Source organism: Brienomyrus brachyistius, chromosome 10 (assembly GCF_023856365.1).
Source record: "Brienomyrus brachyistius isolate T26 chromosome 10, BBRACH_0.4, whole genome shotgun sequence".
NCBI classification, from domain to species: Eukaryota; Metazoa; Chordata; class Actinopteri; order Osteoglossiformes; family Mormyridae; genus Brienomyrus; species Brienomyrus brachyistius.
The window spans coordinates 29,706,677-29,850,855 of NC_064542.1; the positions used below are offsets into that span (position 1 = coordinate 29,706,677).

Sequence of the window (144,179 nt, forward strand, 5' to 3'; positions counted from 1 at the left end):
AGTCGCTTTTCATAAAAGTGTCTCCTAGGCAACAGAGTAACAGTATTATTGTACAAATAGCCGGACCCGGCCGCTGTTGACGTCACTCACAGAGGGCTGGCCTTCTGGGTCCAGCGACGGCCCATTTTTCACGTGAGCGGCACCCACTGGTCTAACCCCCCCAGCCAGAGAGAAGCTGAGGCCAAGAGAAAAAAAAAACAAAGGTATGGAGAGACCGGTGACTCCAAAGGCGGGGTGCTGAGTCAGCGCTCAACACTGCCCGGCACAAGACGTGTGTCAGCACATCTGACCCATACGGCCTCATTAAACGGCCCGACAGCACCGGCTCAGAGCTGCCATTTCTGAACAGGGCTGCTTCTTTCAATCCATTAAGTCCCCGAACAAGGGATCTTGGGGCCCAGATGAGCGGTATAAGCCCCAGACCCCCAGCCCTACACCTCCGCTGAAATCCCTCCCTCCCCCCCGCGTTCCTCATTAGTGTCCTGCTCGGGAATAAAAGAGCGATTGCGGCCACTTTTGTTTCGGATGAGTAGGACGGCGTGTTGTGCAAAACCTCACCATAGGACTGAACCTTTTTGGGAGGTGCTAGATTGGGAGACACGTGTCCCTGTGGGGGTGGGGTGGGGGGGGGAAGAAACCATTCATCGTCATCATTCCCGTAATTTGCTGAATTAACTTAAATGATCTTTAAAATACCACAAGAAAACAATTTTTGTTTCCTCAGCAATCAGACGCTGTAAATGGAGGCAGGCTTTCCGTGCTGTCGCTGTAATCACATCACAGCTTTATGGTGAGATTTTACTCTCATCAGTAAATAAAGGGGTATAAGCCTCATTTGATGATAGTGTGTTCATTAGCCTCCATTAAGTAATGGGATGGAATTAATAAGGGAGCGATGGAAGATTCATTTGGAACATAAATAATGTGTTTTTTCCTTCGTTCCTCTGTGAGGAATGGATTGTTTTCCACACCGTGTACAGCAATAGGGCTCTGCTCTCTCTTTAAGTCAAAGGCAGAGTCTCTTTGCTATCATCTTCGGCTATATGACACACAGGTCATTGGTCGCAGTGCAAGGAAACAGTAATAAATAGAGTATAAATATGTAAGATATTTAAACATGACATACTGAGAGAGGGACATATGACAGACCTTGTACCTAACACACTTAACACGCTCGGCATTAACACAGGAACAGGCCGTGCTTGGACACCTCGACGTGACAGCCGTGCTGCACTGCATTCCGCCATCTTGGTTCCCAGTGTCCTGTGATGGTCGTCCTGGCGGATCACTGGGATGGCTATGGGCGGGGCTAGCCTCAGCCGGGCTGGTGTTCAGCGGGGACACTGTGCTTTAACCTGCCCTCCTTCTGTTTGTGTTTGATTTCTTCTCAGCTGCCGGGGCCTGAGCACCTTCGCTCCCCCACTTAGTGGACCCCCAATATGGCCCACGATTAAAAATGGGGAACAGTGTGATTCCTTGGCGAACCTACTGAAGGCTGTTTTCTGGCTGCATAATCTCCCCAGAACGCCGCAAACCCGAGCAGACTGCGTTACGGCTGATAAGAGCTGTTGGAAATGAAGGTCAGTGGTTAAGACACCTGTTCACTGGCCCCTCGGTGGGAAGGCTAGGTACCTTTGCTGGTCAATCTGGATGCAACTTGGGCTTTGGCCTATTTTAATAGTGGGAGGAGCATCATACATAATTCCCTGAGAACAGAGCTGTGCGCTTTGGTAATAATTGGCTGTCTTTATGGACAGTTTAATTGGCCACAGGAGTTGAGCTTACCCAGTCCTGCATCCGTCAATCTGTCATTTACGCGGGATTGGATGTAATACACTGCTGAAATTGGTTATTGCCTCCTTTGAACTATAGAAGGAGAGAAAGAATTATTTTGGGGCATCAGTAATCTTTTGTTGAAGATGTTGGGTGTTTGATATCACCCCCGCTAGGTCGCTTAGTGGATTATCTTCTATCTGGAGAAGAATGCACCCGGAACGTTAAATGATTTGTCAAACCCGATTGTGAGAGCAGTAAGCAGAGAGCAGGCCCTGTGTCCACGCACTGCTCACGGCTGGCAAATAACCTTCAGGACAGACAACGCTGCTTTGCAGCATCTGCTGTTACATTTGTGCTTTATATTTTAAAATTGGAAACGGGGGGAGTGCAGTGACTCAGCAGTGACTGTTTTTATCTCACGCCTTGGAGGCTCAAATGAGAGCCTAGCTCTGCATGCAGGCCATTCGTAGGTTCTCCAGATGTTCAGGTTCTACAGCTTTCTTTGGTAGCTGAGTGTTGGAGCCCAATGATGAGAAGTGAACTTTATTATCATGAACCAATCGATAAGTCAGTCATCGAAAGTTTTATCTGACATCCACAGTCATGCTCAGTACAGTGTGCAGGGAAATATCTTGTTGCCTGACTTCAAGACTGTGAAACCGGGGCTATAAGTTCAGATGAGACCTTAAACGATGAACATCTCTTATTGCTGTAACAGGTTTTAGTGCAAAGAGTGAAATGAATAAATAAGCCAGTATTTCCATATGTAAGTAAGCTGTGTGGTGGGCATACATGTGGCGCCGGATATAGGAATGTTGGGAATCCCACCCGTACGATGGAAAGACGCAGGATCGCGTTCACCATAGACAGCTGTGCAGGCTGCGTGTGAGACCCAGGCAGCGTGATAAACACAGTCTATATATGAATGAAGCAGATGCAGCGGGAAAGTATTTATCATCGTGGCTGATGTGTTATTGGAATAAATACGGCATGTAGAATAACTACAGAGATATGTAGGGAATGGGTGCAGCATTGTGGAAGGTGCCGATGGATGTGTGTGGGGGGCGGGGCAATCTTAGTTTGGCGAGAGATGCGGGGGACAGCAGGGTGTTGAGGACCTGGATAGCCTGGGGAGGAGAAGCTGTAACTGATCCTGGATGCTGCGATATCTCCGAGGTGGGGGGGAGGGGGGGGATGTGAGGGGTTAGCCAGCATGATGGAGGCCATGCAGATGTAGCACTTGTCGTGAGTATCCCGAATGGGGTGGGGGGCTGTTGATGTGTCTCTTGTTTTTCACCCTCCATTGACCTATTGTTTGAAGTATTTGTGATTCCCATACCAGCAGTGATGCAGTTGGTGCGGACACTCAGTACGGACACTCAGTACGGACACTCAGTACGGATACTCACTATGGACACTCAGAACGGACACTCACTACAGACACTCACTATGGACACTCAGAACGGACACTCACTACAGACACTCACTATGGACACTCAGAACGGACACTCACTACGGACACTCACTATGGACACTCAGAACGGACACTCACTACGGACACTCACTATGGACACTCAGAACGGACACTCACTACGGACACTCACTATGGACACTCAGAACGGACACTCACTACAGACACTCACTATGGACACTCAGAACGGACACTCACTACGGACACTCACTATGGACACTCAGAACGGACACTCACTACAGACACTCACTATGGACACTCAGAACGGACACTCACTACGGACACTCAGAACGGACACTCACTACGGACACTCAGAACGGACACTCACTACGGACACTCAGAACGGACACTCACTACGGACACTCGGTACGGACACTCAGTACGGACACTCAGAACGGACACTCACTACAGACACTCACTATGGACACTCAGAACGGACACTCACTACGGACACTCAGAACGGACACTCACTACGGACACTCGGTACGGACACTCAGAACGGACACTCGGTACGGACACTCGGTACGGTCACTCACTACGGACACTCACTATGGACACTCAGAACGGACACTCAGAACGGACACTCAGTACGGACACTCGGTACGGACACTCGGTACGGACACTCAGAACGGACACTCAGAACGGACACTCGGTACGGACACTCGGTACGGACACTCAGAACGGACACTCAGAACGGACACTCGGTACGGACACTCAGAACGGACACTCAGTACGGACACTCGGTACGGACACTCAGAACGGACACTCAGAACGGACACTCAGAACGGACACTCGGTACGGACACTCAGAACGGACACTCAGTACGGACACTCGGTACGGAGACTCACTACGGACACTCAGAACGGACACTCGGTACGGACACTCAGAACGGACACTCGGTACGGACACTCGGTACGGACACTCAGAACGGACACTCGGTACGGACACTCGGTACGGACACTCACTACGGACACTCAGAACGGACACTCAGAACGGACACTCGGTACGGACACTCAGAACGGACACTCGGTACGGACACTCGGTACGGACACTCAGAACGGACACTCACTACGGACACTCACTATGGACACTCAGAACGGACACTCAGTACAGACATTCAGTACGGACACTCGGTACGGAGACTCACTACGGACACTCAGAACGGACACTCAGTACAGACACTCACTACGGACACTCACTACGGACACTCACTACGGACACTCACTGTAGAACATGGTTAGGGAGGCTCCTTCTCCGCAGTCACCACCGGACACAGAGGTGCGGTTGCACTTCATTGGCTAGAGAAGTGGTGTTGAGGTACCAGGTGAGGTCATCTGTGGTTGCTGCTTCTGATTGTCCCCATGGTGGGGCCATTTATGGAGAAAGAGTCCACATCGCTCTTCCTGAAGTCGGCAATCATCTCTTTTGTTCTATCCATGAGACTTTTCTTCCAACCCACCAGCTGCTCCACCTCCACTGCATTTGTAATCAGTATCCTGTATTAGCTACTCCACCTTCATCAGGACACTTTAGTCCAGGAACATCATGATCTGCTTGGCTTAGCAGCTACTGCTGATGAATGGAGGTATTTTTTAACTATGTGCCGTGTTTGCTTGTGTGGTGTTGCCCCACTGTCAAACTGAAATGAGAATAGAATGTTCCTGAATAACTCCAATGACCCCCGACCTCTATTAGGGGAATCCTGAACCCCAACCCACCCCCAAAGTTAATGAGCGAACAAGCACCTTTGTGTTTTAATCGGCACCACAGCCTAACCCATAACCAATCGCACCAACAATTCAAATTAGCCTCAAGCCGTGGGTCCAATCCTCTAGCCCACGCAAAGAAGCTGAGCTCATTAGGCTACAGCCGAGCCCAATTGGTAAATCAGGGTATGAATAGTCCGTTCGATAACAATTAGCGCCTCAGTCAGCTGGGCGTGATCGGCGACTCGCTGTTCTCGCAGCCCGTTCCTATGTGGCTTGGCGTTTCGGGGTCAGGGAACCATAACCCAAACACCGAGGCTTCAGGAACCCCGGAGCTTCTGTTCCGTAGCCCCTTCAGGCTCCGTCTTCACCCTGAACCTCTGCAGTAAAATATGCAGCTGTACAACAGAAACAGGCAGTCGCCTGGGATGGAGCTGCTGGCTGCAAATACGTGTTTCATATGAATGCGTTTGTTTGTACGTTTCGCCATCTGTCAAACCGGAGCGTTGCACCAAGATTCAATCAAACGGCATTTAAAGCCAAAGGTTTCATTTCTGCGATGTGATACATTGAGCTACACTGACGGGCAAAGTGGGTGGCTGCAGTAATGAGGGACACACGCTATTTTCATTTTCCACTGTCTCCCGCCGTATTCAGGCCTTAACTCCGCCAGCACCTGTCTCTTATTGTTCATCCTCGCTGTATTTGCTGGGGTCTTTAACTATTTATCCGCGCACTCGATACGCCGTAACTTAATAGGGATTTGTTTTTGTATTGTCTTTTTTCCCCCTCTAAAGAGCTCTTGAGGCCAATTTGGGGCACATTAAAGATGCAGACATGCTGGATATGCTGGTGTAATTCATTGACCTTAGCAAACGCTCTCCTTCTGTGCGCATGCATCATCCTAATGATTTAATTTGTACTACGGTTTCACTCCTTTGTCTCGCGTGTCTCCCCATATCGATTTCGCCGGGTCGTGTCTGCTGTGGAGATGGACCACTTTGAAAAACCTGGAGTTAAAGCTGTGCTCCGAAGCCGTATCAATAATTAATATGTATGTGCATCGTGCATTTTAAAACCACTTGACCGCTGCTGCTGTTTTAAATAGACTCTGCACATCTAAATATAGCCCTTGCCACCTCCCTTCCCTTCATTCCTGTAACGGTGCTGCCATCGACAATGCGCTATTCAAATGAGCCCTGAAATAATTTTACATCCCGGTTCTTAATAAGCCGTCCCCTACCCGCGCAGAGCTTAATCGGAGAACCGGCTCCCTCTGCAATCGTGGTGACGGACGTCGGAAGGAAGATCTCCTGGCAGCCTGGATAACAGCTGACAGCAGACGCTCTTTCATAGCTTTGGTGGCATGAGTCCGAATCTCCCTTGCTTATTATCAAACGGGCCGGTGAGCCGTCATTCTCAGGTGAGATAAAATCGGCGCAGGTCGACGTGCATGGAAAACAACCATCATTTACCTCTGGGAGCCGAGCGCCGCGCCCAAGCACGTGGAGGAACTCTGCTGTATTAGAAGGGTGGATCCTTTATTTATCTGCACTGCCGTTATGCATGGTCTGTCAGGCTCCCCGGACTGGAGATCGGCATTCCCGCAAATGTTTTTATGTTGGACTGAACAGACTCCATCTCACTGACAAAGAGACTCATAAATGCACCGGAGTCCTGTGGGTTCCGGTTGCGAATCACAGAGCCAGGCGGTCTGGCTCACACTGGGGAGTATTGGGAGGTGTGTCAGCTTCCCCCAGCCTCCCGCTGCCCCCATTGCTTCTCTATAAGCCCCCCTTTAAAGTACAAAGATTGCATCAAAGCAACAGCGATGTGCTTCTGTTTTGTAGCGGACATACAAACATGCATGCAGTAGATTCTAAGTAAAGTAGATTCTGAGGTGGGGGGGTGTAATTCTCTGATCAAAGTAGCACGAATCCTTTGTTGAGTTAGATTTCATTTCCTTCAATCTGCCTGTCTGTGAGATTAAGTGCAGGCATCAGCCATGGCACGATCTGAGCCGGCACCATAATGGAGGAGGTCGCACCATGAGAATCTGAGTCAGCGCCATAACAGAGGAGGTCGCACCATGACAATCTGAGTCAGCGCCGTAACAGAGGAGGTCGCACCATGACAATCTGAGTCAGCGCCGTAACAGAGGAGGTCGCACCATGACAATCTGAGTCAGCGCCGTAACAGAGGAGGTCGCACCATGACAATCTGAGTCAGCGCCGTAACAGAGGAGGTCGCACCATGACAATCTGAGTCAGCGCCATAACGGAGGAGGTCGCACCATGACAATCTGAGTCAGCGCCGTAACAGAGGAGGTCGCACCATGACAATCTGAGTCAGTGCCGTAACGGAGGAGGTTGTGCCGTGGCACAATCTGAACCAGTGCCATGACGGTAGAGGCCGCACCGTGGTACGCTACGAGCCTCTACTGTAACGGAGGAGGCCACGCTGTGGCACACTGTGACCCGGGGCCGCAATGGTAGAGGTCGCGCCCTGAACCGGGGGAAATGTCAAGAGACGTGTCAGAGATGAGAGGGAGTCACTCGGCTGTGCATGCGGAGTATTTCTGCAAGTGATTTATTCAGCCTGAGTTCTTTTCTTTCTTTTTCCCCAAAAGAACCACAAAAGAACAAAACAAGCTGTGACTGAGAGACATTTTGTGGCAGATCGCACCATTCCTGGGGTTTTGTAAGAAAGTAAAATGGCTGCCGGCAAATGTGGGATGCCCAGCCCTCGGCACTAGTGGCACAGAGGGATGCCGAAATCTACTCTCAGCTCGGCTCACTCATAACCAGGAACGTTCCCGGCCCCCCCACCAGTGAAATACACAGTGACAGTTAAATAGGCATGGCCTATCAGCACAGTGCATGGAGCAGCCGATGATAGCGGGGGCAACAGCGGTCATGCCTCCCCAGTCAGCCTTGACCGGAAGCTTAAGCTGGGTTTGCCAGTGCAACCCGGGGGTCTGCTTGTTGCTATTGGACACAGTGGTGTCAACAAAGCCAGCTGTTGGAGCCAGAGGCGCGGGGGTGGGGGAGTGGCCATTGTTACAGTTCATACTGCGGAATCATCTTCATGAATGATTCATTTTCAGACAATCGCTGGCTCTCGTCCCGTTTTGGTTGTTTTCTGTTCTCTTTTTTCATCTGTGGAAAATCATCTAGACTGATTTGGAACAACACTGGGGTGGACACACTGACACACATCTCTTTTTCCTGACATGCAGAGTTTTACTGTGTTATTTGTTTAAGAAAACTAAAAAAAATTGAAAGAAAATGTTTTGAGGAAGCTAAAATATATTTATATTTACTTATGCAACTTATAAAATGCTCACACACAAACGAATATAGTTGTGCCAATTCAAGATGAACCACTGCAGCACCAAATTGTGATCTCATTGTGGCATCTGTGGCAAATTTAGCCTTTAATCACTCATGTGATTTCAGGTTATTACTCTGAGCTTCCATTCAGATGTGAGAAACCTTTTCAGAGAGATTCCTCTCCATTAATTGTCTTTCTAGAAGATTCACTAAAGGAATTACTTACGGAAGACCTGTGCTTCACATGACAGGGGATGAAATGTGTACTTGAGTGTTTAGTTCTGCATCAACAAAACACACAGCTAAGCCTTCGAAACCGACAGGCCGATAGTGCCGCTTAGTAAGACGCGAGCCCTCCTTGCCCCCACCCCACTTGATCAGAGACACAGCCCCCCCCCCCACTACCCCCACAGCCCACCAGATGGGGTGAGAAGGCGGGGCCCCGGGCCCTCAGTTTAGGGCGTGGAGCAGGCCGGCTGTCTACTGGGGACAACTGTATCCGTTCAAAAGTAAACAAGCCTGTGACCATTCACTGAAACACAGCATATGGGGGAGGGGGGGGGGGGGGACAGGGTCGAGTTTTATTAGCATATTAGCCATGCATTCTGGGCTCTAAGAAGATAGGGGGTGGGGGGAGGGCATCACAATAAATTGCTTCAATATTAATCCATTGTGCTTCTTAGCAACAGTTGTCTTCCCCGCCCTCGGTTGGGTGGGGGCACACAGAGATGCCAGCCTTTAGAAAGCTCCTAGACTCCCCCACGCCCCACCACAAACATACAACCCTCACTCAGCTCCCCTCTGACCCTTAAGGACCCTTGCAACAATGGGTGGGGGGCCCCAGGAGAGGACTGGGTACGGGGTGATGCTTGGAAACAAAGTGGGGCTGACGCTGCGCATTATTCCCTTTCTAATGCCTGCTGGGGGAGGGGGGGCTAATGTGGGATAGGGTTGAGGCAGACTCTGCCCCCCCCTCCGTGGGGAGACGCTGCAGCCAGCAGCCAACAAACAAACATCCCACACTGACCCGACAAGGGGTAAAAATCAGGGCATGCAACAAAGGGAAATCATTTCGGCCATAAAAATTTAGATCAGTGGTTTAACGAAAAATGTGCTTTATTAGGTGCATTTGCATTGCATTTTGATGTAATTTAACATTTTCTGCCGATACTTTAGATTTTTCTGTTCTCACTAATGGTTTTTTGAACAATTATTTTTTTTTGTGCTTGTCAGTGTGGTGCCTCATGATGCATTTCTGAAAAAGAGAAAACTTACTGAAAGTCGTTTTTAAATGTAGATTTTTGCATATTCTGCAAGAAGGCGGGCCTCGCATCGCTCCAACTTTTATGGCAAAATGATTGACTCTGTAACTCGGAAAAAGCACAGTGGTATCTTTGTCATTAGTGTGCAAGATGAGCTCGATGTGGGGTCCGTCCGTACGTGGAGTGGGGAGATGTGCCACGGCACAGCAAACTAGCTCTGGGTGCATGTTGATCTGTTTATATGAGTGCTGTTATACTAATGTGCTGCCATCTTGTCTACCAAACACCAGCTTGCCAGTTTAAAAATAACTACATCTTTCAGGCCATGTTTACATCTCTGTTGGGCGTCTGCCATCTTGTTTGTTCCATCAGATGATTAACAGGCAAGTCTCCCAAGACGGATCTGATCAATTAAGAAAGGTAGTTGCAAAGAAAGCTTAAATTACAGGGCGAGATTCAACGTCAGCTTGGGGTTGATGGCCGGCTGGCAGCCTAGTGCATTCGCAAAACAGAGGAGAGAGATGGAGAGCGAGCGAGAGAGAGAGAGCCATGGTGATAATTACAAAATACTAAGTATTATTACTTCTCAATAAGCTGGAATAAACTGGATACAGATGGCCATACCGGTTTTCCTCTCTGCAAGTTATATCGAGAGAATTGAAGTGTTCTGCTTTTTGAGGTGTGACCATTCTTTATTTCTCAGTATTGGGCAGGGGGAGGAGGGGTGAATTGGAAAGTCATAGCGCACATTCCTCATGATTTCCACACGAGATGTCAGAAGCTAAAGCTGAAACACAAGCAAAATGAAAGTATTCCACTTCGTTCTTATTTCCTAGGCAAAGGGCTGCCCCAAGCACATTTTTAAGATTGATTAACTACGGCTTCTCTCCAAGCGGCAGTCGTCTAATCGATGTGTATACATTCACCGCCGCTATCTGACATCCACCAAGGCAAATCTGTGGTGACCTTAGGGTATGATTATAATACCGACCCCAGCTACTGCTGTACAGGAACCAGTGGCATCATTGAAAGAGACACCTAGTAACAGGGAGGAAAAGAGCTGACAGGTACGGCGTGGCAGTCTCCTGAGGCAGACAGCTGCGGTGAGCATTAGTGAAGGGCCACCATTTCGGAACCAGCCTCCTATCGCGGCAGTAATGCCACATTCCTCCATGAAACAATGACACCTGTTATCTAAACAGGACAGCCACTTTGATCCAGTGGCCACCATACCAGACAATCCCCCGTGGGCTTGATGAAATCACATCCAGTCCGGGCCGTCGTCCTGTGGGCCCCCAGCTGGACATTATTACATCAATGTCAGCAGACTGGTTTGTCAGCGAGCCACCAGAGAGAGCGGGTAAAAGGCGAGGGAGGGGGCTGCGACCCGCGGGGGCCTGTTTTCGGCTCCTCTGAGGACGCATGACCTAATGAGGTACGGGATGGCACTCTTGGAAATCAGCCAGGAGTAAAATAATCAATAGGAGCATAAATATGTCACACCCTTCTACCTGCTTTACAGCCTGTCATGCATCGTGGCCAAGAGGAGAAGGTTCCTCAGAAACATCGCTCATGTCTGGAAATCCGGCTTTGTGTGCAGCCATGCACACGAGCTCTCACTGTGCATGGGGGGAGGATGCAGGCCATGCAGTGTCCTTCTGCAGCTTGCCGCTCTGTGGCCAGGGTGGGGATCTCAGCCATCTGACAGAACGATGCCGGTTTTGGGCCCTTGAATAAGGCCCATACCCCTAAGAGCTTCAAGGAATCCACAGCGCTCGGGCCTGCAGAGACCTTGATTAACCAGCGTCAAGCCGAACAGAGGAATCACTGTTTTCTCTGGGTTCTGTGATTTTGCCATTCATTTGATAACAGGGATGTAAAACCAGGGACACTGGGCCTTGGTTGGATACAGAAATATCCTGGCCAAACAACCCTCCCCCCCTAAAAATAAATCTCTCTCTTGCTCCTCCTTCTCATCTCTTTCAACCCCACCTCCCCATGTATCGCTTTCACTTTCCCCAGCACACAAAGAGACATGTGCGCATGGACACACACACACACACACACACACACACACACACACACTGACACACACACAGGTTTGTAATTATATCTTTGTGGAGACTCTCCATTCATTTCTATGGGGGAAACTCTAATCCCAACATGACAACCTTAATCCCTACCCAGCCCCAACCTTAACCATAAATAAACAAACAAAATATGAGGCTTTTGGAATTTTTAGCTTTTTGATTGCATTCACCGATCTTGGCCTGAACAATGGTCCCCACAATGTCAGAATAATAGGATATAAACATAATCCACACACACAACCACACACAAAGACATGCCCATTGTTAAGGGAAAACTACAGTATGTACCTCACAATTCTCACATATTTACCGCATAATAACACTGATTTTTAAGTTGATTTTATCTTTCTTTTTCCATCCTTCTTCTTCATGATATGTTTCCTTTTCTTTTCAAATGAATGACTCATTGTCACCTTGTTCTCTGCCTCTTCCCCTTAAATAAATAAATACATTTTAAAAACAGGGGCGACTTTTGGGGGATGAAACAGGCAGAGGTTTCATTAAACCTAATTTACACAAAAAAATAATAAATTGTATAGGGGGTCCTGTAATGGACTCTGAGTCTGAAATAGAGCTGTTAGGGGCTATTGGAACCTTATATGTTTGTGCACCAGCCCCTCCCAACTGTCAAAAAAGGCCACAGAGAGGTTGGGGGGGGGGCTGACATGTACAGTAGGGTACACCTGGCAGTAATTAGTGGTTAGTCGAAAAGTAGGTCTCTGTTTATGGACCACTGGGGACACGCAGGTGACAGGGACCCAGGCGGCTGATGCGTGCTGCGCTTGAAAGAGGACACGACCTCAGCCGCGCTGGAGTCGCCCCTCGCCTTGCCGGCAGCAGCCGGGGGTGAGACGCAAGGTCACCACGGCCAGCCCCGCGCCTCGAGCACCGAGGTGAGCTGTCGCTGCCAAGTAGCTGTTTCCACGACGAGATCGCCGGAGACAGTCGCAGTGCGAGGCACGTCGGCAAAAAGGAAGATTCCGGAACTGCGTACGCCGCTTGTCTTCCTCTACAGAGTCACCGAATGCATGTTGTCATGCTTTTAATGGTAATGTACAGTACTGTGCTACAATGCTGCGAACCCCCTGCGTATTCTTCGTGCAAAAGCCTGTGTTCTCCCCAGAAAAGAAATATTTGCTAGACCCCGCGAGGAAGAGAAAAAAGCAACTTAAGATATTTGTTCAAGGCAGATAAAAGGGTTAGAGGTGTAGTTAAAAAAAAAATAAAAAATGAAGGGAATGTGTTTAGTTTAAAAACACATTACGGTATCGTAAATTTATAGTCTGGTCTTTAGCAAAGCACACGGAACGGGTCACCTTGGGAATCAGGAGCTCAATGAAAAAGTGTTTGGAGCAACAGCGCTTACCCCTCCCTGCAAGCAGAGTCTGGGAAGGCAGGTGCGCGTTTTCTGGAATGTTCTTGCTGTCGTGAGCATGGTGGCTTTTTAAAAAGGAGATTTCTCGCTTTCACATTACCGATGTAACCTTGACCTTGTCGAGAAGTGAAGATTGTTGAGATGACCTCTAAGGCGAGAGATTAAAAAAAATATATATATTTATTTTTTTTTACCCATCAGGAACACAGAATATTTTATTAATTATTGCATTGTGCTTTATTTAATTATTTTTGAGTTTATTTTTGGCTCTGATGGGAGGGAGTTTGACATGTTTGTGCCAAAGCAAAAAACAACTGAGAAATATTTATAGCACTTTTCTCCAAAGGTCACCTGCAGATTGAATAAATTAAGCGCGACATTATGTGATTTGCATTACACAAATGCTTTTTGATGGGATCTGCCGCTTTTGTGCATTAATTTTTCCTTCCGGTGGCTCAATAGCTTACAGTTCTGAGTGTTATTAAGTCCTATAATCTCATCATCTTCCACATCAGAAGGACAGCAGACACAAAGCATTGCACGTTTCAGTGTTATACATTTTTATTGAGTGAAAGAAGATTAACATAGTTGTACTGATAATGTTTAGAGGATAGATTCACATTAGAGATTTTTAATTTAAGACTACATAATCATGAATACAAAACATATCGCAAAAAAATCTTTAGTGCGATTTCACTCTCGTATCTACCTTGAATGTAGCTCAGCACAAACGACGCAACAGGAAAGCAAACCGTGTCACTACTTGCAATGTCTGGCTGCCGATCTTTACAGATGTAGTGGGAGCTAATAAATATTCTTCACAAATGCTGCTTACTTCAGGTAGCCAAAATAAAGCACAGTGTTAACTTCATTTTATGTTTTGCACAATGCAAATGCAGAATTTTTGCTAAGGAAATAGACTAATTGGCAAAAGTCTTTTGCATGTTGGCAAAGCTAGGGTAGGTGATAAAAAGCATTTCTGACTTGTATTCACGATTCAGATGGTTTTTTGTTGGGGGGGGTAGGGGGGGGGGGGGGGTTGGTGGTTATTACAGGCATTTTGGCTCCTCCGGGATTGTTTGTTTATTTATCCTAGTCTGGAGACTAGGACATACAAGAAATGACAATGTCTTTCTGAGCAGGACAGCATTAAGAACGACGAAAATAATGCGGTGAGGTGTACTCAAAAATTTTTGGTTCACAAATTCAGGAGTTTATACTGCATTTTAACTGAATTTTCAATGAAGAAGCCAGTACAGACGCTCATCTACTTACGAATGAGTTACGTTCCGAAGGGCCGTTCGTAACTTGAAATGTTCGTAAGTCGTTATTCAACATAATTTTAAGGATATACACGTACAAAGAACTGGGAAGCTGGGAGTACGCACTCTACGCTGCTGCGCGGCGAGAGTAGTGGCCAGAAATCGTACTAGATGGAATTGCTGTGCAGAAAAAAAAAATGATGTTGCGGACAGGAAGCGGGAGCCTAGATGAACACAATTTGGATTTACAGTCCTCTTCGTTCGTATGTCTGAAAGTTCGTAAGTTAAAAGTTCGTAAATAGAGGAGCATCTATACTGTGCTAATATAAAAGACAAATCCTCTCAAGAATTACACTAAAGTTGTCCATCTGAAGCCAGGAAGACATCAAGCCGAGTATCAGGCGTTAAAAGCTGTTGGACTGCCGATGAGAGTCTGTGACTGCCTGCTGGGCTGGTGTGAGGCATGGTCAGACACAAATCAGTCCCCATTGGCGCTGGTTTGGCCAATTCCATCCATCCATCCATTTTCCAAACCGCTTATCCTACTGGGTCGCGAGGGGTCCGGAGCCTATCCCGGAAGCAGTGGGCACGAGGCAGGGAACAACCCAGGATGGGGGGCCAGCCCATCGCAGGGCACACTCACACACCATTCACTCACACATGCACGCCTCTGGGCAATTTAACAAGTCCAATTAGCCTCAGCATGTCTTTGGACTGTGGGGGGAAGCCGGAGAACCTGGAGGAAACCCCACGACAACATGGGAAGGACATGCAAACTCCACACCCAGGCGGAGACTCAAACCCAGGTCCCAGAGGTGTGAGGCAACAGTGCTAACCACTGCACCACCATGCAGCCCCGTTTTGGCCGATTCAGCATGTTGAATTAGTGTCGAGGCTAAATGATGAAAATTAGCTTAATTGGGTTATATGTCAACCAACACCTCATGCCAGTGTGTTCCAGTGCAAATTTTCCAACTGTTAGTCAGTCCTGGTCAATGTATTTTTCTTTTTGCCATCGGCCGAGTGTGTACCCAGCTTAATTGTCTAGAAGTGCGTATCTTGTCTCCTTTAGAAGACCTCTTCGGCTGGTCGGTAAAACCCCCAGACGTGCCAACAGCCACGAGCTGCCCACGCACTACCTGGTTGCTTTACGTGTCTGGCGGTGTGAAATTGAATAGAAATCACCTACTTTTCAGATATGTATCCTGAGGCAGGGCTCTGAGTGAATGAAGGAATGGTTTCTCTCAAAGAAGCACCTCCCCCAAGATGAAAACCTGCTAAATGTCATTTCTAATCACTACTATTAGCAACAAGTGGTCTTCTGGCTCTCTGATGGTAAGACATGTATATGTTGTGTGTGTGTGTGTGTGTGTGTGTGTGTGGGGGGGGGGGTTGCATAAATCACATTTGGGGACCAAAATGTTCTTCCATTTGGATAAACCTCAAGTTTATAAAAATCTGTGAATGCAATCAAAAAAGTGAAAAGTATTATTTTTTGGTTGGTTACTTATGGTTACGGTTATGGCAGGGTCGGGGGTTAAGGGTGTCATGATTGGGATTAGGGTTTTTCCCCATAGAAATGAATGGACGGTCCCCATTTAGATGGGTAGACCAACTTGTGAGTTTGTCTGTGTGCGGGTGTGTGTGTATGTATATATATAAACACCTGAACAGATTGGATGGATGGATACATGTATGTAAAATATATAGCTGCACCACACACACATAAGCCTCATGTAATATTTCCCATTTTGATTGCTCTGGTAGGGATAGCTATTGTGAACTGGGCCCAGGCGTCTCATGTACAAACCAGCACCTGGGCCCAGCTCAGGTTGGCGGTTCACCCAGATTTATTCTACCTGCTATTCTGGATCCATGCACTGGGTTAATGTTTAACACACAGGACACAGGGCTGTTCAAAGAAAACACTGTTCATTATGCCCAGTATTAGTACATGTGTGACTGAAATACCATTTAAGGTGCAATCTGTGTAAATGCCTGCCATTAATTGCTGGCTTTAAATGAGAAGCGGGGAGGAGGTGAACTTTCGGGTGCAAACTGTCGTCTTATTTTCTGTTTGTGGTCTTTGGAGAAGAAAGGCATCCTTCTGATATATGCGACCTTTTGGGTGGATTGGCCCCAGGGTTTGATGGCCTTATTCTGCTTTGATTGCCATTCATACCTTGTGGACAAATTGCTTTGTACTTCTGATCAGATGGATTGAAATGTGCCCTGACTCTATAACGATGCCAGGAGGCGAAGTCTTGTCACTGTGCGGTTTCACAGGCCACTGCAGTTACTATGTAATTATAGTGTATTGTCTGGTGTCCTCATTATGGAAACCATACCAGTTTAATTGCTAAGTAGCCTCAGTTGACAGGAGTGTCTCTCTGTCTCAGCCACAGAGTGCTTTGTAATTCATGCGGACCTTCAGCTATGTTTATATTCCACCTGATTGTATTGCCCAAAGCCCCACTCAGAGATAAAAGGCTTCTGCTTGTTAAAAAGCTAACATTAGAAAGTGAGTTAATTTAGCCACTTTAATGTCAACTACCTGGTTAAGACGTGTATCACTACACGAGAGCATTTTTAAGAACAGTTTTCAGTCTCGTGACCCCCCCCCCCCCCTCCCCGGTCTCTTAGTGTGTATCTGTGGGTGTCGATACCTGACAGCATTAGTAGAATTCATTTTGTGCATATTTCCAGCAGGGAGCAAGGGTAGTGGTACGGAGGGTGGAATCCCATTAACTTCTAGGTGTATTCTGTGTTTGCGTGTACTGTTCCATGGAGAGCAGCTTTTACATTTAAAAGGTACTTCTTGTAGTGTATGAAGTACTGTAATAGATAGTGAATAAATGTGTATAATACTAACATTGAACTTCTGTTTTGTTAGAATAGTAAGCACTGAAATGAAAACAAAAAAAAAATCGCAGAGCTTGAACAACAACATTAAATGAACCTTTACCAATAAGCTGGTGCACTTCTAATTATGATGAGAAACTGAAATCTGTTCTGTGATCAGTATTTCATTTTATGGTCTGACTTGAAGGCTAATAATAGTCTAAAATTAAATGACAAAGAGTATACCTTTTACATGTTTATCGAACGCATCGATGCGAATTACCTGTATAACTAGATGGCTTCAGGACTGACTTTTCCGTACCTGCTTGCTCAGTCACACTTGGTTATTACTCTTGGACCATTATACTCACCCTGTTGATGAAGATAAGGTTTTTCATTTGTGGTGCAATGTTTCCTTTTCTGGCAAATATATTGTTTCTCATTTATACAAACAAAAAAAAAATCCACTTCAAACTCGTTTTCGTCAGATCGTTCTGGAAGCCTCCTGGATCTGGCAAACTGGCAGTGTCTTTCTGCTCTTCACTCATCATCCTCGTTCACTGTTTTTCTTATATTGGATTCACAAACACTGACATCAGCCAAAGAAACAAGGACTAGTGGAGCTGCATGTGTTACCCTGTGATCCCTTTTTGGCCTAGAATTGCAATGTACATGTTGCTCTTCAAGTGATTTTTGTTGGACTCCTGGAAAGAGTAATAATGATGTTGAATTTTCTCCATTTATGCTCTGGCTGTCTAACCTAGTATTGATAGAGGCCAAAGTCTTTAGAAATGGTTTTACAACTATTTCCAGCATCAAGACCATCAGCGTCTCTGTTTTGAGGTCAGAGATTTGAACAGGGCATGATTCACCTTCAGAAAACTGCATTTCGTAGAGCAGATTGATGGAGATTACAAACTGTGTTTGTGTGTGTGTTTTTTTTTCTAAATTGGTGCATGCCCCTGATATTCAAACCTGATTGCTATCATATTGATTGGAACATCTGACTCAAATAACTCCATTAATAAAGATGATTGTCCTACTATTTAGTTTTTTTTTTGAGAAATTTAATCACATTTTCTTTATCCATTATTAAGCTTTTGGTATTTTAGGCTGAAACATTGCAGTGCTGGAATGCAAGAATCGTAAATGGTTTATAAACAGTCCCACTTATATGCCATATAATGTTTTATATGTGCTATGCTAAATATTTATTCATATTTATTTATATTACAGAGATTGATTCCGTTCGGAATGCTTGGCACAGAGGATACCATTGTGACTCAATGGATAGCAAAATCGCCTCCCACCTCCTGGGTTAATGGTTTGAATTCAACCTTTGCTCTGTGGATAGAGTTGGCATTTTCTTCCTGTGCTGTAAAGGGTCTAATCCCATTTCCTCTCACGTTCAAAACAGCCGGCACCCATTGCATTCTTGCGTGTATACGTGGCCTGTGATAGACCAGCATCCATTCATACTCAGATATACTCCAAATAGTTATATGGCACTCAGTACATCTCCACTTGGAATAACTGAAGTGACCACAGTAAGCAAAGTAATTTATTGTTTAGTTATTTAACTTATTTTATAAATGTAATTATCTTTATATGCTTTATTGATTGTGATTGTTCAACTGTTTGTATATAGTAGTGTGCAAAAGTCTTAGGCAGTCCAAAGAAATGTTTAAAGCTGTTTACCTGGGTAGCAAGTGTACTTTGGCTTAGAACACAATTTGACATTAGAACATGTGCAAATTAAGAGTAATGCAATAAAAACTAGTAATAATTTCTTCAGTTTTCTGAAAAGTTACTGATATCTAGTTGGATGGCTAGATGAACACCGCTTCAGTTCCCAAACTTCTCCTCAGGGGCACTTCAGCCGTTCCATGATTTTGTTAAATTTCACCAACAGCTCAGTTAAATAATTAAATATATTGGTTTAAAAAGTCAGTGAGAGATGTCTAGCTGTATGAGGTGTGCTAGTGGCCAAGTCAAAAAATACATGGCTGCACTGGACGGTCGCTACAAATACTAGGATGATTTTAGCAGAGGTTCTGAAATGGCTAAGCTGACACACTTTGACAAGGCATAATGGCATAGTTTTACACCAACACGAGGATAATCTAAACATCATTTTCTTTGCCTGCCTAAGACTTTTGCACAGTACTGTATATGTAATCTTGTCGGTTTTTTTTATGTACTTTCTGCCAGTAAAGCACTCTGTGTTCTATGTTTGAAATTTTCTATCATACTGGTAATGAGAGGTGACTTGTGTACCCATCAGAGGGTCCACTTACAGGGCATTGGTCTTGGTCCTGGAGAAATTTTGTTACTAGAGGTGCGAGCAAATTCTTTTGTCCGAGAGAGAAACGCAGTGGACACTTGAGTTAATCAAGTCTCTTTAAATATATGAACTTGTTAGTCTCTCCTGCCTTCCTGCATGGAGGGATTCATGTGTTTCCGTGTGTCTTAGGACAGGGCAAGGAGGTGTTTATTTTCTGTGCACTCGTGATGGACCCAGTGCTGAATTACAGTTATTACTGTTCTTTGTCAGTAGGTCAGATTGTCGGCATTCCACTCTCTTTTCTCTTTTGTGTCTGTCTCAATTTATACAGTGCAAATTGCTTTTTAAGTGCTGATTTTGCAGCCTGGACACTGCCTTGACAGAAGTGTTCCAAATTACCTTGGTATAATCCCATCTTCATCTTGAATCTGAGCCTCTTCTCAAGTAATTTGTATTGGAGGATTATTCTGAGATGCCGCACATGTTCTCGTCTTCGCCGCGTCAATTGGCTGTGTTCAGCGAACATACGTAAGACAAGTACAGTATGTGCAAAGGGGGGCAGCAAATGACGAGCTATTTCAGACTGATCATATGACTTCAGCAAATAAGTAATAAGTATTTTTGCCTTAGTCTGTTTATACTGGTCAGCACAGGTGTCAAGAACATAATTACCGGTGTCTTGTAAAGTGGCTTTAAAGTGCTTTATTATACCTAATCCTTTCCTTTGAGAATATATTCTGCTTGACATTGAGCTCCTTTGGTAGCAAAGCAGTTTTGCATGATTGAAAACCATCCAACTATCTTTCGAGCGACTTTGGAGTGGTTAAGCATCAGAGTCCCATATGGTATCCCTGTCATCCTCATCTTTGCCCCTGTCCCTCCCATGTTCCCAAAGTATCATGTGACCTAACCAGCCACCCTCTTCCTCAAAGCAAGTGACCTGGAAGGGTGTGCTTTGAACAAAATGCTTCCTGTGACATTCCAGTATTCCATGCGTGGCAGTAACCTTGACGATGAGCTTTACAGCGGGCTTTTAATTCCAGTCACGCCCCCCTCCCCATTTCAGCCTAGGCTGCCTCCCTCCAGACGCGTGCTGAATATCAGGCAGGAGTGAATCTCCAGTCCCTTCACCAACACAGGCCCATCCTCGCTTGTGTCACCCCTCCCCGGTTGGTGACTGTTGGGCTGCTACTAGTGGTTCACCGATGCGGAAATTTTGACAGATACTGATCACAGATATACTTTTGTCTGATTTTGCTGTTATTGGCACTATTGGTCAAAATACAATGGACCAATGCCGATATCTTGATTATTAACAAATACCGGCCAATACCGATATATTAAGCGATACGTCGTGCATCTCTAGCTGCTACACTTACACATCACCAATCTCACCTTCCCCTCCTGTCCCAGATGTGAAAGTCTACACTAACCCTTTCTTTGCTTTGTTCTGTGTCTATAAGCTTAATAGTAATAGATCTGGGTGCGTAGATTGTTGTCTGAGAATAAGTGAAGCCTTCACTCCCCCCAGACTTGCAACCTGAGGAGCTTGTAGGGGCTCATTTCCTATCTAGACTTTAGCTTGCTGAAAATTGTTTGCTTGCAGTGAGGCGAAGACAGCGAGCTACATGTTAACACCTCTGTGTACAGGCACTCAGTTTAAGGACCGTCTTTGATTGTTCTGACCTTGCCAGGAACATTTCAGTGGCACAGGCTTCCAGGTAGCTGTGGAACACCTGAAGATGAAGGAGGTGTGTTTCGGCCGGGGAATGTTGACCTCTTCCTCTGCTCGCTAACAGATTCGTTTTCACAAATTCCCAGGCCGCATATTTATTTTTTTTTTCTGTTTCATAAAGTAGAAATAATTTGCGTATGCGTTTTCCACAGTTTGATTAAAGCAAGCCAAAGCTTTCACTAAGACCTGACGAGTTATTTTTAGGAATTAGTTGTCACCCTTAGCGGATGCCATCATTGAATTAAAGCATTACACAAACTGCTAAACATTTTCCAGTCGATTGTGTAAATAAGACAAGTGCTAAGCGTCGGTGTCAGACTTTAGCCACGATTGTGCAAATGTATAGACGCATAAGACAGGTCGCACGTAGGTGTTGATAACTAAGGTTCTTTGTTGTTTGAGTATGGCTTTAATCAACCCTGCAACCAAGGTTACATGTAACATTGCTAGGCAGTTCTGACTGAGTCATAAAACAGTCAGTCATAAAATGTTATTTCCCCACCTTTTACATGCCTCCGCCCCCCTCCCCGACCTCCCCAAGGACCTTTTTCCATTCAGCACCCCAGAGTGACCGGGAAACGGTGAACTTCGTTTAATGCTGGGGCGACGGAACCGCCGAGTGCCGTAGATGAATGAGAAAGACGAAAATGTTCACCTTGCTGACTACATCCACGGCTCACGGAGAATTGTCGCAACAAAAGTCACTTTCGGAGCCATTACTTGTCCCGCTTTTAGCATGAGGGGGGGGTAACTTATGTATACAGCTTGATACAAATTCAGAAATTGGAGGTTTCTTTCTCTGCCACCTCTCTTTGCTATCATTTTCAAAATTCCTCCAATTTGAATGGGATTATTCCGTTTTCTGTGGATGTACGTGTTATATATAATGTTTTTGTTTTAAACTTCATCCCTTGAGGCTGATAGCCAACGAATCGGCACCGTCATTCTCTTCCCGCTCACAATGGCGTCGCAGTGGGATAAGGAGCTGAGTTCACTAGAGGCCTCTTGAATATGTCTTGCCATGTGGAACGACACAACATGCGGATCTTTCTCAGGCGCAGAATGGTAGCGATCGAGAAGCCGTGTCAAAAGCCGTGAAAAAGTAAAACATTCGACGTAAACGGAGCGGTTTGAATGGCATTAGATTTGCAAAGTAACTCCACGCAGCCTAAGGGTGTGGTGACGTTTAAGCTTTGTGAACCAGATTATCTTCCCTGATGCTCTTCACTCATATTTGTTTACTCTATGGCGTGGTGAGGGTCCCCCTTGAAGCACTATTAATAAAAATTAAAGTTTTATCGCAAGGAGATGATCTATGGTTATTCCCAAGGAGAGAGGATGGGCGGTGCGGGGAAGGTACCGGCATCTTGTGGACTGAAGGCATCTGTCTGGAAGTGGCTGTAATTGGTTGTGGCATGGTACTGCCTCATTAATATGGAGCCCAGGGGAAGAGACAGCCATCTTCTTTCCCCTGTGTTTAACTATTCAACAGAATCGCTATTGACGCTAAACACACATCACCCCCATCGGCTGCTTCAGTGAAAATGCTAATGGTGCCATAGCACAAAGGTGCTTCGACGAGGCTTCGGTGGTAGGGGGTTCGAGGGCCCTGAATGGAGCCATGGCCCCATTCTAGAATCTCATTCTTCGACTGGAGCTTAACGAGATCTGGGGTCTGACCTTGTTCAGTCTAATTGTGCCTGTTCTGCATTGCCTACTTACCCTTTGCGAGATGGTACCTACCTCTCATTTGCAGATGAACATGAAAGCTTGCAACTTTAGTGATGCTTATCTTGGGAATGGGACAGTAGCCCTTCGTGATTGGTTTCATAAATAAACAGATTTTTAAGAATGCATTTTAAAATTAGTTTAAATCAGACTGGAAACTATCCACTGCTTTCCTTTTTACTTTTTTGTAAGTATCTGCGTCTTCGTTTCCATTTGTAATTAGGATGTCTTGTAACATAAAGCCCTTATTTTTAGCATCTCTTCTGCTGTCTGGGGGGAATAAAGCCACTCAGTTTCTTAACTCTGTATTGAGTCGCAAGATTTTATTTTGATCCTGGTTGATATATAACTGCAGAGAGGAATGGATTTAGGGAAAGATTACTGCGTGTGAGTAAGGCTGTACCTCAATATCTCCTCTTTATGCACCTAATGCAAAAGCACAACAGAAGTGCTCACCTGGGATTAATACTTGGAAAGCAATAACCTTAAGATATTTTGTGTTGTATATATGTGTGTGTGTGTGTGTGTGTGTGTGTGTGTATGTGTGTGTGTGTATCCCCCACCCACTGTTAACAGGTTGTTTATCCCTAAACTGTAACCAGCACCCTTACTGGTAACTAGAAACAGGGTTAAGGCAGAGAGATACATTATAGCCTGGACCGTATAAGCCAACCAAATTCCTTCCTGCGTTTTGTGACCTGCAGGCATGACGGATAAACCAGCACGAGTCTGGGAGCAGGCTGCCTTATCACTCATAGCCATACTGTTCCCACGCTGACCGAGAGCGGTGTGCCCACTCTGGGGTAACACTGGCACATCTTGATAACATAGAATAACTATTGATAAACGAATTGACTGAGCAGCAGCTGTGCTGTGGAATTCTCTGCAAACTGCTGATTATTGTTTAGCATTGTTGGTTTCATGGGTTCAACAGTCTCCCATAACCTTTGACCTGGCGCTTTTTTTGAATGGGTGTCCAAGACCATTTGACAGCCCTACAGACATCTGATAAGCTAAATTTTAAATCAAACATTACAGTTATGTGTACAGATAATTGTGAGTGTGGTATGGAGACGGAGCCGTATCTACTTCTTTCAAGTTAACTCATAGGAATCCTGTGGTTAACAATGAATTATTCATTAAAAATACGAAACTCTCTCTCGGGTGGAACGCACCAAATCCTTAGAGCAGAATCGCTATGGGAATGCGAAGGTCAAATTAAATAGGTTTCCACACAAACTATTTAATGATGAAGAAGAATGAAAATTAACTATAATTGGTTTAAAACGTCTAAATGTAAAGGACTCTTACAGGCCCTACAGCCAAATGAACATTTTCTGCGGTCTTCTTTGAGCAAAGTTAATAACTCTTCAATTAATCATGAGGGGTCCGGCTTTGCCCCCATCTCGTTCTTTAGATGTGAGGTGATTCAAGCTCATCCAATCACATGGCAGGAGAATGTGAGTATTAATGCCTATTCAAAGTCATAGGCAGAGGGCAGAGGACCTCCCCATTCCAGTCTCATGCACCAGAAGGGCTACAGAGAGCCAAAAAGCATCATTAAATCATGCTGAAATATTTGCCTCCCTTGCACAGTGTCTGTTTCCTGCAATGAATCAGTGTGGCAATAGTCACTTTAAGGAGTGTGTACAGACCTAATCATTCTCCCCTGCCTCACCTTAATATGTGTTCAGGGACGCCACCATAGACTCATCCTAGATTTTATTTAAATTTTGACCCCCTCCTGCCATTCTTTTATTTTCCTTCAATTGCGGTGCTGCTTAATCATTTCTGAAAACAACCCCCACCCCCCGGCCCCCAACATCACCTTGCAATGCCTGTATAAACACTTGAATGTTGTCGCTGCCCTTTAGCATCCACGATCTGTAGAACCTACGACCCACTGCCCACAAACGTACGCCACCCCGACCCTATTTGAATGAAACTCATCGGAAACAATGGCCAACTGACTTTGAAACACTCGCACGTAGGAGCCTGTTTGCTGACGGCAGCCGTGAAGTCACCTCTGATAGCAGAATCCCGGCCTAGACATTTAAATTATTCAGTCTGCTTTTGCACAGGAGAAACCCAATCGGCATCTTCATATACAAGTGTTCCTAGGGGAATTTGGCAGACAGAAAGGAACACCGGGCGTAATCTGTGGAGGGGGAGAAGGGTCTGTAATTGGGAAACACATTGACTGTTGCCTTTTTTGCAAGGTGCCACCAGTTGGCTTTTTAGGCCCCGGGGCTGCCGATGTAGGTTGGAATCCGTGCCACCTTTGTTCTCTGCCAGTGCCCTTCTTCTTTGTCAGTTTCATTATTTTCCTTATCTTTCTCTCCCTCTTGCCTGTTTCTCAGTTGTGTACTTCTCTGCATTCTCTCACATCCACTTATCAAGCCCCTACCCCTCCCCCCCCTCCCCCCCCCCCCCCCCCCCCGAAACCTTCCCTGCAAATGTCTTGTTGTTCCTGATTTCTTTCCTCTGTTTGAGGGTCAATACGAGGAAATAATAGCCCAGCTCTCTCTGAAAATCAAGTCAATTCCCTGTGCTGCGAAGACAACAGAAAGTCATGGCGGGGTGTCTCTCCTTCCCTAAGAGCCCCAAATTGTGTTGTTCACGTTCAGTCTCCTTGTCAATCTTGGGCCACTGTCTCGCAAGACGCAGAGATGGTCGGTTTCCTTATCCAGAGCAGAGTGGTCGGTTTATGCTTTTTTTAAATCCTAAATTAAGAGGTGAGGTAGCTGTGTTGAGGCAGCAGTATGGGGATGTCCTAGAAAGTGTATGCTAGATTTTCTGAAACGTAAATAATTCTTGGACCAGTTCAGACGTGAAGTTAGGACAGAAATTCTTTTGCGATATGCTGTACTATGTGGGTTGCTTTTTGCTGTATTATACGGCTAAACAGGACGTTCTCTCCGGCGTAACCTGCTACTCCGTATGCATGCAGGTGGATATTTATTGGAATAAGTGATAAGTACATACCTTTCCTCAAGAATACATCAGCGTTTCCCTCCTCAGATTTGAAGCCCGAATCTTACTGTCATAGATGCAGTTTCCTGATAACGGCGCCGGATCCTTACCTGAAAACCATGACGTACGGAGTTCCAGTAGCTTACTTCCTCTTCCCTGCTAGTTATAGAAACTCCTTGTACACTTGTAGACTTTGCCCCACAAGTTTCGGCGTTTCATTTTTCATCCTCCACTTACACTGGCCACTATTTATTAGTTCAGCTTCATTAAATTGAAAGTACAGCTGCCATGTCCGTGGAGAATAGCTCAAATTGTCTGGTTGCTTCCAGAGAAGTCACACATGGAATGACTTTCTCCCACACAGAATATTGATCTTGTTTCCTTTGGATACACGAAGATCAGTTTTATTTTCTCTCCTGGGTATTCGGTATGTGAGCTTTTTTTTCTTTTTTTTTTGAAGACACTTGATCCTTTCAACCATTAGCTTGGCGTTTTTCCCTCTTCTCTTTCTATGAAGTGTAACTGGGAAGAATGACAATTACCTCGGTGTCATTTTTCTGTTCCTTGGTGTGTTCGTAATAACTTAACTGTCATTCTCTAAAAGCCGTTCTCTCTATTACTCTTTTGGCTTGGTTACTATGGTTACTATTTTTTTTTACAGAAGTCATAATATCAAACTTACAAGAATGGATACTTGAAATTAAATATTCTTTTTTTTTTTTCATTTTCTTACAACGGTGGAAAATAGGTTTGCAAGAGTTGTACCTCATTCTGTCACAATTGTTTAATTATTACATTCTGTTGACTCCATTTCTGGCTGTGTATATAGCTAACTATCTGTTTCTTATGCGCGGAGCCATGTGTAAAGAATAGAGAATCAGGCCAGAAGCACTTGCTTTGTCAGAGAGTGAATCATACATGTAACTGTTCATCACAAAATGTGTGATTACCTAGCTGGTGCCATTTTGTCGGTACCTCTCCTGTGTAGGAGTAGTGAGCTGCCGTCAGTTTTGCAATAATATCGAGGGTTTGTGATTCCTTAAAGGATGCTATTAAAGTTAAATGTTATGACACTATCTAGATTTTTAACTCGCACAAGAAAGGCCTTTGTGGAAATACAACTACATGCAATTCTAATATTAATTGAAATGTATTTATTTATGGATTACCAGCGTAATTGCCTGTCACATGTATGTAGGTGAATGTGGATTCAATGCTAGGGCCTTCCTCTTCAGTAACATCTCAGCCATACCTAAAGCCATCTATGTATAAGTTCCAGAACTGCATCTTGCCTTTTGGGTCACATGACTGCCAGACTCAAAAGCAGACTTGTAAATGTCACATTTTTTTTTGTGTTACCTGAAGTACCACAGTACCTGGTGGTAATTTATAGCCTTTTTTTGTAAATTCATCTCATTTCCCAAACTTGCCGGTTAATCGACTTAAGCTTGCTGGGCTGTTGAAGGCAAATCCGGTCTCATCATTTATTGAGAATATTCTTTGGAGTCCTGAAAGGAAGATGGACAGTGGAAGCCAGCCGCATCGCCCCGTGGGTAGGAAGATGGGAGGTCGCATTTAACACAGCACCAGCCAGATAAAACTTGACAAAAGTTATCAGGATTCAGAGATCTGCTCTGTCCCCTGCCTCTTGTGCTGGCAATGACAGGACTGAAAGGGATTATAAATCTTTCTTTGAGGATCTGCAGTGTGGAAAATGGAAATTGCAAACACCTCAGATTTACAACCAAGCAGGCCAAGGAATGGTCTTCGAGGTTCGCAAAGCAAAGAGAATTTATTTACCCATGCGTTTTATACAGCCTGCATTGGGTCAGCAGAGGCCCACCTTGATGAGATGTAGAAGTTTCGCCCTCCATGATGGTTAAGACGATCTACTAGTGGACGTTTAATTGCAGTGTTTGGGAGAGTGTGAAAAATGATGCGAAGAATGGAGATGAATGAAGGAGAACAGGCTCCTGAGCTGTGCCCAGCTGTTTGTCCAACCTCCGCTGGCAGTGATGTATGGTGAGACGTGACGAGGGCGCGCTCACAACCCCAGAAAGGTTGCCTTTTTGTAAAGGACCGCGACATCTATGTGAGCGATAAGTCCCCAGTGCTCCAACAGCTGTGGGAAGACCCCCAGCACCATGGAGGGAGTCTGGAGGGCATCCCTCCCCCAGACGCTCCTGCACTATACTGTCGAGAGGTGGCTGGAAACTCTCCCAAGTTCCACCTCAGACGAGACGTCCTCTCAATTTGTGGCTCCCGCTTCAGAAAAACTGCAGTCATTAAGCAAATTTTGCTTTGGTGCGAGATTATGACAATTATCATGGCATTTTTGCTTCATTATCATGGGCAAACTGAAAACGTCTCTGAGATGGATTCCACAGTGGAAAAATACCGATCAAACAGAAACAAAAGAGTGAAATAGAAGCGCTTGACTAAATAAATAAATATATTCCCAAGTAAGGTTTTCTCAACAATGCATCATGGCCGGATCTGTTAGGGTTGACAGTGAGAAGGGGACCATCGGGGTCTCAAAGTTTGTCTCCCCCCCACCCCCCCTCTCCTCTCTTCAGCCTTCTGGAATTCTCAGTAGAGTGCCACAAACATACAAGCAGCAGGTATCCATTAATCACGCCAAATACCAATTATAATGGCACCCGTCAAAACTGTGTGAAGCTCTCTTTGTTGTCCAAACAAAGTACACGGCTCTGAAGAAAGGCAGAAGTATAATTTTTAGGATTGATGTCTCCATAATAATGGCAATTATTATTGTTGTCATTATCAAGATGGCAATTTTTTGCTTGGGCTCTTTTGGGTCAATGCAATTAAGTTGAATTAAATTTGCCACGAACACAAACATACTCCGTGCACGTGACGGACATGCAGCATCCTTCCTCTTGCACACCTGCCAGTGAAGGCACTTTCCACCATGGTCAGTTTTCCTGGGGCTTCCAGACCATTTCACCAGTGTTGGAGTGTATTGCTATGGCAACCTCAGAAAGTCCGTTCTCCGTCTCTCCCCCCCCCCTCTCTCACCATAGCTTGCCTGTCTTTGGCAATGGACAAAAGATCGATGCAGCTGCCAATAATGGAAGCTGTACAGTGCGCTGGGGGAGAAACGAGCTGTTGCTTTACTCCCCGGTGGCTTGTGACATCATTCTGTTACTGGGGACAAAGACTCAGTCGGTGTCACCCTGTTTTTTTGTCATACTGAAGTTCCATCACATTTACTGAATCCGCGTATCTGTTTGCTTCATTTCCTCCATGTTACGTATCATGATAGAACGGTTTCTTGTAGGACATGCAATATCTCCAAGCTAGATAAACGGGAGGAGGACGTCCGCCACTGATTGACAGAATCTAGGATTTGTGTGTACCTTCAGCTTTTGAGAATTGAGAATTGGAATGACAAAGTGGTTTTCAATGACTGTGTCCAGCTGCCGCGAATGTGGCGGCGAGATGTGAGGCTCGGGTGATAGGACGCAGTTAATCTGCAGTGCCGAGGCCTCGTGTGTGCAACTGGACTGCTTGTCCAGGTGGCGTGATGTACATTTCAGTGAAAAAAATTATCTAAATACAGATGATGTGTCGCACTTTTTTGCTTGAGCCATTTTTAGTATGCGGCAGAAACAACAGTTTGCACCATGTCAGGCTCAATTTTCCTGCTTTTATACCTACCAATTTTTTTCTTCTTTGTCTTCGCATTGGCAGTTATTGAGGGGCTTCTCGTCGTATTCCCAGATGCTTTTATCCGACGTGACTGCCTTAGCTTCCAGTTTACTGAGACTGGCAAAGGGAATGAGTTAGCCTCTGTGCCTTGCTGAAGGAAACAGGTTGTAGGCAGTCTGGATCCTTAACAACCACTTTGATTGCCCGCAATTTTTTTTTGTCTTTTCAAGCTGCGTGTTTGCTTGTTTCTCTTAGTCGTAACATCTGTTGCCATTAGCACGGCGTAAACCCGTCTGCTCCTTGGCTTGGGGTGGCCTTTGTTGTCTTCGTTTCTTGTTAATTTAGTCCTCAGCGCAAACGAAACTTCTAGGGCTATGTTGATTTTAAAATACATGCATTTTCAACTTGGCAAACAAACGTCTGTTTCCTCTATTCATGAGGCGACGTTTCAGTTTTTATTTATTTATTTATTTATGTATGTATTTATTTAATTATTTTTTTTTTGAGCATTTAAATTGTAATCTGTTCTCATAGGAAGTCTGTGCAGCTGAGATCATCTCACTGATGCTATCGTTAAAAACCAGAAATTAAAATAAAAGCACCCATGTGAGGGGGAATGCAAATGGAGTCTATCGGGAGAGAAAACAAAGAAAACGAAAAAGCACATGGGCCTTTAGTTTATTTTTTTGCACTGTAATTATATGCAGAGGATAATGATTTCTAATACTTACGTTTGCCAATGTGTTTTTCAGAAGGCAAACATCTGTTGTTTCATCACACGCTGATTTATAATGCATCACAATCTGGGATCACATCTTGATTTTAAGGAAAATCGAGTGTAGGCCTTGTATGAAAAGTCAACATTGGTAGATTCCCAAATCATCTTTCTGCCTCTCCACTAAAACTCAAAAAAAAAAATCCAATAGTTTTTTTTTTTTTGTTCTTGCCCTTTTGCAATATATTTTGTAATAGTCTTCTGTTTGAGCAATCCTCCCCACTGCCATATTACACCAAGAAACCCCTTAAGGATGCCTTTTAATGGCAGAATATTATTCCATTAAAAAAAAATCAGGTTTGCCTTTGAACAGAAGTCCAGATTCATTAGTGCTGTTCTTGTTGAATTTAGACCTCAGTTTCCCAGTGGGCTAGAAGCTAAAACCTGAAGGCTCCATGTGTGGCTGCATGTACGTGGTTGCCCGCAGTGCAGTGCACGCAGTGTTCCTGCAGGTGACAGCGTGCTGAAGAGCTCTGGTTTTTACATGCAGTGGTGGGTGATTGTTGCCTATTCACTCAGTCTCCAGAGTCTTATCTGCAAAATCCCTTACAGCTCCTGCCGGACCTGGAGTCCGAAATACTGGACAAGCGTCTGTGCTCCAGTTGAAATCAGAAGTGAATGTGAGCATCTTTTTGTGCGTGATCTGGATTTGAAAAGCATTCGGAGTTGTTAGGTAATCTCTCAGAAAAGTTCTAGGCAGGCAAAGGGATTTCATATTGTTTGTCATTCCCTTTGTTTGAATCTGAAATTTGTCCAGCATCTTAACGAAAGCAGTGAACACTCCTCGTTTGTAAATGTGGACTTGTAAAAGACCTTTCTCTTGCTTGTGCAGCTGTGTTCACGCCTATCCTGCAATATTCATGGCCTTCACCAGCGGCCGGAGCATCACAGCGACCTGCCGATGCTCACGACACAAACATTAAATCTCCAGAGGTTAGACAGTAACTGCTTATTGATGGCAGCATTCAGCAAACCACCAGTGTGAATGTGACAAGCTAAACATGCTCTTTTCTCTCCCATTAACTCATTATCAGGCAGATGAATGCATCAAAAGTCTGTTTAATTTGTTTACACGTATTAGGATTCGGTTGATTTTTTTTCATTGCTACTCCCTGGTAACAGGAACAGATGAGTTATGGTCACTGTCGTAAATTAGACACACATGGTCCGTAAGGCCTTGAGCACCAAACATGCTCTTGATGCAAGCATGTTGCCTGTATTTTCTCTCAGGGGTCGGCTGTGCCCTAACCTTCACCTGTAATAATTTTGCTTTGCTAGCTTTCCGTAAACAGACTCACCAGTGAGTTGTCGAAGGCAGGGAGGCACTGACAAACCAAGTTAGAGCAATTAAAATAGTACACATAGTACAGACGTTCCTCTACTTACGAATGAGATACGTTCCGAATGGCTGTTCGTAACTTAAAATGTTCGTAAGTTGTTATTCAACATCCTTTTAAGTATATACGTAAGTACAAAGAACTGGGATGCTGGGAGTACGCACGCTACGCTGCTGCCCGGCGGGAGTAGCGGCCAGAAGTCGTATTAGGTGGAATTGGTGCCATGGCTAGGATTCGAACCCTGCATCACAGAGTGGCTAGCAACATTGCCCCCTTTTGGCACCACGATTCATTTATTTGATGTTCTCTCTTAGTATCCTGTGAATAATGTGAATTTTTTCACTAGTTGTGGTGGCGAATAAAAATGAGGGGCAGTCCTAGTTACTTGTTTTGGCTGTGACTTTGAGAGTGAACATTTGTGTCAGTAGCTTCTGTGACTCATACTTCTCATCTTTCTTATGTTTCAAGAGGCTCAGCAACGTTTGCCTCACAGGTCTGAGGGGAACGAAGTCAGCTAGAGGCAACTGTGGTCAGATATTCCTGCTGCTTGAGCATGATGTGAACCGATTGGATCAAGCATCACAATGACGAGTGACTGAATTGGCTGTCTTTCAATGTCAGGCTAAGTCTGTTGAAAACATTGCAGAGCAGAGTACTGTGGTCAGCATTTCATCGCATGAATGCCTTGTAATACCTAAAAACGTGCTTTTGTAAACTGTTGTATTAGGCTATTACATGCTGTAGCTATCAACCTCTAGATTTGTTCATCCTTGTGCTAAATGCCTCTGCAGTATGGAATGTCCTCATGGTTTTAATTGACTTGCTCGGTGCACTCGTCCACTTTCCGGCTCTGCTTCTGAGGGATTTAAAGTGTCATGCTGGTTGGTTGGACGGCAAGATGAAGGACACCTTTTTATCTTTCCCTCCTGTTTGCAAAATGTGTAAACCAGGGTCATTGTGAGACCTGCACTTTCAACAATTCTCCAGTGCGAACAAAAAAAAAAAAATTGAAAATGTTAAGTATTCCTGTTGTGCTAATGCCTGTACGAAAGAAATTGCAGTAAAAATGGATCAGGATCTTGACCGATACCCACAAACATAGAGAAACACTGTTCAATAGCCACAGCTGTGGAGGTCTCGTGTTTCGTTTACTTCATTCACAATTAACGTGGATTGGCCTCGTGTGGCCGTTGAGTTGGTGAATCAGTCACCGCTCGATGCTGCCTGCAGAATTGTGGGGCTACGTGCACATGTGGGCATAATTAAACTTGTGCTACTGTAAAAGCAGTCATAGCAAGTTACAGTTATTGGGGGAAATTAGTGCATAAACCTGTCGAAAAATTAGAATGCCGATGATGAAATTGGAAACTGATAGCAGCAAATTATTCGGTGCTTGTTTTTCATTGGTAGCTTAAACTAGTTGGATAATTACTGCATACATTTAAATATTTGGTCTGTGTGGTTTTGACAGCAGCTGATTAATTTGCTGCCAATTTACCATTTCATGGTTTTTTTTTTTTTTTTTTTTTACAGTTCACGGTTACTATTGTGCAATAAGTCATTACTGCTACTATCAGATTGAGTCATTGCTTTGTGCTTCACTGGATTTTCACTGGAAATACCAGTTCCTCTCTTGATTCACTGATTTACTGCAGTGGTTTTTGTTCAACAATCCATTGCCAACGGTAACATCTAAACGGACAACATCACCACAAAAAGATGTGGCATGGCTTTAGTGCCTCCCCCCTGCCCCCCATAAAATTTTCCCATGTGTTCCTTCTGGTTGACATGTCAGTCTGACAAAGGGCCAGGAAAGAGACAGCTAAATTTGATTGACCACCCCGCGGTTCTGTATACCTGTTGTCTGAAGTATTTATGTCAGACTGTGGTACCGGGGGGGCATGGGTGGTTCGGACACCAAAGTGTGTGGGAGGCGGAGCAAAAGCCATGGAAGGAATCTTGCTGGTGGGTCCTGTTATCTTCTCACCCTGTCAGAGCTGTCCGTAGGTGTTTGTGCCGCCATTGTAATTTTGGTTTTCCAGGACAGCAAGAACATGTTGGAAAAAGGGCAAGTGATAGGTGTTGTCATCCCTCCCATCATGCATGTGGGGCTGAAGTTCACATCCAATCTGCTGGGAGGAAAGAAATGGAACATTCCGATTAGAGGGATTGGCGGTGCCTTAAAGGTGCCAGGCTGGGTGCCCCTTCTCTTGCCAGTCCGCCGGCCCGCTAAGCCGCTTTCGGGGCGTGCCTTTGCAGATTTGGTCTTCTGCAGATGCTTTTTCAATTAAATAAAAAAGGAAAAAGTGTTTCGCCATCCAGCAGGAGATGCTGCTTTACCACTCTGCAGCTGTGTCTCTTTCTGCCAGACTTTTAATTGATTGGGAGACCGTGATTGCTTGCTGGAGGGCAAAGCGCGAGACGGTGCCGTTTGATTGGGTTTTGATTAGTGATTGGATAATTCATCCTGTTGAGCATGGCCTCTCAGAGAAGTCGGCACAGAGGAAATCTACAAGCTTTTGTTATGTGGTGAATTCCTTTCTATACCTCCACATAAATAATTCAGCTGAACTGCAATGCAGTACATATCCTCAAACATGAAGCGCGATTCTGAATACCATCTCATTCTGCCTCATACTATGGGTGATATATAGCCTATATATTTCGCCATTTATCTGCAGAAAGTTGCGTCCTTATCGACTTCTGAGTTTGTTCCTCCTCTTTAGGTATTTGTCTCGAGGCAAAGAATTCCATTATATATTTTTTTTACTCCTCCATTTCCCAATATATGGTTATATATCCTGACGATATGGAGACCGATCTGCTTGAGCTTGCAACAGAATATTTTCTTTCGCAACCAACTATTTTATTAATTCTTAAAGCTCATAAACACAGGTTCCTATGGTTAAGACCAAAAGCCCGGTGTAAATCTTTCACGTTTATTACTGTATAGTGATGCAAGAGAGCAAATGAAATCATTTGCATAATGGACTGCCCATTTTATGTAAAATTGGGGCTATGAACTTAACAAAATAGTTGTTAACAGTCTTTTAATTAAAGCTGATTATTTATCTGTGACAGTATAGATGGCGAATGTGACAGGACCAGTCGCAGCTATAGCCATCTGAAGGAAGCAGTCATGGGTACATTTCCTGTCTGCTTTGAACTCCCAGTAATGATGATCCTCAACTGATTTCAAAACAGCTTTTCAGTTGCTTCACTTTGCCTTTGTTTCGCATTTCTTCGCAATTTGAAGGTTTCTTAATTAGTATAACTACAGTAAATTATCTATGTCCCTGACTAGGATAAGCGGATGGAAGAGAGATGGATGGAAATGAGCTACGCATGTTCCATTTTAGCAGAATAGCTTCAAAAACGTCATCCGTGACACGTTTTAGCAGAATGATAAACTCTTGGCATGCTTTTACACAGGAAGAGTCAGGAGGTGTGAATGGTGCTTAATAGCGACGAGCCGCTGGTCATCAAACATAACAACATGAAGCATTAGATGCACAGGGTCAGCGGTGAATTTATCTGTTGTCTGGGTCAAATCAATCATGATGCTGTTGCATGGCCTGAAACTCCCTGTTTGTGCTTCAGTTGCAAATCTCCAACTTTGGGTACCGTTCAGTAATTATTTTGGATTCAGTTGGTGTCTTTGCTGCAATCAAAACCAAGGGAAGCTGTCAAGGTGAGAGGCTGTTTGTGTGTGTGTGTGTGTGTGTGTGTGTGTGTGTGTGTGTGTGTGTGTGTGTGTGAATTATGCTTATATTACATTGTGGGGACCAAATGTCCCCCACTTGTTCAGGCCCCTACAAAGATCTGTGAATGCAATCAAAAAAGTCTCATATTTTGTCTGATAACTTATGGTTAAGGTTGGGGCTGGGTGGGGGTTATGGGTGTCAAGTTGGGATCAGAGTTCTCCCTGTAGAAATGAATGGAGAGTCCCCACAAAGATATAATTACAAACCTGCATGTGTGTGTATGTATACAGTATATAGACATACTTTTCTAAAATGTTACTCTCTGGTTCTGTTGCTGGTAACACTTTACTTGAGAGGTAATAAGTAACTTAGTAAATCGAGTACAAATCATGAACACGTACTAACTGCATGAAATACATAAATTGTTATGATTGATTAATAATAAGCGAACATGGGATCAGTTCTTGACTAATTCATTGTTTCTGGTTAAACGATGCATTAAGTAAGAATGTATTACAAAAGCGGTACCCTGTTCTTGAACGGAGAATTCTCTTATATTGCTACTGAGGTATTTTTGAGAATGTCATGCCAAGGTAAATTGTAATTGTTGTTAGCAAATGGCTACAGCATTTGAGCCAGTATATACAGGGGACATTATTAGTTGATAACCTTAAAAAAAAAAAACATTTCACAGTACATGTGGTTTTATGCTGTGGTCCTGAATTTTATCGTGTCCCTGGCAACCCTTTTACCAAGGAAGGAGCTGCATTCTAAAATACAGGTATTTACTGTAGTACGCTGTGATTGTGTCTGATTTATTTTTTTGGCTGTGCTACCTGGCTGACTTGTTCACCGCAGCAAAGTAAAAAGGTTTCTCATTAATAAAGGCTCTTCTCTTCCTCCCGTCGCACGGAGTCCTTGTTCAACAAAACAACAAAAGTATAAAGGGAAACCGAGCCTGCGGAGGTATGGCGGCTACAGCAAATTAATTAGGAAACAAATAAGATAAAGCATTTCCGCTAAGGTTTCATCTTCTCGCCACCTGTATCACCGGCGGTACAAGAAGGGGCCCCCCCTTTTCCCTAGCCTTCAGAAGCTCCACGCTAATTTATCTCCATTCCATCAGTCCTGTAACGATGAACTGGAAGGTGCCAGTGAGAGTGGCATCTCCCGCTACTGTAGATACGAAGGAGACGTGCGATGAGACCCTGAGGTAAAATAAACCGAGTTTATAAATGCTGATCAGTCACAATGAAAATGTCACTGGCCCTGTGCGTGGGCACAGTGCATGTTCTGAATACATAACGTCATTAATCCGTAGAACATCGATCCATTTGCGTGGTGCCTCTTAAGAGCTGGAACGGAACGGATCACAGTCTACAAGACTGATGCCACCCAGCAGCACCCTGTTGCAATGCACACAATATTTCTGCACTATTACTGCCGCTCTACCTTGTTCAAATAAGCTCATCTTTTCATATAAAATCCTTACCACATGTACATAGAGGTGTCTCTGTAGAGATGCGTATGTATAAAGTGTTTTTTTCCTCCTTTGAACAGCTTGAGCTACAGCAGTTAATCACTTATTACAAGCAGGAAACTGATGCAATATGTAAAACATCAGTGACCTTCCCGGAAAACCTTCTATGGTTTTTTGAATTGAATGTGACATAAACCGACATATATGTCAACATATTTATGTGTATATGCACACCACTGTCTGATAATACCTGTCACTGGTTGTTATGTGATGTGCACAGCTATGCTACCATGCAGGCCTGTCATTGTGAATGCACACATCATGTAGCTGCTACGTGGCAGATTCAGCATGCTCACTAAGTCCAGTATGACTAGGTTAGTAGGTCTGGCATGCAGGGAGTGGGGAGCCATTTCTGCTGTGTGTGTCAGTCAGCCTCAATATACAGTGATTCTATTAGAATCTGTGCTTGGTGGTGTGTGTGTGTGTGAGAGCAGGTATACCTATCCTTATTGGGACACAATGTCCCCATAACGTGATAAATATCCGTTTTTTTTTCCCTTATGGGGACCGGTTTCCTGGCCCCCATAAGGGAAATCTCTATTTTATAAAAAAAATCTGTGACTGTTATGAAAAAACTAAAAATGCAAAAACTCTTTTATTTTGCTTGGTTACTTATGGTTATGGTTAGGGCTGGGTGGGGGTTAAGGTTGTCATAGTTAGCGTTAGCATTTTTCCCATAGAAGTGAATGAGCCGGCCCCATAAGGATAGGTATACCCTACGTGCATGTGTGTGTGTGTGTGTGTGTGTGTGTGTGTGCGCCCCATCCACATCTTCTTTTAATTACTTAATTACCACTTCTGTTATCTTCATGATGAAGTGTGGTGATATATTACCTTTATTGCAGAATTAATGTGGCATTTTTTCCGAATGAAAAATATATCAGTTTCGCTCCTGAATTGTGCAGGAAACCGGTAAATAGTACCAATGGGAGGAAGGAGGATTTGGCACTTACTGCCGATGGTATTGCCTTGTGCTGTCGACCATCAAAAGGGAGCTGTCCCAGTAAAGCAGCCAATGGGAAGTGGGGGGACCTCTGGGTGGCTGACAGCAAACGCTACAGCTGTTGTTTATTAACTGGACTGGTTAGACCATCACAGTGAGTTGGAATGAAATCCAGGGGAGAGACTTTGTCCTCTGAGGACTGATTCAGTCAGTCATCTGACCTTGTCTACCTCTGTAAACCAGGGTGATTTTGAGATTAAAAACTAACCACTGTGGAGTGCAACGTGGCGGAAGGTTAGATTGTGATCCATAATCAAAATAAGAATCATATTGAAATGCAAAACAATATGTTAATTGTATGTATTGTTTTTATATTTAATAAGTGCAGTTGAGTTATGTGTTAATTCAATTCCCCGATATTTAATCTGTATCATGAGTATTAATTGGTTATCTCAACAAGACCATTGTTTCAGTCATAAAACCCAGGATATGAGTCATCAGTGTAAAATGAGAATGTGGGACTGAACCTCTTTGTAAAACAGAAAGAGGCTGAACCATTTACTAATGCAGACATGCTACTGTAATTTTAGATACTCTTTTCTCGTTACATTTGTGATCGCAATGTAGAGCAAGATCCATCCTTTTGAAATCCCGTAATGTGGGCAGATAGTTTCTGCTGCTCATAAAAGGTTACTGGGGGGCAGGGGGGCAGCGATGAGTCAGGGGTGAGTCCTGACAGGCTTGATGCCACCCCCCCGCTGCTTCTTCATTCTGATTGGCCCCAGTCAACATTAAGATCTGCTGCTTCATTGGACCGATGTGTTTAGTTAAGGTCGACTTATGGAGGACAGCCCTGTCATGGCTCACCTTATTCCCGTTTCCTAGGTGAGGGGCAGAGACTTATCTGAGGAATACAACAAAAAAAACAAACAAATAATTGGTTTGGCAGAGTTACAGGATGTATCGCGCAAAGGCTTCTGTATCACGATGTTTCCCTCAGAGGTTAATGGCATCCTTCGGTCAATGCAGCTTCACATTATGTGCTAGGTTTTGAGGAACTCAGCGTCTAGTTGCTCCTCAAAGGATTATCAGAGACGTGCTAATAGGCTTCCCATATCGGCAGAATCTGTTATCATCCCACTCTCTCCTGCTCATGTGCTGGGTTTCCACCAGGGGATGTTATTCACTGCATTCACTGGACAGTGATTGAAAAAATCCAAATCCCTGAAGTTTCTTCCTGGTTCAAAGTTATGAAATTTTTTGTATGTCCAATGCAGTTCCTGACATATCACATCATTCTGTGCCTTTGCTTGGTCTCAGTGTCTTTCTGCAGCGAAACAGACCCAGTGAAACAGAGCCAATCACACAATAGCAACTGGTTTTGACCATACAGTATTACAGATTTTTTATTTCCGGTGTTTGTTTTTTTTTTTATTTTATGTACCTGGCTGGGTTTAAGAGCTCAATTCCAGTGCACTCTGCAAGATTAGCCATGCTCGTTGTGAATTTATGTAGGTGATTAGTAAGTGACCTTTGAGATGGTGGGGCTAGTAACTGAAAAGCAAGCTGGTAAATTGGACATCTCTGTCACATTTAATGTGACGGACTAAAGAGAGGCTCGTTGGCTTAATCAGATGAAGACATCTGTTATACATCAAAATCGAAAAGCACATTTTGGTTTGAGGTTGGCACTGTTGGTATATACAGCCAAAGGCACATAGAAATGTCACATTTTACTCTGTTAAACAGATATAAGTTTTACTGCCATAGTTGAGGTTAAACATGCTCCTAGTATAGAGCAGCCAATCCTGCCTCCTACTTGAACCTGAAACTGTTTGGTTACTTGTCCAGTGCGTTAAGTACTGTTGCCCCTGGGTGATATTTGGCATTGCAGGTCACTGCTGCATGGCTCTCCCTGCTTTACATTTCCGTTGCTGTGCTTTAAACTGCGGCAAACCTCCAGGCCCTCCCAGGCCTCCCACGAACAGGCCGTGAATCTGCATGCTGGATTTCGCCTCGTACAGGCGGGAGGCTGGCCTGATTACTCTCCCGTGGAGAAGATAATGGCATAGCCTAAAGGTACGGGACTGTCCGTTCCCATTTCCTTCACTGGGCTTGTAGCAAAAGGCTGTGGCGTCGCTCAGCTCTGATACTACTGCCAGAAGGATACTAGACATTTAAATCATTCTTATTTATTTCTAAACAGGTTTCCTGCTTCACAATCTATTCCAGGCTTTTGTATTTCTCAGTTCTGGCTGACAGAAGCCTAGAGAATGTAAAATGGAATGGAGAAATCATCAGAAAGAATTTTGTCCCACCCATTTTTTGCATATGTGAAGAAAAGAAAATATTTGATATCTAGGATCTGTCACAAAAAAAGACGAGGTTGAAACCAGGTTTGACTGGCGCCAGAGCCCACTGCACTTAGGCTTAGCATTGAGAATTGTGCGATACTGCCAGTGTGGGCAGTTTTCTATCTATTTATTTGGTTTTTAAAAGTCAGTCAGTCCTGGAGGGATATGGGCTTGATTCTGGAAAGGAGAGTGAGAAAGAGTGTCGGAGGATAGAATGACTTCTTAAAAGTTTCTGAAATCTGAAAACGGTGCTGCAAAGTGCTTTTCTTTACAATGGCTATTTTCTGTTGCTTGTTTGAGTTTGCCGTTAGCCTTCTGGGAATCTATTTTTTTGATGCTAACTGTAGGTCTAACTCGTATTTGTTCTTCCATTTTTAATGCCGTTCTTTTTAAAAGTAGGTTGCTTTTTATTTACCAGGCAAGCCGACATAGGTAAACATTAAAACCGTTTTAACGGTTGCTTTTAGCGGTTCTGAGAGTTTCAAAGCAATTTCTTCATAGTCCCTGAGCCATGTAGTTAATGGTCAAGTATCAGCTTAGGATTGTGCAATCGTTCGTGTAACTGCATGGCTAACTGGAAAACAGATCCACAGTACTGGGACAGAGATCACAGCTGGTTATGTAATGAGGTTGCTGTTAGCGTGGTGCTCACCTGTCCCGAACTGAGCTCAGGGAAGAGGTAAAAAATACAGGTACTCTGAATTATCATTCGGAACTGCCAAAATTTTCTCATGCTTGGCCACTCTCCCTGAGACATTTGAGATATACCAGAGATATTCTCAATTGTCCACCCTTTTATAAAACAATTTAAATGTTAATAGAACAATGGTCATGACACTTGAATCTCAGAGTCCTTTGATGTAAATCTGCTTCTGAGGAGAATTGTTGCTTAGCTGTAGGCCCTACGACATGATCAAAAGGGGAAGTGGACAACAAGGTGTTTTTGTGAACATCTTGACACTTCGAGGCTCCTGGAGAACAAGAAGGGAAGGTTAACGCAGCCCCACTCTCATTCCTGTGCCTTTCCAACGTTTCTGATAAGGCGATGAATCTCTTTGATGTTCATGTTCTGACCTTAAAGAATTTGGACCCCCTGGGCCGTGAAGACAATGTTATGAGACCCCTAGGGTCCAAACACTATTACAGCAATATTATTCACCATCTCTGCATTACTGGAGTCACAGTACTGTAGATTATCTGGACCCCCGGCTGAGGCAGAAAGAGATCCCTCTAGTAGATTGGGGGGGGGAGGGGGGTTGTGTCAGCATGTACATCGTGAAAACTTTCATGTTTGCACGACCGGAGGGGAGAAGCGACAAAATTAATTTTGGTGGGGGGAAGAAAATTCCTTTTTGCTTATCGAAACGGGCAGCTGTGTGACAGCTGCTTATCTGCCTGAAATGTTTTTTTCTCTCCCTCTCTTCCTCAAGCTACCGCTCAGACGAGTTTTCTACAATTCCTGTGTTTTCCCATCAAGGCGAGAGTCATAGCTAACTAATTCCTGGGAGAACATTTCTTCAGAGACACTACAAAAGTCCCTTTTAGTGCTCACACCAATTTCCTGATTGTATCCTATAAAATACAGACTTGTCTCTCTGGCACATTACCTCATATGCTTTCATTCCTCTCTGGGAATGCTATTAATTTCATTGATAAATTTCCAGTCCTTTAAAAAAAAAATATATATATATATATCTCTTTAAGGATCTGAGAGGTACTAGGTAATTTAAAGACAGCGGCTTTGATAATGAGAAATGCTGTTGTTCAGATATGAAGGATGTGCCGCATATTAAGTCCACGCCGTTGCAGTGCTGGTCCCTCCTGGCTGTCACTGTAACGCCTGCCAGTACTGGGGTGCTTGTCAAACATCCTGTCTGCTTTTATTTTTGTTGTGATGGATCTGTTGCATCAAATTTGTAAGGCAAAAACCCCAGGAATAATTTATGTCGCTAAAATGACATGTGTGGCCCCACTTCAGTGAATTGAAAAGGCCCTGATATTTTTAATATACTGTCTCTGGCTCTAGCTAATGCACATTTTCTTTCCTTCCTTCCAAACTGTAGGTTTCCTTACTTCAGGATGATAGAGCAATTATTTAATTCTGGAAATAGGTCAGCCAGGAAGAATGACAAAACAGAGAGGCTTTGGCCCCTGTGTTGAATCCTGGTGTATTTTTTTTAATCCTACATACACCTGAATGCTCAGTGGAAATGGCCTCTTCCTGATACACACATCGCAAATGTTCTCCACTTGTCAAGGAAAGTGTGGCCGAGATCACATCACTCCGGAAGTTTTAATTAACAATCCTTAGGCGACAGATAATTTTCTGATATTTTGCGGACATGTGCTGCGTTCGATCGCATATGTCACACGCAACTCTGATTGTTTAAATAAGCCCACACAGAGAAGACAATGAAGCCGGATGAGAACATTTAATAGTTTAATAATAAGCTGCTGTATACATTCAGTGATTATTCTGATTTTCATGTTGCCAGAAGCTATTGGTGAGACCTTCAAAACATTCATCTACAATTTCTATGTCGTTGTATGGAACATGTCCTTTTAATCACGCATATCTGTCCGCGTGTTTCCATCAGAAAGCATCTGAAAAAACCCATTAAGAGGAGCAGATAGGCCTCTTCCTCCTCTCCATTTACCCTTTTAGGGTTAAGCCCAGCTATCAGACTTAAGGTCGCATTTAGTTACTTTCTGTGCATTTGCAGTACCTTGAACGATCTGTTATCTCTGTATTTTCGCATACTGGTTCGAACAAAAAGGCAGGGTGGAATCGCTGTTAAGCTGAGCGTATTTGTTTTCATTGGGAGATCTCATATTACTGCGTGACCCTTCGTCTAGTCTGCTTTGAGATCTCCCCGCAGGAACTGGTTGTTCCAGAATGTATAAAATCACCCATCCATCTTAGAACCCTTTACCTTCTGCTTTAATGTTGAACTCAAAACCTCAATGTGATCCTGGTTGTTTGCATTTTTATTTTTTATTTTCTTTTTGGTTTCTTCTGCTATCTCACTCTAAGCTCGTTGAACTGACACTACAGTTGGTGCTGAAATAGCGTTTTTTTTTTTTTTGTCTTTTTCTTTTTCTATTTGCCCACACAGAAACTTGATGGCACAAGAACTGACCAATAAGAAACTCGTTTACAACAAGGTAGACTGCAAGTCAACAGTTGCCAGGGGTAACACAGTAAACGAAAATCAATGTTCAATTTCAAAAAATAAAGGTCATAATAAAAAAGAAAAGGGAAACAAAAGCCTGTTAATTTCAAGTATAACTTACTAATAAAATAACTACACAGCATTAAATATTCTCATTATACATTTTAAATTATTTATAAAATATATTTTGGCATATGTTTTTTTTTTCCTTTTGTGTTTGTGTAACAAACGCTACTGTAGCTTCAGTTAAACACCAATGTTTATTTTTTTCCTCTTGAAACAAAACATTAAAGGGATTGTCACATAACAACAGGTTATTAAAAATGATAATAGTAATCCCTATGCAGAGTTTCACATAGCAACACGTGTGAGTGACGATCCCTTCTATCCTAGCCCCACAGTCAGAATTAAAAGAGTTACAAGACCCGAGCACAAGGTTCTAGTAAACTGTGCCCCACCGGCTACAATCAAGAATGGGCACAGGAGATTCTAAATAAAACAAGTCTTTCCGTTCGGTTTCGTTTTCGGCAGAAGGACTGGCCTTTCCCTCCTTGAGTTTCCAGCGGACTTTCGGCTGACACTCAGTGTACAATTAGCTCCATCAGAGGCAAAAAAGAATGCAAATACTGTAATGGTCTCGGCGTGTTTGGAGACACAGGGTTGTCCTCAGGGATGCAGAGGGAGTCTGTTATTGGACACGTCAAAGCTTGGAAAATTAGGATGAGAGAAGTTTTTTGGCTCAATTTTTGCATTGCAAAATCAAATAAGCCATTTTTTTTTTAATTTTTAAAAAAAGATGGTTCTGTGTTGTTTGTATATATGGGTCTGATGGGGGGGGAACGGCTCTTTTTTGAAAGCAACGTCAAACAGTCTTTCAGCTAAAAAATCACTCCGCAAACCGAAAAAAGGCAACATCAGAGATCAACAGAGACGCGTTTGAAAGGCATGACTCCACTGTTGTCCAAGGGCATGGCTGTTGTGACATATCCAGTTTGAATGTCGCGGCCATTCCCAGAAAGAGGAGGGACAAACTCTGAACGGTGTGTTTTGGCATGTTACTCAGTAAACATAACCCACCCCCCCCCCTTTCCCCAGCACACTTTTCAGGATGGTGGACAAAAAAACAAAGGCGGGAATTTAGTGCTGCAAAGACAAAGCCACATCAAAGCCATCTGTTGGCCAGCAGACTAAGATGGCAGCATACGGTGCCTCTTCAAGCGTGTCTCCACGGGCCCTTCCCAGCACATGTCGTGCCATCTCGCCATTCCCCTGTTCCTTTCCCTCTCACACGCGTGCACACACACACACATAAGTGCGTATGTGCATGTGCTCCCGTTTTTGGGCTCTCTGCTGACTCCTGCCAGCTTATAGGACGATGTCTTTCAGTCGCTTGCTACTGGGGGAATCCTTGTCGCGACCATCCTGCAGTAGCTGGTTGATCTCGCGCATGGCTGGCTCACTGTCCTTCCCCTCGGGCTGCCGCAGCAGGCTGTGGTTGGCGATCCTCTCCGCGTCCCGACACTTCAGCGTGCCGTAAGTTGAGGGGGGCTTGGACAGAGGGCTCTTGAGGTGCACGGGGGAGGTAATGGGGCTTACGGCTTCCCGGCCATTGCCGGCCTCACGGACAGCACCATTGGCCTTGGGGCTGCATGCCGAGGCCTCGCCTGTCCTCTTGCCCTTTGGCTCGGCCCGGTCCGTCTCCTCGGGTCCGTCCTTGCCGAAGGTGGCAAAAGTCCTTTTGGTGCCGCAGTCCTCGTAGTGCGGAACGTCCACAGTGGTCGCCTCGATGGACAGGGCAATGACGTTGCGGCCGTGCTCCGGGGACTTGGCACGAGCCGGCATGGGTACTCGGGGCATCCAGCAGCGGTCCGAGTGGCCCAGAATCCGGCATTCGTCCTGGCAGTGGAAACTTTCAACGGTCTCTGTGGAAGTAGGTAGGTAGAAAGCAGAATGTCACACCCTGACTCTAATCTTGCAAAGACTAATTTGTACTTTTTTTTTTCAAAGTCTACCTCTGGTTCCTTCTAGTTCAGTGCTCTATGTAGGAGCAGTCATTGGCTCTGTGTTTACATACATTTGGTGTGTGGAGTGACTGCCTTGTGTGCTGCTGTCATATGACCTCTGTGTGACAATTGTTAGGCAGGACCCTTTATGAACCAATCAAAAGGCAAGTTGTTAAATCAGAAGTCTGTTTCCAGTGCAGATGTAATTGGTTTTTGGCGTGTAGGCGCGATAAAAGGCGAGGGGCTTAAGCAGAAGAAATCAGACATCTTAGTGGGGGGAGACAAAAAGGAAACACAGTGGGATGGCTGTCCGCTCTACCCTGTGATATCTGGCAGAGTTATAAATATGTAACGTTGTCTTAACGCCGATGTGAGAAAAGATTTGTCAGCGTCTGTTTTGCGATGTGCAGTCATCCTTTCTGCTGTGCGGGGGTAGGACTTTCCAGGTGCTTTTTGTATCATTAGAACAACATAAAGCCCGGCTCTCTCTCAATCGACTTGAAGAGCTGTCGGCCTTCCTGTCATCTCCATTATTTCACGTGGGAAGATTTCATAATTCCCTGTAAGGCCCTCTTTTAACGCTGTGCCGGGACAGAGTTACTGCTAGCTGGATGGGTAACCTCCAAGTATAATATTCCAGTGTTTTTCTATGAAAACATTTGTAAATTTTATCCTAGCTGTAGGCACTCCACAGCGAAACAAGCAATAATAAAATAGTGACTTTGTAGCTGGGTTGTAGGGCATAACTTTGGGTTGAGCATTGGGTGGGGCGGGGGGCTTGAGCTCTCCATCCATTTAAGGGGCTCCAGGGGGTTGTATTGGTTGATTTTGATTATTGGGGGGAATTACAACCCCCATCTCCTAAATTTACACCCATGCATTCAGTCGCATGTCAAGATCCGTACCAGTACTGGCACATCGTCTTTTATAATAAGTACTCTATGTACACCCCCACCGATGTCCGGGTTTGGGTTGTTTTTTTTAATGACTGCGTCTGTTCACTCTCAGCCCTTTTCCACACTCCCACGTTACCCATCAAAACACGACACAGAGCGTGGTGTAGCAAAGCTAAAAAGGAGAAGTTGTTTGTCTTTGAACTTCACCACATTTTAGTCGTTGTGGTCGTAATTTAAAATAATATTTGTCGTCCTAATTATTTATCGCACGTTAAATGACGACTGTACATATTTGCCGTCGTTATAGCCAAGTATGCCACGTTCTGGCGGGGGTGCTAATTGAGGGGATGCGGGGTGTCACGTCCTGAGACAAACGGAAAGCCCTCCGTTATCTCAGGAACACTGTAGGGGGTGGAAGAGAACTTGGCTGCACGTGAATTGGCTTGTCGATTTTCAGCTAATAAATAGATGATAATAAATAGATTAAGAGGCTTCCATCCCGTGCCACGACTCTCCCTGCATGCCAAAGCGTCGGCTGCTGCAACATCTGCTCTCCTACTTTGGCATGTACAGTCAATCTGGATGACCTTCAGCAGATGGGGTGAAGGGTTAGGGTTAGAGATAAGGATATCATGGCTTGTTTGTTCACTAATGTTTTATTCAAGGCCCGGGTAGCTGATGTTTAGCTGTCCAGGATGTCCTAGATCCAGTCTGGAGCATGTGCTACATTCATGGATGCACGCATATACAGTACACCGGAGTGGAAGGGAAGGCTAAGAAAAAGAAAGGAAATAAAATGACCACAGTGGTAAAGTGGCTCAATTTTAGTCCGTAATTACCAGGCCCCCTGAGTCCACATCTTGAAATGGCTTATCATCACCACTAGTCTGTGTTATCACCATAGCAACTAGTCACACGGGCACGCACGTGCCGTCACCGGCCACCACACCTGCCATTGCAAAAAAGATTTGCCGCCCCCTCCCAGATTACTTCAATCAAATTGACAGTTCCCCATTTTTCACGGAATAAATCTGAGTTCGGTTATGAAAAACGCAGTTTTTGGGCTCAATAGATTCCCATCAGATGTATACGTCGGAAGTCCTGTGAAGGAATACTTTGAGAGTGTACAAAGAGCAGCCCCGTCTTGCAGCACGGCACTCTGGGAAGGAAGCGAGCACTCGGTGAATGGCCTCCCGGCCCTTGCCTCCTCCCTCCCCCCGCGCAGGGTCTCCTGGGGAGCGATTCAGTCATAAATGACACGTCTCTGAAAGCAAGACGTCAGTGAAGTAGCTGCTCCCCGTCTTGTCTCCGCTTGCTGTGTGCGACACACAGATGTTACTTACAATGGTCCCCAGTAACCACATAAGAAAGCGAAATAATAACCAGCAGCCTCCGTGCCCCATTAAGAAAGAAAGCGTTTTCCATCTCCTCCTGAAAAGGCAGGAACTTAATACTAACAAATGAAGCAATTAAACACTGCTGCTTGAAACAGTCCGGAGCGGAGTGTGATTGAGAAGACGCCCCCTACTGAGATCGCACACTGAAAATGACTGGGTAAATAAGATGGCCATTCGTTTCAAGGAACAGGTGTAAAATACCACACAGGGCACCATATTGGTGGGAACGTTTCCTATCTGGAATTTAATAGCTCATTACAGATTCAGCTCCATTGGGAGGCGGAAGCTGTGTTTTGAATTTTGAAATTAAATAACAGTTTGGAGGGAATGATGATCCAAATCCCTCAACACAGCTGATGCATCAGAAATGTGCCGGTTTAATCGGAATCTGGGTTCAAAGGATCCGGACGGATGTGGGTGGGGGGTACAATTTAAAGCCTGCCTGTCAGTGGTGCTTCTATCACGGAAAACCTCTGGGTCGAGTCGGATGTGGCCATTTCTTTTCAGAAGAATCAATGTAAATCCAACGATGAACAGACATCCATCTTGCATCCGTGCATCATAATGCATGCTGTCTCCTAAGCTGTTGTAAGAGTGATTTAGTAAATAGTTAATGTACAGTTCTTAGTCATTATTTATTGTTTTGTAAGTGAGCTAATCTCATTAGCAGACGCTTTCGTAAAATTGTGTCTGATCTCCATGTTTAATTTGTTAGGATTTTAGCAGATGAACTGCTGTACTTCGGGGTCTCTGGACAGAGCAGGGGTTCGTGTTTGTTGGAAACTTTTCCTCGGGTAATTTCTGTGCCTTTGCCAAGCGTATCTGTCTTGTCAGTCTAGGAGAGCTGCGCTGTTTTCACCTGCAAAGAGGCTTAAAACCCAATGGTCTGGATCCCGACGAATCCCTCCTAAAAAAGGATGTATGGCAGCTTGTAAAACTCAAATTAGAGCTGACAGTAGAAGGCATGCCCTAATACAACATACATTCCCAAAGGGGAGTACAGCATTAATGAAATTAATGTAATTCATGTCATTCGTTAATAGAAGCTATAGCTAATGTATTATGTTAGAGGACACAGTTGTGTGGTCATTGAGAAACATTGGATTTGGACCAAATGAAAAAAGAATAAAATAAATCATAAAATGAATGCAAGTTTTTAATGGCCCTCCCCAATCAGCTCTCATCAGTGAGGCATCAGCGTCTTGGGGAGGGCGGGGTGTGTTACATTTACAGCAATGGAGCTGATTCCTTAGCAAATTAAGTCCACGACTAACATGCATGGTTACATGTCAAACGGTTCGTAGTAGGAAGATGCTGGAAATGAGAGCAGACTAACAGCCTTGCAGTCAGTACAGAGTCACAAATACCTTTTATTTTAACAAGTGGGCAGTACAAGCTATCGGAATGCCTGAGGTGCACTAATGGACAAACATTTGTGTTTAATTAAAGGCTTCGCAGCTGAGGCCGTCACTGCGATCTGTATTTGCCTCTGTAAGAGATTTCTTTTCTGCCCTCTACTCGCAGCAGTTAATGAAAGGTAACAAGCAGTGGATAATGGGCCACGTCCAAATGCACATCAAGCTTGACCAGGCTTTACTCTGCTTTCCCACACCAGTCCGCTTGAGTCATGAGCACCGTTATTGTCTCCCACCAGGCCATGGGAGAGGCACCTGCTCGCCCCATGCTGCTAGCATCTCTCTCTGCAGGGGTTCGGCCTGTAGAGAGCACGCGATGCTATTGGAGGGGCGCACTACGGCACAGAACAGGCCCTCTGCGTGCTGTTGCTGTAAGGGCGGCTAAAAAAAGGGAACATTGAGAGAAATACAGAGTGCCTGAGTTCATTGCTCTGGGCTTTCACGGCTCCACAGCTCAATCGAATCTGCTACGTTAGCATTTCCTGCACCGTGATAATTGACAGAGGTATTGAGAATGTGAGCACTACGGTGGCCAAGTAGGGTCAAAAGTAATAAGGAGCACGGAGCGGTTTTGAGAAATGCTTGTCAAAATGCATTTCGAAGAAACAGAATGTTTGGGGGGGGGGAGCGTTTTCATGTAGATCTACATCCTCATGGCTGTTGTGATAAAATCCTTGGTGAGGAGAAGTTTCTTATTCCGTACTCGGGAGTTGAATTTATTTTTTATTTTTTCTATTTCTGGTCAAGAGGTATTATGAGCCATCTTTCTGTCTGTCTATCTGTCTTTCTTTCTGTCTGTCTGTCTGTTCCAATCTCATCCGATCTGATCCCTTATGGGGCCCAGGTGGAGAAGCAATGCTTTTTAAACTGATTTGCCTGATTTAAAAGATAAAAGCTGAACCTAGAGGCACTGTCTGGCAGCCAGCAGCTCCTGGAATCATCTACCGACTCTTAGGATGGCCAGGTATCTTTGCCTTTCCGTACCATACCCTACTGTTGGAGGTGCCAATGAGATTTAATTAATCAGTGGGTGTTTTAATCCAGCATTTACTGCAGTTATTCCTTTAGTAAATGAATTATGTAAATTTTGACTCATCCTACTGTGTGTTTCTTTTATGTCTGAGCACTGTGTGCGCCCGTGCGTTTCTGTGTATTTTCTATGAGGGGCCGCTCAGATTGTTTGCTAATTGCTTGCAGTATTGATTCCTTTTTTCTGCCAGATGTATACTGCCTGATCAGCTGAAACACCACAACACCCCAGTTGTTCATGGTTGCAGCTGGAGAGCGGTGTTGTGAATGAAACTGGTCTAAGTCAAACTTCATGGGGTGCAAGAAACAGGCTGGCCTAGTCTGCCTCTGCTCAGTGCCACCTCTGTACTACCACCTCTGAACCCCCCCCCCCCTTCCTTGCCATTGGGGATGGTCCGGCTTGGCTGCCACCCCTGCCAGGTGCTTCAGCATTAATCAGCCCGGGGCATAGGGGTCCCGTGGGAGTCACATGATGGAGTACGATGGTCTTGTTTGCACACACAGCCAAGGAGCCCCCCCAGCAAGCCGTCAAACTCATTAGCCCCCAATGCACAAGCCCTAGCTGGCTTTCCGTCTCTTCCTCTCCCCACCACACAAAACATACATAGAACATATGCGTGTCACACGGAGAACGAAGCTCCTTCTTCTCACACTTTACCCAACCAGCTCCCTGAAGCTGGATATTAATTATAGAGAAAATCAGTCACTCAGCAGCCTGATGCTGGATGTGCTGCAGATGGTAAATCAAGTGTTCTTAGCACTGCTACCAGTCAATTTACCAGGACATGATTGACTGTCCCGTCTCCTGAGGACAGCAGAATACCTCTGACTGTAGGTCGCTTCCGTGAAGTTCCTCCACGGTTACGTTAAACATAACGCAAACGCGACAGGGTAGCTTATGTACCCGGTAGACTCCACAACACCCTTTCTTTACACTAATGGGTTCATTAATTAGCCTAAAAGCTGATATAAATCACGGCAGATTTATTGTATAGCCACTTGCTGCACTCAGTGCCACCGCTGAATAGTGTGCTCCCATTAAACACTGAATTTCTGAATTGGTCTTAATAAAAAAAAGTAGCGTCTATTTTTCAGTTGTGTTACCCAGCACAAGCAAAAGAAACACAGCGAAATGGAAAGTCATCTCGTAAACTCAACTGCCATTGCGGAAAACCGTAATAGAGAATATTCCAGCCTGCAAGCCCTCGGCTTTCCGGTCACGTGACATAATGGCACCAGCAGGCCTCTTGTGTCGTCTGAGCACTAATTTTATTTCACTCAAAGGCAGCTGTCAACACTACATCAGAAGTCAATTTTTTGTCATCAGTAAAAGAAACCGCAGTGTAAGAAACGCTGCTTGGCGAATTGCTCTGAGACTTTGGGCTTAAAGTTGTCAAAAACGACATTTTTTGCAGCAGACAAAATGAAGAAAAAAAGACTGTCAGTTTGGGTGCGTTCCACACAATAGACTGAGATCACCTGCTGCACTAGATCAGGATCGAGGCAGAGGTGACAGGGTTCGCTGTATTTACCCAAGCCCCCCCCCCCCAGAACCATGGTCAGAGAACAGGGGGCACAGATGTGCCAGTTGGAATCCACTGGCCACCCCGCCCCACCGTTTTGAAGGACAGTCACAATCTCAGACTTCACTTTGTGCAAAGCAGTTGGTTCAGGATCATCCTATTCATCCAGATTCTGCGTCCTCCCGATTCATCATGGAGGAATTTTGAAACTCGCCGAGGACAATGCAATGTTCTGTGCTTAAACTTGACAGAGCTACCCAGCTAATTTTCTGTTAAACCCCCAAAGTCTGGAGAGCAAGCGAGACTGAGTAGACAGTAAATTGCATCTGAGAAGGAAGGATCTGGGCTTTGGGGTAAGAAAGGGGGCGGAACGTTCTTTGAGGATGAGCGACTTCTGCAAGCTGCACGCTTATTGTCTGTGGTTCCTGGGTGGTGGTATTAGTTAGGGCAGGCCAGTGATGTGTTTGTTCAGCTGAGGATTTATTTGTAGTTTGGAAGTCTGCTGGTGAGGCCTGAGAGTGTAAATATTTCCTGGGGAGACACCAGTGCATTTTAACTAGTACTCATGTGCAGTCGAATTTCAGAATCCAGTCTGCAATTTAATCTTTTACTCAGATCTCTGGGATTGATTAATATGGTCTGTCTGTCTGTCAGTGGCCTTGCAAATGTAATGTAGTGTCTTTGGTCCAGTAATACCTATAATAGCCTTCTGTTAATCAGTAATATATTTGACAGTGACATTTCAGTTTATCTTAAAGCATATCTCATCCATAGCATTGTTAAGCCACTCAGTTATTACTCCCATTAAGCAGCACATTGTTAAAATAATTATTCATCGCATTGAAGTTTCACTAATCAGAGCTCCATCTGTCCATCCATCCGCTTTCTGAATAACCCCTCATCCAGCCTGAGTGGTATCTATGAAGAGCTCAGAGGGTCTGAGACGTCCAGTCAGATTCATCAGAGCCAAACATGAGAGGTCATAAGGCACTATCAGGTCTGACAAATAGCGTGCATGTCTGCCCCGAGATCCTGCATGTTGTGTGCGGTGCGTTGAAGGTGTTCCTTCACCATTGGAGATGAAGCCACTAATAGTTTAAATACTGTGTTCCATGGGCAACTGGCCAGTGGAGAATAGAGCAGAATCCATTCACAATCCTACCTATAAACAAATAAATTAGTAAGGAACTAAAGCACATGGCAGGAACTCAGCATAAAGAAGCATATTACAGAGACACAAGCTAAAATCGCACTGGGTCTGTGTCTCCTGCAGGTTTCTTCAGACCTTTCTGCTTGGTCAAACGTCATGGTTTGTGTCAGCTCTGGTGCACGGTTGTGGGGACGATCTGCCGCTGTTCACCGTTTGGGCCTGATGGAGAGCACTTGTGTGAAGCCTAGGGGCAACGCGGTGGAGGCTTGGCAGGGCAGATGGGGGCAGATGGGGCAGGCGAGGGGTGGCAACGTGGGGCAGGTGTTGTCACGGTGACACAGTGAGCCATCGCTACCGTGAATTGTGTCTGTCTATTTGTGTTGTCAGGAACGATGTTCTTATGCAGAAATTTGCTTTTCATTTGTAAATTAAGTACATTTTAATTTATAAATTCCCAGGCATTATAAGCAGATGAAAACAAAGATGTGTGCCTGCCTGAAAGGAAGGAAACGTGAGACGTGCTGTGTCTAACACAGTCAGCCTCGCTGAGCCAAAGAGGTGGAGCCTAAGAAAGGAACTCCTGTGGTGGGCGGAGCTTGTGTAAGGAAGCAGCGAATGCCTGTCATATACTGGGCTCTGATCTTAAAGGGCCTTATGCAGACAGGACAGTGCCAGGCTTACAGCAGTGCCCCCCCCTTCTCGGCCTCTGCTGTGCCAGTTCCTGCCCGGGTCCCTGTCTGTGGGCAGATTGGGAGATACCTCCGCTGGCAGACCAAGTGGGCCAGTGAAGGGTCTTTCTTAGTCTTCTGCAGTTCAATCTCAAGATGTATGAACAGTCACAGTGTGGAGATGATCGGGGAGGGGGGGGGGGGGAGTGGAGCAGGTGACATGTGCATGGATGCCGGGAGATGCATCTGAATCCCCACAGAACTCCTGATTAGTGAGGCCCCCTCCTGTCCGCCAAACTCAACATGTCTGGCTTGTATTTTCGTGCAGGAGGATGCTCGAGAAGGAAAAAAAAAATCTTATTTTTTAAGCCTTAAGAAAGAGTGCAAATTTCCATCTATTTATTTATGCAAATTACTGCTGCAATTGAATGATTGATCGATCTATATTTATATTCCACAAATTAAAAAATTAAATTTGAATAATTTGCTCCGTACATCTGTGTACCGCATATGAAAGCATCTGTTGACTGTAAATGTTAATGGCTGCTACGTATAGATCATAATTCTGCTTAGCCCAGTCATAGCTCATTAATTAAGAGGTTGCTGGGAGTGAAAAGCAGCACATGCAGTTCGCCCCTGAGTCCAGTCTGACGACCAGTCTGACGTAGATCAGTTTGTTTGTGTGCGTTTGCGTTTGATTGCGCTGTTCAGGCCACAGAGCTCGTCGTCTGTCACCATGTCTCAGCGAGGCTGAGACTCCAATGCAGTCGGATTTTCTTTTTTGCTATTTATTTACGGTGCCAAGACGAACGGCGCGCTGTCTGCCACACACTGAAGTGTTTCACCAGCTTGTTTCTCCCCCCGTCACCAGCCTCCCTATTGACCCTTCGGACCTCGTTTTCCATCCCCGCTGCCCGGCCTCGGCTTTAATGGGGACTGTAAGCCGAAGGGCGCATCATTAAAAAATATATATATCTAAAAAAATAGTGCACCTTCCCGCTAAACCATGGAACTAAAGAGCCTGCCCCTCCCATCCGATTTTCATCCCTCCTTTTCAAGGGGCTGTAGGGAGTAACTGGAATCATAAAGGTTAATTGGCTGCCCGGAGGAGAGAGCAGCCAAATTCCATCTTTCCATAACAAACAGGACAGAATACAAACAGAAAATAAAGGAGCTTTTCCAGGGGCTGAGGCATGGAGGGGGCAGCGTGAAGCCACCGGCCAGCTCTTCTATAATGACGAATGCGGGGGCAATGGGGGCGAGGCAGGCACGGCCGAGCGCAAGGGCCCCACACGGAAACGGGGGCTTCCCTGGGCCCCCCGACGCCACTTCATCTATCTCTGAGAAGGGTCACATATTCCTGCGTGAAGATGCATGAGGTCAATGATAAGCTGGGCGCCCACGAATCGCGCCGATCGGCACATGCGGAACCGTAGTGTCCATCCCGTGTGTGGGCGCACTGTCCCTGTGCCGAAAGGAGGATGTCCAGGATGGAGCAATGGGAGAGGCAAAACTGACTGCTCCTGAATAAATATATAAGTATGAGTGTAGCAGGATGTGGAAGTACCAGCTGCCCAGGGTGGGATTCTGTTTGGTGCCACCCTCATTCCGAAAGATGGGCAGTGTGGCTGGTGACGTACCGTAAGCAGCTGGCAACGCCGCCGAGGGAGGGGGGATGGTGGGAGGCACCAACCGGGGAGCCGGAGGGGGGCAAACACGGCAAAACAAGAAGTAGGCAGTTTGTGGGAGTGTGTTGGGGTGAATGGTGTGTGTGTGGGGGGGGGGGGGTCTTGTGTGTGTGTGGGGGTGGACACACACGGTCTCGCTGAAGTGTTCTCTCAACTCCGTGATAAATGTCTCGTTGTGTTCCGGACAGAAAACTGCAGGCGAGAACCGCTTGTCAGGAGATGGCAGTGCGTGTGCCTAATCCCCCCCCCCCCCAGAGAAGTGCTGCTTCCAAGCTGCCCTGAACCACCATGTTCTGCAGAGCTCCACTCTTTCCCACCTTGGCCGACTCGCGTGTACACAAACACACACAGCGTTCACATTATATTAAAGTCAAGTGATTACTAAACAATGGTTCAGTGTGAGCACTGTCAGTTTTTCTGTGCTGGCTTGCAGCGGGGTTTTGCATGGGCGAGCCACGATTAAGCGAGCCAGCTCGCTGTGAGGGGGGCAGACGAGCCTCAAGTTAATGGAGCTTCACTGTGTCTTGCTGCGGGAAGCCTGCCAGGCCCCGCCGAGCCCGGGGAAATGGCCGCTTCGTGTCTGTTACCCGGGGATCCAAGTAATAGGAGGTACTGCCGGGCTTGGGCAGTACCAGCCTGTCCAGACTAGCCCAATCCAAGCAAACGGGAGGGGGGTCGAGTGGGGAGGGTATGAGGCCCCAGTGGCTGGGCCCTTCCGGTGCGTTATCACGGTTCTACCGCTGGGAGATCAGATCTCAGGAGCTACCTGGAGACGCCCATCGTGGCTCCACAGTGGTAAAGTCAAAATCCCACCGCCCTCCCCCCCCCCCCCCCGTCCCAGACCTAGTCGGTGAGCTGACCTCCACAGGGAGGAAGTGCTTCAAAGAGACCTTCGCACATGGACTGGAGCCAAAGTCTCCCGAGGGAAGACGGACACAGGTTCCGCAGACTGGAAATTTGCTGCACAATTAAAGCATGTCATGGAGCCGGCCAGCAGGCTGCAGGCTGCGTATACACTACCCTCCAGATGCCCTGACGAATGCCCCCAGTTGTACCCCCCCGAGATCTCTGGCCTGTGGGCTTCAACACTTGTAAGTGGCACAGGAACAGAGGGAGGCCAGGCCCCTGTGGACAGCACGAGCATGCCCTGACAGATGTATGGGCAAGGGGCCCACCCCCAACTCGTCAACACTGTTTCATATGCACTGCCAGGCCACTTTAACCCTAATCTCTTGCCCCCCCAACCCTCACAGATGTATCCAACAAGCTCTGGGAAGGAATTCACTCCTCTTTTTTTTTTTTTTTAACCAATCTCATATCCAATGTCCATCCGTTATCAGCTGGGGGCCGTTCCCGTTCTGTTCGGGATGGGTTTGATCCCACAGCATCCCCCTCCCCGGTGAATTATACAGCTTTTCATGTTCCACAAACAATTTCAACTTGACCTGTTTCCGAGGGAATTGTCAACACACCTTAATGTAAATCATGGATGACTTCTTGGGCTCTGTGTGTTACTCTATAGCTATAAACGTAAGAGGATTGTCTTTTGGAAGATCCTCCACTGAGATGTAGATCTCAGTAGCTCTGTAATAGAAATGTCCTTGCTTCTTGGTCTCTTGCTCTCTCGACGGGAAATGTGCAGATAGGCGGCCCCGTCGGCAACCGGCAGATCAGAAGCGTCCTGCGCAGATGGGAGGACTCGGGGAAGCTACAGATCCTGAAGCTCGACGTGGGTCACTGCCCCGGGAGGTAGGCGGCCGGGCTCTCGGGAGAGCCAAGGGCTTGAGCTGGCTTATTGTTACAGTCATACCTTCAACTGTCCAACCGACTTAAAGAATCTGCTCAGGACTTAAACCAATAATTACCCGGAGATACCTTGAGGCAACAAGTCGGGAAAATAAACTGCGGACAGCAGTTGCCATAGGGTATACGCTTTTGTTCGCCTCGGGGAAAATGGCAGGCATAATGAGCCCTGATAGGAGAATATTTAAAAACCCAAAGGATATTGACACCATGCAGACAAAATGCTTATATCACACAAAATGGAAAAATACCTAAGGAACAGAAGAATAAATACATGTATAATATGTGGATCCTGAAACTATTTCCATTAATTTGTCAGCTAGAAAGATTGCATCCGACCGGAGTGAGAATGACCGAAAACAAGAGTATCAGCAGAGGCATTGATCCAGATTATCCTCCTGCCTGCCGTTAATGAGATATGGCAAAATTCAAGAGGGATGTGACTTAATTAAGCATCTTGTGTGAGCTATCTCATCATCAGCATGTGAGCTATCAGTTCATTTTCCTGTAGCACTATTCAGCCGGACTCTCCTCCTGAATAACCCAGTGTGTCCGTCACTGGAACATTCAGTGGTCTATTGTTTCCCAGCCGTTTTGCCGGGGCAACTCTGTTAGAACAGGTTTTGCATCTGACTAAGCGAATAAATGTAAGAATAGATGATCCTGATGTCTGGCTTTTAATTAAAGAGATCAGGAGACGGCAGGTATTCCCTGTTTATGCAGAAATGCTGAAGTGGGACTTTGATGTTTAATTCAACAACATGCAATTGTATATTTCAGACAGATTCTGTGATATCACACGGGGAGAGCAAAAACTCTCATACCTGTCAGTGAGCCCCCCCCACCACCACCTCCAGACTATTTACCCGACTCGAGACTCCGCTTTCTCAGAGATTGTCAGCACAACCTGCTTTCTACGGCTGTCCTGAATTCGACACCTGTCAGCACTTTCATTAACAGATCAGAGGGCAGAAAACAAACAGCCTTTCCATTCTGAGTCTAGGGCGAGTTTACAGTGCAAACACGCGATCCGCTTTCCCCCACTCTCTTAATGTGCCGTGAGACCGGCGGGAAGCTTCCGGCCACGTCTGCATGGTATGCCGCGGTGACGGGCGTGGAGTCGAGATGGGCAGCGGAGTTTGAAAACAAAACGGGAGAGTAGAGACCCCCGGGGGCTGGAAGGAATATCCACAGGGAAATGACCTTTGACCCCGTCCGAAGGAAACTGGTCACAAAGGCATGCAAGACTTACAATAAGTTCAATAAATTAAATTATAAAATATTCATTATGTGCTTGCTGGAATTTTCAGTCCCATGTGACTCATAGATTTGTTTACTCTCTACATTTTAATACAGCTGAATATTTCACTGGCTTATTTTCAGCCATTTTGTCCCCCCCGGGTTCATCATTGTGTTGTAATGTATTAAATATCTTCAGATAGACCGTCGTTCACTAGCACAGCACACGTTCTTTAGTACTAATGACAAACTGTCGCCTTTATACGCTGTCGTTTCCCGGCTGGTCGGTCACTGTCCGAAATGCTCCACGTCATTTGAGATTCCGAGAGGCAGGTGCACCTGATGTGACGAAGGCTTTTGCTGGGTCACCTTCAGGAAATGATGGACCTTTTAGCACCTTTCTGGCCTCGTGGACGGGTCACGGGGTGCTGTTTGCGGGCTGTGAGAATGCGGCAGGAAGCAGCGAGCTGGCACAAAGAGAGCAGAGAACAGCAGCTCATTGTGTGAGGGGCCCGGAGTGAGCGTACTCTCCCACCCCCATGCTCCTGAGGATGTGTGTGTGTGTGTGTTGGGGGGGGGGGGCACTCTTTAAACAGATCTGTCCCTCGAGCAAATGCCACCTTTGCGTAGCACTGTGAGAACAGTAAAAATGTAAACTATAAAGGGGCTCTGGGAACAAGGGGGGTTTACAGTCCTGCACCTTCCTGCTTACGTTTGTTAAAAAACAAAGGGAAGGCCTTCAAAAAAAAAAAAAAAACAGCTTTTTAAATTTATTCTTTTATTTGTGCACTTGAGCAGTTGCTCCCTTAGAAGCGGCCTGCCGCGTCTCCCAGCAGGCCACACTGCTGAGGCTCCACGTCTTGTTTTATTCTCTTCACTCTACAGGATGGTGCCCGTATTCATCCTTCCACGTTAACTAACAACAAGCGGAGCCACTGCTAATTTGTCCATTAGCGCTGAACTCTTTTCCAGCTGTCTTCAGTGTCTCTCCACCCCCCCCCCCCCCCCCCCCCCTTTATGATCGCTACACCAAGGAAACAGACGAGGGGAAACTGGGAATTTCAGTCAAATGCTACAATCCCTTTTTGAAGACCCCCCCCTCCCTCCACCCCACCCCTGCCCATGCCAGCGTAACCGGCCCATCGCACTCTTTAACTTCATAATTAGACCATTGAGCCAGTAATGGAACGACGGATCCGTTCGTGATGTTATTACATTTCTGCAAGTGTAAAGGCCTTCGGTCAATTCATTTAATAATTATTACCGGTTTCGGTGACGGTGCAAGGCTGAGCGCGGCTGCGGATTACGTTCGAAAACAAAGAGAGGAAGGGGAGGGGGGGGGTGCTGCATTCTGGACCGAGTGCTTTTTTCAGTTGGAGAAAACAAAACCTGCTAACTGTGCACATTTGGTTTGTGTTGACAAAACAGTGGGACGGGGATGTAAGGCGAGACAAGAGGGCCGCGGGCACTTCAGCTGCGTGCAGTGGCCCTCTGACGCGAAAACAGGCGCGACCGGTGTACGTCCTCCTTCTCGTTAGTGAAAAACCTCGTCTCGTTTTTAGTAATTGCTCCTAATGAGTTCCCTTGACTGCTGGGCTTTTTCGGCTGCCTTCTTTTCAGCAGATATTCCCCAGGGCTGAAATGATAATGTCAGGAGGTCAGTAAGTTTGCGTTACCGTTGCCTCACTGTTACAGAATAACAGCCATTCGAGTGCCCTGTGCCACCCTGTGCCACCCTGTGCTGCATCCACCTCGGCGTCCTTGTGCGTCCCTTTGCTATACAAAGTCCAAGTTGAAAGTAGGGGTCCCTAAGGCCACAGGCAGTCTAGGTTTTGGGGAACTTGATAGCAGTTTTCCAGGTATTTGAACCATGTGGTCATACAGGGGTTTGGTATGTAGGGAAAGTTCCAGTCTACTAGACTATGAGCTGCAGCGCTAACGAGCGTCTAATTGGTTGTGACAGCCTGTCACTCCTTCGGAACGTGCTGAAAAAAATCTCTCTGTCTTGCCAATAATTTTTCACACCTTCCAGTGCTTCTTTGCTTTTCCTCCTTCTGTCACATTTCACTCATTCAGCCCCCCTTTCATCAGTGGCGACGCGAGAATCCGCATCTTAGAAATCAGCATGAAATTAACGTTGGGAGTTTACAGACAGCCAGGCTGAGGTTTCCTGGGGGGCCTGATATTCATGTGAATTTCTGAGCGAGTGAGAAGGCTGATTTCAACGGCAGCCAACCAAGTGGATCAGAAAACAGACCTGAAGGTTAAAAAAGATTCCGTGGGATGTCAACAGAGCTCAGCTTGTCTCTGACAGAATTTAAGTGCTTGTTGTGAATCTATTTTCTTTTCATCTGTAGTGTCGTTGAGCTGTATGTCAAGCATAAGCATTAACAAAACAAGTAAACAGTGTGGATGGGAAGTACCTTGTCTGAGAAGGCTGTTTGCCTCCTGTTTGGGTCCAGTCCCCTTTATTGACTGGTTGAGGATTCCACTGGTTCAAATTACTCAGGCAAAAAGGCTTATTTGCCAGCTACACGTCTCCCCACTTTGGAGCTCATCGGATAACTAACTAGAATGAAGTGTGTCAGCAGCCCTCCCGCGGAGCCTCCCTTTCCCGTGTCCGAGTGCAGTACCACTTTTCGCAAGCCGGGAATGTTGTACGCCGTCCAATGAGATCTACAGGTAGACTGTGGAGTATGTGCAGCTTTGAAGAGCTTTTCGCCGCTGTCAGGACCGTAGAACATCAGAGAGCTCATTGTTCTCAGCGATGTTTTTACCAAGCGGCCCAGTTTGAATGCAAAAACGGCCTCTCTCCGCGACCACTTCTGCCAAAAATCTCCGCATATTCGCCCTATTTAACAACTCCCCCAGCAGTGTTTGGAGAACAGACCAAATATAGATTTTACAATGGCATCACCCGGCGTTCAATCCAGGGGACCCATCAATCCCATGCAAGCTGCCTTGATGTCCTACCTTGCTCGGGAAGCTGACTGCCCCCTGGTGGAAGGCTCATGTTCAGCACGTCGTTGACAGCTGTGTCGGCGTACAGGCCTCTCTGGACGTCGTGCTCGCTGTCCGTCTGGTCGCTCTCTTCGTGCCCGCTGTCCTTCAGGCTGTTCCCTTCCAAGTCCTTGAATGTTGATGTGCTTGAAATATGGGGGAAGGAGGGAAAATGGTGATTTACTGCCACATCAGTTTCTGTCAGATCTGCCTCTTCTCCGCCTCCCTCCATTTCCCACCTCCCTCCTTCCTCTCTCAGATTTATAGCTCTCCTAAAGGCTGTTAGAAGTGAATCTTCAGTGTGAGTAACAGGAGGACAAGTGTAAGGCCAGACAAACCACCTGATCTCACGCAGCTGCACTCTGCTTGTATGATCCAAGCATCCCCTTTCTGTGTAGGCCTGCTGTTCCGTTGCTTAAAGGAGGGGGGGGCTTTGGGGGGGTCAGAGGGTCCCGACTCTTTCAAGGGATAAAAGTAGGACAGCTAAAGGGAAGATTGGGTCTTTTGATTTCTCAGCTTTATTTCTGTTTATTTCTTTTTCATCCCTGTGAAAGAGGATAGGCTCCCTGAGAGCCTCTAATGGGGGGAACGCGGATCTGTCCCTTTCAAGGGCAGTAACGTGAGCAGGTCGCCGTTAAACACGAGCGCTCGCTGCAGCCGAGGAACTCGAAGCTGCCAGGAGCAAAGCCGACAGCGCGCAGCCTCACACACATACACAGGCAGACAGGCCGTGGGATGGATTCCAGGCCATATTTGGGGAGCGTCTTTTACAGCTTTTGTAAAATGAGGCATTCCCCTCCCCCGACACCAGGAAAGCCCTGCTTCTTTGTTCGTGGCTCTCAGTGCTGAGCCCGCAGTGACCGTCATGGTGCCCTGTGATGTTATCAGTGTAATTGCACCTGTCTGTACTACAGGCTATGCACTAACCCCCTCCCCCCCCCCCACCACCCCGCCCCCCATCCTTTGTACTACGCTGTCCACACTTGAATGCTCTTTGTCTCTTTGTTTACACAAACACAGGAATTCTTTCGGAGGGGAAATGGCTGTAATGGCAACAGAGACGAACACACACACGCAGGATGCTCTCGCACAGAGGCGGGCCGGGCCTGTCCATAGCTGCAGGTAAAATGACCAATTAGGGGCCGGGAGCCGATTCTGCCACAGGCATTGGGAAGGGAGATCATGGGAAGGGGGTTATTCATCACGAACCACTGCGCCGCCTCGGCGTCCCCTTCCTGCGTGCGAATCCAAGGGTTTTGACCCTCCTCCTCTCACAACCCCCACCGCCCGCCTAAGCTTTCAAAGGGGGCCCTTGTTCACTGTGAATTCTGCCCATGGAAAGATGACATTAATGTAATCGTTGTCTTCACAGAGTCCCTTTGTTTTAGGAGAAGCTTTCTCAGGTACCTGAACTCTGCAGCACTGTAGCACGATGTCAGCTTAATACCTCTGAGTTTTTTAATGTTTCATTTTCCTTTCGCCTCTTCATAGATGTATAAGGAACCAAACAAAAAAAAAAAGAAAAGTTTTTTTTTTCTTTTTTTGAATTCTTTGGCATGCAAAATGAGTCTGCGAATACGGGGAATTGATGGAATGATTCATCCTCTGTGAAAGTCTGTGCTTTATGATGTTTAAGATTTTGAAGTCATGTCAAAAGTCAGAAATAAAAGAGAATAAGCATTTTGGTCTCTGCTAAGGAAGAACTGGCCTTCTTCAAGGTTTATATCGTGCGCTCCGATAAAACTGTATGTAATTAAGAGTAAATGATTCATAGAGTCGTGAAAATATTAAGTAATTCGTTTTCGTTCGCTCTTTTAAACATTAGCTACGATGATGTAGGAGTTCACCTGTTCGCAGACTTTGGAAATGCATAAAAAAAAATTCACATCACAATGGGTAAGGAGAAATTATCCTCATTTTCTAATCAAGACATACCTTTTAATAAGGTGCGCTCTGCTATTTACATAACTGGAGTCCATGGAATAATTCTCCGTCTGAAAAAGAGGGAGGGAAGGAAGGGAGGGAAGAAGGGAAGGAGAGAAAACAGAGATGCATTTAATTATGCAGAGACCAAAATAATGTTGCTGGTAATTGACTTTCAATAGAAATGTTATTTTCCACAAAGGGTCCCCCCATGTGCCGCCTCTGCTTTCAGAGGCAGAGCCCACTCCCCGTTAGTGCACGGTACTGGGCACTGTGGAGAGGTGCGGGTCCGCTTCAACCCCACATTAACCATTCAGCTGGGCAGCGTCTTCCAAATGGAGTCATTAGGGAGAGTAGGGAGGCAGGCAGCACTGAAAGTTTTAACCTTTTAAAAATCTAACTGTACATCTCCCCCCCCCCCAATATGTAGAGCTGCTTAAATTAAAGGACATATCAGCAGATGTATTAACTTGATTAAGTTGTAGGAAGCGGGAATCTGCACGTGACTGTCTGTCTGACTCGTGGGGGGACGAGTCGGCCGGTGGTCTGAACGCAGTGCGGGCAGCCAGATGTGGATGTGTGGAAGCTCCACAGATCCTGACAAGCTGATGTTCTGATAGATGGACCCACTGAAAAATTCAGAAAGCCTCACCAGATCAGTTTAACAAAACTAGGTGGATGCTGAATGTTTTTTTTTGACAAGTTTCAGTAGGGAGAGGAACAAAGAAAAGTCATCGTGTGTCTGAAGTCGTACTCTGCTGATTTCATACTGAGATTTGAGAGCACGTGTCGTCCTGGGGGAAGCCTCCTCTCACACTCCTAATGAAATGTCTCGCAAAGGATAAGAAAGGTTAATGTGCACATCAGGGCATGTCCCACATGTATACTCTGAGTTCCTGAAGACTACTCTCTGTATGTCAGAGGAAAGACTCAGAAAGCAACATTCCTGAGCGATGGAACCCTACAGCACGGTCTACGTGGAAAGTTGAGGACAAATGTGTCATTTCTGACATGGGTCGTGAAAATGAGGAGTCTTCCTTGGGATTAAGAGCCTGTCTCAACGGGAATTTTATTACTCTGCAGTCCCTGGGATTCCAGCCTTGTGCCATGCAGACACGGGCTCAGGTCCCTTACCCCATGCAGACATGAGCTCCGGTCCCTTACCCCATGCAGACATGAGCTCCAGTCCCTTACCCCATGCAGACATGAGCTCCGGTCCCTTACCCCATGCAGGCATGAGCTCAGGTCCCTTACCCACCGAGCTGCATGCTTCCCCTGATACCATTTTTGGCCTCACTTCCTTTATTGAAATATGTCACCAATATAGAGTTTTATCTCGTTTCTATGTCTCACGTACAGCTGGAGCTCTGAAGGCCTGGAATGTTTGAGTCTTAGGACCAGATCAGCTTTACAAAATGCTCAAAAAAAAAAAATAAAAAATTCTAGCTTTCTTCAATGTCTTCGATTGTTAGCAAACGAGTTATTTTTTTCCTAACCTCACTTCCTGTGGTGGCGAGATAATTTTTTAATTACTGATGATGGCGGTGTGGCCCGCCCATTCACATTTCAGAGACGACAGTGCTGTCTGGGCGAAGGTTAGCGTTGACCTTTTTGTTTGCTGCTAATTAAACCTTAGATCATTGTTACCAGGGAGATAATTTGCAAACACGCCACCCTAATGATAATTTTCCTTGTGCCTTTAATTTGAAGCGTGCGCTGTTCTCACCGGGACACATTTAAGTCCGTGGCTCTTGACTTCATTACCTGGCAATGTTAGTCCTGCACATTGCACCATACATCCGCACATGTTGTTGTATGGAGCTGCCTGCGCTCCACTGGTCCCTGTGAGGACTCACAGACGCTGCTGCTATCTCTCTCTCCCCCCCCCACCCCTGCCCGGCACCCCAGCGAGTGTTTAACGAATGAGAAAACAAGAGTAACAAGCTTCGTTAAAGAGACAGTACAGGTTTGCTGACCCTAATTGATTTAGATGCTACACTGAGTTGGCTTTTTTTTTTTTGTATCTGAAGGATAGGGCGATCGTGTGTGTGTGTGTGTGTGTGTGTGTGTGTGTGTGTGTGCATGTGTGTGTGTGTGTATACCTGTGCGGGGGGGGGGGGAGGGGGGATACTTGATTGCTAACAATGAACAACATAACTCAGTTTTATTAAACTGGGGGTCAGAGCCTTGAAACGTCAGAGGATGCAAGCTGTGAAGCTGGTATTGTTCTAGCCCTCCTCCCCCACTGAGAAGGGTGTAACTTCTTGCGGGGCGTGCAGATGGAAGCTGCCGCATTATCAGCATCTTCCTGTAAAGAAAAGCTCAGCCCCCCTCCCCGTGCCTCTGACCGGCATCGAACAGGAACGTATACCGATCTCTCCTGCTCTGAGGTAGAGTTTCAGGTCCAAGGATGAGGGCTGTTTAACTGCCACAAGGCCACCGCAAATGGCTACTTAATCACGTTTTACAGTCTGTTGTTGTGATCCGAATGGCCCCAGTTTGCCGGCCGATGCCATTCAATCCCGGCCGGTTTTATCGTCTCTGTTTTATCTGGAGCGGACGCTGTGTCATGCTGACCCTATGGCGAAGCCCTACAACGGGTCTGAGAGCACTGGAGGGACCGGAGAAGGGGGTCTGCTCCTTGCCGAGCGGACGAGCCTACAGTGAGCTGGCGGAGCTGCACCGAGCTGCTCACACACACAGTCCTCCTCGCTTTGTCCGTGCTGTCGCTCGATGGGATTCCCAGTGGGCTAGTTAGTTCCATAGTCCCAGCACCAGTGTTCTCTTTGTAATCTGGGTGGGGTGAGTGTGCAGGCCATACCAGTTCAGGGGGCGCACGCTCACCGCCCTCCCCTGTCGTCCGTGCACCATGTCTGCCGAGACTGATGCATCCTCCGACACAATTAAAGTCTCGTTTCCACATGATAGCACGCATAAAATTATGCACTAATTGAAGCTGCATGCTATAACAGGAAATTATTAATAACCAGGCTGTACCCTTATTTTCTGCACAATAGATAAAACACCTAATACTCGTTTTAATTTATTTCGGAGAGCCAAACACTTAATTTCATGACAAAACCTTGCAAATTTCGTTGGAATAGGGGGGCACTACAAGATAACTCTGCATACCAGAAATAAAACGCTTTAAGTAAGATTTTTAAGTAACTAAAATCTTGAAAACTTACAAGGAATTGTTTTATAAAACCCCCTGGTGTTTGGGGGAGCTGACCTTTAATTGTATTAAATATGTGGGTCAAAGACAGACTTCTGTTAAAGGAAATGCCGCATTTTGTTTCATCTCCCTCGTCCTTGCGGTTCCATTTAGTCCGGTTCTGAATGAGTCATATAGCTTATTTGTGGAGTCCCACGAGTCCAGGAAGTCACAGTCATACACAATGAAGCCTGTTGTTTTTACTCTTCTCCTAAAAAAGGGAGGGGGTGGCCCATGAGATTCAGAGGAAGGGGGAGCAATGAGGTGAGGCAACCAAGTCTGCCTGTCCCAGCTGGCCCCTATACCCCCCCCCCCCCCCCCCCCACCACGCAGGCCGCTTACAGGAAGGCTGGGATTCTGCGGCCGAGACATGAACAAGGAGCAGATTTTTGGCTCGTTCGCTCATTTGTGGCAAGTGCAGACTGGACAGCATTGAGTTTCACTGGCATCTATATACCCCCCACCCTGCTCTCGGAGCTAAGGTGACCGCGCCTGCACGCCCACCTGCCCTGCCCCGGCATCGCCAAAGCTCTGACACAGCCCTCTGTAGCTCCACCCCGCCCTGCACACCCCCACACCTTTCCCGTGAGGCTGAGTGGCAACCACTCAAGACCACCCCAGGCTGCCGCCGGACGGGGCATCTGCGGCAGGAGGCTGCGGATTGGCCAGAGCTGCGGTGCAGCGGCGAATGGAAACGCCTCTCCTGCTACTGTAAGGTTGCCAACCTGCCGATTATAGAATTTCCCATTGATCCTCTGCCATCTGCCAGATTACGGATTTCCATTCCATTCCGGAACACTCGTCTCCCCGAGGAAGTGCGGCAGTACGAGGGCCGCAGAAGTGCCTGAAGCTCACCCCCGGCTCACGGCGGCATTTACATTTTCCGTTTCTGCATGTTTGGGAGCCCAAGGTGAGGGCTCGTTAATAAGTTTTACATCAAGTGGCGTCTAATGAATGCAAATTATACACGCTCAATCAAGCGTGGCCCTCGACAACGAGTAACCTGTAACATTCAGCGCAACCTTCTGCTACGTCATCTGTCACTTCCCGCTGGAATGGGAATCCATTTTATGATGGAAGGCAGCTAATCGGAAGCGAAGCCGGAACAGCTGAGAACCGGCGGCGGACAAGTTTGATCCGTGGTTATTCAACCCCCCCCCACCCCCCCCAAACACCACCCACCATAACGATTGTGTAACACCAGATGTTGATGTTTTTTTCCCCCCATTTTGAAATCATCTGTAAGTCTAAGTGTTTTCATTTCCTGGTTCACTTATGTAATCCTTTAACCAGCTAGTGAGTAACCTGCAAACAGTGAAGTACCAGGGGAGTGGAATTCTGGATGCCTGTGTGTGTATATCTATGCTCACAGACACACTCATATCTATGCTCACAGACACACATATATATGTATAATATAATGAACAGAGAGACGGGCAGACTTCGCCCCAGTGTTTTATCCTCTGTAGCAGTTCAGATTTCCAGGACGTAGCTACGTACTAAAGACTGTAGGGCTCCTTTGCCTGCAGTCCGTTAAGACCTCGTTAATTATACATGCATTGATAGCAGCACCATCAATAAGTCATGAAGTCATCGACATCAGGGCAGCTCTACCCATTTCAAGATGATTGAGAGATTTTAAGTAAAAGGGCTCGTGTCGGATGTCCGTCTTTTTGAATCTGCGCCCCGTCGTTTGTCGTTAGCAGTGTTTTCACAGTGTAGGTCAGGAGTGTCGGGTGGGGTGGGGTGGGGGGGGGGGGGGCACCTGTGCTGGAATCGGCTGGTCTCCGCGGGGTGTGGAGATCCCCTCCTCCAGACAGGGAAATGTAAAACCGCGGCCATGATCTAGCCATCCGGGGCCACACTCTGTAGTCACTTCAAGAAGAATGTGACAAGATTAAGATGTGGGGGGTATTCATGCTAAAATGAAAAGAAAAACACACACACAGACTGCTTTCTTCCCCCCAAAGATAAATCGGCTTACTTTTCTTTAAGCTTGTGGAACCTAATCAAACTGAAAAATAGCATTTGCTGCCCCACGGGCTGTATCAAAATATATGCCTAAATGTTAACGCTGAGAGATTCAGGCAGGGAACATGGCTGACTGGGACCACACACACACTCGGGCTGCCTGAACACAAGTGTGGCGCTCTCAAGATGCCCACGTTACGGGTGTGCGGCTAGGCTGCAGACCTGGGGATGGGCACGCCTTTGATGGGCACATTCCTAAACTCGCCCAAAAGTTGCCAGTTGGAGCGGTGGAACTTTGCGCCACTCCATGGAGTAGAGCTGAGTGCTGAGGCTGGGTGAGCCGATTAAGCTCGTTATGAACAAAAGCACTTCTCAGTGAAACGCCATAACGATTTTTTTTGGCACCTAGTGTTGATTCACTTGGCTGGTGGGTGTAGAGCACCGTCCGTTTCAGCCATCGCTGTGGCTTTCGCTGGGAATCAAACAGTCATCTGATCGTGCCTTGCGAAAAACAGTGATGTACCACTCCAGCTTTCGGTTTGGCAAATCAGCCAGCAGCCCAGTCACACTGATTAGCTGCATTTAAAAAAAAGTTTTTGTTTGTTTGTTTCTTGCAAGTATCTCTCCCTGATTCTCCCATCACAATGATAAGGCATCTTTTCAGGCATTTCCAGGCTTTCCTGAGATTTGCAACACCTCATTACGCACCTACGGTCTCCCACAGAACCAGGCGGATGCTCTCACATGGAGATGGATTGAGTCGGCCTTGTTATTGACATCCCCTAATCTGACACTCGGTAACAAATGAGTCACAGCCTCCAGGAGTATGGGCACCACTCCGGCGAGCGGGTAGGTGCTGAGAGGATACAGGTGGAACTTCATCATCTTCCATTAATACCGGCACCCCGGCGACTCGCTCAAACGAATGATGCCTACCCCGCGTCTTGGCCAGCGATCGCGATCTCCGCTCGCCGGCCCTCCGGCACTAATACCATCGCGGCTTCCTTTTCTCCACCTGGCAGCCAGAGCTAAGATGGGGGCCTTTTACAGAATCCACCCATGGCTGACGCTTGACCGCCCCGCTAGCATGAAGGCGCCGTGGTGCACGGTCCTGTGTGGCGCTAGAAGCCGTGCTGGGGCCGCACAGACGAAATGTGTCGTGAACCAGCCGAGCCGTGCTCCCGTGTGACGTGTTTCGAGAGCTTGGAACATACCGCGTATTATTACCCATGATGCTTTGCCTTTAAACATGCTGCAACCTCGTCTCCAAAAATGCCATCTGTAGGTCAAAGACCAGATATCTGAGAATCCAAACCATGTCTGCAGTTGCTAAAGCAAATCGTCATGTGTTCCTTAGTGGCTTCTGTGAGAAAATGTTAATCGTGCCTTTTTGTGTGAACTGAATCACTTTGGTAAATCACACGGCATTTATCAAGCCTTAATTGTCTGTTCCTGCGTCTGGCTGTGTCAGAGGCTCTGGCCCCTCGCTTGTGCGCCCAGCCTGCGCGCGATGACTGCTGCTCCATATGGGCTTGTGTGGGTGGACTTTGTGAACACATGGAAACACAGACCGCCGCACAGGCACACAAACAAGCACACGCGCTGACGCTCAGGTGACAGAGATACACAGACACACACGCTCCCAGGGGGGCTGCGGAGGACCGGGCCCGGTCTTGTGGGCTGCCCCTCGGGGGCCGTGGAAACAGCTTGCGAGCTGGTGGGGCTGAGTGGGGCCAGGTGCCGCAGACTTGACCCCTGGGTTCAGCGGGGATTCCAACAGCTGAAACACACAGGGATTAGACCCAAGCCTTCGTTTAATTTAATTTGTATTGGGTTGTCTTGGGGGGGGGGGGCATCAAAGTTTCCTCCAGTCATTTAAAGAGCAACAGACATATCAGAGCATCTAAAAAAAAAAAAAAAAAAACACAGAATTTGTTCTGGTCTGCATGCTGATGCGATACACCCAGAGCTTAGTTAGGGTTTGTGCGCTCAGACGCACTGAAATGCCTTGTTTTGTTATGATACGGTAAATATGTCTCTGTTTTACATTATAAACCCCAATTTTTCTTTTACATAGATCTGAAATCACTTGGCTGTGCTACTGGAAATAAAGCAACTCATCGTCATCTGTGGCTTATCGATGCCCAGGCATCTGTCCCGTTCAGAGCTGTCCTGTTTTCCACACATATCTTAGGGCTCGATGTTTATCTGTCGCGATGCAGATTGTTGCAGGTCAGCCTTTGTTTTACTGTGCCGGAGGTATAATTAACGCGGCCGCTGCCTGTTCCCTTCCGCTCCGTCCTGGAAGGTGGACGGGGCACCCAGCATGGGTGGCTCACGCTCATTTGCATCGCATACGCTCTTCTTCTGACATGACCCACTTATCGAAATCCAAGGTCAAATGATCTCATCTTCTGAATGAGGTCAGCACGGCAGTACTTAAGCACCCCACGTAATTCTACGTTCTGGCATTCGGATAGCATTTTATATAGAATTAACTGCCACATCATATATACGATGTTTCTCATGCAATCTGTCGTTACGCATTCCTGCATTTACAGTCGCCATACGGACTGCTAGTCCTCTGTCGGTCCTGACTGCAATGGGTCAGCTGTTTTTTTGAGGAATTCAGAGGGCAGGACCGGTTAAACTATGATATAACGCTATGATTGTCAGACATGTTATCCGTAAGGCCGTCCCTGCTGATGAGCGTTTGCTCATGTCTGAGCGTTTGCTCATGTCTGAGCGTGCCTCAGCAATAACCACTTTTTGCAAGATGTAAGCGCTCGACGCCTGAGGTGTTAGACCTAAGACTAATAAGCAGTTTCTCAAATCTTTGAAAACGCTCTGCCTTTCATCCATAATTGTTGGATGGCCACATCACACTGAGATGGGAATCACACCAACCTGAGTCAGCTGAGCCGATTACCCAGACAAAACGACGTTTACTGCCTTTTTGTCTACTTCTCACACTCAATCCTGCTCTGTTTTAAAACCTTGTATTCAAGGTTAAAATAAAATTTAGATGTACGTGATTGTTTATCCTGGAAATGCTGCTGAAGATCATAAGTATCTTTCTCCTGAAGTCTTTCTTCCACAAATCACCCGCTCAGCATGGGAGTTATTGCGCAGGACTCTCCCAGAATGCATTGCAGGCAGACAAAGGAGTGACCCAATAGAAGTGGATTTCGCTGGTTGACTAGTGTGCAGATTGGGACACACTCCCTTACTCACTTACTGCCGAAATTCCTCAAGCTTGCAAGGGCCTGCAGGACCCCACCCCTCTCACAAGCCTCCATCCACAAGCTCCGACTTACCTGCCAAAAATAGCGTAACCGTTAACTGTCCCTTCAAATAAATCCCATGTAATTACAGGTCTAGTTAACAGGGTCTCTGTGATGGTAATAATTAGCAGTGCCGTGACAAAGGTCATGCTAAACAATTTAGTGAGGAAGCAGGCTGCATGCCAAGTGGGGAGGAGGGGGGGGAGCATCGACATAGTGATGCCCTCACGCAACTGTCCCTTATTATTCTCTAATGAGAAAGATACATGAAATGGAGGAGGAATGCAACAAACAGGCATTTACGAAGCTGCTATTCATCTGTTATTGATGCTAACTTGCGAGCAGGATGAGCCCGGCTGTGTGTTTTTCATTTATGTTTCTGGCTTGAGCATTTTAAGTGGTATTAAAGACTCTCGGTTCACATGTGTCGTGCCGTCTTTTATCTTTTATTCTCCCTTCTCCTTTCGGATGTGCTGATCTCCCAGTATCCCCCCCCCCCCAGCCCTAGCACTACAAGTTCTGTTCTGGGCAATGGGACTCCCCAGTGTATGGTGTGTATCGCACGGGGGGCCTTCCATGATTAAATGGGCGCCGTTGTGTAAACAAGTAACCCCACAGTGCCCCTATTTTTGAAGGCTCCCTTTGTACCGTCCTCCAGCTCACAGGAGGTTTGGCGTCTTCGTTACTCGTTTTGGGGGGGGGGGGGCTCTCACCCTCTCTAAACTAGCCTCCCGCCCCAACCCTCATGAGATGAGTGACTGGCTCCCACTCTCGTGCTGTTCTGTACCGAAGCTTCACACTGAAAGTGTGAGATGGTTACCCATTCCCTGTGCACCTCTGACAGCCAGTCAGCCGAAAAAAACAACACTTCATTAGCAGTGACTGAGACAAACAGCTTTAAATTGGATGGAGGGCTTCTCTCCTCCTGATCCCCCCAAAAATAATGAACTTCTTGTGTGCTGATTGTATAATGCCGACACATCAGGAATATAGGGGAAGTCATCCTATGGATGAGTGGCAGTGAATTACACTGGAGGGATAGAAAATTTTCAGAGCAATTCGGAAAATGATCTTATTTACTGTAGCACAACAAATACATTTCATATAAAGTGGAGCTGTTTATCTCCAGCATGTTTCAGTGCAGACATTTAATGCAAACTGAATTACAAAGGATTGAAGTAACTGCTCTGATGTAAGAGCAGGTTTTAATCGGTTCTAATTTTTTTTGATGGATTTAAATGTTAAATCTATCTGTGCTTGGTGTGTACTTTGAGCTAATTAAGCACCGTGAAAACGAAAGGCCGACCCATCGCTTTTGACCGTGGCTGGCTCTGACAGCCATGTTTATCTCTGCCTCTCTTTGGCCTCCATGTCCACGGGCGGCGTCCGCCGAACTCGAGGGCCTCCTCTTTATAATACGATATCTCCTTCTTTACGATCAATATTATTTCCTGGTCCTGATAGCAGGGCAAGTCGTTACTGTAAAATGGGGACGGATACTCTCGCACTTTTGATTGCCATAACTCGTCTTCCACTATTTTCATTTGGAAAAAGACGCATGGGGAGGGCGGGCGGAGGGGGGCTCCTGCTAAGCATCCCGATCCTTTTAAAGACGTTTTCCGTAATCCGATGGGAAGGAAGCTGCAGCTTTGAAAGCCTTAGTCTGGATTACCGCTAGTCCTCCAAATTAAACCGAAAGTCAGCCTTTTGTAGCTGCTCATGCGAGCCGGAGCCCGGCGTCGTGTTGCCACGTCAAGGCGCCACAAGGCTATAATTAGACTGCAGTGTCTGTCTCTGCCTGGAGTCCCCCCCCCCCCCGATACTGGCCATCCGGACCATCTGACCTCGCAGCCATCTAGCCACCGTTCGGCTGCCCGTGGCAACCTCAACCAGGGCCTATGTTTAGCACATGGTGAATGCATGTGGATGAATGTACACGCGTGCATGTGCTCTGTGGGTTGAGAGGAGGCCACGCTGCCAACCGGAGAATCTGCATGCAGCTTCAGCAATATCGCTGCTATTACGGAGAGCGAGCCGGGAGGGATGGAAAGATATTACACCGATCTGACACCAGCGCGTACAAAAGAGGCTCCCTGTTTGACGACGCGTTTATTAGAAAAACACACAAACAAACGCACACACATAAAAACGAGTGTAAGGTGATAGCTATCGCTGAGCTTCAGTGGAGAGAGCGGTTTATGTTGCACGTGCATCGTGCCGCGAGTCCCGGCTGAAAGTCCAGATGCCAACGTCGAAGGCATGAGAAATACCAGTGTGACCGTGATTATTACTGTGGTCCTGGGCTTCAGCATGCCGACTGTGACAGAGCGACGTACCAATGCATGTGCCCGAGTGCTCAAACGGGAGTGTGCTTGTGGTGTATAGCTCTTTGTGTGTGTGCATGTATGCGATGTATATCTCTGTGTGTGTTTATGTTATGTGTGTGTGTGCATTTTTGTAATTATTACATTGTGGGGACCAAAGATTCCAAAGTTATTTCATTGTGGGGACATTTTTTTTCGGTCCCTACAAGGATGACCTCAGTTTCATAAAAATCAACGTGCGATCAAAAAACTAAAATGCCCAAAGTTATGTATTATGTTAGGTTACTTATGGTTATGGTTAGGGCTTGGTAGGGTTAAGGTTTTCTCCCATAGAAATGAATGGACGGTCCCCGGAAAGATATGAATATGTGTGTGTGTGTGTGTGTGTGTGTGTGGTGAATATCTGTGTCTGTGCTGTATATCTCTGTATGCATGCATGTGTGGTGTTTATCTTTGTGTGTGGTGTATATCTGGGTGTATGGTGTATATCTCTGTGTATGGTGTATATCTGTGTGTGGTGTATATCTCTGTGTACGGTGTATATCTGTGTGTCTGGTGTATATCTGGGTGTATGGTGTATATCTGTGTGTGGTGTATATCTCTGTGTACGGTGTATATCTGTGTGTGGTGTATATCTCTGTGTCTGGTGTATATCTCTGTGTCTGGTGTATATCGGTGTGTATGGTGTATATCTGTGGGTGGTGTTTATCTGTATGTGTGGTGTATATCTCTGTGTATAATGTATATCTGGGTGTGTGGCATATATCTCTATGTGTGGTGTATATCTGTGTGTGTGGTGTATATCTCTGTATGCATGCTTGTGACCACTGAATTGAATGAAAATATGAATATTTGGATATGAATACATGGATTGTGTAGGTGTTTATCTGTGTCTGAGTAAACATGTATATGTGAGTAGTGTGTGTGCATTTGTGTATGTGTGTGGATTATGTTTTATTACATTGTATGTACTAAATGTGTGTGTATTTCTGGTGTGACTCATGTATGTGTGAGTATGTGTATAGACTATACTGTATATCTGTATGCATGTATCTGTGTGTGCATGTCTGTGTGTGGTGTGTATCAGTGTGTGTGTGGTGCGTATGCCTGCTGTATGTCTGTGTGTTTGTGCGCATGTGTGTGTCCGCTTGCTATTAATGGGTCTGTCAGCTGCATTCTGGGAAACGATCCCTCAGCACATCTAAGGGGTTTGGGTGCCAGAAGCCTCCATGGTGACCTGCCCCCCCTCCCACACCCACACCCACCGCCACAGCCGCACTCCCCTTCAGCCCAGGTCCCTGAGGACACATTAAATCCCCATCATTAAAGGGGGAGAAACAAGTTACAATCTGTACAGGCTTCCCTCGGCCCCGAGCCTGGATTGAACCCCCCCGGGGCTCGGGGACCCCCGTGAAGCCGTTTCGCTGAGCAGATCCAACCGCTGAGGCCTAATCTACTCAGTCAGTCGCTTTTGCTCTGCGATGTCAAGCGCTGGATGTGAGCCAGAATGGTGCATTGTGCCCCGTGCCCGGGCCTCGCTGTTGGGGTTTCCCGGCCCGGAGGCCACATGTAACATACTGACAGCAGTAGCTATTCCCGTCTAATGCCGCCGGACCCTGATGCAACTTCACACTACATTTTGTCACACCAACTCAAATCTATCTGGGTCACTTCACTTGAAAATATGCGTAAAAAGGAGTTATAAAATAAAAAAAAATCGTACTTTTCCTGGAAACTAGACCCCCCCCCCACATACACACACACTAGCAAAGAACAAATATGGGGAAATGCAGGCTTCACCTGAAACTGTCTTTGGGATGCAGCAGCAATCAAAATGTAAAACAGGATTAAATGGTGAACAGGGACACGGAGCTGCCGCCCCCCTCCCCGCACTGTTGCCGTGACTAACATCAGCGTTTTTGCCTCCTAATTCCGCTCCTGCTTGTTTGCCTGTCGTTACACTCTCTGCTCTTCCTCACGCATGCCCACAGCGGATCTCGTCTCTCCCTCTGCTGGGCCACGCGTGCCCTTGTCACTTTACCGTGAGGCTTTGCTTCAAACGCTCGGCTCCTTTCCACCCGTTCCAGGTTCCGGGAAATGCTGAGTGCGGAATGGGCTGGAGCCAGTGAGCAGCTCGGTCAGGGCCCGGCGATAAAACCAGTCACCTGCTAACCGCTAACTAGCCACGTCCAGTCAAGCTGAACATCATGCACTTCAGTGATAGTGTCGACCATTTTCTGAACACTTTATGAACCACAGGAATGGTTCAAGTGTTCTGTCATACTGTCTGCATTTCTATTAAAATAAAACAGCAACGGCAAGACATGCTTATCTAACTACAAAACCACCACCCCCCCCTCCCCCCCCCCCCCCCCCCCAGCAGTAATGCATGCAGACGCTGACATTTAATGAATTCAGAAAATGCTAGCAAACATCTTCTTCCTTTCTCTTTGACTCCGGGAAAAAAAGGACGGTTTAAAAGGTCATTCTGCTCACGTCCGTTTGCCGCATTCAGAAAAGCGCCTTTTGTCTTGCATCGCGCCATTTAGGTTGTGTCTGGCAAGCTTTCCCGAGCTGCACCTGATCTCTTAGCTTGTGCGTGTTTCACGTCCTGTATGGTAAAACGCAGCAGTCACACGAGGCTTCGTCAGTGGAGCCAAGTCGTTAAGTTTGGTTACTTAACGACTGAGATTACAAATGCAATGCCAACACGTAAGCTCAGCCGTCCACTAATGCACCCTTCCGTGTCCATGTTAATTAATACATTTTCCATTCTAAAATTAAGAAAAAAGTCTTTACCATTGAATCCGCTGAAACAGTGACACTTCAGTTCCGAGGAATGACAACATTTTGTTTTTTGCAGCGCTTCCATTTGTAATTCCCCTCCTCTGCTAGTCCTAACTGGGTAACAGTTGAGCGCGATCCCCACCTTCAGAGAGTCCCCACGACACAGCTGATGTTGCCATGGCAGATGAACACGCGAAGATTCACATATACAGGTTTCACACTTTTCTCAGTATCGATAATTCGGACACTGGCCTTTAGTGAAGCCCTGTGGCAACTAGAATAGTGAAGAGAAAAGAAATCAAGGGTGACCTTTTAAATCCTGTTAATTTAAATGTGGGCATTCGGCCTGGCAGCGCAATCTGGCTAATGAGACAAAAAGAAACCTTTAATGAAGTTATTTTCTCTGGCATTTCTCCCTGTTTTACACTCTGAGACACAAGCATAGCTTGACTTTCCTTCAGAGCCTGTTTGTGAGGAGTGATGGCTAGGAAAGGCTACCGTTCACATTTGAAGCGATTCCGGTACCAGCACCTGGAATGCGGTACCACTACCCAACTGTCCTTTTATAGCTGCTTTACTCTTTCTGTATTAACAAAATATTTACATTTCAGTTGTCCAAACCTCTCAATTTCGACATTTTTAAATTTACCATTTTAATGTATACTTTGCTTCTTCAAGTGCACTCTCAGGTACCAAACTTTGGCACCGATTGATTTAATGTGAACGGGTACTTGGTAGTACTGACGTAATTCAGTCGGCACCCTGAAACATGCTCAGTTCGGTACCCAACCTTAGTGATGGTGCCTGTATTCATTACTGTCTTGCAGCAAACCACATTGTCACAGAATCCGGCACTTCTGAGATATGCTGTAAGAATTATTATATTATGTGCAACAGAAGGTTGGTGTCTTACTTCAAAAGATCTTGATAATAGCTGCAGCTATTTCTGTCACTTAGGGAAGTGACAGTATTTATAAAGCAAATTCCCCTTTAGAAATCAATCGAACTGTGTTAAAATCCTCTTGTGCACTATGTACCCAGATAATCTCTGTATATATCTCTGTATGTAGTTTTAGCTGTTGGATTTTCTTACGACAGCAGAAATATTCCATTGTTTCTTTGCATCCAAAGCATATTTTTTGCTAAGTGAACCGCGGCATAATTTGCTTATTACCCCTAAGAGGCTGAACTGTGTTAAAGGTCCGTATGAAGAGAGGCGTGAGCATTAGCCCGTTGTCACGCTCGAGCGGAATGTTAACATTTAACTCAGTGGAATGTCGGTGCACGGTCGTTTTGTGCTATATGTGTCAAACAAACACATAGGGTATTGAATTGAGTATAGAATCATCTTGTTTTTTCGGTTCCGTTTTCATGTGATCGCATACTGTTATGCGCAGTCATACGTGTGGTTACGTTAGACTCAACCATCCACACAAAACAATACACAAAGAAACCTTAAATCATGCTACAGACCCTAACATGTACATATCATGCTTATCTTAGCCATATAAATTACTGTTAGTTACTGCTATATTGTAATAAGTGTCACCATGCATTGAATTCATTATATTTTAAAGAGCTAAAATCATTACCGCGCAACGAATCTACCTAAAGGTGTCGAGTGCTTTCGATTCCTTTGGCATACAGCAAGCCTCTCCGTGTCTGTGTGTGTGTGTGTGTATTTTATGCTTATAGTCTTTCGTTAAGCAAATCTTTGGCATCGAAAAGTGAGCAGTTTTACTTCAGGCTCCATATCCCATTTCTGACGTTACTCAACTTTTTTTATTATTTATTTTTTACAAGGCTGAAGCCTGAAGCTTATCGCAGTTCCTGGGATGCGCTTTGAATTGTCCACACAGCACGTGAACTTTTTTTTTCTATAACCTTGAGAAAATATTGACGGCAGTCAATAAATAATTCATCAAGTGCATGCTGGGAATTCGGTAAGGCTTCAGCTTTGTCTATAATACCGCGGTATTGCCTGCCACCGCATGACCTCTGCTCTTAGGCTCATAAACACAGAGCAGCAAAGTAGAACAGCGGCCCAGAACCTAGACACTACAGTAAAATAAATTAATAAAGCAAGACCATGTACCTCTGCTCCCCTAACCCCGTCATAATTACAGTGTTTCCCTTCAGGTTTAATTCACGATTCCTGAGCTGAGAATATGACTTCATGGTGTGTATTCCCTGGAAATTGAGAATGTCCATCCATCCATCCATTTTCCAAACCGCTTATCCTACTGGGTCACTGGAGGTCCGGAGCCTATCCTGGAAGCAATGGGCACGAGGCAGGGAACAACCCAGGATGGGGGGCCAGCACATCGCAGGGCACACTCACACACCATTCACTCACACATGCATACCTACAGGCAATTTAGCAACTCGAATTAGCATCAGCATGTTTTTGGATTGTGGGGGGAACCCGGAGTACCCGGAGGAAACCCCACGACGACATGGGGAGAACATGCAAACTCCACAAACATGTGACCCAGGCGGAGACTCGAACCGGGGTCCCAGAGGTGTGAGGCAACAGTGCTAACCACTGCACCCCCATGCCACCCCCAACTGAGAATGTTCTTTATAAAAAAAAATAAAAATTAACTATATGTCACCATTCCCTAGGAAAGTGTTTGCATACAACTTAATGTGCTTGAAAATGAAAATAAATTTAAGCCATTCTCTCTTTGTGGTTGTGTTTGAAACTAATAAAACTACTTTTGACATGTGACTTTAATAACGGATGATTTATGGCTTGCCAGCAATTCATCGCAACTCAGAAATGCAAATTAAACAAAATATATTATGCGCAGCATATCTGTGTAATATAATATGAATTCAGTGTCTTTGGTATTTGAGTGATATTAAATATGAGGCTGCTTGTTACCTAGCATCGTTATTCTACGTGTCCAGACGTCACGTCTCGTTACGGGACCGCGAGGACGTGCTGATGTCAGGCCTTGTTAGTCACTGCCTCCCTGACACTGCGGCCAAACTTCATCTCACGGAATTTGAAAGATGACTCTGATTAACAGGTGCAAGCCCTCTTGCGCTGGTAAATAATGACACAGCGTTACTCAAACAATTATTCACATTCCTCTGGGCGCGCTGACTCAGGGGGCGGCCCTTGTTGACCTGCACCTTCAGGGTCAGAGTTTGAATCACACCTCCTTTGTTTGGGGGGGGGGGGGTGGTGGTTCCTTCAGGTTGTACCCCAGCCTTGTAGCATATGCTTCCTGGCTCCAGGCCTCCCCACAACCCTAATCCAGAGAAATCGGAATAAAATAGATGGATGGGTGGGCCACTCAGCCCATACTCGACGAAAGGTTGCCGGCTTTCTTGAATCCAGCCACCCATTACGTTAGTTCTTTTTGGTTTTTGTATTTTTCAAGCTTTCTGAAGTTTTTTTAAGTTTCGTGGTGCACAAAATGTCTTTTGCACGCAGACATGAGCCAGTGCTGCAGACTGGTCTCTCCGCCATGAGAGATTAAAAAAGGAAGAAGGCGACTTCAAATCCAAGCAGCCATGCTTGGCTGACAATTATTTTTCTGCATCGTTTTTTGGTTCCTGCTTTCTTTCTCCGGCTGATGTACCTCTCAGTGGAGCTGTACATGCTACGGTATCGCCAGAAACTACATGCTTAATGATCCTTTGTACTCTGTGTGTGTGTGTGGTGTGTGTGTACGTACACAGTGCTAGTCAAAAGTTTGGACACATCAAAGAAACTGACCGTGTTGCATCACATGACCCAGTCAGCTGACCTAAGCAATGTAGAAATGTTTTTGGAGTGAAAGAGAAGCGACCAGTTGGAGCTCTTTCTGAACAGCTGGACACGCATCTCAGGAGGCCACCACATGAAACTGGCATACAGAGGACAGGTGAGCAAGTCCCTAGAGCAATTGGGGTTAAGGTCTTTGCTCAAGGGCCCAATGGTTGCGTTATTTTACAAACCATGAGATTTGAACCAGCAACCAATCCCAGCCTCAGCTGCCCCCCCCCCCCCCCCCCAACAAATTATGTTTTGTTGTTGTTTAATACTGTTTCAGTCACTGCTTGATTCCATGTAATTTTACAGTTTTGATGTCTTTATCGTAAAACTTAGAGAAAACTTCAAATCTTTCCCTAGGTGGGTGTGTCCAAATTTTGACTGGTTGGAAGGCAGGACTTCATAGTTTCTCGCGGAGAGGCAGGCCGAGCTCACACCGCCACTGTTTGCACCTTTGTGTGTTGTCAACCAGCTATTGGCTCGGCGGATAATGCCCCCTTTTCACAGCACATATGACAAAAGGAGGGGAGCGACAGAGAAAAACGCCGGGGGGTCATTAAACGCCACGCACGGGATTAAAAAACATGGCACCTGAAAGCAGATCGAGGCACTTTTCGAGAGCAGAACGATCCGTCACGATGTCACATCATATACCTCACAGCTGAGCAAGAGGTGCTAATTGTTTTAGGTGTGCTGATACGTAGCAAATATTACGACTGTAAAGGTGTCTGCTATGATTTGTTGCATACTTAGCTCATTAGCTTGCTGTGCTTTATTTGCAGTTTGAGTTTTCCGGAAGCCTATCTCTGTCTCACTCTCTCTCTCTCTCTCAGCTGTCAGTTCTATCCTATCTTGCCTCCCACGTCACACCAAAACGTGTAGATTAAACCATATCTAAGTCCCATATGTTCAGGATGGGGTTTTTCGCTGCCTTCCTTCAGGTGACGGCTCGGAAGCATCTGGAAGAGCGGCGCTTCAATTAGCATTGAACGGAACCTGACAAATTAGCAGAGTGAGCAAAAAGCCAAGCTGGAGATCCTCCAAAGAGCACCTTTCGCTTCCTTTTCCATCAAGGAAAAAAATACATTTTTAAAAAGTAAAGGAACATGTGGGTAAATCTACATCCAAAAACCATTTTTTGCCTCCCTGCATTAATATGTTATTCCACAGGTGTAGTCGACCGCACTGCATTTTGCCGATTCATAAACGCAAAGCCTAAGGGGTAATATAATTGTTTAACTTCCTAAAATGATAACTTAACAGAGAGATAATTAGGCCAGACCAAACACAGACTTTTTCTGTACTGCAAATTCTCTCCTCTATTCGAACACCACATCTACCCCACACCCATCTTTTGATCCATCCAGGAACAATTACTTTACCAGGTAGGCGATTCCTCCGAGAGTTCTGTAACTTCCCCAGAGAGCACTTCAAAGCGCTTCACGGTCCTTGGGCGTGAGCCACAGAGTGCATCATTGTTAGCCAGCTCCCGAAACAGTCTACCCCGTGATCCAGCGTGCAGGCTGCCCGGGGGTGGGGGGGCGGGGGTGCCAGGGCACTGCGCCTGCTTTAAGGCTGACCCAGGAAGCCCAAGGACCCTGGGTCCATCGGCACCACTGACACAGAGTCCTTATCCCTCTCCATGCAGCCTTTTCCTCTTCCAAGGTCAAACCCTGCACCGACTTAACTCAAACTTGACAGAAATGAACTCACAACTCTGTCCCTCATCCCCCATCCAACAGCAAACATAATAATTGTCTTTTTTCTCAGCATAAATGTGGGGGCCGATTTTTTTTTCGTATTATTTTTATTATTTTTGTAATGTGAAGGAGTCCCTGACCTTGACTGAGTACCTTTGAGCATAATGATGGAACACCAGACATTAAATGAACCCACGCTGTGGTCCGCCTTTAGCCTGAGGTACCCTGAGAGCTAAGGAAGATATTTTAAGGACGGGGTGCTGCACTAACCGCAAAATGGAGTGAGCGCCGGTGCTGGTGAGGTGTGGAAGCAGAGAAGGATCAGGAGAGCTGGCTCCTCTCAAGTCCGAACCTGCTCGACACAGCAGAGCTTTCCGCCGTCATTTCACAGCTGCAATACGCCATGTCCCCCCCCCCCCCCCCCCGCATAAACAGGGGTGCAAATGCCGCCATTTTCCCCACACACGCAGCACCGCCTGCCCCCACCCCCCGGTGCCCGCCGGCAGCCCGTCCCTGTCTGCCCGCGGCCAGTGCGCAGAGGCCTCGGTCAAAGGGATGTTTGTCAACGTCATGTGGTCTGTGGGCCACGATGGCGTTTGCATGCTAAGCAGCCCCCTGCCTTTATGAAGGCGAGGATTAGAGATGAGAAGGTGTCCAAGCGAGCTGCTTTTCGGACACCTGCCATTATGACACGCAGCCACATGCGGCCCTCGCTCATCCGTCAGAGAGGTGCCTCAGCTTTGCATATGAGATCATCAGAATCAATCTGCTACCTTATTCGTTTTGTCCCCCCCACCCACCCCCGTTTTCATTCCCCGTGACAAATAAAGGCCCTCTAATCCAGCCACAAAAGTCCTTTTATTGGATGCTTAAGCTGTCGGGATCGGAGACGGGACTAGGTTACTTTTCACAGGCTGCCGCGTAATTCCTTTGTGTCCTCCTGCCCACCGCTTATCCTTCTGCCCGTGTGACAGTAGGAGCATGACCTGCTTATTACCTGCACCTATTACCTGCATAAAAAAGCACCGCCATACTAACCAGCTAGATGGACCACCGACCATAGACACTGCCTCCCCCACCCTGCTTCAAGAGCTTCTCATTGATCCCTGTGGTCCATCAGACTACACGTTCGATCGGCTAATCTATGCAGCGATGCAATTTTTGAGCCTTCTAATTTTCTCCTTTTAAATGAAAAAATATTCCTCAGCGTTCTCTCCTATGATTTGAGTCCCTTTGATCAATCATGTGTAGTTTCCACTGCTCTTCAGTGCTGAAAATGGCGGTAAGTGGGCCTGACCAGACTAAACGAAGTATGTCGGACAAGAGGATGTCCAAGCAATCCAATAGACCAGTTCATAGAGCCAAAAATCTATACACTAAAGATCAGCGGTGTTGGCGTACAGCCTGTCTGCTTTTATAGCCCCTGCAATGAAGGCTTTTCTGTGCTGCCATCTTACCTGCGTCTTAAGAAGTGTAGCGAAGCTGCACTGTAAAGACACAATGATGCCAAACTGTAAGGACAAAACACTGCATCTGAAGAAGAACAGCAATGCTTCACTGCAAAGACACAACACTGCACCTGAATAACAGCATTGCTGATCTATATGGCCACAATACTGCACATGAAGAAGAACAGCAATGTTGAACTGTAAGGACACAACACTCTAAGGACACAACACTGCATCTGAAGAAACACACTGGTGCTCCACTATAAGGACACAATGCCACATCTGAAGAAGAGCAGCGATGGTGCACTGTAAGGACACAACACCATACCCAAAGGAGAATGGCAAAACTGAACTGTAACTGCACATCACATAATATGAAGAAGAACAGCAGTGCTGAGCTGTAAGGACACGACACTGTAAGGACATAACACGACATCTGAAGAAGAGCTGCAATGCAAGGACGCATCACTGTATCTGAAGAAACACAGCAATGCTGCATTTAAAGGACACGGCACCACACTCAAAGAATATCAGCAAGGCTGCACTGTAAGGACACGACACTGCATCTGAATAAAGACAGCCATGCTGCACTGTAAGGACACGACACTGCATCAGAATAAAGAGGGCCATGCTGCACTGTAAGGACATGATACTGCATCTGAATAAAGACTGCTATGCTGCTCTGTAAGGACACAGCACTGCATCTGAAGAAACACAATGTTGTTGCACTGTGTGAACGCATCACAGCATCTGAAGAAACACAGTGAAGCTGTACTGTAAGTATACCATTCTGCTTGGCCTTCTACAACAGTTACTTGTTTGCCACTTGAGTATTTGTTCCTCATATCTGCTTCCAATACCACCCAGGGTTCACCTGATTGGTTAGTCCAGCACACTCGGTTAGTATACACAATCCTATTCTCCTGTTTGCTCAACAAAACCCAGAAAAAAAACCAACAATCCATTCTGTCAGCCATCCAAAATCAGCCTGGCGCTTGTCATTTCATTACAATAATAAATCATAACAAAAGGATCTTCTACCTCCAGTTCACAAAGATGGTATCACTCCAGACACAGCGACTGCCTCCCCAGCCGCAAAGATTACAAAAGCATAAAGTAACTAAGCAAACCTTCTCCACGACCAGCATCACAGATCTACACAACATCTGTGCCTGACTGGTGCAGTTTTTAATTCCAACATGCACTAGGTGAAGCATTTCGGTATGCATGTTCATACACACATACATACATACATACACACGTATTTACATACACTTATGACATGTTCCTTAACGTACACAGAGTGTTGTACTTAGTCTTGGTGTCGCACAAACATCTGGGAGATCACGTGGCATGCCTCAGAACTGTGCTCTTGATCCCCGTTCCTCACTCCAGCACCCTCTTCCTCATGCCTGCCCACCCCCGGCTCCCCTCCCTCGAGGCAGCAGCAGCACAGGCTATAGCACAGAGCGGGTCTCACCTCTGGCAGCGGCATGCCGTTGATGATGAGGTCAGGCTGCTGCGGGCCTTGCCCGGTGAAGGTATGATGATAGCCATGGTTGGGGGCGGCATTGCGTGAGTTCTGGCTCTCCACGTTGAGGAAGGTGCTCTCCGACCGCCTGCAGCCCAGCGGCAAGGTCTGCTGGTGGTAGTCGAAGTAGTTGAGCGAGGAGGTGAGAGAAGAGCAACTCACCACGTTCATCTTGTCGGTCTCCTCCACGTCGCGGGGGACGAGTCTGATGTCATTCTTGCTCAGTTTCTTCTTCTTGCTGGACTTCTTCTGGTTGCCGTAAGAGTACTCTGCCACCCTGTGCAGGTAGAAGAAACTGAACAGACTCAATAAAGCAGTGCTCTGCCTTTCCCGCGGTCACATGACTGCCACCCGTTCGCCATGACACAGTCGCAGATCCATGCCGGAGCCAGCAGCCAGCAGCCGGGATGCGAGCATGCAAGGCCACAGACGCCACATCTACAGCATTCACACAAGATGCGTCGACATTTTGAGCACGGCACCGGGGACCCACGAGGGCCGTCCAAATTCAAACCCCCCCTCTCCCACCTCAACCGTCCTAAGGCCACGCCCTCTGGCTCGCAGCAGTGCGAAAAGTGTCGCTTTTTTGATGGTAGAATGGCAATGCTGCCGGATATACAGTTGCCGTGCAAAATTTTGCGCAGGACTTCAGTGAGCACATCCTGTTCCCTTCGGACCTGGGCCCAGGCTCCAGAGTTCTTGAAGCAATCACCTATTTGCATAGCCTTACACCACACCCCTTTGCAGCCTGTTTGTTTTTTTTTTGGACAGGGTTCCCCCCCCCCCCTTTGTGCTAATACATGCATCCAAGGAAGAAAAAAAAAAAAACTAGCACATAAATAACACCCTTAAACCCAGGAGGTTCTGCGCCCGGTGCTCCACATTCCATTTTTCATCGAGATGCTGCCTGCGTCTCCCTGGTTCTCCTCTCTTCCATGGATGGTGGGGGGGGGGGGGGGGGGGGGGGGGGGGGGGGATAACAGCTGAACCTTATCATTCTGAGGGCATCTCAAAACAGTTTGCTTCCCTCGATTTAGAAAGAGAACGAGCGGGTGAGCGACTCGGCCTGCCTCCGTAAAGGGAAAGAAGGTGCATCATGCTGTCCTTGTTCTCACTGCTTTGGTGTCTGAATGCGAAAGCGCAGTCCTGACAGCCAACAGCCAGCGAACACTAATTTGCAAATAATAAAGAGGAGTCTTTTCAGGAGGTTGCTACCTGAAAGCTCCGTGCATCAATGTAGATTAAAGCTCTCAGCGGGCGAAGCTTTTCAGATTGGAACAAAAAAACGGCATTTTGTTTGAAAAAGGTGTGGGGGTGCTATAGCCCCTGTTTCCTTTCTTTATCTGCATGTGACTCGCCATCATGTCTCTGCTTTTTTCCCCCTACCAAAGCTTTTCCGGCATCCACTATTTATTTCTTGGCATGATGATTGGGATTCCATAACGCAGCCGTTCCCTTAATTAGGATAATTAAGAGGCACATTACGCTTTTGGTGTGTGTTTGCTGCCTCGGAGAGGGCTGCGGCAAGCTTCCTGTTGTCTTATCTGCAGAAATGTGCTGGAACCCCATCTCCAAAAGGAGAGGCTGTCCAACCGAATGGGGGGCTCTTTCCTTATCATCAGCAGCCCCCGCGCTGGGAGTCGGCACTTTCACGGCTACTTTCACACCAGGATGGCTGTTTTGGATCCGAAGGCAGTAACACGGGAGCCGTGGACGCGGAGCGTGCCTAGAGCATCATCTGGGCCGGGTACTTCCGGGAGCTGCCCGTGTATAAGCATTGGGGTCTGACCCCTCCCCGTACATTTACACGTTCAGCTTCTTCAGGTGACTGCAGTCAGTGTGCTAACTCCTTCTCCAAGGTAGAAACGGAGGCCTACTTGGTGTGTAAATGTGGCATCCTCCGCAAGCAGAAAGAAAATTAATATTATACATGCCTGCTGTTTCCTGAACTATAACAGAGCGCCTGGAGTATTTCATACATATTAATTAGTGACTTAGGAAACAAACACCGTCACTAGCCCCGCTATAACCACAAGCAAAGCCTTCACTGCGCTTAATCGATGTGTAGCTGGTCACGTTTGATCAGTGATCGGATTCGCAGCTCCCCTGTAGAGCAATATGCACGTCGGACTGCTTTAAGTGCTCAATAATTCCGTCACGTCTGCGGATGTCAACAAAAGTTATGTACGGTGTGAAATATGGAAATACTCCAGAGTTCTAACTCACAAATGTAATTTATATGGAAATGTCGAGTCTTCATGTAGCTCGAGGGCACAAACCTGCGAGTAAATGCTACAGATAATTTTATAATTTCAAAAGTGTGTTTCATGGCAATTATTTGTTCATGTGTTGAGATATATATATATATATATATATATATATATATATATATATATATATATATATATATCAATACACACACACACATATATGTACATATGTATGTATAAATTTTGTGGGATTTGTTCAAGTGGATGCAATTTGAATCAGGACTTGTCTCACACACACACAAACACACACACTATATATACGTATGCATATATATATATATATATATATATATATATATATATATATATATATATATATATAGTTATATATATAGTTATATATAATTGTGTTCAAATCTTTCAGTCAAAAACTAATGACTTTATTTTTTATGTCTTCATTTACCAGAAAGATTAATATGCTGGTAAATAAAATTATGCTTATGACTTATTGTATGATCTTACATTTGTAAATAAAATTCTAATTTCAGAATAACCTGAGACTGATCCGAAAACAGGGCTACAATTCACCTTCGTTTACACTTTATAGCTGAAATATACTAGGCCTGTATTGAAGTGGCATGTGTTTCTGTAACTTTTGTTTTAAATTATTATTATTGCTTTTATTATTATTATTTTTATTTATTATTATTATTATTATTATTATTATTATTATTATTATTATACATTTTTGGCATGTAGGAGAAAATAATTTTTCAAAATCCCAATGGTAAGGACAGCTACTGATTAGCAAGAGATAAACGTACAGTTTGAAATACCGCACTATTTTCCGCAAAGAGCACTCAGAGGTGGCTTGTATTTGCTTGTACGTAGGGTTTATAGCGGGGATTAATTTGTGGCTGTATAGCTAAATATTAAAAGGTCCATTAAGGGAGCAGGTTTATAAACACGGAGAGTTATAATATGAAAAACCTTTCTGAAATGCTTGAACACCCTCGAAACCATACGTGAAATGGAGTATTCTACGTAATTCGTAGCTAATTTATACCAAATTAGAAAAAAATGTTTTATTCCTTGTTAATGTTGTGGTTATATGAATGCAAGACAAAAAATACGTCGAATTATTAGCATGTAGGCCTGTGTGTATTCATGTTTCGTTAATATTTTCTCCCTATAATGGATGAATGAGTGGATGGATGGATGGATGGATGGATGGATGGATGGATGGATGGATGGATACATCGCAGCTACACCTGTATTACCCCTGAAACGTCCTACGCAGGCTTTACTAAGGGGCTGAGAATGACTAGATTAGTGAGCACTGTGTTCCGTGCCAAAGACTGGGTCTGCACCGGTCCCACCCGACACGATGGCCTGTATCTGTGACTGACGGGGTCGCCAGCTGTGCTCTGGTCGCTTATACGCAGGGCGATTTAGCGTCGGACTCTTACAGCATTCAAAGCGATTACTGACACAGGCAAGGAGCACCGGCACCACGGGAAAGCAAATGCATGCATCCGGGCGCGCGCGCGCGCACACACACACACACACACACACACACACTCCGTAGTCATGCATCACCTTAAAACGCTTTTTAAAAAAATCATCTGATTTTGTTAGAGCAATAAAATAAATGAAATATGCAACAAAGTGATCATTACATAGAATATATTCATGATTTTTTTTTGTATTACCTGCAGTTGTAAGTTCGAATTTCCTTGTTGTCCCTTTTGCACTTGACAGCCACGAATATCATGGTGACAAACAGGATGGCAGCGATAGAGCCCAGGGCGATGATGAAGATGAGTGACAGGTTCACCGGTCCCATGGATTCCTGCGTGTTCAGATCCGGCGACAGGTAGATGACGATGAAAGCCGAGGCGGACAGAGAGGTCTTGCCGTGGTCGTGAGCCACCACGGTGATCTCGTAGGTCGCCTTGGCGTTTTCCCCCGAACATCCTGGTGGTCCGGACCTCGCCGTTCACCTGATCTATCTCAAAGAAGGTCCGATCCCCCTCCGAGATGGAGTATGTTAATCTCCCGTTCTCGCCTTCATCGTAGTCGTCCGCTTTCACCTGTGTTACTAAATAACCCACCCCGGCATTTCTCGGGATGGATACCTCGGCGGTACCGTTAACCAGAGGTGGGGTGGTCATAACCGGGGTGTTATCGTTGACGTCCAGGACGACGATCCTCACCGTGGCGTTGCTGGACAGGGACGGGTTCCCCCCGTCTTTGGCCAAAACTTTGAACTCAAACGTCCTGGTGTGTTCGTGATTGAAGGACCTGAGGGCGTAGATGTCGCCGGAATTGGGATTTATGGACACGTACGTGAACACGGGCATGTCTCTTACTTGGGACGGAACGATCTGGTAGGTGACAGTGCCGTTCAAGCCCAGGTCGGGATCCCGGGCCGATACGGAAAGCAAATAAGCACCGGGAGTGTTATTCTCCAGGATCATTTCCTGGTAATGCGGTTTGGTAAAGTGAGGGGGGTTGTCATTTTCATCGGTCACCTTGACCACAAACGACTTGGTGGTTTTTAGGGAGGGGATTCCGCTGTCCTCGGCTTGGATTGTAAGGTTGTACGTGTCCCTCTGTTCCCTGTCCAGTCTCCCATCAACAAGTATGGTGGAGAAGCTCTCGTATTCCTGGAGTCTGAAGGGGACGTTGCCTTGCAGTCTGCACTGCACCTTCCCGTTGGCCCCCGAGTCTTTGTCGGAGACCCTCACTAGTGCTATGACATACCCAAGGGGTGCATTCTCACTCACTTCCACTATCTCACTGTGCACCGACAGCAGGCTAATTACCGGCACGTTATCGTTCGCGTCCATTACGTTCACCGTCACTTTGCAGTGAGCCGGGATCGAGTTGGGACCCAGATCTTTGGCTTGAACATCGATCTCATAAATATGCATGGCTTCGTAGTCCAACACCCCCGAGACGGTAATCACGCCGGTTCGGGGGTCGATTTTAAACACGTCCCGCGTCTTCTCGGCCACGTAGCTGTTGAAGGAATACACCACCTCGCCGTTCGTACCCTCGTCGGGGTCGGTGGCGTTTAGGTCAATGACCACCGTGTTGATGGGAGCATTCTCCATCACGTTTACCGTATAGACGGGCTCGTCGAAAACCGGATTGTTGTCGTTTGAATCGACGACTTTAATATTGAGCTGCACCGTGCCGTACTTCGGAGGGTCCCCCCCGTCTACCGCAGTGATCTCATAAGTGTAGTGAGACTGTGTTTCCCTGTCCAGCATCTTTTCCACAACGAGCTCGGCAATCTTAGACCCGTCCCCCCTAGTCTTGATCTCCAGTCCGAACAGATCGTTCGGGGTGATCTCGTACGTCTGCACGCCAAAAGTACCTGAATCCGGATCGTTTGCCCCCTCTAGGGGAAACCGGGTGCCAGGGGAGGCGTTCTCAGAAATTTCAATGTCTATGTGGTCTGTGGGGAAGCGAGGGGCATTGTCATTGAGGTCCTTAATTTCGATTTTAATCACGCAGATTTCCATTGAGTTGGACATAACCTCCAAAGATATGTAACACTTCGGGTTTTGTCGGCAGGCTGCATCCCGGTCAATTTTCTGCTTGGTGATCAGGAGCCCAGCCGGGCTGATGTCCACCCAATGCGGCTCCGAATTGGAAATGACTCGCAGTGACGGTTGCCGGGGATCAACCACAAATCCGGCATCTTTCGCGTCCTTTGCAACATTTGCAATGATTGTCCCCGCTCTTTGCTCCTCGTCTACTGAGTATTTCAGATTAATGACAGCATCGGCCCCAGGCCAGAACAGAAGAGCTATCAGGAGAATTTGTATAAAATCCATCTCCGCAGAGCTCATCGTACTTGTTGATTTTCTTCTCTTTAAAGTCAAATATTCTAGTCTACCTTCTGTAGGATAATCATGTACTGCTGCCTGTGTAAATACCTCTAATAATCAAAGTGCAAAATCCTCCGGTGAATTCATTACATTAGAAAGTTGTCAAGTGAATGTCAGATTTAACCAACAGAAACCAATTAGTACAGCTGCTGGTATAAACTACACGCTCCTTAATCTAATTTACTCGTTGTACGATAGAGGACCTGCCTTTCATCACTTCATTTTATCAGTTATTACATTAGTCTCAATTTCCAGGATGCTACATTGAAAAATAATAACATTTACAGTACCGATAGGAACGCATTCTTATAAGAGTCAGAAAACGAATTTACCCACGTACTTGGATATGGCTGATAATAGGTTATAAACTGGGTGACAAGATTGGTATTGGGTACCGACCATTTTGAAGAAAAAAGAAACGGCCTAACAAACGGCCCTTATTCTCAAAAAATATATATAATAAAGTAGTAGAGCATTCCGTAAAACGGGTCCATGAATTGAAATGAAATTCCGAAAGAGATCTCCGTCTAAAAATGCATCAGGGTAATTCTTCTCTGCATACAAAAAATCCAGGTGCGTCCAGATGTATTTTATAATTAAAAATTATGCTTTAAGTATAATTTCCACGAGATCCTTGACGTTTAGGTGAGCTTTCCGTTCCTTTTCAGAACTGTTTTTATTTCAAATTGCAAAGCCTCTTCAGTAGATAGAAAAGAATCCAGATCGAGGAAAACGCTGTCAGTCGGGGAATCTCACAAGCGATGCCGTTGCAGGCAAACCTCTTAACGCTAACAGTCCAGTCCGCGATTTCCCAGTACGTCCAGTATGGCAGTAGAATATTTCTCTGACACTGGAAAAAAAAGTCTTGCTTAAATAATTTCTTCAGCTGGAGCGCATAACAGTGAACTACAACAAGCGATTTCCCAGGAGCTTGTATAAAAATGAAATAACAGTAAAAAATATTTTTCTTATAAATAAAGCCATGCAGCACTGATAGGAATCAGGGTTGCTGCGTAATCGGACGCTATAGGAATATTTAGCCTCCGAATGAGGCGCAAAAGCAAGCCGAGTGTCCAGCGTCGCTGACTCCAGTATGCGCTCAGCTCGCATCTCCAGAACAAACTGGCGAGCGCTCAGCCCAGCGCCTGTCGCTCAGTCTGAGGGCCCGCAACCCCGCCAGCCAATCAGAGGCTACGAGAGGGGGCCCGATTGGCCGATGGGCGGAGCTATCTGCACCATTCAAACTCCGCGAACTTCGCTGTGATCCGACATAAGAATTATCGACCGGATGGAGTACGAAATGTTTCGGCTTAATTTTTCTAATATCGCATGCATTTACATACAAAGGAAATATTATTACAAATGGGGAGGGACTTATGTAGCCTTTTTTAATCTTAACTCTAAATTCGCGTTTAACATGGAGGCTATCTATACGCATACCTTAATCCATATTTTGTTGCTTCAATACATGGGCTTTAAGTAAGGTACCATCTGCATTGGTTTATCTTGCTTTCTTTCTTGTTTAGTATATTATCCAGGATGTACATTGTTCCCAGTATTGAGAGGGGTGTCAACAACGACTTGAACGAATATAAATGGAATATAACATCATGGTATGGTTGTCGGATTAAGGTTGGAGAGAGATACCATCTCACCACATCTCTTGCCGTTAAAGGACAAACAAGCGATATTCTTGCATATTCTATCTGTATGTATGGCTGTTCCTGTATTGTTATTTATTTGATTGCTGTTTGAGTATTTTCACCACAGAGGGATAACTCTTGTCACTGAAATGCATAGTAAATTTGTAACATGCATTCCGTGTAAGAGACACAGAAACAGTGCGCGATTATTGGCATGACGTTAACCCGTCCGCAGCCACAAGTGGCAAACTGGCGCAGGTGCGCGGCGCAGGCGGGGATCGCAAGCGCAGACCGAGCAACGGGAGACAACGATGTTTTTGTTACTGAAATCATGTCTGTCGTGGTGAGGGGGTGGCATTGTGAGAATATTTAAACTACAGCTATTTCTATTGTTACGGTGAGAGAAACACGCTTAATTATACTTGATAGCTCTAAGGAGAATAAAGACGTTCAGAAAAGGTTCAGCGCATTCATCATTTCCCTGTTCTGTTCACCCACGGATCCTGATAAGAATACAAATGAAGACTGCGAGGTGATTTTTCTCCCATTGCAAATATCTTGCCGGCTTAAACATGCTCTCCCAAGAAATAAGCGAGTGCATTTGATCTTATGTGAAGTACATTTTTAAGTCGGGGCACGCAACCCGCCGCTGGTTCAGGATTCCCCGTAATTGTGTGATATTGTCCGAGCGGAGGAGATATATTATTTTTTTTTCCATTTCTTTTTTTTTCAATCACTATGCAGTTGTTACATGACACCATGAGCGCTATACTCACCGAGGAATTACACTGAATTTCGTTACGGGGAGCAGAGATGCCTATTTCGACCACCAAGGTAACAGTGGTCGGCTTGAGCCTCCCTATAACCTTACGGTTTATCGCATCACAGCGGCGCATGTATAAGGTGCTTATTACTGCGCTATGCTCTGCTCTGCATATCTGATGGGATCAAGGGCGTCATCTGTTAACTCGTATTAGTTAAGGCATGACAAGATCAAATGCTTTAATTGTGCCAGGTGAACGGGAACAACTTAACGCGCTAACTGTAATTACAGTCCCGAAGGGTGAAAGAATAATGCCTTAGTAGAGAAAAAAATGGGTTTAATGTGTAAATGCTGAAAAAAACACACATTAAACCCACGCAACTGGCCACTTACAGGTAAAATAAATACGGGTTTTAATAATTTCGGCCTACCACCACCGATCACACCTGATGATTTTTGCGATTCCTTTGGACATCGTTTTGTATATTGTATATTTATGGGTATTATATTATATTTGTATTATTTATTTGACAAGTTGAACAACGTAGTCCTCATGTTGACTCGTCGGCCTTCTTTTTGCTAATACAAGCCTGCCGACGTCATACATATTCCTTATAATAGAGAGGACATACATATTTTACAGTCTCTGTCGGCCGAATTTTAAAATCCGTTCTCCAGGGCTTTTCATTATATGTATATGCACACAGGGAAGATTTTTAAGCATCAAAGTATTCCTTATGATTTAGTGATAATTGCCCGAGGTTTATATGTGATAATAGTGGATTAACCTAGTCTCCAGATGGCCGAGAAATTCCTCCTCGCTGTGCACACGACGTGAGACACCTTGGCTCGGCAGCAAACGGATGGCTTATGATATTCACACCGTAACTATTGTCTCCTTTTGTAACTTTCCGTGGTGGAGGGGTGGGGGCATGCGATATTGTGCTTTCACTTCACATAAAGGCAAAGGCACATGCAAGTCTGATGTATATAAATACTCGGCGGCTGCATACTTTCAGGGGGGAGCTTTCAGGCGAATGTAGGCTTAACGACTTCCCCCGCCGAACAGGTTGATTCTCTGTCAATAACCCCACAGCCTATATCCGTCCTGCCGCCTGTAAACACATTAGCTATGAACATACTGGCTTCTTAGCTTACATGAAGCTTACTTCAACTTTCACACTCAAATAACACCGCATTTTAAATGTGTATTGCATTACCCTTGTAAGTCACAAAGTCAAGGTTATAATAGACCATGTCCACCCATATATATGTATTAGCCTGTAATAATCTATAATAGAGCAAGTCCACCCATATATATATATACAGACGTGTTGTTCATTTGATAAATATGCATATTGTTGGACTGGAATACGCATATTGGTTTAATTGTATAAGGGCAACTACTTTGGCCCGAGTTGCTCTCTGTTTTGTCATTTCCTCGCCCGTTTAAAGCTCAGATCCGGCGATGATGCATTCATGTGGTTCATGTACTCTAGATCGTATTGATCAGTACGGGAAACATGGCGCCACCAAGATTTGATTGAGCTGGAAAATGTAGCCCGCGGGCGATTCTCCTGCTAACGAGCCTCCCGGTGATCGCTGTAGCCTATATTATCCTTGCAGGCTGGTAGGGAAATAAGACACTCAAAGTAACGGCAGCTATGCTCCCAGAGAATTGCCTTCCATATTTTTACCGCATGAAAAGATAAATAATTGCTTCTCACATGACTACATAGACTTTATAGTAGCTTTTTACACAGAGGTTGAACTCGGATTACTGTTTCAAACAATGTAGCAGAATTTATGAACGTGGCTTTCCTTGGATTTTTTTCCACTTTGTATATGATCCTGCATAATCTACGTGATTGTGTCCTACGTCTACAGTATTTGTTCTTTTTTTGCGACTGGTTAAATGCGCTTTATATGCGCATCCCTTCAGATAAACAACGGAGGAAAGAAAAAAATAGTAATTCCTTGCTTTTGGCTCAGATCAAAGCTCTATAAAAATATGCCAGCGCCGTTTAATGATTTCTCAAGCGGCTCGATTAATTATTTACTCGAGGTATAATTTATTTGAATAGACGTATAACTATTTCTACTTTCTTTTCATTCAGGTTTGTTCACTCTTGTATGGATTGCACCATACAAAACAGCGATACTTCATTTGAGCATAGGTTGCCTCCCAACTCCGTGAAACAGGAATGATTTTAGCGCATTGGTACATTTACAGCAGAAATAGATTTCACCGCATCCGAGTCAGTATTTGGGTGGCACAAGTCACAGTGGCCTTAAAAATGTAGCATTAATATTATAAGTGAATTATATTAAATGCTGCTATTGTGATCCTTAAACACGCCCCCATCCTCTTCCCGTCTCCCATTGCCTCTCCGCTTGTAAGTTTGGCTCTTGTAACAAGAAACTATTCCGATACCAGTATCTGTGAAAGTCACAAGAGCGACACCTAGTGTCTATTTGGCGGTCTTCTCATTTACATTATCGGGGACAGAACGTGGAGTAGCGCGGCTGCGTTGCGCCCATCGGGCAATAAATAAACAAATAAACAAAAATTTAATGCTGAAACAGAGACTAGGCATAAAAAGAGGCAATCATATTTGCATGTCTTGACTATAGACTTGTTTAAAACGTCTGTACTACTGTCTCAGGCTTAAACGCTATGGTCACAGACTTTTGGGTCACGGTTGTTCCTCAATGAGGGCGGCTGCAAAAACACCAGGTTGCAGTGCGTCGTCGCTGGGTAACATTTGGGCCGCTGGTGTTGATCGGAGCAGTCTGGGCCAAGTCCGATACCTTTCAGATATATCAGCCAATGCAGTTTCATACAGTTGTACAGCCTTTCTGCGTCTTCAAGTGCTTCGTTGCAGTAGTGTAAAATTAGGCATCAGTATAAAAAAAATGCAAGTTTGACAAACAGAATCTTTCACTTCATCATATTACTAAGCAATCTTAAGCATTTACAGTGGTTTACAGATTGTTGCTTAGTGAATATGCACCATAACATACAAGCAAGATCTCAGTTCTACAGAGAATTGTAAGATCTAACACACTCCAATCAAATTACGTAATGCAAAAATTATTTATGTATCAGAACTCTGTGGATGCAGGTAGGCAGTGATACAGATATCCAGCGTTCAGAATGACCCCCCCCCCCCCCCCCCCCGCACATACACACACCTCCTGCCACTTTTGCATTGTACTTTGACTCTATGCGATCAGACACAAACTGATAAAAGCCAAAAACATCAATCAGCCACCTGACAACGACTCCCACGCCCTCCCCTTCCAAAGGGCTGAGAAAGTCCTCTTTTGTGACCTTGTGGCTATTCGTTTGCTTGTCTCGCTGAATCATACCTGAAGCACAGAACAAATACAGGCATCTTGGAGATTCACACTGTCAGGTCACTCCAGTTGCTCAGGATTTACTGTCATGCACCTTTAAAAATATGTACATATTTGTCAGTGTATGTGTGAGTATGCTTTATACATAATTAAACATGACGGAAATGCACGTTGAAATGAATATTTTTCCTATTTCCGTGAGATGGACAGCTTGTAAGATGAGCAAAAAGGGTGTGTTTGGATGGGGGGTCCTGATGCTGGCAGTGCAGAGACCTAGGAGGACTTTTGTAAGGCTGGTTTAAGAATAATGAGGAAGCATACATAGTCTGCAGCGAAAAACAGTCAGCAAGACTAGTGGCAAACACTGGCTTCGTGAACAGTCTGTCCATTTGTACCAGACCCAGTTTGTGAACAGTCTGTCCATTTGTACTAGACCCAGTTTGTGAACAACCTGTCTATTTGTGCCAGACCCAGTTTGTGAACAGCCTGTCCATTTGTACCAGACCCAGTTTGTTAACAGCCTGTTCATTTGTACCACACCTGGTTTGTGAACAGCCTGTCCATTTGTGCCAGACCCAGTTTTTGAACAGCCTGTCCATTTGTACCAGACCCAGTTTGTGAACAGTCTGTCCATTTGTACCAGACCCAGTTTGTGAACAGTCTGTCCATTTGTACCAGACCCAGTTTGTGAACAGTCTGTCCATTTGTACCAGACCCAGTTTGTGAACAACCTGTCCATTTGTACCAGACCCAGTTTGTGAACAGCCTGTCCATTTGTACCAGACCCAGTTTGTGAACAACCTGTCCATTTGTGCCAGACCCAGTTTGTGAACAGCCTGTCCATTTGTACCAGACCCAGTTTGTGAACAGTCTGTCCATTTGTACCAGACCCAGTTTGTGAACAGCCTGTCCATTTGTACCAGACCCAGTTTTTGAACAGCCTGTCTATTTGTACCAGACCCAGTTTGTGAACAGCCTGTCCATTTGTACCAGACCCAGTTTTTGAACAGCCTGTCCATTGAATTGGCCCAGGTTTGTGAACAGGCTATTAATTTGGACCGGGCCAGCTTTATACAGCAGTTGATTGTGTAAACTGGGCAGGTTTTGTGAACACATCATTTGTTTGAAGATGGCTGGTCTGTGGACCTGATGTCCATCTGGACAGGTCTGGGCTCGTGAACAACAGGTTGTTGATTTGGACCGGGCCAGGTTTGAGAACAGGATGGCCATTCAGACCGGGCTGGGCTCTTGAATAGGCTGTCCATTTGGACCAGGCCATGTTTGGGGACATGTTGTTTGTGCGGACCGGGCACATTTTATGAACAGACTGTTTGTTTAGGCAGGGCTGGGTTTATGCACAAGCTGTACATTTGGACCAGTTTAGGTTTTTAGATGGTCACTTCATTTGGAATCGGTCAAGCCTGTGGGAAGGTTGTGCATCTGGGATGACACTGGAGGCTTCTGCTTTTGGCCACATTGTGGGTGGTGATGGTGGCTCTGCTGCGCGTAGTGATCTGAAGCCACCAAATCCTATGTGCAAATACACAAAAACCCAGAGAAAATGTTTATGCATGGAGCCTGCCTGAGTGGAGGGTTGCATGGTCTTGCACCATACTGAACGGCCGTCCTACCGGGCAGCAGCATCTTCAAATCCTGCAAAGTTCTCTGTGCTTCGGTGCCTTACGGTGAGTCGTACAGCTGAGGCTTGACAGCCGCTTCATCCTGACACATTTCTCTACATAGTTAGATGAGGTATCAAACTTGTTTTCTTTCCCTTGTTTGTTTTTTTGCCACATATAGTGATCTGGGCCAAAAAGAACAGCGCAGATGCCAAAACAGGGATGGCCTTATGCTGCCTTACGGTGCCTCATTTTACTTCACTATGCCCCTTACAGTGCCTCATTATGCCTCATACCTCACTGTACCTCACTATGCCTCTTACAGTGCCTCACTATGCCTCTTACAGTGCCTCACTATGCCCCTTACAGTGCCTCACTATGCCTCATACAATACCTCAATATACCTCACTATGCCTCTTACAGTACCTCACTATGCCCCATACAGTGCCTCACTTTACCTCACTATGCCTCTTACAGTGCCTCACTATGCCCCTTACAGTGCCTCACTATGCCCCTTACAGTGCCTCACTATGCCTCATACAATACCTCACTATACCTCACTATGCCTCTTACAGTACCTCACTATACCCCTTACAATGCCTCACTATGCCTCATACAATACCTCACTATGCCTCTTACAGTACCTCACTATGCCCCTTACAATACCTCACTATACGTCACTATGCCCGTTACAGTACCTCACTATACGTCACTATGTCTTTTACAGTGTCTGACTATACCACACTACACTATGCCTCTTACAGTGCCTCTCTATACCTGACAATTACCCTTACAGTTCCTCATTGCATTTATTTGCATCGCAGTCCCTGCTCACTGCCCCTCACCGTGTTTCACGGTGTGTCACTGTGTCTGTCCGGGGTTTACAGTATTGTGTCACGATGCCTCACTGTACCCCTCACTGTACCCCTCACTGTACCCCTCACTGTACCCCTCTGTGACGGGACATTGGAGACACTGTGAAGGTGGACAGCTGCAGCCAGCTCTGTGCTAATAGTAAATAATTAATTGGGGGAACTAAAATTAAACTCCCACTGTGAGAATTAAAGAACATTTTTACTGGAGTGCTACTTAGGATTTAGAATTAGAATTTATAATTTTTAAACAGTTACGGCCACAGATAACATCACAGTAACAATTTATAGCAACAAAATGGGGTTAGACCATGTGCAGCTTTTGGGAAAACCCAGCCCATGCAATCAGTGGCCACTTTATTAGGTACTCCTAGGTAGGACCCAGCTAGGAGACACATTTTCCTCCTGAACCCCTTCAATGGTAGATGATTTATATTCAGAGATGCCTTTCTGCACGCCACTGTTGTACTGAGCTGTGATTCTTGCACTTGTAGCCTTCCTGTTAACTTTAACGAGTCTGGCCATTCTCCTCTGACCTCTGACCTCTCTCATTAACAAGGTGTTTTCGTTGACAGGACCGTCATTGACTGGATGTTATTTGTCCATCTCACTGCTCTCTGCAACCTACAGGCACTGTACTTGTGAAATTATCTTCACGGTGGTTGTTTCTGAGATCCTGGAAACTCCATGTCTGGCATCAACAATCACACCACACTCAAAATCACTTAGAGCAGGTGTCTTAGCTGTTAGGCAGTTCAAGAAAATGTTTAAGAATATTTTCCTGGGTATACGTTTAAGGCTATTTATTAGTGCATATTTGATTGGAAAAAAGACATGTTAACATTAGAACACGTTAACAGCCTGCAAATTAACAATAACACGGTAAAAAATAAACAAGAATTTCTTTTGCTGTGCAAAAACTGATATGTTAGTGATAGCTTACTGGTATCTGGTTGGATGGCTAGAAGAATTAATTAATTAGCTTGGTTAAGTAACGGAATTAGGTATTGATTAGCCAAACAAGGTGGAGTAGTAGCCAAGTCAAAACTTGCATGCGTGTATTGAATGGCTGTTGCAGAACTGGGGCGTCTTTAGGAGAAGTTTTTTCAAAAAGGCAAAGCTGACACACTTTGACTGACATGAGATCATAGTGTTACACCAGCATGAAGATAATTTTCTTTGACTGTCAAAGACTTTTGCACAGTTCTGTATATACAATATGAAGTATGCCTATAAAGAGGAAGGACAGACAGTAATGCATGAGGCATTGTAATAAGCATTGTGTAGTATAGTGAGGCACTGCAAGAGGAATACTGAGGAACTGTATGAGACAAAGTGAGGCATAGTGAGGCACTGCAAGAGGCATACCGAGGAACTGTATGAGGCAAAGTGAGGCATAGTGAGGCACTGCAAGAGGCATACTGAGGAACTGTATGAGGCAAAGTGAGGTATAGTGAGGCATTGCAAGAGATACTGAGGAACTGTATGAGGCATAGTGAGGCACTGCAAGAGACATACTGAGGAACTGTATGAGGCAAAGTGAGGTATAGTGAGGCACTGCAAGAGACATACTGAGGAACTGTATGAGGCAAAGTGAGGCATAGTGAGGCACTGCAAGAGGCATACTGAGGAACTGTATGAGGCAAAGTGAGGTATAGTGAGGCACTGCAAGAGACATACTGAGGAACTGTATGAGGCAAAGTGAGGCATAGTGAGGCACTGCAAGAGACATACTGAGGAACTGTATGAGGCAAAGTGAGGTATAGTGAGGCACTGCAAGAGACATACTGAGGAACTGTATGAGGTAAAGTGAGGTATAGTGAGGCACTGCAAGAGACATACTGAGGAACTGTATGAGGTAAAGTGAGATGACTGTAATGAAGCAAAGTGGGGCACTGTATGAGGCAAAGTGAGGAACTGAATGAGGCAAAGTGACATATACTGTAGTAAGGCACTGTATGAGGCAAAGTGAGATTTAGTAAGAACAGTGATGGTCAGATGCATCAGCGCTGGGAAATGGGCAAACGATCCTAGGAAAAGTCGGACTTCACGAAGTTCACAGCGCAGTTGCACATCTCAGCACCTGAACACTTCATTATGTCCTTGTGAAACGACACGATTTCTTCAACACTCTCCATCTCTTCATAATGCGGCAATCACCAGAATGGTCATTTGTTCCAGAAAATGTATTTTCTCAAGGGCGTGGGGAGGTGGGGGGGGGTATTTCTTCTTTTTTGGCTTTTAAGCAACGACTGTGCCTGTTCTGCCACTTTGAGTGGAGTCCTTTGTGGAAATTGTCAGGTAAACGTAATGACAGATAAATGAAAACAAATTGTAGCCGCCGCAAATGGTGGTGAATGCAAAAACACAAGGAGGCCGCGTTGCGTTCATTAGCGTCTCTCAGTCTGAAATGCTCAGCTGAGGCGTGTGGCTATTGTCTCTCCTTCCCGCTCCCGCAACAACCAACACATTTATTTCTCTGTCCGTTTCCATCATTGCATATATTTTTCAAATTTTATGGACGTTTATTTCCTGATTTTATTGCTCATTTTGATTCGCGTTGCTTACATTTTGGGGATAACTTCTGATAGCGTCTGATGTGTCTCAGCATCCAAAGATGTCCTACAGAATATAAAACATTACATTGCGTGAAATGTACCTGCCAGTGAGGGCAGCACTGTACTGTCTGCTGTGAACCAACTTCCTGCTCTTACACTGGTCCCATTTTTTTTTGTCTTGCGTGATCTATACCGGTGTAGCTTAGCATGAATCTCACGCAGTCGCCCGGCCGGAGCAAAGTGGATGTAGGAGCTCAGGGTCGTGTCTAATACTCCTGATAAAAATAGGGCAGGAGTCACGGAGGGATTCCATGTTTAAAAAGCTCCCTGATTCTCATGGGCGGCATTTTGTGACCTAATGTATATGGGGGGGGGAGGAGCTTCACCAGGTGCTATTATCCGAAACAACGTCTCTTAATTAAGGGTCCTGCACTTCATTCAGGTTATGCTGGTGTTTAGTAAAAGTGAACAGTGACTGGGCGCCTCCATCACGGGTCCAACAGCAGTGCCCCGGGGCCGCCGCTAAGCGAAGACTAAAGGTGGCCGTGTGGGCCATGCGAATGAAATGGGGGAGACGTGTTCTGTCGCTTCCTCGTTCAGTACGGCACGTGAACGGTTCCCCTCACCGGCCACGGTTGACATGTGAGCTCGGTACTCTGCCCCAAAACGAAACATAAATAAACGTAATCGAGTCAGCCAAAGTACAGTAGAAAGCCTCTGTAATTATCGGATGGGCTCGCACGGGCTCCCCGGTCGTACGCGCGCTGTTTGTTCTCCCCAGGCAGAGCTGAGAGGGTTTTGATCTCGCCGTGAAGATTGATGCATATGGAAAGGGTTTTAATCTATTCGGATCTGTCTGTTTTTAATGGCGGGGAGACGGCCGCGGAAGGGCCGATGTTCATTGTGCCAGAACGGCGGGCTCGGCGGGCACTGCATTAGCCGACCGACGTGGGCGTGGGCTGCCCCCTTGGCACCCTGCACGATGCACACACCCTGGAGGGCATTCTGGGAGACAGCTCTGAAGTGTGTTAAAATGAAAAGGCTCAGCGGCCGACAGGCCACGGGTGGCGGTATTGCGGTATGGCGTCGGGAGAGCCTCTCAGGCCATATCCGGTAGCATTGTTTCGCATGGACACCGTAGCACAGTGTCTTTCCAGAATGCAAGGAGAGGAAGAAAGCTCGCGATCGGGGTCGGGCTGCTGGGGGTGCTGCTCTGCTTTTTGAACGTTTTTCTGGAGGGCTTGTAGCTGCAGAATGACTGATGGCACCTGCCAGGGTATCTCCGGCAGCGCTCTGTGTGAAGGACATATCCGAGCCCCGGAAGTGAGACGGGGCGGCTCTTGGGTCGGTTCTGGGACCTGGGCTACTGAGTCTCTGGTTCAGAAGATGAATGTGACGTCACCGTGGATACCGTGATATTAATGGCATAGCATTAACCACCATTCATGTAAAAAATATTTACAATTCATGCAATAATACTAACAATAATGTGACCAGACGGCTTTGTCAATCTGACTTCTGGGAGACTTCGCCTGGCTCCTTGAGGACCCTTTTCTCCGTTTGCTCTCGTTGCATATGACGGCTGTTGTGAGAAGTTTAAGGATGGCGTCACGCTCCAGCGCGCACAGCTACAGCACTGGTGTTAATTTAACACTGAGAGTGTCCTCCGGCACTCCGGCACGGACACTGCGAGGTGCATCATTAAAGATTAAACCTATATAATATTATACCGTTAATAATGTAATACCATCTCCATTGGCTCCTGACAGAAGCAGTGGGTGTTGTAGTAGTTAAGGAGACAGCCCAAAGGTGGCAGTTCAGTCCCCACAGGGGGCTTGCTGTTGTACCCTTGAGCAAAATACTTAACCTGAGTTATTAAATGAAACATCCAGCCATATTAATGGGTAAAAATAGCAGGTCGCTCTGGATGAAAGTGTCAGCTGAATGAGCGTGTGTAGATGTATCCGGAATTCCCCAGGCAGCGGGGGGACATGCAGGTGGACCATGTGATAGCTGGCAGGGTTCTGTCCCCTGCACATCAGCGGGGGGTGCGGGGGGGGGACCACTCGGTGTCTGCGTACGAGCTTTCTCCAGCCTCTCATCTGGGACACCTTTTCCCTGTCAAGAGGATCCAGTTTCCCGGATTCACCTGCCAAGGATTAATAAAAGACGCAAGCAGACATCCACTGCCCGCTGCAGCTTCTGAAGTGTCTCGGCGGTCGCTGGTGTGAGGGAGGCGCTGCGGTCGCCTCTGGGTTCAGAGCCCGACGGGTGCTGAGGAAGGGAGTGTGTGGAGGTGTTTGGGGAATGCGGGTCGGCGCCAGGCTTCGCCAGAACCAACATCCAACCGGTGCCATCTTCCAGACCTACGAGCACAATTAGTGCTTTGTAACCCGTTAATCTCCATGGTGGAAAGCAAAAGTTTAAGGCAAAGTATGTTGTTTTGCATGATTAATCAGAGTATTAATGCACTTACTTTCCATTAGCATAGCAATGCCTTCCTTTGTGAAGAGCACGCTTCCTACCAACAGGACGCTTAGCAGTCTGCCACTATTAAGCCTTTCTGCTAAATGGCCTCGGACTCACTGTGACTGCGGCACAATTACCTGCAATTTAAGGTTTGTTCCCATTACTTATTGATGGCCTTGCCCGCCCTCCCCCTAAAAAAGCGAGAGTGTCACATGACCATTTATTTATTTCTTGTGGCTCGAATGTGATGAAAGACAGGCATGAGGCGTTTGGCCCGAGATGACACTGCCTTCCCAGGGATTGGTAGAGAGGGTGCGTGGGATGGCATTCCGTCCCCTGAGGTATGCTGGGAGCCGCCAGGCTGGGTACGGGGCTGAATGCCGCCGGTTTGAACCCCAGGAAGGGCCCTCGATCCAGGCCCTGCAAATGGCCAGAGAGAGCTGGCTAATTTGCTCTGGCTGAAGGTTCCTGCCGGCAGCCTAAAATGATCAGGAAATAAAAGTTTGGGGAGAGTAAATACCGCTTACCAGCGGCTTGCTTTCTGAGCCCGCGGATGGGGCCTGGCTGCAGGGGCCATCTGAAAAGGGCTCCGTCTGCCCCACAGTCCGCTCACCCCCAAACCGCAGAGCACAATCATCTCACGCAGCATGGCGCTCAGGGATCACAATTAGATCTGATTAGACCTACACAGCAAATCAGTGGCCTTTGTGTAGTTGCCTTGCCCCGCTGGAATTAAATGCATGCGAATATCAGAGCTCACACCGTCCGGGCCTGGGGAGGGGGCCGGCGGGGGCAACATGAGAAAGGCACACTCACCTGGTGTGTGGGTTAATTACCTGGTGTTTGTCCCGCGTTGATGCTGATGAATTGGCTCGCCCACAGAAGCAAACACCTGCGAGTGTGGCCACTGGGTTGGGCGGGGCAGGGTGCGATAGCATCTCCAAGATAGAGGAGCTGCCTGCGCTGCCCCCTAGGGCCTGTTTACGGCTGTTATGCGGGCAAGACAAACGAGCGTTGAAACGTGGCGCGTTTCCCTCGTAAACGCAAGCGTGGATTTGGGCTGTGGGAGTGAGCTCTCTTCAGCCCACCTGTGGTGGGGGGGGCGGGGGCTAGTTCTAGTCCTCTGATAACCTTGCAGGGCCAGGGAGCCAAACAAAAGTGCAAAACATTTTATTTATTAAAACATCGAACAGAAGTCACACATCACAGAGTGTCAAACAAAACAAACAAACAAACAAACTAAAAAGGCAACAAACATGCGCCGCCAAACCTGAAGACTCCGCCCTCCGCCCCGGAAGGATGAAACAACACCAATGCTCAGGAGAGACAGGGTAATCCACAGTGGGGAGTGTTCATTGTATATACATACAGCATTTGTGAATTATGTATTTAAGACGGGGTTCACGGTCAGCATAACATATTTCTTGTACTGATGTCTCTTTTTCAAATCCACCCACCTAATCTAATATCTAAATATGCCCTCTGAATTCCACAGTCGGGTGGCGAGGATTCATCCACAGTAATACTGTAATTCTCCCTCATCTGGGGGGGGGGGTCACACCCTCCCTCCTTGTTCTGCCTCTATCTAGCAGCCAGCAGATGTTATTTTTTATTTTATATTTTTTGCTTATTCCCTCTCGGTTAGCATGAGGTAATCTGTTTATTTGTGGGGTTGTGGAGCGGGGGCGGGCAGGAGGAGGGGTCAGGGAGGCGTGAAAGCGGCCGGGCTGCAGCGTTTCCTGGGTCTGAGGGGACAGAGGACACCAGCAGACTGCCGTCACGCTCCGTGGCGACTGGTAGCTGTAATTTCTCTGTGCACCCCTGCACATACATGCCACACGTTCCCCCTAAAGTACCGCAGGTCTGCAGCCCTAATTATCCACGTGAGTGTTGGCATTTCAGCAGCAGCTCCTGCGATCAGGGGATGAGGCCAGTGCCCCTTAAGCGTGTACGCTGTGGGGGGGGGGGGCTTCAGCCCTGTTCAGCCCCCCAGCCAGTTCTCTGACAGGCTGTAGAAGGTTGCAGTGCTGTCAGTGTTGATGTATGTTTATAAACCAACTTGTCAACGTATCATTTTCCCTCCCTGAATGGATCCTGGCACCATTCTAATAAATAATATCACCCCTCCCTTGGGTAATGATAGTGGAGAGAGCTCTGAGTGCATACACGGGAGGAGGGGGGGGGATATGTTCCTATGTTTGCCTGTGGGGATGGTTTGTGTGTGACATTTGTGTGTTTGTCTGAGCGCACAGAGAAAATAATCTTGTGTTATTAATTCAATCCCTTTAAAACCTGACAGCGCACTTCGGGAAGAGTCTGATTGGGCTTGGCGGCCATGCCGCTGGGGGGGCTGGATCGGCCCCACCGCCCGCCGCGCCGCCATGGCGCAGGCCTGCTGCGATCCTCAAAGCGAGGGCTCCCATCCAATTTTCCCTCTGCGGCGAGAGTCTGTTGCTGGTGCCCCCCACAACCCCTGTGTCCCCCTGCCCCACCGCCGGCCTGGCCTGGCCCAGCATGGACACTCCAGACAGGTCTCGTCCTGAGCCATCGGAGGTGGCAGCCTCATAGAACCCGGCTGGAATGAAGGGCGGGGGGGGGGGGGGGGGGGTGAAGGAAGACATCAGTATGTAAATGAGCCTCCTTTGAAGCCCCCGGCGATTAGAGGTGCTTTAAGGAGTGATGAGGAGGTGGCGTCCCCCTCGCCAGCCACCTGCGGCGCGTGAAGCTGAGGGTTACTGGGAGATTGCTCGGCTTCACAGGCTCGTCTCCCACCCTACGAGAAGCCTGACAGGATTAGCGAAACAGCATGTGAAAGGCATGCAGCCCCGTTTAGTGTACGCTAATATGTGCACCACCAGTTAACGGGAAATATGCGACGGCTAGATTGCATTTCTTGTGTTTCTTCTCCCGCTCGTATGACTCCCCTTCCGCGGTCCGAGCTCGCATCTTCGACGTGCTTTGATCTGCGCGAACGGCGCATTTGCATTCCTGACCTGATTAGCATTTGTGAAACCCAAACAACCCTTGCCCAGATAGGAAAATTAGATTTTGAAAGACTGTCCAACATGCCAGGAGAAAAAATAAATAAATTCCTCTCGGTGTTATAAAGAAAATAGGTCAAAAAAGAAGGGAAGAGATATGTGGAGTTATCCGTTTCAGTCTTGATTTGAACTTTTTTTTGTCACCAGACAGCCATACTGTGACCTTACTGTGTGAATTTCAGTACAACTCCCCCCCCCCGCCCAAGAACGTCCCCCCAGTAATTACTGCAGAAATGCCTCCTGGCTTCATTATCTGTCCATGCACGAAGCAGGAGGTAGTGTGTCTTCGGTGCCAGTGGAGATTGTTGGGAGGGGAGGGGGTTGATATATTCTCATGACAGAGGGATTTTTATCCTGTTAGCTAATGTTTGCTTTGCCCGGGGGGGACTTGGAAAAGATCAGAGAGATTCACAATGAATCCAGTTGCCGTGGCGGGGGGTTGGGGGTGTAGGAGGGGACAGTCCCCTCTGCGTCAACATGTTGTCTGATGGCTAACTGCCCTGCAGCTTGAGGGCACAACTGCAAGCTAAGGGAAGGTCCCCCACCCAACAAAACTTTAAATTAGCCGCGGTAATAGCTCGACAAATTTCCGTCACCTGCTTAGTTCCGCTTTTTCGAGCACCGCATCTGCCAGTCACACACTCGTACTGCCACCGACTTGTGAATATGGATGATGCGTTTGAAGTACTGCATTTTAAACTCTGCATTGTAGCAAAGTGTGTTTCAAAAAGTAGCACAGAGAGGCAAGCAGCTAAAGTTATAGAGAGGTCACGGAAACCCGGCTTCGCCTCGCGACACGGCAGGAGGCTCCGTGATTTATTTCCCAATACGGGCTAACAAAATCTGCTCATTTTTCTTTTAAAATGCCACCCCACCCTTTTAAACTTTGTTCGGCCATATATCAGGGGGTGGATAGTTGCAGCTTGTCAGTGGGTCCACGTCAGGTCCGAAAGCCCTGCTCTCCATCGGCGAGCGGAAAGCGGCTGATGTATACCGCAAATGGGCGAATATCGAGCGGGGCTCGCTGCGCGTTTATACGTCCTCGTAAAAACCCCGCCCTTCTGGTTCGCTCGCTGGGGCCATCTGTCTCACGCAGCCACAGTGGGCCCCTGGGGGCCGAGCGCCAAGCCCCGGCATCGCCCTTGTGGCGCCCCTCGCCGTTAAAGCTGAGCGATGAGGCGTTTAACCCGAGGGGAGAGTACCACTCACCCCCCCCCCCCCCACCCACACAGGAGGTACGGTCCTCAGCTTTCACATCGATACGCATTATAGCAGTCGCGGGACTCCGAGGAGGCGTGGCTGCAGGTTGCCGGTGCAGCCTGCTACTGATCATGGGAAATGGAGTTTTTATATCTAAGCCTGGTACAGGTGCCACACTGCGTTTACTGCGCATCCTCCATACTAAAAAGGGGGGGGGGGGGACACCAATGACCCGGGTGTCCCTTTCTCAGGGAGAATGAGTAGAGGCTGGAGGTGAGATGTCGGAAGAGCCAGTGGAGGGTACAGGCCCCCTGTTGGAGGGTATGAAGGGGATCAGGGCAGGAGCCGTGCGTAACACAGCGTGTTGGAGGGGGTCCCTGTCCCACTTGCACGGGACAGACCCTGGTCAGACCACGGGCAGCACAAGGCAACGTCTGAACATGGTAAAAAGGCTCTCACAGAGAGTCTTGCAACGCTTGCTTAAAAATTAAAATTAAAAATGTTGCAAATTTATCGGTTTCATAACAAAAGTCCATTGACAAGCAATGTTTAACATCTCTGCACATATCTTCTACACAGACATTCTCTTTTTATTAAATGTCATAATTTTTTTGACTGACTCCTTCAGTTCTGTTCTTGCCATTTTGCAATTAATTGCTCCCAATGGGACACTAAACACAAATGTTTGGTGTTTTATGTTATTGCTAAGGTGTTACTAATTAAAAAGCGCCCAATGAGATCGCTTGTCAATTACCTTTTTTTTAACACAGAACAGCTCTTTTAGAATTTGTGTTTCCATTTATTTCTGCTTGAAATGAATGTTTTACTTAAAACTAAAAACTGGTTTCTAATGTGATATATACTTTTTTGTAAACACACGAATAAAGTCATAATTTTTCTTATAAAACTTATAAATTCTTCTTATAAATTTGCAATATTTTTGCAGAATTAAGGCATCGTCCCGAGACTTTCTGGGAACACTGTATAATCCCGCCTCAGAGCAGGGATGTAATCTATCTAATTAACTCCTCAGATGATTCGTATTGCATACCCCTATAACATCCATAATGTATAATATCCAGCGGACACACACGTATGGCGTGTATCAACTTTTTTTAATTATACATTATTGACAGGTCTTGTTTTGAGTGTTATTCAGTTCAAACCAGCAGCAACCCCCCCTCCCCCGCATTAGATAAGAATGTAATATGATATACTCAGAGCTAAGCGATTAATCTGATATTTCACCTCGCTCTGAGATAGAAAAGACACAGAAATGTATTAGAAGTGAGCACTAAGAGGATTACAGTATGGAAACGGATGTGTGCGGCAGGCTTTAATCCAGTCGCGCTTAACCCTTTCCGTCCGCCAAACTGCGTCGCATTTCTGCTCCCCGTGCAGACTCCCCTAGTCCAGTCGCTCTCCTCCTTCCCCCGTTTCTCGACAGTAACGTGTGTTTACAGGCCAAGCTCTGCTGTGTGCTGCTGTACTCAGACGCAGACACGGTCTTTGGCACTTCACGCCTCCCCCAGCCTCACGCGAACACGACTGCAGCCACATAACTACAGTCGGGCAGAAATCACTCACAATGTCAGAGGCACAGACTGAATTCTGACCTCTACAGCAGGGGAGTATAAAGGTACCTGTTAGGGATTGTGGGAAATGTATGCCTCATGGTGATGAAATCATAAGTAGCATTCTGGGAAATGGAGGTGTGTTATTTCATTACTTGACACTGGGATGCTGTCATGTGCCGGTTGAGGCCAATGGGAAACTTAGTCCTGTTGTGTGAAGAACTCACAACGTCGCATGCAGGTGTCTGAGTGACCTCAGAGGTGCCAGAGTCACATGGGGAATGAGAATGACCCGTCAGAGAAAGGCAGAAAAGATTTAGGAGTCCATCTTCATTAGGGTCCCCAAAACATTGTCCCATATTAATCATGCGTGAAGCAGAGAATCTGACTGAGGACTGTCTCGAGTCTGGCATCTTAATTGTCCCATTGAGGGATTCCCTGCATCACTTTGGTGGTTAATTGCTACTTTTTTTTCCCTCTCCATCTTCAGGTAAAGACTATTATGTTTTCTGCCTCTGAGGTGCGCTGTCTCAGAAAATACAGGGCTAATGTTTGAGTGCAAATATTAAAGGGGAGCATCGCCGTCCCTGTCAGTGCCATATAAATCAGCCGCACGCCTCTCTCCTTCTCACGAGCCCCCGAAAGTCATTCCACTCAATTATTTAACTGGGACAAGGACAGATAATCAAACGGTGCCGGGTAAATCATCACTGGAATTTCACCGTCAAATCAGGTGTGGCGAATCAGAGGCGCTCGTCTGTCCCCATCTATCACTTCAGATGAACATCCCGAGAAACGTCCTTTCTGTCTGCCTCTGAAAGCTGATTCAGTTTCACCACATTTACTGTCTCATGCATAATAGAAATCAAATTACTGAGGTATATTACAAATTGTATCATCCGACACAGCTGTAAAGGTAGTTAAAAATCTAGATAAATGTAGGAGATACATATATCCTATCAGAGAAAGTGATATCCTAAGCATGCGGGGAGGTGATGCCATTTTTTAATTCATGTTCATTTCGGCATTCTGCTGTTTGCAGTTCTACACTTAAAGTTGTACCTGCTGTGATATCTCTAATTAGGATAGCGGTTGGGTGTTATCGGCATCACATGCCCCCTTTGTGTGTCCGGCTGCATTTCCCTCCCATGCACCTGTTTTTCCAGGCGGTAAAGCCCAAGCGTTAGCAACAAGAGGAACGTGATCCACAGTTTTGCCCAGCATTGAGAGATCTTTCTGATTGGCCAATTCCATGATCTGTGTCAGGGGTGGGATCCAGCGTAGGCTGGTGCCCAGACAGAGCATGGTGTGTGTGTGTGTGTGTGTGTGTGTGCGTGTGTGTGTGTGTGTGTGTGCACGTGTCTGCATGCTGGTAGCTGGTGCTACAGTCCACTTGATTGCATTTAACCATGTTACGAATCACCGGGCGGCAATCCAGAGGGGTCCTGTAAGGAGAAAAGAAAGCAAAGGAAACGCAATATTGGCTGCAATTTTTAAACGTGCAGTGATGGCCAGAGCGCGGCGCGGCCATGTGTGCTGACGAGCCGCGGGGAGGGCGCCAGATGCAGGAAATAGCGAATGCAGAAGCCGATTTTGCAGCTCGAGCCGTCCAGACGCTTAGCCGGTGCTTGATGCCACAAAGGTCAAAGGTCAAAGCGATGTCATTTTTTTCATGCGACTGTGACGTGCCTACCTAGCCAGATCTTAGAGCAGAAAAGACCAGTGAACAATAATGGCGTTTAAATAACCCCCCGTGCATCCACATTTATTTCTGCCCCAATTATTTTGATACACACCTGCGTGCCACGTAGGGAAGCATAAACTAAGGCTGCGGTCATTTGTTTGCGGTGACAGTCGGCTTTGGTTCGTGTTTCCCTGCTGGTGGGTGGGTGCAGAAGGTGGCCCTGGGTGTTCTGGCGCTCTAAGCGAGATTCTGATGAGTTCCCCGCCCCACCCCACCCGCCCGAGCAGCAGAAAACAAATTTTATCAGTTCATTTATATTAAAAAAATCACAGTGTATCTGGCTGCTAACTAGCTAGCTTACATGCGTATCACAAGTAATGAAATATTAAAATTAATCTACAGAACTGTGATGTCACAGAATGTAACCAGTGGTATTTCTTCTGATTCTTTCCCACTCGCTCTTCTGCGCCCCCCTAATGAAGTAGCGCCCCAGGCAATCGCCTATGTAGCCTACAGAGCGGCACGGCCCTGGGGTGCAGGCAGCAATAATCACGTCCTAAATGAGACCGATCGCATCATCGACATTCACTCAGGCGGGGGTCACGCTTGAAACGGGGTCAACGCCCCTACATCGTTAAAAAATCCCAATGTGACAAAGCGCACTGACAGCGGAAACTGACGCACGTGTTGAAACGTTCCAAAATGACTGCGGCAGACAGGGGCTGTCGGCCGCTTGGGGCCACCGGAAAAAACAGGGCTTTTTCCTTTCTTTCTTTTTCTCTTTCCTTACATGATTTCGGCCGTGAGTGCGATAAACAGCGACATGAAAAATGTTCACACTCCGAAAGGCTTAAATATTAATGCGAGGCGGCGCGGCGGCCGATTGCAGCGCGCTTCCCTATGATTGATCGCGCGCTCACCTGCGCAGCATTTGCATGCCAGATGAAAAGGCAGGAGCCGCACGCGCGCCGCCGCCGCGCGGGGATGTTCCGCCTGCTCCGCGCGTGACTGCGTGCCGCCGTCCCCTTGTTTGTGAGCACTGCACGCTGTTGCCTTCTTATTGCAGTTCTTTTATTACATTTCCATTTTTTATATTTTGTATACTGTTATTTTAGTCCAGATTTTTTATTTGTTTATTTTTATATATTTATTTCGCACTTGCTCGGTGCTGGATACGATCGTGCTTCGGAGTTTTAATACGTGGATGTTGCTCTCTATGCACCGATATTAACGGTGCTGTAAAGCTGCTCGCAATTACTGGGCATAAATCAACAAGAAGCACAAGATAAAGGAAAACCTAATATGGTGCTGTCTCCTGTTTACCTGTGACTTAACAAGTGAGCATTATAACTCCTGGAACATTTGAGCACCAAAATAATAAGAAATTCGAATGTCTCTGGGTCCGTGCAGTGATATTACCGTTATTATAAGCATCTGAAATGTTATTACGTGCTGATATTAGCACTTACCAGCTTTTCACACAATAAGTATCACCTAAAAAATAGCGGTCGAGCACGGCAAATCGCATATATACGCTCAGGCTGAGGTATTGCTTTCTTTTTTTAATTTTTTTTTTGTAGTTTTCCCTGCGTTTGATTCAGAGGTTCATTATTTAGATCAGGCTCCCCAGGTCCCGTCAGGGCCATGTTGCACCGCCTGGGTAAGGTATAGATAGCAAGTGGGATCCTGGATGGATAGTTGGATATGATTCTGATGGGTTTCTGCCTAAACCTACTGCCAGAAACTAGTGAGTCAGGGTCAGGGCTTATCCATCCACCCATTTTATATACCCACGTCTCCTGTGCAGAAAACTATGGACACAAAGCAGGGAACAACCCAGGATGGTGCGCACATGTTCACTACCTGGCAATGCCTTGTGAAAACTGGAGAAAACCCTACTTCCACACTGGGAGAACAGGCAGTGACTCAAACGCTGGTCTCCAGAGGTGTGAGACGATCCTGCCAATCAGACACCGGCATGCCCCGCCCAGCTGGGCCAGTGAGTGTATTTATACGTCCAAAAAGGCATGTGTTTAATATGTATGGTTTAAATGTACAGACGCTCCTCTACTTACGAACTTTAAGATATACGAACAAAGAGGACTTTAAGTCCGGTTTGTGTTCGTTGAGCTCCCGTTTCCTGTCTGGCAACATCAATTCTTTCATTCTGCACGCCAATTCCGCCCAGTACGACTTCTGGCCGCTACTCCCGCCGCGCAGCAGCGTAGCGTGCGTACTCCCAGCATCCTAGTTGTTTGTACTTGCGTATACCCTTAAAATGATGTTGAATAACGACTTGCGAACATTTCAAGTTACGAACAGCTGTTTGGAACGTAACTCATTCGCAAGTAGAATCTGTATAGGCAAGACTGGTTTCTTAAAGAATTATTTCTTAGAAAATATCCTGTGTACAAGTGTAAACTTAGACTCATTTACCTTCAGTTTCGAAAAATAAAATATCTATTATGCTCAATGGGAACTTTCTAAAGCCCTAACTTTGTGAGACTAGTTTCTGTGGCTAAGTGAATGTGAATTTCTTGCATCATGAACCTCTTGAAGAAAACTTCCCAAAGTTAACCAATAATAGACATCATTCCTGTAACAACTTTGAGAACTGTGTCCATGGTAACAGTTAGCTTTGAACCATTTGGGTGGGGGTGTGGGGGGGGGGGGGAAATCAATTTATAACCATATTCGGAAATCTAGTGACATCCTAAACTCCTCCCCCAGTATGCCAGGTTGTATTTGTTATTAGTCATTGCATGTTTGCCTCTGTTGCGTTTTCAAGCTGAACGGGGGCTAAATTAACCGTCTTCTAAGCTTTGGAATAGCTGCGAGCCAGCCCCCGACACTGCGAACCAACTGCTTTCCATCTTGGTTTTCACATCTTGTGTCTCCAGGCCTCCTGCCATGTAAACCACAGTGCCAGCTCCGGGAAGAGTCTGCCGAACGACAGAACAATAACAATGTGGAAGATGAGGAAAGCAGCGCACTGTGGTCCCTCAGCGGCCCCGTGTCCCCCGGCTCCTCTCGGGATTCCCGCCTTCCCGCCAGAGACGCACTCAACGTTGGCATGTGTGCGAGCCGTTATGCATGGACGGATGGGGGAGGGTGTAATAAGGTGGGACGAGGGCCACATGTCATTTTTAGGGTTCCTTTGGTGAATGTTGTCCTGATTGCTGGGCAGATTCACGCGTCCTCGCGTAACAATCGGGCCGTTTGGGTAGCGCTCGTCAGAAATTCAGTTATCGGTGGTAGCGGCAAAAATATTGAAGAGACGGCCGACATCGTCAAGGTTGTGCTGTCACCCCGGCCCGGCTGCTGGGGGAGGGGGGGGGGGGGGGTCACGGCTGGAGTACTCCTGTCTAGCCTGATTTGTTTTAGTTAACATTTGGCTGCTTAAACCGGCAAAGTAAGTAGCCGTGAGCTCTGTGAATCACTCCGGGTTGGGGGTGTCAGCCAAACAAGAAAATATATTTTTAAAACATAAAAGCCGTAAACTCTGTGTGTTTTCAGCTTCCTCTGACATTCTTACACAACACATCCAGTGTGATTGCGCGCGTCTGGAGAGCACTGATAATACAGCACAAATAAGCAGGAGAGCACACTTATTTCGGTCCAGGCTGCCACAGCTGTCACTGCCTGTTTCGGTGTACCTTGACTCCTGATACGCACACCCCCTTTCACATGTTATTTTTTTCTGTTCCTTCCTCCTTTAAACTCCGCCGCGGCTGTAGCTTGGCTCGCGACCGTGCCGCCGGGAACAGCGAACCGCGAACACTGGCAAAAGCAGCTTGAAAAGGCACTTTATTAAGTCACTTCGTTCTTCTTGTTAATCCTTCTATGCGATACGCGTCAGTTAATGGATACCTAGCGCACGTGAGATTAAACGCGCTAAAGCGGATCTGTGCACGCTCCCTAATGCATCTGTGCAGTTTGCATCGGTGGGGAGATCAAGGGGTCCCTCCTCGCCCCCGCCACCCAGTTTGAGGTTCCGTCGGTGGGACCTCCTCGGTACCGAGATGGCGGATGGCGGCAGAGTTGCTGCCTATCGCCGTGGCGATGCTCGCGGCAGCTCAGTTGGATGCGATGCCCTCACCCTGCAGCTCTGCACTCTGCTATTTTTCCCTTCTTATTCCTCCAAGCACCTTGCTTTGCATCGCAAGGTCGCATTTCTCACCGGCTCACCGTGCGCAGGTGACAAATCTAAAGAGGCAAGAGTGATACTATATCCCCAGAGTGCCGTCAGTCGTAACTCAGTGCCGTACAGAAGCCCATAACGTCCTCCTGTGCTGGGAGGTGTTCCTTCCGGCACGTAAAGCGTTGGGTCTTTCCGGGTTTAGCCCCGACATGTTAAGCGCCAGTGAAACAAGTTCTTGGGTGTCTATTACGTCCCCAAAGGTTTGCTTTAAAAATTGCACCGGAAGAGCGACGGCATAATCCCATGGCATGTACACAGGGCTGTCTTTCTTTCTCAGTGGCAGCAGCGGTTTGAACTTTGCTAAGTGTGGAGCAGTGAAAGCCAGGAACGCGATAGGCTGTATTTAGCTCCGCGCCGTCCCGCAGCTTGCTGCTCTGGGGGGAGTCCCTTTGTCCTTATCCCCCTTCCCCCATCACCACGCTCAACATCCCGACACATGGGGGGGGTGGCTTGACAAAATTCATGGCTGTGTACGAGGGCAGCGGGGCTGGTCGATGGGTAGGGAGGCCTCTCTGACTCGCCCTCATCAATGTCACGACGCCGTTGGAGTGCCTGATCCGCCACCCGGGCCTTGGGTCGGTGGAACCTCCCTGGGTTTTGATCAGCTTTTCAAGTCGGCTTAATCCTGTCAGCACTGACAATGACGCCTGATCTTCTCTGTTCTCTGCCGGCATGGGAACTGGCCTACCGCTCCGACTATTCAAACAGAGCCCGATTCTCCCGGAATTCATAATCGTTCCTATTAAGAATTTAAATGTATCAAACATTGTGAATTTAAGGCAATGATCTGCATTCATCCGAACATAAGCCGGCCCGGGTGAATGCACAGACGTCATGTTGAAATTCCAGTAACGTCTGATATGCAAAAAAGGGGTGAGAGAAGAAAGAGAAAAAAGTCATTTCTCTTCTGGAAGGGGATGGGCGACAAGAAAAGGAGTCTGTGAGCATTAAGGGAGCATTCGGCGGCGGTGGAGACAGAGCGACGAGAGCCAGCCTTAACACGAGCCCCTCGAAACGGAGCGGCCGAGGGTGCCTAATGGGCCGCGGCGTGATGGAGAGTCCCCCCCCCGGCCCATTGGCTGCGTGGGGAAGCGCCGTCCCATGGATGGATGGCGTGCCGCCTGTTTAGTGAGGGAGCTCTCCTCTCGGGGCTTACCGCTTCTCCAGACGGGAAAAAATAAAACAAGTCCCTCATTTATTCCAGACGAAAGCATCCTGCCTCGAGATCAGAGGCCCAATTTGCGAGCGGCATCTACACAGGTGGCCTGCGGGGGGCGCAGCGGTGTGGCGTCTGCGGGCAGCTAGTCGGAGAGCAAAGCACCGCGATCCCCCGTACCGCCATCTTCCTGTCTGCCCACACTCTGCAGCTGCTCTGCGCTCGTGCCGGGTGGGGAAGGGCCAGCCGTCATTTCAGATGGGGACAGTGACAAGACACCGTTTCTGTGCGAAGCAAACACTAGGAGGCGAGTGGAGGAAATTGCATCTGGGTGCTAACGGCACTGGCGTCGCCCGCGGTCCTGATGTGTCTACATGTCGCACTGTTTACATTGCATTAACTCAGTGCTCTGCCTTCGGAAAATCAGGTCGATGCCCGGGATGTGTTTGGGAGACATTAGTGTTGAGATGTTAGGCAATCTGCAGTGAGTTGTGGTTACGCTGTGGTGAAGATAAGGTTGCAGCGAGGGGGGCATCCATTTCACAGGAACGATGTGGCCAAAATGATGACGCCGATCTAATAATGACAGAGAAAATTATTAGCATAATACGTCAAACGCTGCCTCCTCTGTTTCAGATTTAATTAATATGAGCACGGCCACGTGGAGAACGCTGTAATACGTCTGGCTGTCGCGCGCTAACAAAATTTCATCTGCCCCTGTTGGAGGACATTATGAAACACATTTATTGCGGCAGAAAATGAAGGAGAAGTCAAGTTGGGATGGACGTGTAAAGAACCCCTGACGTGTCTGCTGGTGAATGCATGTGATGGTAAATATGTGTTTTGCTCTGTAGTCATTAGAAGATTGTATTTGAGGAGGTGAATCAATGGCTGAAGGAGTTTGTCATCTGCAGGTTCAACAGACGCTTCGGCTGAAAGGAAAAACGTGAGACACCATGTTTATTTGAGCAGGGTGGCGCCCACATGTGGTGGGGTGACATGGTGGACCTGCGACTGGCCACGGGAGGGGGTCGGCCCCCACGTGTGACGTGGTGGTATCAGAAGCCGCAGTGAATGCAGTGTTCACTGTTATCACTCACCCTGAGGACAGATAGTCATTGCTTACATATGTTCCTTTATGCCTTAAAACTCCTTATGGGGGTGATTGTACTGCAGTGTTAGCTGATAGGATGTAAAACAGCAAAGCTCCGTCACCAAGCAAATGTGAGTAGTCTAGTCTTAAAGATCTCCATGGGATTTGGCCTGCAGACTAATTAACAGTAGGGATGACTAGCACATGACACTTTCTGACTGCCTGTTCTCTAACTAAATCCACAGCTTGGATCTGCGCGGTTTGGCTTGGCATGGTGTAGGACCAAGGCCCCGCTGATTTAAGTTGTGAAACAGCTGATGATGAGTTCTGCTCCATGGAAGGGTTTAGGAGGGGCGCTGGGGGCACCAGGCAGGGGAACAGGGGTGTTCAACCTTACTGCCACCAGGCTCCTGGAACGACAGCTCTTCTGGTACCTGTGCCAGGCTGGTGGCAGTGCAGAAAGTTGGCCGCCAGTTGAAAGAGAATGGGTGAGAAACCTCGAATGGAGGAGCTCTCCCCTGCCACCCACCCCGCCCCCCCAATGATGACTTCATCCCCCCCTTCGACACCCCCTCCCTACACCACTCGGGAGCAGAGTGATGCCCAGGAATAGGGCCCGCGGTAGGTATCAAAATTGCATCTTGCTCGCCCTCTTTTCTGCCTCGCCAACCGAAATTTCAGCTAATTTGCTGTTTATTCTTAAATATGCACAAGTGGAATAATTTAAGCCATGTCCTGGTTTTATACGCGGCCTGACAGCTTTCTGTCAGAATATGTAACCACTGATTATCATTTCAAGGAGGGCAAAGAGTTTTTAAAGGGCACAGGTTTTTTTTAAAGTTGGGAAAGGAATGCGTCCGTGCACCAGGGCGGAGGGAACTTTGCCATGAATTTGTAATTTATCCTGCTGCGATGCTGGGGAATGGACCTCGCAGAACACTAACCGACACCTATACTTTGATCTGAGATGCTTTCAGTGCTAGGAGCAGTAAAGGTGGAAATAAATTATCAAGCATAATCTTTATTTATTTTTTTTTTTCATTTCACTTCGCCCTTTTCAGTCAGACCTAATTGAAATTTTATACTCAGTTGACACCTGACATTCCTCATCAGGTTTGCAAGAAAGTCCAGTTTAGGTCCTTTGCTGCATCTGTACATGTGCATTCATGTTTTGATTGCTGGTAATCTTCACTTATAATTGTGGCATTGTTTCAGTGCCTGTTTGCTCTGTAATTTGGCTTCCCGAAGGGGCTTATTTTGAAGGGTTTTCTTTCGTTTCCCCCAAACTAAAACTGTGGAACAGCAGTAGCAATTTATTTATGTCATTAAGCGTTTGATCTGCCAATCTGGGCTCGGTCACCATGTGGTACTTTTTCCTTATTTTAATTACAGTGTGTGCACCGGCCTGCTCGTTAGCGCCATCCTCAAGATCTGTGAGGTCCAGCTGTTTGGTGGAATGACATCCTTTCTGGGAATACTGACACCTGTGTGGAATTCAATCCCCTGACTTAACAGAAGAAGCTTTTAGTAGGAGGTTTTGTGGACCTGTCCTGTAATGGGAAGTAGTTAACATATCACGAAGAGCTGTAGCTGTTGTCCCTACATTACGGTATTAGCAGTAAATATAGATCTGTAGAAATGTAGAAATTTTTTGTATCAACCCTCCTCGCCCCCCGACAATTTTTCGGGCACCGTCTGGTCTTCAGACCTGTGGCAAAATTGAGTTGCATGTCTGTACTGAATGCCGACTGCTTTTCGATCTCATGACATCTGTCTGATAATATGGAAGGCAAGATATTGCACTTGACCCCTGCAGTAGTTTTGGAAGTGAAACACCTCTTACTGTAGCTAGCGGTGGATGAGGTCTCTAGCCGGACCCTTATTAAGGAGGTCTCGGGAGAGCCGTCTTGTTTAGACCACAACAGGCTGGGGCAGCTCCCACTCCTGTAATTACCCCTCATTGGGGCACATGCCCAGTTCAGGTGTGTATAGGGACACAAATAGCCTGGATGCGTTTTCCCAGGCTTCGAAGTATGGACATGCAGCCTATTTTCAGACTGATGGCTTGCTCTAAACATGAAACGGTTGTTTCAAGGTTGAACAAGCGTATCTCGCCTCGTCTCTTCCTCCGGATATCCCCAAGTGGATATCGTTGAAGGAGTGATATTGATATCGATGGAGTCGTTTTGCTAAACTTTAAAGCCTCAATCATGTGATGAAATATCATTTTCAACGGCGGTGATGAAATCAACAAAATGGCAGATGGACCCATGGAACTTACAGTGATTTTCTGGGGAGGTGGGTGGGTGGGTTTTAGTCATAATGGGGGATGATGTTAGGCTGAGTGTTGATGTTCATTCTCATGGTTTGCCTCCTCAGTCCACTGAAACTTAACAACTTTTTTTTTTTTTTTTTTTGCTGAATGGTTGCTTTGTTTGCTCATAAAATCATCTCATGGGCAATTTTTCAGAGTAATGGACCCATTGAGATAATGTTGTTATGTTTCCAGACTTTCACACTGTAACCGCTGAGAACGGCGCTGCCCACTGCATGCTAATGTGAACGACTGACACCGCCCTTCTCAAATTGCCATCCGATTTGGGCAATTTTCATACAGCAATTCATCTTGAAACTCAGGCAGGCTTCAGAAGGCGATAACCTAAATGTCAGTGGTAGCCTTCAGCCAGGAGGGGCTCCAATATTGTGAAGCGTGAAAGCTCTAAAAGACTGAGAGACAGTAGCAGGTTTGAATCTTGCATGGGACACAGCTGGCCCGTCCTTTACAAAGCTCCTTTCGAGAGACCGATGCAGAGAATATGTGGCTTCATGAAACCATCGCATCTATGGCATAGAACTGTATGCATGGCAAAGAGTGTCTGAGAAGAAAAGGAATAATTCAGTTTTTCTCTTTTTTTTTCACTCCATGCCCCAAAGGAGGTACTTCTTCAGCAGTCAAACTTCACCTGCAGGCTGCAGGCCTTTGACAGACCTGTGCAGAAACCCTCCACACAGCTCAGAGGACCAGGAGAAGTGGTGCTTGGTGGAGGTAAAGCTAAAGTATCCGAGCTCCTACACCGCTACGTCACACCATCTGGTGGAGATGGGCAGGAGGAGGGGGGGGACCTCCCCCAAACCCACCCCTTTTGGACACCAGCCAAAGACTTTGTCATCATTTACTAAACCAGATGCCAGTCACCCGTGTGTGATGGAGCCCAGGTAGGGTATTAGCAGCTTTTTTCCTTTTATTTAATAAAATATTGAGGGAAGTTGAGCAGGAATATTGCCATCTCTGGATGGTGACTTTTATATATAATGCACAGGCAGACAGACAGAGAGACAGACAGGGAGACTGACATGACCTGCAATAGCAGGGTCTGAGGCAACTGACTGGGATATGGTCTGGGCTCCCGTCCGAGGTGGATGGATGGATATGGATGCCACTTTGTTATGATTTTTGCTAATTACCTGTCATTTCTGAGTTGCCTCGAGTATTTTAAAAAAGACTGTGTTCAGAGTGTTTGCAATAATGCCATTATTTTTTTACACATGCATCTGCATAGGCATACATCTATACCGTATGTTGATGGATTGCAAGTTCATGCTGTTTTCTTATTTATTATTTTTATTTTAAGATCAGGGTAATCAATCACTCCAAACCATTTTGTTTCACTTGCTGCAATTACCCCAGTGTGATGGGAGCCATTTGTTACCACGTTTGAGTCTGTGTCACACCGCTTTTTCCTCAAGCAGGTCAGCGGCGCTCCTCTGTCCCGCATTCACTTTTTCCCTGTTTGGCATTTTGCAGCAAAAAAAAAACATGTACTCCGTCGATCTTGGAATGGGGGCAGAATCGAAGGCGGCAAAGCACTGGGGAGATGGCGGAGCGCATGACCTCCCAAAACCGTCTTTCTCCTCGCGCTTGCCTGCATTTCTTCGGCGAGCGAAGCTGTCATTTGACGAACATGAGAGAGTATCAGCGAGTGGCTTCTCCTCCCACGTGTACAGGAGAAAGGCATTTTTAAGTCCATTCTCACGTTCAGCCGTTTGTGTGGTTCACGGCCGGCTGATGGAGGGATGGAGGTCGTGACTCGCCAGCCGAGGCATTCTGCTGCGGGGTCACGCCCCCCCCGTTTCTCTCCGGCTGCTTTTGGCACATTTATGATGGACTGTGCACACCACTGGGAACAGATTCTTGCAATGTTTGTGCAACTGGCCCTAAAACCAGCCAATCCTGATCTTAATAGGATCACCATAAGGGGGAAGGGACTGCCGGTGATGGTCACCGTTTGCTGGCGATCTCTAATGGTTCATTCTACAGCCAGTATCACTAACTAGAAAACATGAGGTGGCAACTGTTTTGTTTCTTGTCAAATGGTCAGTCTCTCCTGAATTTAGCAATTCTGCTCTCTCAGAAATGAACACGAAATCAACCGACCTCTGCACTATTTGCAAGAGCTTGCAGCTTTTCAAATTTACCGCAGCTTTTCTGCAAAAACTGCCCAAATCAACAGACTGCTTGCATTTGGACCATAACGCGTCTCATGACTCCATCGCAGTGTGAATTCATGTGTGTGTTTTTGCTTAGACTGCGCTGCGGGGACGATGAGCACAGCAAATCTCATTTACCAAGGAAAATCACCACTAAAGACCATACAAAACGATTCCCAAATTTTTTTGCACGAAAGTGCAGACAAACTGTTTTGCAACATTGTGGTAGAGCACATACAGCCATATGGATGGAAGAAATTGTTCAAATTTTCCAAACAGCCCTTAAGTGTCCGTGTTAAGGGGGTGCATTGTTTGCTTTCTGCTAAGCATAGTACGAGTTATTTGCAAAATGGATGCATTGCCTACATTTTAAGTTGATGAATTGATTGCATCCTACATTCTGCTGTATTCTGTTAAGTGGAGTCAGCGATGAACAGGATCTACTTTGGAAGTGAAACTATATTTTTCTGTTAACATATTTGATTTGATATTTTTTTTAATTTATTTTGCTGCTAATGTTGAATTGAGAATTTATTTTACTAAGACTTAACTGGAACCAAAAGACTTTATTTTCTGTAATAAATATACTTGAGCCCCTGGCTCTTGAATTTAGAAAAGAAAGAAGAAGAAAAACATGATTATTTATGTGACATAAAAATAAACATGCAAAGGAAGTAATTAAATATATGTATTTCTGCAAAAAAAAAAGCTCAGTAAGTTGCATCACAAATTGTGAGAAAAGCTGCTTCAAAATGAAGGTGTTTGGCTACAACAATCACAAAAAGATGTCAGCAACATCCCATAGGGATTTGAGTTCAATAGTGGAAAACATCGAAGTGCATTATGATGGCCACCAGGTGGTGCTGTGCACTACTCTCAACCCACATTCATTGCAATGGGGTCTTTTGGGATTTTTTTGTGGGATTTTTTTTTTTGGGGGGGTGGGGTTGGGCGACAATAAACAATACTGGATCCAACTGAGGATGTACATCTGTCGGTTCACTGGAACCTGATTCTTAAAAATGTCAAGTACTATATTGCGCCTATATTGAGACAATACCACTGCTATCTTTACTGTAAATTTTTCTGGTATAACACACAAAATAAAATTGGCACTGTGGATGTTCTGCAAAAAAACAGATCAGGACTCCATGCTTCCAGTGACATCACTGTGTTGGCATCTGCAGACAGACATTGTTTTCCAGAAATATAGAAACAGCAACAACATGATAACCAAACATGAATGGCCATGTGGCATTATTGCAGAATTTCTTTCTGCAGGAACAAATGGCTGAATTCTCATAGATTACCACCAAAAAATGTGTAAACATGATTCATAGGGTTCATAGTAATTAACAAGTGAATCCAGTAAGGGTAAGGCTTTCAAATGGAAGATTCTGGATGATGGTGCATCATATCATCAGTGTGAAACCAGTGCTACTTATTAGTAAGTATAGAAGGTAGAAATACCCTCATTTATGTAAAAGTGTTTTTAACTTTAAATTTTCAAGCATGAGGTTTCTGGTTTCTCTGTGTTTTAAAACAGGTGAATTGACGATGTGAGCTAACAATTGCATAGCCTATAACAGGTAATGATAATAGGTTTCATTTATATAGCGCTTTTCACAATCCCAAGGTCACAAATCAGTAATCAGGAAGAAACAGTAGAGACATGGAAAAGAAGATTAGATAGATAGATAGATAGATAGATAGATAGATAGATAGATAGATAGATAGATAGATAGATAGATAGATAGATAGATAGATCGATCCCACTGAAAACTGCGGCTTCCAGTAGCTCAAATACAAACAAATACACACAATAGCAATAGATAATGCTGATAATTTTGCAGAAAAGGTCATTGTCATTTGTAAGTCACACAAGCATATTAATATATGCATTAAAAACATTCTGCTACATTAAAAGGAGTTAAAAGGAATATGACTGCTTATCTACTAGGGTGAAAATTAATCTGTAGATTTTTATGTATTGATATATATGCCTCTATTTGTTGCCAGTGGTAAACATCTATAATTTCATCTCCTAATTACTTATCCTGGTTGAGGTCGTAACCATAGTACACCGTGCAGTTAAAATGAGCATAATGAAGTAGAGTTTGTAGTGCAGTTGTCATCACCGCGTCAGTCACCAGCTACTGGTAGTCTGCATAATGCTTGTAAGAAACTGGATGTGTTTTTAATTATCTTTTGTATGTCGTGTGTACAGGTGATATTAAACTATGTTTATTTGTCTTAGACAATGAGCACCATTGCCTACTCCCACTGCCACCCCTGTCAAGAACTTTTACTTTTGCCAACTCAAATCATAATACAGTAGATAGCAGTATGATGTATGATACAGTAGATGATAATCACTATGATGCAGTAAAGGTCGATGCAGTGAAAATCAGTATTGTGCAATAGAATTTCATGCAGTGAAAATCAGTATTATGCAACAGAAGTTGATGCAGTGAAAATCAGTATGATGCAATAGAAGTTGATGCAGTGGAAATCAGTATGATGCAATAGAATTTGATGCTGTGAAAATCAGTATTATGCAATAGAAGTTGATGCAGTAAAAATCAGTATGATGGAGTAGTAATGGGGTGAAAATCAGTAGGATGTAGTAGATGTCGACGTACAGAAGATCAGTATGACGCAGTAGAGGTCGATGCAGTAAAAATCAGTATGATACTGTAAAGGTCAATGCAGTGAAAATCAATACGATTCTGTAAGGGTTGATGCAGAAGAAGTTGACGCAGTGAAAAGCAGTATGATGCAACTGAGACTTATGCAGTGGAAATAAATATGATGCAGTAGAGGTTGATGCAGTGAAAATCAGTATGATGCTGAATAGTTAAATATAATGAAATCAATACAATTTCTACCACATTTATTTATTGTACCTCCACTAAAGATTTGTTGACGAAGTGAGATTTAATTGTTAATAAGCCCACTGTATGAAACACTGCACTTCACAGTGTCATAATCAGATTAAAATATAATTGGACCAAATTATATGATATAAAATAAAATAAAGCCAAATATTAAATTGAGTCAAACCCAGAATGAGCTGTAGCAGTGTTACATACCTTAAAAATCTGTGGTAGCCCTCCAACAGACCCAGCAGAACCTTTGTTGTTCAGGACAAATGGATCAATCGTTAGGCAGCTCATTTTAGTAGATTTTTAGGAGATACACTGCCAATGCAGATGTAAATGTGTACGCCACTTAAAATTGGCTATTTTGTTGCTGACAGAGTCTGAAAACTCATTTTATAACTTCTGGTTAGGTGTAATTGATAGGCCAGCATGGAATTAGTTATGTAACATATTTATAAAAATAGTCAAAATGCTGATCTGTGTGCCTGTCATCATTCATGACAACAACAATCTTATAAGTTTCACATTTTAGCTTGACTGAAGGAATATATTGATGTTTGCCCAGTGTTCAGGTATTACTGTCATGCTGCAAGTATGGAAATTGCACATTAGTATATTTAAGTATACTGTATATGGTTAATCAAGTAATTAATTGAGTAATTAGGGCTTTGCCACCTGGTTAATCAGTTGAAAGAAATAATGGTAAGTATGCCCCATGCAAGAAGATGTTTAGGCATCACTGACTGTTCTCAGCAGAATCAGTCCAGCCATGAATCACCAACAGATATATGTGACAAGGGCTGTAGGACTGACATGTAATGCTAATTACCTACTGCCTATGTTCTTCAGCATTCTGATGTCATGGTCATTATATATCCTATATCCTGCCACATTTGGATGTCATGTAAATTACCTCCAAAATCCTTCAGAATTTTGATGTCATGGAAATTACATCATACTGGTGATTACATCAACATTCTGATGTCATGTTAAATTCCTCCTTCATCATCCTGTATCCTGATGTCACGTTATGTCCATCCTGCCACATTGTTATGCTAATGACCATTTACATTCTGATCGGATGCCACTTTTGCAATAAGTCAATTCATGAAATTTCTTCCATTGTAGATATTCCATAGTCAACTGCAAGTGGTATTATTGCAAAATGGGAAGCATTAGGAGCAGCAGAAACTCAGCTATGTAGAGTCAGACCATGTATAGAAGGAGAGCAGGGTCACCCAGTGCTGAAGTGCATAGTGTGTAAAAGTTGCCAACACTCTGTTAACTCAATAACTGCAGAGTTCCAAACTTCCTCTGACATTAACCCCAGCATAAAAACTGTGCACCAGGAGCTTTCATGGAATGGGCTTCCATGGCAGTCTGATGGATGAGTCTGGGTTTGGTAGATGCCAGGAGAACGTTACCTGCCTGACTGCATTGTGCTAACTTTAAAGTTTGGTGGATGATATGGGGCTGTTTTTAAGGGGTTGGCCTAGGCCCCTTAGTTTAAGTGAAGGGAACGCTTAATGCTTCAGCATCCCAAGACAGACCAAGACATTTTGGACAACTCTATGCTTCCAGCTTTGTTGGGAGAGTTTTATGGAAAGCCCTTTCCCAATATAGCATGACTGTGCCCCAGTGCACAAAGCAAGGTCCATAATGGCATGGTTGGATAAATTTGGTGTGGAAGAACTTGTTTGGCCCACACAGAGCCCTGATCACCACCACATCAAACACCTTTAGGATGAACTAGAATGGAGATTGTGAGCCAGGCCTTCACATCCAACATCAGTTGTCCTACCTCACAAATGCTGTTCTGGGTGAATGGGCAACAATTCCTAGAAACACAATCCAAAATCTCCAAAAGTCTTCCCAGTAAAGTTACAGCTATTTTAATTGCAAATAGGGGACCAACTCCATATTGATGCCTATGGATTTAGAATGGGATGCCATTACAGTTCCTGTAGGTGTTATGGCCAGGTGTCCCAGTACTTTTCTCCAAATAGTGTACATTTGTAAGGGTTTCAGAACCAAAAGCCAAACTTAAGCTAATTTATGCTACCTTCTGATATTTTTGTTAAATCAGTTTATTGCTTTATAATGATCAAATTTAACCAGAGTTTAGCACTTATTAATGGTAGCTTTTCGGTTATCACCCTTATTCTGATATTGTTAGTTACCTACCTCATTGCAATGTTGTGTTAGTTATCACCCACATTCTGATGTTAACTTAGTTATCACCTACATTCTGATGTTATGTTAGTTATCACCCAAATTCTAATTTTGTGTTAGTTATCACCCACATTCCAATGTTGTGTTCGTTATCTCCCATATTCCGATGCTGTGTTAGTTATAACCCACAATCAAACGTAAAATTACACCAGTTTTTCTGTTAAGTGAAGTACTGTGAAGTACTCCTAAAGTAGCAAATCATTTTCCACATCAGTTTTCCATTATAATTTTTTATGGGGGTGGGGTGTTAACGTAATATTTGGATAATGCAGTAAAGTTTAGGATACATATTAAATGTGTGTGAGAGGTTGAATACCTGGAAGGTTCCCTATCCCTGTATACCGATAGCTGGTCCTTCTATATTACTTGACAAGTGATTATCATTCTATTTGTGTTAAATGTATGGTTATGTTGAGTTCTTCAAAGTTCTACTCTAAATCTCAATATATCATTTTAATGAAGCATGAGGAGTATAGCTAAAATGCATCTTGACCTGTTAGGCTGACCTCCAGGAATAAAGTCTTCAGATTCAGATTTATTCTGCAAATCATGTATTTTTCATTTGCCTGTTGAGGTATGTCATCCAGGTGAAAAGCTCGCATCGTCTCTTTGCTGGAAACCTGAGCTTGGTCCCTAGTCTTGATGTAATGCATGAGTTTGTCAGGTTGACAGGGGATTTACTATAGAGTGACATGGATTTTCAGACAATAGCATCTCTAGGTGCTTGTGTGAATGGATGAAGGTGAAGCTTGGTGCAGATCTATGGAGAATAATGCCATAGCCTCAAGACACGATTACTGTTATTTTTTCGTTTTTCAAGTCCCATATGAATATTAAATCTGCACCGCCTTGATTACTACATAACTCTGGTTGTATTTTAAATGTCGAGCTATTCGATTTTGAGGTTGCCAGGGCACATTGCAAGGTGCCTGGTTCTATCTGAGGGGTCAGACACCGACTTGATATCTGTTTTCCCCGAGTCAGACATGCTGCCTTCACTATAATGGCTCTGTGATGCCGCCTAGAGAGGCTCATTCAGACATCAAGGCACGATGCCTTCACTCGCCTGTGGCTGCGGCTCTGCACTCGCAGATGTAATTTGGGAACGCTCTTCCTCCAAATGGTGTCATGTTCAACATTTGGTGAATGTGGGCAGTGTTAATATCTCACTCGCTCTGCCATTCTCACTTGACAAGCGAAAACGGCATTTGTTGAGAGTGCAGAAAATCTTTTGTAATCCATTTTTTAATTTTTCCCCCTTTCTGAGCCGTTATGCAATGGCACACTTCTTCGTACTTGACAACTGCCATTGACAGAGTTTGGCATCAAACTGACCCTCGGTTCAGTGTTAGGAAGGTAGACCTGTATGAATTTTCTGCCTGTCTAGGTGCTAATCATTTAGAATTCCTACCTTGGTGTGATATGGGTCTGGCCATCTTCCGTACTCCCCCTTGAGCTAATTCAAATGATTCTATGAATGCTGGAGGCTGAATTATCCACAGCCTGAACGAAAGAACTGGCTCCATAAATGAATCAAATAAATCGACCCATATTTAAAAAAATCAAATGATTACTTCAAAAAAGCAACCAAAAATTTTCTTGGCTCAAGCAGGTTGAGGTTATGGTTCAGAAAAGGCAGCCATTGATGGACTGATTTTGAATGCACCTCTCTGTGTGATACCATTTTGGAATTGACTCATAAATCTATTGTAAACTTCGCTCTGAATTAGAGTTGACAAGGAATCTAAGAGGAATTTCACATTCTAAATTCCAGTTTTCTTTTTTATTTCAGTGATCTTAATTGCCATGTTCTCTTAATGGTCTGACCATCACCACTGTCAGTCTGAAAGGTTGTGTTCATTTGTGCCAGTATAGATCTGAAAGTATTAATGAGATTATTCTTTTGAAGACTGATTTTTTTTCAGACAGAAATGAACATGTAAAGTACATGAGCTGTCGCGTGCCATGAGTCCTCCAGCTAAATGTGACAAAGCAAATGCTAAGAGAGTTAGGTGAGAGAGCCTTGAAGGTGTCTTGGGCAGAGTTTTTCCTAAATGCTTGAACTTGCTCGGTAGCAAAATCTGCATCTGCAGTCTTACCTCAAGACGGGATTGGTTTTGATGGTTCATGGTGTACTCTACCTTGAGTTTCTTGGCATGAGTAAAAAGATTCATGCAGTGGGTGACTTTTATCTATGTCTTGGGTCCCACTGAGATTCAGCTGGCAGTATGTTATCTCATGGTACTTGTAACACAGGCTCTAGGCAATGGTGTAAATTGGGAGTACTGAAGTTGTCATCCACTAATGTACCCGGTTCCCAACTGCTTTTTACTTGGCTTGGTTGCTGCTAGACTGGAATCCACATTAAGGGTCTCCAATCCAGGTAGGCAGTTGGTGCTGAGCAGCATTATTTTCATTTAATTTCTTTAGTTTATATGGTTTTGTCTTTAGTTTCAGTTCTGTTGGTGGGCCTAGACTAGGTTTAAATCTATACAACAAAGCCAGTACTTGGTTTCAATAATAAGTATTTCAAATAATAATAATAATATGACATTTTCCATAAGCTTTGTTCCCTCCGTTTTTGTTAAAGGGTTTGGTTAAGTACTGAAAAATTCTGGCAGTTGAAATTTCGATCCTGTTTTACACTTCAGTTCTTTAGATTTAAAAGTACATCTCACTTGCTCAGCATTTGAGGGAGTCCATGCAGTCCTTTAAAGTGATTAGGAGCAGAGCAGACAGATGGGCTATGTGGAGGTGACAATAGCACACCTTCCGTGAAGGGAACACTTTCCAGTCGTATGACATCGTAGAGTTATTGAAATGAAATCGATTTGACAGAGATGTATATAATTCAGCACTTAATTATTGCATTGTGTTTCATGAGGAAAATGTACTCTCTCTCTCTCTCTCTCTCTCTCTCTCTCTCTCTATATATATATATATATATATATATATATATATATATATATATATATATATATATATATATATATATATATATATATATATTGTGTGTGTGTGTGTGTTGTGTGTTTTCTGAAGATATTATCTTTGGTACTACTAATGGTATTGCTGTTACTTATGTACAGGATGTTTTATATATATATATATATATATATATATATATATATATATATATATATATATATATATATATATAATATTATAATATTTTGTGAATTTGAATAGTAGTCACGGTTAAGGAGTGATCGCTGAAAAGGTGAATTGGTGGCTTTACATGCAGGGCTAGAAGGAGGGAACAGAACATGCCTGATGGAGGGAGTACAGGCAGGGATGGAGGGAGTACAGGCAGGGATGGAGGGAGTACAGACAGGGATGGAGTACAGACAGGGATGGAGGGAGTACAGACAGGGATGGAGGTACTTCAGGCAGGGATGGAGGGAGTACAGGCAGGGATGGAGGGAGTACAGACAGGGATGGAGTACAGACAGGGATGGAGTACAGACAGGGATGGAGGGAGTACAGGCAGGGATGGAGTGAGTACAGACAGGGATGGAGTACAGACAGGGATGGAGGGAGTACAGACAGTGATGGAGGGAGTACAGGCAGGGATGGAGGGAGTACAGACAGGGATGGAGTACAGACAGGGATGGAGGGAGTACAGACAGGGATGGAGGGAGTACAGACAGGGATGGAGGTACTTCAGGCAGGGATGGAGTACAGGCAGGGATGGAGGGAGTACAGACAGGGATGGAGGGAGTACAGACAGGGATGGAGTACAGACAGGGATGGAGGGAGTACAGGCAGGGATGGAGGGAGTACAGACAGGGATGTAGGGAGTACAGACAGGGATGGAGGGAGTACAGGCAGGCTTAACGAAATCAGCAGCAGAGCGGCTTCACCGCTGGCAGTGGGGAACCCACAAGGGCGTAGGATCCGTGTGCATTTTCAGGGCTGAGAGAACATGGAATTCCGTGTTGTATCATCCATGGGAGCAAAGGGAGGAACCACTTCCCGCCCCACGTGGACTCAACTGGGTATAATATGTCACCACTCATATTAGAATGGTAATTATGAGGGTCTCATGTTGCATTTATGTTGTCGTTTTTACTGATGATGCGCTGAAAACTGCGTGGTATAGCAGCAGATCGATAGCATTTCCCCGCATCTGCTCATCATGTCTCTGGGGAGGAGATGAGGAAAACAAAGTAAAAACAAGCCATTTCTGCACCTAATGTTTTGTAAAATGAAGCTGAGAGCTACTGATAGTAACTAGTCTGGCTTGCTCTTCAGAAGAGGTGTGAGAATGTTTTTAACAGCCTCCTACTCTGAGGTAGGGCTTTTTTTAAGCTCCCGCTCTTGCTTTTAGCATCGTTCCTTGGAGTAATTCTTGGATCCTTCATGAAGACCGACTCTTCTCTGAAGTCCAGCATCACTCAGCTCTAATGGAGGACCGTTTTCAGTGCAAATGGTTGCCGTCCAGCCACCGCCTTCCTTTGATTGGCCCGAGACGCTGTCACTCACCCTGTTTTTCTCTCTGGCTGTCTCTCCTTGTGTACTTGGGGCTAAACTGACAGATACGGAGGCTACAAACCCACCCCTGGGAAGGCGGGGTGTCTGAATTTCAAATGAAGACATGCAAACTGTAGATGTGCACATAGGAGTTGGGGGTGGTGGTGGGCACAGAGGATGGTAATGATCTACCCCCCCAGTTTATCCGTCTCTCCCAGGAGTCTCCCAGAATGCCCCAGGGCAGCACGCACCAGGGGTGCCTAATTGAGAAGCTGAATCTACCTCCAAGCAGAAAGAGATTTAGCATGCTTCTCCTGGAGTGCTTTCACAAGTTCTTCAGATTGAGCTTTTTAAACCACCTGCCTGCCTCGTTTAATAGCCCTTGTCTTATTGGAGCAAGACGTGCTACTTCACATTTGAATCACACATGCCCTTTAACAGCCAGGCAGAGCCGAACAACAGCTAATGAGCCTTTTAGATTCTACTGTTAAACCCACCATAAAACTCACGGTGCACGGAAAGTCTACACTCTGTCCTGTGGGAATTAAGACTTATTAGGATTTTGGCCAAATCGATGAAGACGAGAATAAAAGTAACATTTAGACGAGCTGATTCATAAATACGTAAAGGATTAGTCACATCTAGCTGTAGCCCAGATTGAGGTTTCCATAGAGGGTCCAAGGGCTCTGTTTAGTGGAGTGAATTCCTTTAGCTTCCTTTAGCCGCTAAGCCTTGTTCTGCATTCACAGCGGCGTGTCTCTCCTTCTGGTCCGCCATCCGCCATCAGCCTGACACAGTCAAGGACAGCCTGCTCTATGCTAATGTACTGGGGACGGCATAGCTTGTTGGCTTTATCCGTGCCTATTGGATGAAACTTTCATAACAGCGGAGTGGTGTTGAAGTAAACCCAGCGAAAAGACACAAGCATGTCAGGGGCTGCGAGCTGGAGTGGTGGGCGGTGGCCAAACGTCATTGGCTGAAGCCAAACCGCCCAATTGGCTTCAAGGTGTGAGGAGCCCTCTAATGCCTTGGTCCCCCTAGCGTTAGCAGAAGTCCACTGGAGTGGATATTTCGTTCTCATTAATCTAAAATAAGATTCTGCTTCTGCTCTGTTTTTATAGTGACTTACATTCTTGTGTACTTTCCATTAGGTGTAAAGGCATTTGTGAGGTTTTTCCCAAGCTGCCCCAGTTAACTGCGACTACACTATCATATCCAAATCACTGCTTTTCCCTCTGTAATAAAAAAAAAATGAAACAATATTGCTTTATTTAATATTGAATTTCATATTATCTTTATTTAATTTCAGGAGTGGAATTTCCTCTTAAGATGAGTCTGCTTTTCATCATAGCCTCCCTTTAGTTTCTGAATTTAATGAATAAATTGAGGCTTTTTGCCATTTCCCTCATCTCACTTTGGCTCCTTTAATGATCCTGACCCTGGAGACTGAATGGCGGAGCGGGGGTGCCGCAGGAGGGCGCTGGCGGGGCTGGGTCCCCCCAGCACGCATGGGACTGGCGCGAGCAACGCAGAAGCTCAGAATTAGCCACAGCATGATGATTAAACATCAGGCTGCCTTAGCATGGTTCAGGGCTTAGATTTGCATTTTAAATTCAAAATCAGCCGGGAAGAGATGGCAGTATGGAGTCCTGCTGAGAGAGGAGGCCTACTCCACAGGCACTTCGGGATGGGGGGCGGGGCCACATCCACTGGTCCTAGGATTGGGGGCGGGGCCACATCATCTGGTCCTGGGATGGGGGGGGGCAGGGCCATATTCGCTGGTCCCGGGATAGGGGGCGGGGTCACATCCACTGGTCCTGGAATGGGGGGCGGGGCCACATTCACTGATCCCGGGATAGGGGGCGGGGCCACACCCACTGGTCCTGAAATTGGGGGCGGGGCCACATGCACTGGTCCTGGGATGGGGGGGGGGCAGGGCCATATTCACTGGTCCCGGGATAGGGGGCGGGGTCACATCCACTGGTCCTGGGATGGGGGGCGGGGCCACACCCACTGATCCTGGGATAGGGGGCGGGGCCACACCCACTGGTCCCAGGATGGGGGGCGGGGCCACATTCCCTGGTCCCTGGAAGGGCAACATTCGAACAGCCCGCTCAAAAGATGTGGCATGCTGTCAAGGCAAGCCCTCGCCTAGCAACAAGCACTGGCCGTGTCTCCATCTGTAAGAGTGTTTAAATAACACTGAACCCTCCGCCCCCCCATCAGAACTCCCGGCACGTTCGTGGGTGGGGGATGAAAGGTCTGCATGGAGGAGATAGGCCGCTGGGAGCACGTGCTATTTGAAAATGCCGTCGCCACCGCCGTGTCCCGGGCACCACGCTCCATGTGGCCAGACTCCTGTGGCGTCCTTCTGGGGGGGGCTCTGACTGGCCGGAATTGGCTGACAGAAGCCTCATTAAGGTCACTGCCCAATTATAAAACTGTAATTAATGGCCCGTTTATGAGATTCACTTCGCCCACTATCTCTGACATTGGACTAGAGCTTGATTATAAAATGTCAATGTAAAAAATCAGTTGACAGACAACCCAAACCAACCCACTGCCGACCCACTGCTGATCCGACTTCCAACTCACTGCTGACCCCACTGCTGATCCACTGCTGACCCCACTGCCGACCCACTGCTGACCCATTGCTGACCCACTGCTGACCCACTGCTGACTGACTGCTGACCCCACTACCAGCCCACTGTCGACCCACTCCTGATGCACTCCCCTAGCACTACCATGCCCCTTGGACCCTCACTCTTTCCAGGGACTTTGTTAACCTCTCTCCAGCATATTGCTAAAGGAGGCAGTCTAATCATATTCTCATTATTTTGCTCGTCCACTTTTCCACGAGACTCCCACACCCAACCCGACAGCTCGAGCAGGAATTGCCACTTGCGGTCTGAACAGGTCTGGAATCCCGAGGAATTAATGCAGGCCACGTCCAAGGCTGCAGGCCCCTAAGGGCCTGAGTGTGAGGCCTGGTGTCTCCTCGTGTCTCCCACGGGAAGCCTGATTCTGCTCCTGCTGATAGCTGCCGGATCCGCCCCAGACATCAGAGCGGACATCTCTGGCTGTCGGGCAAGATGGGACCCCGCTCTGTGCCGTCCTGCCGCTCATCCTCAAAGTGTTTGCGAAACGCGATACTGTTTGTAAAAAGCCTTCGGGGCCGTCCAGTCTGTGGAGCAATTACGGTACTGACCTGGAGACCTCGCTGCTCGAGTCCAGTGAGCTAAGGGGCGGTGGATGGGTTTACTCATGGTAACTCTGACAAAAGACCGCAGGAATACTGGGAAGTGGGAGTATCGTAAATGAAACCCCCCCAAGAAGACGTGGAGAGGAAGCCCTTGTTCTCAGCACCAGGGCAGCCTGCTCCAGGGCAGCACTATTGACAGGAACGGAGTCAATCAGCCGCCGGCCCTTAATCGCCTCCCAATTAGGGCCGGTCCCCATTACTGCCGTCTCTGGTGATTTGTGTACGGACCGGGTTCTTTCTGCCGGCTCCATTATGAATAGACACACTGCCTCGTGCGGTTGGCTTATTGAATAAGCAGAGGATGCCGGAGGCAGACGGGAGCTTTAAGCCGGATCGTAGGAGACGCCATTCCCATTAGAGGCCGATCAGTAACGACTCTGATGACATCACGGGGGAGGGGGCGACATGGGCGGCGGCCAATGAAAGTCGAGGCACTTGCTGGCTGCAATAATACAAAGTTTCTTGTGCCAGCTGCTGTAGACGAGGAGAGGTTCCGTTCCGACCCGCCCAGCTGCTGTAGACGAGGAGAGGTTCCGTTCCGACCCGCCCAGCTGCGGTTGTCTGCTCTGTTTCTTCATTTGTGTCTCTTTCTTTCTTTCTTTCTTTCTTTCTTTCTTTCTTCCTTTCTTTCTTCCTTTAAAACGGGTCATGGAAATACGTGCCACGCTCCTGCCGGAGGATGACAAATGAAAATGAAACACGGTCGCTTCCCTCGCAGGCAGCCTTTGAAAAGCCCGAGACGAGATTGAACATACAAAATACAATATGAATGGCCCGTCACCGGCGCCATTTATTAATGTGATGAAGGCACTTAGTGATGATCAGCTTGGTTAAAGCCCATCAGAGGAGTGTGCGCGGCCTGCTAATGAACAGCGAGTGGTGGGCCGCCCCGTCCTGACTGCTGTCACTGAGTCATTAAGCCGCCTTTCAGTTGAGTCTGCTATCTGCTCCATCGCTACAATAATGAGCGCAGGATGAACCCATCAATTTTATTCCTCCGCTTGGCACAAATGGATTAAAATTCCATCCTGAAGACGCTGTGATTATGACCTCTGGGTTTGGTCCCGATGTCTGTCCTCCTCGCTAGAGCCATCTGTCCCCCACGTCCCCGCCTGTCCTTTTGTCTCCATGGCAGCCTCCTTGTAGGCTCCTCCAGCCCCTCATCACACATCCTTTCACACCCCCCCCCCCTCCCAAATCTGCCCGCAAGCTGCTTCAATCCCGAATCTAAAATGAAACCAAATTGAAGTATGAATGTCTAACAAACAACAAAATTACAGACTTCTGTTACTTGGTGGGGGGGGGGGGGGGGGGGGTAGAGGGGATTTACATAATTCCAGCTATGCAAGAACCCTGTGGGGGAGTTTTTCTCTTTTTTTTTTTTGCTCTCAAGGTGAGGAAACGAAAGGTCTCTGAAACAACATTTCCTGCTGGAGTACCTGTAGGTCATTGTCACACCTCGACAGAGCCGTCTCTCCCCCCGGCTGCGCTGAGCCCCCACCCCACCAGCCGCGTCCTCACGTACAGACGCAGGTGACCCCCCCCCCCCTCCCCCATTTAGCTCAGCAGCAGATAATTCCTTCCTGTCATGACATGGTCGTCGCCTTGATCAAGAGCGTCGATTAGAGGACTGAGCCACTGAGAGGTGTAAAAAAAAAAGGTGGGGGGGGGGGGTGAAGTAAGAAGCAGGAGGAGCTGCAGAGACACAGGAGTGTGTATTTCAGTTTACTTTGAGTTTTCTTAGAGAATGTTACCGTGCCGTCTGTCTCTATATATACACGCACGCAGAAGAGTACACTGACACACACAAAGACGCACAAGTGCCATTCAGCATGTGCGTAAACGTGAACTCCTGTTCCTTCCAGGGCAGCTCTGCACCGCGTACGCCTCACGAGCCCCTTCCTGCAGTCTGGCTGCAGAAATGCCAGCTGTTTTTAGAAATAGGCAAGCAGGTTAATGGGGAAGCCTGAGCCGGAATGTACCAATGTTGTTTTAGGGGGTAGGCCGTGATGCCCTTGAAGACGTATTCGTTAGGCCGTCAGAGATGGTACCACCCCAGGAAGCGTACAGCTGACTGGCAGGATGCTGCCTCAGATCCCAGCAGGGGCACCGCCGCACCCCCCCCCATGAGGGAAGAGGTTAAATCGCTCCGACAAATATCCTCCTGAATAAGCGTCAAACTGTAAGCCATGTAAAATTCTTCGGATTAAACCAGCTTGCCAAGCAAATGAGAGTTCTCCTGTTTTTCCGGGCTCAAACCACAGTTGCCCGCCGATGGGGGAAGTATGAGAGGAGGCTTTGCTGGCCGGCGAGGCGAGCGGCGTGAAGGCTGACAGGAGGTTCCTGGTTTAGGAGGAGCACAAGACGGACACCGCCGGTAAACATCACAAATCAGTCAGCAGAAGGCGACAGTAGAGATTCGGGCGTGGATGGTAGGGACATGTTCCTACCAATATTGTAGGAGTATAGTGTGTATTTAAGGGGGTGGGGGGCTCATTTGGTCCCTACCGATGTTGAAACCAAACCTACAGCCTTGGCGGTAGGATCCAGGTGCTGTTTAAAAAGGACTCATGTAAGGAGAAAAGTTGTCATTTCTCAATGAGACTGTCGTGTCTTTCTGCAAGACAAGTGTTCGTGGCAAGGAGGCAGCTTTTTAATTAGCCCACCCCCGCCCCCACAGACTGTCACTCTGGCACAGTGTAGTACTAGTTAAACTACCTATGACTGGCTCTTCAGCTCCTCCTCTGGAACGCCATTTGAATGGCACCTGGGGGCGGTGTTAGGCGAGACCCCCCCAGGGCCATCGATTCACCCACCCCCGGGACCTTATCTTCTCTGAGGGGGGGGCGTGGCTCATGGTGTCATGAGGCGCGATCATCAATCACGATGGTGGCTCCGCCTTCATCCTTCATACTTTCTGACATATTAACAGCCTTTTGTTTATTCTGCAGGTTAAACAATGAAGCGAAATAAGTGAAATATAAAACATGACAGTGTAATAAAAAGTAAGAGAACATTACAGAGGATCACATATTGCGGTAAACATTACCTGCAGCCGCAGTTATAAATTATTATAATTATTGTTCTAAGACGGATTTAACAAAGTGACAGGAATATAAATTGAATTTGAGCTAATACCTGCCTGAGTTAATGTTATTAATAAACATTAGTCTGTGCACCCATCTCCCTCTTGGTCAGGGTCGCAGGGATAAACATGAATGTAACATTTTTTTCAGCGGCCGTCAGTACGAAGGAGCAACGATGAAGAAATGAAGAAGTATATGTTTTTTTTCTTAGCATGCCTCATTCCTGATTTTTTTTATCTAACAGTTGTCCACTGTGGAGTGTTTTTCTGCCTTAATTCGTCCATTTGTTATTTGAATAACACTGAATATATTACCCCCCCAGGTGCATCCATCTATCTATCCATCCATCCATCTCTACTCTCGCAGACCCTGCACAACAGAGACGAGTGTTTGACATTCGATTGAAGGCTGGCTGGCTCAGTACCCCCCCCCCCTTCGCTGGTTTGCTTGCTCACACGGAGATGGAACGTAGCGACGCTGGCAGCCCATGAAATTCACACCCTCGTCAGGCTCCTGTTCGGGTGCCAGTGCTTGTTGTGCAGAGAGGAGTGTTGACACTTCTCCTCTTATTCCCCGTCACCGAACAAGTCCCTGTCACACCTCAGTACCAGCTTCATTCTCTCCGCTTCCTAGTCAAGAATCAAGATTTAATTTTCACACTTTCTTTCTATTTGTATAGCATTTTTTTCAATTTACATTCTTTTCTTTCCCCAGGATATGCCCACCCCCGCACACAGCCCCCCACCCCTCCTACTTTGGTGCTTTTTTATCATGCACTAATATCTCTAATCGTCTCACTCCTCTCCTCCGCTCCGCGTCTCTCTCGTGGAGGGGAAACGGGTTGGAAATCCTCTGGCATGCCGGACTGGTTAGAGGGTAGCGGTTGATGACATCATGACCGGGTACAGCCTAGTGCCATGACCGCACCAGTATCAGAACACGGGAGGCTGTCGCCCTGCTGCACCTGTGCTCTGTGATCCTGATAGAACCTGGAAGAACTCAGATCATCAAGGAGACAAGGCTGGATCGACCACTGAGGTGTTTGGTCGCAATGGACCACGAAAGGACAGAAATTTCGGGGACACAACTCCCAGCCCACACCATGTCTCGCTGCTTTATAAAATCTACTTCAGCAACCCAAATTCAGCTCGACCTGACAGGCCACTCAAGCAGGTCACCCCGGCCGAGCTCCGGCGGGCCGCTCTCATTAGCGACGAGGCGCCGGGACTGAGCTTAGTGGCCACGGCACTGGGCGCGCCCCTTTCCGAAAATCAGCTTAATCCGCTTCTCTGCCTGGGTCTCGGCGGAGGCACAGAGGCGCCTGGCTGGGGGGCCTCTATCAGAGGGCTAAAAAAAGGAGCCGAGCATACGGAACCAGGAGGGGCGCTGGCGCATTCGCCCGGGGGGAAAGCGGCCAGTTGGCCCACGGACGGGAGGCGGTGCCGGAGAGCGGCTGGGCCGAGCTGCCGCCTTGGCTCGAGATCACAGCGGTCAGCGGGGACGGCGCCTGGATCTGCGCGGCCCCCCCGGCCCCCGCCAGGCCACTCGCCACTCAGGTTGACCTTCCACGCCCGGGTCGCATGCGCGCAGACACACATGCGCACGCCAGTCGGCCCCCTGTGGTGGGCCAGCGCCCCCAGCATGGATGCATTGGCCAGAAGGTCGTCCTGTTTTGTGAAATCTTGTTCGGGACGATCCTCCTGTTCATCCTGTTTACAAATGACAGTAATGCAAAAAATGCAAAGGATCCTTAGTTTGACGTTGTATTTAATAGTTTGACACATTTATTCATTATTTAGCATTTTTAAAAGTATATTTTAGAATTTATATGCATATATATGCACACCATTTATATATATATATCATCCGTGACCCTTGCTATTATGAACAGTGGATGGATGGCTGGATGGATGGATGGATGGATGGATGGATGGATGACTCCTATGTGAGTTTGCTGAGAGCAAATATCTAAGCAGGTTTTTTAAAAGTGACTCCAAAAAAGCCCCAGCAGATAGAACATCCCATAATTAGGTTCTGGCTGGCAGGAGCAGGTAAACAGGGCGGACCTCTCATCACACTCGTAGCTTTTTCACGGTGGCTCTTCTGAAAGAGCTGAAAGTGGCAGCAGCCGATCGATCTCCGGGGTTTTGTGTTTATTGAAAGGAGGCGGCTCAGCCACGCTCCCGCCAAGCACTCATTCCCTCTTATTCTTCTTCTCCAGAGTCCTTTCTATACGCTCCTATCGTTGCCCTTTTTCATAACGTGTCTTTTTAGCCACCGGATGGAAATAAGAAGGGCTTTTCTGATCCGGATCAATCTGCCGTCCTGTCCCCTCGTGCCGAGTCACGGGCGACCGGGCCCAGGCCCGCTCCCGCCAGCGAGAGACGGCCGAGATCATTAGGCTGGGCAGAGGGCCGTTCCCTGTTACCGGCGCCGAGAGACTCGCTCTGTGTGCGGATAAGTGTCATCCATTTCACACTCCGGGACGGGGCCGCTTAGCTGGCTGGTGAACATGGCACAGGGCAGCTCGCCCTTTTGCAGGGATTTATAAAAGACCCGATTGGTAGGATGTGAAACAGGAATAGCCAAGGACCTGTGAACGTTTCCAGGAACTGGGTTTTCCTGCATCCGGCAAGAACACTCCACCTGAAGTGTCTAATAATCCTATAAAGCGATGGCAGAAGACCACGCTTCTGGGATGGTTTCCTGCAGTTTTTCCCCCCCTGCTTCTCTATGAGGTTTAATAATGGCTTTTGTGGGCAGGGGGGCGCCTCTTAACCTTGGAGCTAAGCGGTATTCTGGGGTAAAGGATGCTGGGTTCAGGATGATTGTCTGGTGGATACACAGTTTCGTCTGCTATGCTCATTTGATTTGACCCTCTGTGACAGCAGGCTGCTTGTTTGCTTAGCGTACGGGCTCATGTGGCTCCGCCTTCGATTCCCTGCCAATCAGGTTTGGCCCCTCACCCCGAGATGGCCCTGGAGTGCACACTCTGGTTGGTTGACCACATGCCACGTCCAATGGGGCTCCAAGGGGCTTTTTTGTTGGGTCCCCATGAAAATACAGGACCGTAAGCCCCAGTGAGGGGTAATTAACCCGGTTAGCCTTAGTAAACGTCTAACTGCATTAATGGATGAAGTGTAAAAGGCAGCCCTTAAGTCACCCCGGATAAGGATGCCTGCCGACCGTCCAGTCGACCAGCCGCATAAATAATGTAATGTAATGGATGTCGGCCAGGCTGTGTTGGGTGGGGGGTGGGGGGCGATAATTCCCCAGTCAGCTGTTGGTCTGGAGCCATGCGCAGAGAGCCGCCCATCAAGACGGCATCTGTCACTCCTCATCCCAGCGGTAATGGCCGATCGATGGTGGCCCTTCATTACGATGTGCCGTCACGCTGCCTTGGCACGCTCTCGCACGCTCTCGCACGCTCTCGCACGCTCTTTTATGGCCCCGGGACATTAAGGGGCTTGGAAATGTCCTGTCAGGCGTGCGCCGCCATCCCCGCGTCCCTCTCCGTGCCGTCGTGCCCCCCACCCCTCTCTCTGCCTCGCCGCCTCCGCATCCCCCCCCCCCCCCTCCACACCATTGTCTTCACGCCGCTCTCCACACAGGGACACACATACTTTTGTGTTCATATCTTTGTGGGGACCGTCCATTCATTTCATGACAACCCCATAAGTAGCCAAACAAAATAACAAGACATTTTTAATTTTTAAGTTTTGATTACATGCACAGATTTTTATAAAAATGGTCCCCACAAGGTAAAAACAACAGGTTCTGTTTATCACATTGTGGGAACGTCCACATGGCCTACGACCTCTATAGATAGGAGGCGTCCAGGAGCAAGGGAGGGGGCATCCTGACCAAGCAGCAATTCCTCATTCATTAAGGAGGCCGCCTTTCCGGAAGACTCTACCGCTCTTCTTTGAAGTGGTAATCTTAACATTGAGAGACCCCCAGAATTTTTCTCTTAATTAAAGCGGTTAATTGTTAATTATCTCCGCATTTCCATGAGGAGGAGCTGGCCGTGCCTCTCGTTAGTTTAACTGGGGCTTAAGCAACCTTTTGGGAGCAGACAGCAGCAGGAAAAGGCCCCTGTACCTACCCCAACCTGGCAGCAGGTGGCATGTAGCCACAAGGGCAGTTCTGACCAGTAAAGCTTGCCACTAGGGTCATTTAAAGGCTGTCACCTATACTGTTTCCCCTTGATAACATTAATATAATATTGATGATCTCATTAATATTAAAATTCCCTGCCGCTGTGAATTATTACCTTTTCCAGTTATACATGCTCTCTTTATTTGCCTTTATTTGTCTCAGTCCCTCTACACCCACTATTCTACATTCATTATCATGCTATCATGTGACACACGCCTCTTCTGGTAGAACTAGGGCTCGAGTGCCACGACGGGCCTTTGATCATGAGGTCATGCCTCCCCCCGTAAGGAAAACCAAGGCTGATAAAACTGACAGAGGGTGGAGGAGGAAAACAGCCCCAGAGCGAGTCGAGTCGTGTGTTAAAGGGGCTGCATGAGGCGTAACTTCCTGGGAGTCAAAGCCACCTACAGCCAGGAGGTCCTCAGCCACAGCCATGCACGCCTGTTTGCCAAACAAGGTCTTCTGAAACCACGACTTCATCATGCCCGGCCGCTTGGCATCAGTGTCCATCCTGGTTTTGGCACCAAATGGACATGATGTTCTTCCTGTGGACAGCTATGAGACCGCAGCCCCGTAGTGACTCACAGACGTGAGCGAAAAGCGGAGCCCTCAGTCGCTAGGGAGGCTTGTCTCTAGGGAGCACCCAAGGGTACAGCTGGACCTGTTTGGGGGGCGGATGGCAAACTTCCTGCTGTGGACCCTGGCAGAAAGGGAGCAGCACAGGGAATGGGCACCGTCTGCCAGGAGAAAACAATGATAAAACCGAAAATGTGTCTTGAAGGAGGATTGAAAAAATTTGCATAGACAATGGAGGGAACATCTCCCAAGCTTGGAGTGGGTCTCTCTCCACTGAGCCAGTGGTCAAACCACACAAAGGCCTGTGTGACGGACCTTGAGGGCTTTCAGGAGCTCCCAAATAAAGGCAGATGCACTGTAGACCTGAATGCACGCGGAGCTGGGGCCAGATGTTTGGAGGAACAAGAACGACAAACCAAGCATTCCTACATAGTGGGGATACGGCAGGGGATACGGTGAAGCTTTTCGCCTGTAAGTTATTTAATGGACTCAGGCACATTCCCTGTCCTGCTTTTGCCCAGAATTGTTTCCATAAGGCAGCAAGTTTGGCTGTGGAACACCCACTGCGCGTCTGGTCTGACTCTC

At 46.3% G+C, this 144,179-nt stretch overlaps 2 protein-coding genes across 2 annotated transcripts; one reads left to right on the top strand and one right to left on the bottom strand.

Moving 5' to 3' along the window:
• Positions 1-42,583: 42,583 nt before the first annotated feature.
• On the bottom strand, positions 42,584-92,322 carry pcdh19 (protocadherin 19). Its single transcript, XM_049028291.1, is given in 6 exon segments — positions 42,584-45,255; positions 61,118-61,290; positions 63,080-63,138; positions 85,042-85,369; positions 89,015-89,271; positions 89,273-92,322. Coding segments are annotated over 6 exon segments (3,267 nt in total). The 5' UTR covers positions 91,166-92,322; the 3' UTR covers positions 42,584-44,698.
• A 21,009-nt stretch (positions 92,323-113,331) lies between these two features.
• Positions 113,332-118,775, top strand: LOC125750717 (uncharacterized). Its single transcript, XM_049028926.1, has 3 exons — positions 113,332-113,986; positions 114,888-115,108; positions 117,393-118,775. The coding sequence occupies exons 1-3, from the start codon at positions 113,692-113,694 to the stop codon at positions 117,816-117,818; spliced, it is 942 nt and encodes a 313-aa protein (XP_048884883.1). The 5' UTR covers positions 113,332-113,691; the 3' UTR covers positions 117,819-118,775.
• Positions 118,776-144,179: the final 25,404 nt, after the last annotated feature.

Bases quoted from the DNA above. Each gene is read 5' to 3' on its own strand.
- LOC125750717 (XM_049028926.1), top strand. From the start codon at position 113,692: ATGATTCTGATGGGTTTCTGCCTAAACCTACTGCCAGAAACTAGTGAG. The intron at 113,987-114,887 runs GTGAGTGTATTT...TTGTGTCTCCAG, and splicing joins TGCCCCGCCCAGCTGGGCCA to GCCTCCTGCCATGTAAACCA. The intron at 115,109-117,392 runs GTGGGACGAGGG...CATTTATTCCAG, and splicing joins ATGGGGGAGGGTGTAATAAG to ACGAAAGCATCCTGCCTCGA.